Genomic DNA, 137,148 nt, shown 5'->3' on the forward strand with positions numbered 1-137,148 from the left:
AAGGAGAGAAACCAAAAACTGTTTACAATTGTTAATATATTACAAACATATCTAATTGTCTATCTCTCTCAAAAAAAACCCCACTAAAACATCCTATATTGCCTATATTACTTTCTACTTCCCCTTCAGATTGCTATAACTACTTTATCTATTCCACTTGAAAGAAAGCTAACAGAGGGAGAGATCCAAAATCCTTAATCTAAAAGAGTAGTTTAAACTCCTCTCTTTCCAATATAAATTTCAAGGGGAAAAAAGAAAATGAAAATTTTTTACCTATAATACTTTCCCAACCTTTATACCAATGAACAAAAAAAATTAGAATTACTATATATTGTATTATTTCATACAGTTCATACACACATGGGGGGTGCCATGGGGGCAGGGGGGCCGCAGGGGGCCTTGGGGGCGATTTTGCACCCCCCACATGAAGAGATTTATTGTACCCAGGGACAGAGATTACCGCCTTGTCCCTTGCGGAGTTAATCATTAATAACCGGTTCTCCGAGCTGAGAAAATTTTAGTAACCGGTTCTACAGAATAGGTGCGAATAGGCTGCATCCCACCTCTGCCATCAGGCCCCTGTCAAGCATATTGGTCCTTGTCAGATCTATCCACACAAAGTCTTTACCATATGGCTCTGCCTATGTCTTGAAGGCTAACCCACCAGCCAGCCAACCTGCTCTCCCTTACAGATATTTCTCCTCACTCTGCTCTCACTGCAGGGCAACCAAATCCACAATGTGGACATCACACCTACGCAAAAGGGAAACTGGCTGACAGGAGGTAATTCTGGATGAACTTTCCTACTCCTTCCAGATATTGTTTACTTTGGTGTATCTCTGAGACTTCCTGCTGTACCCGCTTATCTTATTTCATCCTGTAACTAGGTTTTACTATGCCGTGTTGGGAGTGTCTCATACTCATGCTGAGTAAACTCATCACTTGTGGGAACGAATCTTGTTTTCAACCAGCCTCTGTTTGGAACATTTGCCCCTTCCTTTTCTGTTGTGTGTATAAATCAGCCAAATGGGTTTACACTCCAGTACATCTGGTAGGGAGAGTTCTGGTTCACAAAAGTTTGGGCTGAAATAAATGTTGCCAGTTGACTCTATAGCATTTAGAACTGACAGAAGGTAAAGTTGAAATAAATGTTTGACAGAAGGCAAAGCTACTGCATTTGTTCCACCCAAGGGAATGTCAGGATTCCCGCTATAATGGGAGACTTTCTGCTGGCAGCCCACTTTGCCCACAACCACTCCAAGTTGTAGTAGAAGAACAAAAACACACACACACACACATTGGTGGCGCATGTGATGAGTCTTATTGGGAAAACCTAGAAATGACATCAGGTAGATCTGCGAATTGTTGTGCCTCACTCCCCAAGCTCCTACCACTTGCCAGGTGTGGCCTAACAACCTCAGATAAGACCCTTTGAGGTTGCTCTTTTGACATTATCTATCATGGCGACCCACCACCTATTTCAAGCACACGAGATGCTAGACCTCTTCCTCAAAAATTATTTCCCAGGCAACTTCAGCAACAGCAGTCACTGGAAGCAGGGTTTCTTCTTCTGTGGGTCACAGCTCTTGAAGTGGACCTGAATTCTCTTCTTCATGGTACTATCAGAGAATTGGGGGGGGGAATACACTGAGAAAAAAATCCTCCAGCATATTCTGCTGCTATTATTTATATTTCTTCTAGGGATATAGTATCGGCGGTCGGTGCTCACAGACAGTTAAACCTGTGCAAGGATGGAGGGGTAATGGTGCCCTCAGTTCCCTCAGGCTATCTGAGGAGCTTCAAAGACCAAATTCCTCCACTCCCTGCTGTGCTCAGCATCCCTGTCCTTCTAAAGAGACCACAGAGGGCATCAATGTTGTAACTGTTGTGAGGTCTTCTTCCATGGCTCTAAGAAAAGCTTTCCCACACAGAGGGAATTTCTGGCCAGTTTGATTAGAAGTACAGGTGTATTAGGGGATGTCCATGAAGCTTTGGTTCCTCTGCAAGAGACCACACTCGTGCCAAGTGGGTCAGAGGGTTTTAGCGGCTGTCTGAAGTGGCAGTTCCAGTGAAAAGCCTCTTTGACCTCTTCTCTCCTCCCCACACAAGTTTTTCACACATGGATCCCTATTTATAAAGAGCTACAGAAATGCTATAAATCTCTGCCATTTTCTTCAACAGAAACTAGCCCTGAGGCAGTTATCCCTGGAACTTGCGATGAATCTGTAGAGAGTGCAAAACTGAAAATTATTAATTTTGCTAGCCAACATTTCTAAAGCAAAGGAACCCAAACGCTTAGGTGGCTATTTCTCTCTGTGATTTATGAATGCAGTTTGCATTCTAGTGACAGGACAGCCGGCATGGTGCAGTGGTTAGAGTGTCGTACTAGGATCTGGGACCCAAGTTTGAATCCCCACTCTACCGTAGAAGGTCATTGGGTGACCTTGAGCTTGTCTCTCCCTTTCTCAGCCTAAGCTTGTTATTTTAAGGATAAAATGGAAGAAGAGAAATTATGGTGTAAGCCACTTGGCTCCGCACTGAGGAGAAAAATGGAGCACAAGTATTTAAATAAATAAAATCAACATTCTTGAGCCATGTGAGAACCGCAGGTATGAGATAATTTTCTTGTGTGTGGAAAAGGAATCCTCTTCTATTATTACAGAGATGAAAAATATATTGGGGCTGGTAGTAGCTTACTCATTTATTCCTTTTTCAGACTGGGAATTTAGATACTGAGATCAACAGGAATTAATTTTAGATTTATATTTCCGTGTTAAAATTTATACAACAGTGCCAATTTTAATTTGGTATTTGCTTTCAGAGTTATAAATAAAGGCCGCTAAAACTGTCTGCATGCTTTGCTAGTACATATTTCTGGCACTGAACGTTAATTTAACCCACATCAGAGCCACTAAGGACCATCATATGGTCACCCACACAACCCTGAAAGGGATGTAGAGAGGTTGATATGAATATGCTAAGCTTATAATGTTTTAAGCCATTGTATTTAATCATACAAGTTATATGAGAGTAATTCACTGGGCACCAAGCACTTCAGAAGCTTACTTTAGTTGGAAGAAACGAAACTCATGGGGCAGCCTGACACTGAGTTTTTCAGGTGGTTTGGGAAAACAGGGCCCCACCAAGGAGATAAGGAATTAGCAGAAGCTCACAAATACAGATAAAGGTAAAATAGAAACCAGTAGTTGTTATAGAAACCTTTTACGCAAGGTGTTTTTTGACTTAAGTTTCACCAAATATGGGAATGGGCAAGGTGTGGTAAAAGGTGGGATGAGATGACCAGGTCTGTACGTCTTCTTGACTCAAACCAATGGTCAGAAGACAAGGAGGGATGTTTGTAAGAGGGTATAAATTATGCTACGCAAGCAACAGCCCCTTAAACCTCCTCCCTGTTGCTAACAGAGGAGAGTTCCCTCTTCTGCGCAGAATTGAAAGAAAACAATAAATCTCTGAACACTGAAGAAGCTTTTGGATGGTTATTTTTGTAACCGGTCAGAGCTTTCGCTCTGTGGACAGGGCCTTGCCCTGTGCCTATCAAGATGGCAGATGGGGTGCAAGTGATTGGTAGCTGGGCATTTTGGAGGCATGAAGGCTCTCGGCCAACTATTCAACACTCTTCTCTGAAAGTGCCCACTGGCAAAGTTAGCTCTATTGTGGCAGGGGGCACCTAAATTGCTCATTTGCTATTATGCACACTGTTGAGATTTATAGCATCTAAGGCTAAGTGTAGCCATGTTTACTCAGACACAGTTTCTGTTGCTTTGGGGGGTATTTCCTGTTCTCAGTGCTGTTTCCTCCCAAGTAAGAGAGTGTAGAATTACAAGCCCGACTGAGTAAATATTTACAAGCCCGACTGAGTAAATATTTAGTCAGAAGCAGCAAGTCTTGCTCCTCCCTGAAGAATGCATCAGGTTACAGCCTTAACTATATTGTAAGCCTTCCACGAATGATGGCTAGAACAGTCCTAAACCCACCTGGAGTCAAGCCCTGTATGTATCTGCTGTACTCAGAAGACCCATGGAGCTCAAATAGGGCCTGATCTGACTCTTGAGTAACCACACATAGGTTTTGCAGCCTTTATAGGGTGTAAACTGCACAGAAACCGGCGGGTCTAATTCCTGAGCAGGTATGAAAAATTGCAGTTTCCAGGACGGGCAATTCCCGGATCTCTGGAGATGAAGAATCATTGGGATGTAATACTATATGGAGTCAACCACTCAAAACAGCCATTTTCTCCAGGGGAAACTTATCCCTGATGTCTGGAGAGCAGCTGTAATTCTGAGAGATCCCCAGGACTCATGTGGAGCCTGGCCATTCCAGTGCTATGTAAGAGCCACCTTTTTTTGCCTATATACATTCTTCATTAAGTACTCTGTTTAACCGGAGAGGCAAGGAAAAGGAGAAGAGTTTGGATGTATGCCCCTCCTTTCTCTCCTGCAAGGAGTCTCAAGGCGGCGTACAAACTCCTTCCCTTCTTCTCCCCACAACAGACACCTTGTGAGGTAGGAGGGGCTGAGAGAATTCTGAGAGAACTGTGACTACCCCAAGGTCACCCAGCAGGCTTCATGAGTAGGAGTGGGGAAACAAACCCAGTTCTCCAGATAAAAGTCCAGCGCTCATGTAGAGGAGTGGGGAATTAATCAGATTAGAGTCCACCTGTGCTTAACCACCACACCACGCTGACTCTCACGATGGAGAAATGAGCAACGCCTCCTTTTGAAGTTGGATGCAGACTAGATCTCTCTCTTGTTAACTGGTCAGGAGTGGGGGCAGCATCAAAGGGTAAACGTAAAAGAAACAACCGCAAGTGCTCTGTAGAGCAGGCCTTCAGGATCATAATCAATCTTGGCCCCTCTGTGTGATTCCTGTGCAATAATTCTTAATATATTTGATATTCTGCCTTAAACTTGTTTATTAAACCCTGCCACTTACAAAAACAAAAAAATTAAACCTCATACCTGATAGAAGAACTGAAATTACTCAGTTCTCGGCAGAGTAAAATGCAACAGAGTTATAAAAAGGAACGATCCTTTAATAAGATTCTGGATAGAAAAAGTTAGGCTACAATATATACTTCACAAAAGAGGAAGACAAAAAAATAGTCAGGTGCAAAAGGCACAAGCGAGCAAACAAGCTTACATAATACTCAACAGGAAAAACAGCATCAACAATACAGCATAAGGAAGAGGAGGAGAGTAAAAGGGAAAGCATACAAAGCTACACCATAATATGCAGACAACAGAGGCGTAGCAAGGGGGGAAAGCGCCCGGTGCACTGGGGCGTCCTCCACCCCTGCCCTGGAATGCCCCGGCCCCAGAATGTCCCCACCATGCCCCCAGAACGCCCTTGCCACACCCCCACAGGGGAGCGTGCACCCCTGCCCTGCCCTGCCCTGCCCTGCCCTGCCCTGCCCTGCCCTGCCCTCTTGGAGCTACGCCTCTGCAAGACAATGAAGGTGACCGCCAATCAACCCATTAACAGCTCACCTGCCCTGCATTAACAGAAACAAAACAAGTGGTGCAGCTATCTCACTCCTGCAATAACTTATAGGAAGAATCACAAAAGATGCCAAACATTCTAACAATATCAACTTAAATGTTTTTTTAAAAATTAAGATTTGTCTATCCCCCTCTTCTCAAGCTCAGCGTGACTTAAACACCACGTTTTTGTTTATTAAAATCCCAGTGGGGGCACTCATGTTGCAGAAAAAAAACCAACGAAAAAATAAGGCTCACGCCAACTTAGAATTTTAATTTAGTGCTCGCTTCAGCAGCACATATACTAAAAATTGAAACTATACAGAGAAGATTAGCATAGCCCCTGCGCAAGGATGACACACAGATTTGTGAAGCGTTCAATATATATATATTAATTCTTAATTTAAGAAATCTTAAGATATTCCTCTCTTCCAAAGCTCAGCATGACTTAAATACTACTTTTCTCCAGCAGAATCAGGAAAAAAATGGTAGTCTTAATGCCACAATGCCAAACGTTAGTCTGCAGCAAGCAACAAAGCACAACAGCACACTAAAGGCTCTTTTAAGGCGAGCAAAATCTTCAGCATCTAAAGGCCCTGCTGGATTCCTGCCCACGATACAGCTGATCTACGCCTGCTGCATAACCATCTCCAACCGCAAGGGGGCAGTAGATCGCCCGGACCACCAAGACGCATGCGTACACTCAGAGAGCGCCGAAGGGGGCGTGTTATTGAGCGGTGGGCGTGGCCTCCTGACGCTCGCTCGCGGTCTCCTCGGGCCGCCGCCTCCGTTTAGTGACTGGTGCGGCGCCCGCCCGGTATTAACCGTTAGGCGGAGGGAGCCGGTGCGGTGCTGTGTCCCGTCCGTTGTTTCCTTCCGCGGAGGCGCGCGCGCGTGCTCGCTTCGGGCTGGCCCTTGTTCCTCTCTTTTCGTCCTCACCTGTCTCGGGCCGGGGTCGCCATGGAAGCGCAGAAAGTGAGTCGGGCGGGGCGGCAGAGGGAGTGGTGGGGTCGGGGTGCCCCTGCCTTTGCGGGAGCTCTTTTCTCTCGGGCGGAGGAGTAAAGAGGGAAAGGTGAGAGTCCTAGAGAGGCCAGAGGGGTCCCCACGAGGAGGAGAAAGGGAAAGGCGTCGCCTGGTGCATGGCTGGGGACAGTGGCTGTGGGAAGCAGTGCCAGCTTTTGTGGTCCTCTCGGGGAGGAGATTGGGGGGAGGGTCTGTTATGAGTTCCAGAATTGTATGGTTTGGGGAGGCCTAAAAGGCAGGGGAGCCCAGCAAAGCTTGGGGGGGGGGTCGCCTTTAATGGCTCCATTATACTGCTGGAGTGATGCTTGCACAAGGAGGAGGCGGGGCTGCTGCACAACACTTACACCTGCTAGTAAGTCAGACCTGTGGTCAGTGTCCAGTAGACATGAAGCTACCTCCCACCCAGCCAGGCCATTGGTTCTCTTTGACTGGCAGGGACTGGCCAGCATCCCAAGGAGAGCTGCTTCTTATCACCTGCTACCTGACCTTTTTCTACCTGAGACACGCTGCATGCAAAGCAAATGTTTGCCCCAGTCCCTAAGGGCACATTAACTTGCCTTGCTCCATATCAGACTGCTGGTTTCTGGAGCTGGCTTTGTGTGCTCTGGCTTTCAGTTGCTTTCTGATAGAGGCCTTTCACATCACCTTGCTGCCTGGTCCCCTTTATGGAACAAGCCAGTAGTAGAACGGAGACTTTCTGTGGACAAGTAGATGCTATACTGCAGAGACGCAGCCTCTGGTCTCCTCTGACTGGCAACTCCTTTGCAAGGCCTCTGGTGGAGTTTTCCTCCTCTTTGAGTAACTGAACCAGGGGACCGTTCACCTGCAAAGCAGATGGTCTGCTGTTGAGTCATTGTCTCCATCATATCATATTATGTCCTAAGCAAATTGTGACTAGCATGCTGCCCCAAACCATGACTGATGCCAGAGTTTGAAGGGCTGTTTGCAAACCATGATTTTGAGGCAGTCCTCACTGTAGTTGACCTATTTGGATGTCACAGAAAATCAGGGACGGGAGAATGAGCACGTGATCGTAAACTGAGTCATGCCCTTGTCTCCTCTGACTGGCGATGGCTTTCTGTTGTCTCAGGAAGAGGTATTTCACATTGCTTGCTTTCTGATGTTTAACTGGAGATGTTGAGGATTGAACCTGGAACCTTCCGCAGGCAAAGTCGATGTTCTGCCAGTGAACCATGCTTCCCCCTTCCCCTTTTCCTTCCTTGGTTTTTTGGCTCTGTAGGTAGTGCCTCATTTCCTGTGGCTCACAACAGGAGTTGTGTTGTCACTTTCAGGCCAGGGACTAAGGATGACATCTCCAGATGGTGGCATTCCTGGAGATTTTGGGGGGGAGGGAGTTGGGGGAGGGGAGACAATTTAGCAGGGAAGTGATATTGTGCACTCTGCCCTTCGAAGTTGTCAGTTTTCCCAAAGAAACTGATCTCTTTGAGGAACAGTTGTAATTCTGATAGAACTTTAGCCCCACCTGGATGCTGGCAACTCTGCCTGGGACCTGTCTTGAACCCAGTGAAATGGGATGGGAAGCTCACTATATTAAACATTTCCTGTCTTTATATTTGCAGTAATCTTATGAGGTTGAGCCACTCACAGTCTTACTTTTCCTATTATCCTCAATAGTATGGGACACTGAATTTATAGCCACACCCAAGCAGCACTTTGCCCAGCTCCCATGGGAGTTGGAGTTTGTCCATCTCTTCTCCCCCCTCCCCCCAGCCTGTGCTATAATCGGTTGAACCTATTCTGAATTCATGTGTGTAGAACCGTACTCTTAGATTGCAAGCGTATGCACACTTTGAAAGCTTATCCCTCTGAAAAGAGTGGAACTTTGGAGTCAGCCTGCCAGTTTTCTCTTTCCCCCTGTTTCCTTCATTCTTCAAATGAAATGTAATAGAAAAAAAAACCTTAGATCAAGCAAATTAAAAAACCCCTAATACAATGTGACCAGGAATCCTTCAATGAATTCAGTTATGATAACTGAACAGTGTCATACATGTAAGCAAATGTAATATAAGAGAAGCCTGAAAATGTCCTTCTACTATGCAATACCTAAAGTATAATCCAGGCTCTCTCAACAGAGTAAACATCAGTGAGGGAAAAGTACCTTTTAAAAGCCCTTTAAGACAGTTCACTAGAATCATATGATCACTTACATAAACACAGCTACGTAGCTTTGGTTTTATTTCTCACAGCACCTTCTTTAAGAAGTGTAAACAAGAAGTTAATTCTACCTGGTGCACATCAGTAAATGTACTGCAGTACTACTAGACACACTGCTGAATATTCTCTTGCAGGAATTAATATTAAAAGCTATGGTACAAGTGCCATTTGACTGTGTATATGGTAATTTTTCCTTTCTGCTAATGGCATAGCACATTTCCCTACATAAAATGGATCTGAAAACTTGATTAACTCCTTCAATAAAATTTGCTTTGTATTAGTACGTTTTTTGAATGCAAGAGTGTAATTTCGTTCTAGAAAAAGCTTAGATTTGTGATTTTAAGTTGGTTCATGAAGATAATAGCTGATAATTCAATGGTAATCTAATAATCCATTTGTATTTGTCAAACTGTAATTGTAAAATGAATAAATTATCTTTGTAGTATCTTCTGTTTCATGTTGCACCCTTTTCTGCTATTTCACTTTCTAGTAAGGCTTATGACATTTCAGGAGCTATATAGAAAGATAACTAATGCTTATGGCCCTGTTATGTAGATGCTGAGAGTTTAATTGTGTAGTGAGGGATTTGAAGCATACCTAGTTCTGCAAAATACAGTTAGTTAGTGCATGCATATGAAGATATTATCCTGATAAAGTAGGGCAGCATGCTGGGCTGTTCAAGAGAGACTTATCAATAATTAAGTGCATGGTAAATTAAACAGGTTTAAGTGTCCTGTGTCTAGAAGGGGAAATATGTTACCTTCAGTTCAGTGGAAGAGAACATTGTTCAGGAATTACACAAAGAAAAATATCTCTCACATGTTTAGGCTGTATTATTTGGGCAGTGTCTCCTAAAATCAGTTTAGTGTGTTAATATTTATTTATTTTTATTTATTATTTGATTTAATATACCGCCCTATCCCCAAAGGGCTCAATATGTTGGGTTTCTGGTTAGTTTTTAAATTTTGTTTGTTGATTCTGGTTAGGTTTTTTGTTTGTTTTTGTTGTAAACTTCCAGCAATGTGGGAAAGTGGTATAGAACTTTAGTAAATAAATCAATTAAATTATTTTTGGATGCTGCTACCATAAGTTACATACTGCTAAGGGAGAATTGGCATCTTCCCCCTCCAAATCTTTGGTTAGAGAAACTGGATATTGGCACCTTTCCAATTTTCCATTAATTTGGAGGGGAAGGGTTGAGTGAAGGTGATTGCATGCCTCGTCTCTGCTTCTAATCTTCATTATACATCTGAAGTTCTGATGGCGTCTAGACATCTGAATTGTAGACAGAGTGTCTGATCACAGAGCTGCAGGTATAATGCATGTTCGGTCTCAGTGAAAAAGATGGATCATAAATGAAGTCAATGAAATAAATAAATATATATTAGCCCTGTTCAGAACACCAGATGAACACACAGAGGTTAGAAAGGGAGAGACAGGTGGAGTACCAATTCCCTCTATGAATCCGTTGGTACCTGAAAGGAGTTATAAGAGATGAAAATCTTACTTAATACTTGTAATAGGATCATGTTTTCCCTATGGCCTCTAGAACTTAAAGTCTTTCTGATGTCATGTGATCTATGGCTTTCAAATGTATGGTTTCTAGTAAGTAAAGAGATAGTATCTGAAAACAAAATACCCAACTTTTAACAAACAATATCAATTGCAGTTTTAAAAGCATACATAGTAACTGATCATCCCGAGATATTAAGGACCAGGGCACGTTCTGGTAATCATCACAACAGTTCCAAAAGCCCATTACTGGCATACCATTCTCCTATCCTTCACCCAAACAATGTATTTTATAGGTTATAGCTTCCACATCTTAAACTAGGTGCGAATACACTGTTTTAATGCTAATAAGGTTGAACATTTTTGGAGGAATTTTGTGTCTTGTTAGTAGGGTGCACATAACAGTTAAAACTGGCTCAAGAAAGATATATTCTATCTTCATAACTCTGAAATTTGTACAAGTATTTGAGAGGAGTTATGACATTAGACCTCACTGTGGCATAAAATATGCATAGGTACTCTGAAATCTACATTGACTATTGTCGAATGACTATTTGCCTTTGTTGAATTTTATCTGTAACTGAACTCTATTCTAATGCTTTTGTTTATGTTGAGGTAGTTGGTTTGGGTAGCATTTTTGGAGTGGCTGTGTATTTTATAATAGGAACCTTTGCTCACACATGAGTATTTGTTCTCTACAAAAGGATGTAGAATGGTTTTCGTGCAGTAAACATAAATGAAATCCAGTAAAGCCAGAAGGAAGAAGTGTGAGAATTCTGACTTAATCTGACAGTTACAGTTATAGGATCTGTGGCTTAGCTCCAACCTATCAGATGGACTGCTCTTCTGGAATTTGATGGTAAAAACAGCTTGTCAGCTCAGCTGCGGACTTTCTTAAAACGAAAAGCTATAATGCTGGTTGTACAGAATATAGAGCCTGAAGTGAAGTGATTCTAAACTCACAATGTTTTTAGTGGGAATGTTCTCCATTCAAACTCATGGAGAACATTCACGCTAAAAACATTGGCCCCTTCCGCACCCGCAAAATAATGCTTTTTCAAACCACTTTCACAACTGTTTGCAAGTGGATTTTGCCATTCCGCACAGCTTCAAAGAGCACTGAAAGCAGTTTGAAAGTGCATTATTTTGCATGTGTGGAATGAGCCATTGTGAGTTTAGAATCACTGCACTTCAGGCTCTCTATTCTGTATTGGAAAGAACTTCAAAGAGGTGATACCTTCTACTCAGACATAAATGGGTCTGTGCTATTAAATGTAACTGGATGCTGACATAATTAATCTTTTGGTCAGTTAAATTGTTAACTTGTTAGGAGTCTAGAAATCCAGAGTCCAGGAATCTGGTATTGCTAGGTCTACAAAGGACTGGCACGAGTTTACCTTGGGCGATCAGGGGTTAAGCATTGTGTTACCTGTGAATCTGAATATTTATTCAGGTTTGTGTGATTCTTTGATTTTGCAGGATGTACTTACATGTAGAATGCCACCAATGTCAGACCAGTAGGAATATATAAGTGGTTCAGAGACTGGGTAGAGCAGAAACATTTGATTCAAGTGCCTCAGTTCAGAATTCTGAAGGCCTTCCAGGGCATGACTGGAAGGTGTTTCATATCTCAGCAGAACGAAGCCTGTAATAGGTTCATTTCCCAAATCTAATATGTACTTGTTTTTGTCAAGTTTTATTTCCTGGTCCCCATATCCTTTTCAGGGTTGATACCTGTGAATGTTCGTTCCCTATTAAGTATGGACAAGTCAGACAGATTAGGAATGGAAGATACTACATGATACAGTATAAACTTGCAGGCCTCCTTGTCTTCAGTTTTTCTGCCTCCATGTACTTGGGATTTAATGTTTCACAACATTAAAAAATTATTTGACACATGAATGTAATTGGAAATCTAGGTTGATGCCTATCTGTTGGTTGTGACAGAGACAAAATCTCTTTAAAAGCACGCCGCAACAAATCCTGTTAAGTAGCATATTGTAGTAAAAACTAATGTTAATTGAACTGTAAACTGAAAAGGTTCACAGGGTAGTACTCCCCCGCCCCCTCCCACTATTCCTGAGGGTTAAGAGGCCCTCAGGAGCAGAGCAGGATGTAGAAACTGGCAGAAATAATTACTCCTCTCTTGTTTAATTTACCAGACGGAACTTGTGATGCTGTCTTCCACACTACCTCTGATGAGTCCCGTAACTCTCCAATAGCATTTGGATTGGTTCTAGGGAAGGGAGAAAAAGGAAATTGCATTTTTGAACTTGTTTAGGATAGAATCAATGAATAGAATAGTTTCAGAAATGTTGTCATTTGTATCCATAATAGAATTATTTATGGACCATGAGTAATTTATGTGATGGTAAAACACCTGTCCTGGGTTTTTTTTCTCTGCAGACTCTTTTATCAATTTATACTTTATGATATTGCTCAGAATCTAGAAAGGCTCTTGTGCTCATCCAGGGAGGGGTTCCTCTAATTTCTGCCTATTCTTCATACCAGATGTTGTCCCCTATGCAACACCCCATGCTGTCTGGATGGGTGTCCTGACCTGTAGACCCAGTTTTCATAGGGGCATAGAAGGCTGCTGAAAAAGTTGAGAGGTCCCACTTTTGAGTGCAAATCTTCCTAAAGCACTCTAGATCTCTTCTGTTGTCCAGAAAGCAGGTGTATCTTGATTTTGGCATAAATCCTCATCTGACCACAACTTGGTCATTAAGCCTCAAAATGGCAATTGGTGTATTATAGTCTTGTAGTTGATAGCAACACTTGTAGTTGAATACAAACACTTACTAGCTTGACCTTCATGCATTTATGTAGCTTGGGTAATTGATTAGTCACGTGGTTCATAATAAAGGAATTGGTTGTCTAAAAATGATTGGCTGAAGTTCATATGTAGTATGTAAGTAAACTAAAATCTTCATCAACTTCTCTAATTTATAGGAAGCTCTGCAGAGGATTATTTCCACCCTGGCACACAAAAACGATGAAATCCAAAACTTCATTGAAACTGTAAATCACACATTGAAAGGTGTTCAGGTATGTGGTAAAGCTTTTAAAAACTGCTGCGTACATTCCAAGGAGCTTGTCTAAACTTGTTCTACTTCTTTTAATTTTGAAGTAATAAAGGTCAAGGTTCAAATTTTATGAAACTGTGCCAGCTACAATTGTTCCAGTTTGCCCTGCTCATATATAGAAAAGGGTGTGGGGCTTCTTTAACTTTAAGAGGGATGGATGGGTGAGAAGCTGGCAGTTGATCCTCCCTAGTACTTTGGTTGTGTTTTTGTGTGAGAGATGGACAGGGGATGGCTTGGCTCCCCTTGCTAATGGATACCTTTGGTTCTTGTTACACACTCCATGCTCTGCTATATTTATCTATCTGCCCCTCATGTGTAGAATGTGCTTTAAATTGTTACAGAACATCATTATGGCTCTGAACCTTGCTATTGTCCTTTCAGAATAACTGTTTGGCCTCTGGTAAGACAGAATGCTAAGTTAGATGGACCCACTGCTGTGATCCAGCAAGGCTCTTCCTATGTTCTTAACAGTTATGCAGTGACAAAATTCAGTGCTGTGGGCAAGATTTCAGAGGAATTGCTTTAGTTTTCCATACCATATTGTTTAGTGGTTGTTGCACCTAAAGATGCTAATCCAGCTAAAAATTTCTCAGTTGCCCAAGGTTTTGGTGACACTGTCCTGAAAGTTTCTGTCATGAGATACAGTCAGTACAAGTGAGCCTCCTTCCATTGTGATAACTTTTTAAAGTTTCCAGTTTGGAGGGGTGGGCTACGAGCCACATTTTGGTATTTATGTGAATTTAAGGAATTTATGCTTTCCATTGAGAAGTGACTGTGTTGGGCATGAATTAGCAACTTGTCTTCAGATATCTATCCAATAGTGAAGATTAGTGCTACGGTATGTACCCATCCTACAAGATGACTGTGAAAATGAAGTGTGATACGCCCCATGAACAATGCCTGGAGGTCCCTGAAGGAATAGTAGGATGGAAATCCAAATGTGTGGCAAATTGGAATGCATTTTGCCTTTTAGGAGTTCTTTGTGTGCTAGCTTCATATGTCCAGAATATATGTTTATAACTAATATCTGTAATTATATGGAAGAGTGATATCAAAATTATCTTACCTTATTGACAATACATCTTTTATGAGTGATTGATTACATTTGTATTTGAGGTCTATCAAGAGAAGTCAAATATATTAAATAGATGTCTTGTAGTATTCCAATTATACTTAGGAAGTCCAGTGTGCTACAGAGTTGAAATTATGACCACGTGATGAATACTGTTAGGTTGGGCATGTTGCTGAACGAACTAATACTTAAAATTAATGTTCACAATTAAAATCTTGTTCACAGGCTAATGCTTCCAGTGTAATTGGTGAGCTGGATGAGGAATTTGATGGCTTATATTCAATACTGGATGAGATGAAGGAAAGCATGACTACTAGTATCAAACAAGCAGAAGCTCATAAAACTCAGGAACTACAGGTAATTAGGCATCTGGTGATTAACAATACACTAGAGTTTTTATAAAGAAATCTGGAACAGATTAAATAACTACCAATTTCGATGGAGTGTAAATTTGTCTACATTTGCTGAAATCCAGATATTTAACAAGTATGGCATGTTTTCACCTGTGTGTTATTTCTGTTTCTGGAACTTTTATTTATGAAACGATACTGATCTAGCTTCCACTGTATCAATGGCAAAAGCAAAACCTTTCTGAACTGTACAGCAATATATGTGTATCAGACCTTTGGAAGAAACCTATCTAAAATACTTACTCAGAGCAGTGATTCTACAAAATTGTGTATCACTCTTTTTTTTTAATGTAAAATGTACAGTATGAAACGTTCAGCATGATTATCTGCTTGTCTTGAATTTATCCAGCTTATATGAATATTTTAACAATGACAAATGTGCTGCCTCCAAAAAGAAGCATTTTATACACTTTGGTGGGATCCAAAATTTTTAATAACAGGTTCTGATGGAGGTGGGATTCAAACAGTGGCGCCGCCGCACACATGCACCTCCAGTCCCTCTTGGGCAGGGAGGTTGCTTTAGTAACCCCTTCTCGGCACTCAGAAAAAATTAGTAACCACTTCTAGAGAAGTGGTGAGAACTGGTTGGATCCCACCTCTGTTAGAAGTTCCTGAAGTATCTGATTACTTTTGAAAGGAACTTTTTACCTAGATGTCTGATGCATTCTTGAGAATGGTTTGAATATTGACACACTAGTATAAGGTTTTTTACAGCCCAATCCCGGGAGTGGGGGCTGAGGAGAATCACCCTCTGGAGGCTGCAAGGGCTTACGCCGGCCCGTTTACCCTCCCTGGTGCACTTATCCCAGTGCAGGGGCAAATCCACTGGCGCCTGGCCACTGTGGAGCCCTGGGATGCTTGGCCATGGTGTCCAGCTCTGCATCAGCGTACCTGCACTGCCCAGAACTGTGTTGGTGTGGCAGGGGTGTTCCTGGGGGTGAAGCTGGCCAACATTGGCCAGCTTCCGCTGCTCTTTCAGCCCCTTCGCACCAGTGGAGCTGACCTCAAAGATATGCCATGATTTTTATGGCGTATCTCCACTTTCCCCTATGGGGACTTTAAAAACTTTTTTTCTTTTAACTTTTTGGGCTTCCTGCCCCATAAGAAAGCCTTTTGGAAGGGGTAAGGCGGTGTCACTGATTGGGCTGCAAGTCTGTTTTTGAATTTCTGTAGCACTTCAGGTAAATGAAAAATCCTTTCCTGTTAAGTTCATGGGGCTGCTGCTTTTTACAGTACAAATATTAAGAGCTTAAGGAACAAACTAAAAACACTGACATTTCATTTTGGTTCGATATGCTTCATGGGCAAGGTTTATCATTAACTTGTAACACTTTAGACACTGGGCTACAACATGAAAGACTCTGATTTTTTTCTTGCTATATGTTTGACAATTGAGGCCACATGTTTATGCCCTGGGATTATGTGTTAAATGTATATAAAAATAATGTGTTAAAATATCAAATAATAACTGAACTATTTATCCCTTTATAGTAATTTAAAAACTCTTACTCCACATCCTTGTTATGTACTAAGCATCATCATGTTAGATGTCATGGAAATCAGTAAGTTTGTGAGGCTTAGAGCATTCTTATTTCATATATAGATTACAGTAACTCTCCCGTAACTTAACTCATTTTTCCGTGAGTAAACACCTGTACTCAAATCTGATATGTTATGTTTAAATACGTTGATTCAAGCCCTGTGCACACTTGCTTTGAACTCAAGCTACATATATGTAATTGTGCACACTTTGGCATTTATCCTACATTTCATGAATAAGAGGAGAAAGGGTGGGCATATATTGAGACTGAGCAGTGTTTGTGGTGACACTGGAGCTAGGAAGTTTCAGTATGCTCGGAAAGGCAGGTTAAGTTAGAAATTTTCCTGGTTCATTTCTGTATTAGTCAGAACCTATGTTCCGGAGCCTGTATTTTTCTCTAGAATGATGCCAATAGATTAAAGCTGATATTTAAGAGAGAATAGACTGCGTGCCTTGCTGTGGCTAACATTACCAAAACAGCCCCAGTTTGATTCTCCTCCTAGCACCAAATCAATAGGAGAGACAGTGATAGGGTGGCAGCCTACCAATGGGAAAGGCTCTAAATTCCACTTGAGAGGGCATTGCAGAGCAGCAAGGGGGAATGAGTGGATTTTCCTCAACCAAACTAGCTCCCTCCCTTACTTTTGAGTCAGGACTAGACCTCGCTTGCTCAAGACTGTTTGCCTGAGTGAAGGGTGTAGGTGACCTGTCAAATAGAAGTGCTGAAGCATTACATTCCATACCTCATCTTTAACAGATAATTTCATTTCTTGTGGTGAGTTCGCCTGATGTGGCGCATTTAACTAGCTTTGGCTTGAGTTCCATAGATTAAAAAAACACCTGGCATCTAGGAATCCTTTTTTCCTCCTCTATAGTGTTCTTTGACCTGGATGGGATCAGCATTCTCAGCCCTGGCTGCTACTTGGGTGGGCAACCTCCAAGGACTACCATGATCGGGTTGCATAGGCAGGCAATGGCAAACCAGCCCTGATGTTTCTTTCCTTGAAAACCCCACCAGGAGTACCCATACATTAGCTATGACTTGATGGTGGAAAAGTATTCCTAGTAGAGGTAATAAAACTACTCCAGCAATGTCTAGAAGAGACACTTAAGCTTACCTAAAACAATGAGGCTCTAATACAAGAGCTAGTTAGAAGCTCAAGGAGATGTCCTCCTCCACCTCTTAATGCTGCCATATTGTGACCATGTAAATTATATTCATATGTACTGAAAATTTGGTAACCAGTAGATGGAAATATGGAGCTGGCAGGCTAGGACTCAGTGTGTTTCCTTGGCTTACAGCTCTACTCTGAGCACGTGGAATTGGGAGCAAGACTTGGAATTTGACGTTTCCAACAATCTCTAGCCTTGCATTTGTCTTCAGGCTTGTCGGCTTTTAAAATCTTGTAATCTGGAGGATCACTGATCAAACTTACTGCTTTTGCAGCTTTAGTTGGTTGCTAGAAAGAGATGGTCAAGGCATGCTAAAGTATGTTATTCAGTAACTAATGAATTACTACATGCTGGTGTGCTGAATGGTATTCTTTTCTTCTAGAATCAACTTAGTCAATGTAGTAAATCCCTGGAGAACTCGGAAGAATTGCTTGAATTTGCTACACGGTCGCTGGACATAAAGGACCCAGAGGAATTTTCAAAGGTATAAAACTAATGTGAAGAAGTACTGCTCAGATTTTCATGATTAGCATGTTGCATCTATCTGAAAATGTGTAGTAAGGCACTGTGGTAGGAGAACTTATAGAATCGATTAGTCTCAGCAGTTGTAGACTACATTCTAAGGGTTTCAAATGTATGCATCCACATTGCCCCTAACAGAGTAGAACCTTGTAAATGACAAGTTTTGTAGTCAAGGTTTACATGCCAGTCCAGCAGCACCTTAGAAACAAGATTTTCTGGGTGTGAGCTTTCAAGAGTCAAATCTCCTTTTGTCAAATACTTGTGAAGTTAATATTGACCAGTGTTTATTCAGCTACTGCTGTATGGGAGCACAGAAGCATCCACACAACAGATTTGTTAATATCTTGTACTTGGAACAATGAAATAATCAGTATTGTCTGAGGGCCCACATGTAGGATGATAAGTCTGCTGCTGAATGGGGAAATCATAGACTACTGTCTTTGCTCATATTCAATGGCTTTTAAATTGGCAATGCAGTTTGTCACCGCTCTGTTACATAAATTTGCCATGACTAGCATTGCCAGCACTTTGTTTCCCCAGGTTATTTGTACCACCACAGTTACACTAAACCCTGTTACTTGTGCTTGTCTGCTAAAAACTTAACTTTGTTGGTAAGTAAGCTGTATATTTCAGTCAATGGTGGACATGGCTTTAAAACTAATATTTGGAGCTATGCTCCGAGACAGCCCTTAATATTTGCTTCTGCTTAAGGAATTTGTTTTGATCTGTGTTCTATGAGCACTCTGAAGTTAAACTTGGATTTGTTATTTTGGAGAAGTTTGAGGCTTCCACTGGGGACATTTTCCTTAGAATTAATCCAAAAGCAAACCTTTCGCAGACCCCTTTAACATGCATCCCTTCCTACTCTTGATTCCAGCAGACACCTCACTGCCCAGATTACTTTCTTGCTGTCCAGGCTCCCAGTCTGATTACATTATTATTTTTATTCCTCCCTGAGCCTAGCAAAGAATCTTGACACGCAAGTCCTATTTATTGCCCTATTCTAATATGTGTGCCGAAGGGTCACAGATCAAAATAGTTTGGCTCCGCAAAATGTAGTACTTCATGCATCAGTTTGAAAACTTGCTGTTTCATCAGTCTCTATTTTGATGGGCATTCTGCTGAGCACAGCCAAAATTACACTTGCTAGCTAATGAGGCTTATTTGGCTTCCGTAATGAGGACTCATTCTAGTGATGGCCATGTGCTTATTTTTTCAGAAAAAGATCTGAAAATTGCTCTGTTCAAACTGGGGAGGAGGAGGGCAGAATCTTGACGGCTGCTGCTTTTAAATTCAGAATAAGTGTCGACCATAAATGTGGATTATGTTTCCTTTTAACGGACTGCTGCCCTTCAGCCCAGCACTGTTTCTCTTAAAGTGGTTGGTTAGTAAATTTGCCATGAGAAGTGCTACAATTAATAGGAACTGCTGAGGGAACATAATTCACTTGTTACTACGGAAGGTCACTTTCCCTTTGAGTTGAAGTCATTATTTATTCACTGATCTCTCTCCTTTTAATATCCAATGGGCAGCATTAAATCTGGGGGGAGAAGGGAATCCAGAGTTGATTTGTCATCGCCTAGTAAACTTTTCTTTCTTTTGCTTTCTTTTAATTTTGTTGGGGGAGACAGGGAAACTTGTAATGTGAGCCTATCTTTGGGAGACCAGGGATCTAGTTGCTTTTCTTCTATGGAGTTTGTGGGTGACTTAAAGGCAAGTTATTGTTAACAACTGCAAAGGGTAGAGGATACAGCAAACAGAATTAGAACATCTTGCTTACATGGAAGTCTCTTCTATCCAACCTTTGTTGTCTATATCGTAGGGACAAACTAGTACTGCTGAGAGTTCTGTGTGTGGAACGCACAAAACTATTTGCCATGGAAAGGATCAGAGGGCAGGGCCGAGGGCAAGATCGGTTAAGTGTCCTCAGTATCATTTGCCTTGTTTAAATTAGCCCTGCACAACTACTGGTCGCCCTGTTGGAGTAAACATATTGGACCTGAATCAGGGCCTTTGTGTGTGCTCTATTATGGCCAAGAGCAGCCTGCAGGGCTTTTCAGGTCAGGATGGTGGTTACAAGGGAGGACTTAGAAAACTTCTTCCCCTCCAGTCTGCTTTCCTGGTCCCGTTTGATGTCTTGAGTCCAGGCTATTTACAAGAAAGACACTTGGTAGCTCACAACACAATTCACTATCTTTTCTGGCTTTAAATTAAACGCTGTTTGAATTGTTCCATGTTGGAATTCTCACGTGAATGGTAATACTGTTTGCATCCAAAAATCCAGTTAGTTACAAGTGGTCAGATATACTTAGTTTTTTTTCAGCAAACACCTACTGTGGTGCTAGCTGGCTATTGTGATACAGGCTTCCTCTACAGGGTTCTTCTTTTCACCTAGGTAAGGAATTTGTCTAGCAGGTTAAGTCCCAATTTCCAGACCTTGATAAGATTTTCCTTTTCCATCCTTGCTCCTCCTCCTGCATGGTATCCAAACCTTTATAATTGCTGTTGTCAGTAGGAGTAAACAGAATAAGTACCGTAGGTTGTGGTCCTATCAGTTAAAACTTTTCTTTAAACAAATGTGAAATACTTGTTTTTTTAAAAAACTCAGGAAATTCTCACCCCTCCTATCCCACTTTAGTTATAGGTCAAGTAATCCCTATCAGGTAAGATTGTATTGATAACTGTTAATCCAGAAAGGGGATTTTAAAATTTCCCTTTAATTTTCCTGGTTAGCATGGCCCAAGTTAGATGAGTGTAGATGTCCAGGCGACCACAAAATCACAATGACTAAATAACAGAACTTTGACTTCTACCCAACATCTAACATCCCTGCTTACAAAGCAGAATTTTGAAAAAGCTAAGGTGTATTTATAGCATTTTGAGTAAAGACAGGGAAAGGGAATAAATGCATTCATGTTACCCTTAAAGCTGATTGGCTCTTAATGTGGCAAAGGGGTAGACAAATATTCACCCCAGATTTAATTCTAGATTATTTCATAACTAGATGTTAAAGGTCTTATGGCCCTACATCTTTCATCTGCTCTCCTTTTTTATCTGACTTTTCCTCATCCCCTTAATACCAACAAAAACTTTTCTTTTTCTGTTCAGATCCCATTCCCAAATGGGGAGACCTTTTTGTCTACCTGCCATAAAAACCTCTGGTTTCTGCACATAAGTAACTTTTCTCAGCTAACCAGCTTTCTGTGGATTCTTTATCTTGGTTGGAGAGGCAAGTTTAAGCCAAATTTCATAGAGTGCGAATCATACACTTTCCCCCCAAATTGAATTTTGTACATGTTATTTATGGACTGAGGTAATTTTACCATTGCTGTTCTAGAAAAGCCTATGTGTGTAAGAACCACTGCAGTTTTGGTAGTGGGGGTTCTGTGAAATTTTCTGCTCAAATTAACAAAAACTATATTTTTGCTAATCAGTAGAGGGACGTCTTGGAAAAGGTTATTTGATTGAAGCTGTTCTAGCATGACACCCTCCCCCACAATGAAACACACCCTCAGCTGAACATATTGTACACTGTAGTTTCTTTGTTCGTCTTCTCTGTTGTCGGTCTCGTGTGACAACTGTTCTAAATATTCATTGTGTCCTGTGGTCTGGACGGATTCTGTCTTTTATGCTTCTGGCTTGCGAGTATGCTCAGTAGAGTATAAAGTCATTTTGGACATTCTGTTACTTTGTAACTTATAAGCATTCTGCTCCATCTAGAACTAAGTGAAAAATGTATTTTCGTATCCATAAGTTGTCCTTTAATTTAGGGACTTTTGAGGGGCAAATGGTCTAAAAATTAAGCTAGAGGGTTGTTAGGCAGATGGCAAACTCCAACACAGAGATGTTCACTAATTAAATTCTCATGTTCAGTTCTAGAGTTAACTGGGATATTCTTGAGTAAGACTAATCCAGCGGTTTGCAACCTGCGGCTCTCCAGATGTTCATGAACTACAAATCCCACCAGCTCCTGCCAACATGGCCAATTGGCTGATGGGAATTGTAGTCCATGAACATCTGGAGAGCCACAGGTTGCAGACCCCTGGACTAATCCCTTTTTATATTAGAAATGAGTACTGATTCTCAGTGCAAATTTGGGAAGTCATATTGAATTGATTGGGGTGGACTGGAAGAAATATAATAATGCTTCGTTTGCTAATGACTGCATTTCTATCACTTTGTATTAACACAGGCTTGTGGGCCAAATCTTCAGTGAACAAAACTTGGTTTGGTTTTGAAATCTGAGTTGGATGTATGTGGGATTCATACTCTTAACATTCTTGCATGTTACTGCCGATGAAACTTGCATGAAACCATTAACTACCTTCTTTTTCTTCTCCCTGAAATGCTTCCAGGCTGCCAGACAGATCAAAGATAGGTACAGTACAAACTTCTTGCTTCTAACTGTTCCTGTTTTTTTCTCAATGGTAGTTGAGGATCATCATTTTAAAGAGTCATTGTTCTCACAGTTTATGCAACTCATGAAAAACTGTGGTTTGCTTGGTGACCTGGCACCACACTCTTGTTTGGCTTTATTCGTCCTTCTCCCTAGTTCATTGGTTTTCGTTTTTATTCAGTTACAAAGAAGGCGGGCTTAGTTTGAACAGGAATGGGGTAAGAAGGATATATGACGATAGCACGAATAGTAATTCTTATAGTAGATGCAGATTCAAACAAAACTTGGAAGAAGCACAAGAGTCTCTGATACAGATGCTAAAAGTTTAGGGTAGTTCCACGTATAACTTTTAACTCCGTGCTCAGGGAAAATTAAATTTCTTGGAACGCTTCCATTTGATCTTGAGAGTTGATATTTAGTACACTTAAAACTCTGGTTAAAATGAAAATGGGACATTGTAAATCTCTCCCTGTGCTAGGGTGAATATTGAAAAACATCCCAGAATATTTGAGGACATCCGTGAAAGATATCTCAGAATATTTAAGACTATGTTCATTGTTTATACAGGCCAAGGCATCCCTATTGAAAAATGGATACTTTGGCATGTTATGCTCAGCACACCCCTTAGAGTTGGCTCAAAGCAAGCCTGGGAGCACATGAACAAAAGCCCACTATTCTGTATATTTATTTGGGTGGAGGGGAGGCTTAATTAATTGTCAGCAACATGAATCAATAGTTACAGTATGCAGTCTTTTCCAGATTGTATAAAAAGGTAGTGCTGTCCTGCCCAGCTTGCAAACTTCTGTGTCCACTTGTATATTCATATGGCTGGAGCATGAAGACAGAGCAGATACTGGTTAACAGGTGATGCAACGAAAACCTCCTTAGTAACAAGTGATCACCATCTGGTCTATAGTGTTTGAAATATTATATAAAATTTAGACGTCCTGTTCTGATTTTCATGCCTCCGTTTAGAATGAAGTCAAAGCTTTGCAATGTGACTGCTGAGCTGTGCACAGATGCCTTTACGTGGTACAAACCCAGCAAAGGTCGCTTGTTGCTAAAAAGCTAGTCAGTCTCTATAGGAATGCTTCCAGGAATGCTCTATAGGAATTCTCTATAGGAATGCTTCCTCAAGATGCTGACTGGAGAGAACTAGGGAAAAGAACTGCAGAGACCAGCCTCAGCACAGGAGCAGGATGGCTGAAAAGCTTTTGAGGAGATGTTTTCAGCAGGAATCCAGGAAGGGCTACCCTGTTTCCCCTAATATAAGACATCCCCGAAAAATAAGACATAGTAGAGGTTTTGCTGAAGTGCGAAATATAAGGCGTCCCCCGAAAGTAAGACATAGCAAAGTTTTTGTTTGGAAGCATGCCTGACGAACAGAACACAGAAAAATAAGACATCCCCTGAAAATAAGACATAGCGCATCTTTGGGAGCAAAAATTAATATAAGACACTGTCTTATATTCGGGGAAACACGGTAGCACTAGCATTGGTCTCCCCAACAGCAGTTGTCCTAAAGCCATGGTGGCGAACCTATGGCACTCCAGATGTTCATGGACTACAATTCCCATCAACCCCTTCCAGCATGGCCAATTGGTCATGTTTTGTATGAGAAGGTTTGTATGAGAAGGTGGACTCTGCAAGATCTTATCTACCTCACCCTATTTTGAATTTGCTTCCTTCCCTCTGTCCCAACTCCTCCACTACCTTGAGTTCCTATTTCAGCTTGAACCACAATTTTCTGGGTTTGGCTTGTGGTTCTGTATGTTCAAATCCCTTACAGATTTAGTTTGGTGCAGAATGTAAGTTGACTTGGAACCAGCCTCTCGCTTAAGTGAAGCTGTCAACCAATGCCCATCTAATGGAAAAACCGAACAAACATACAAATTCTGTGATACTGTACGGATTAGCATAGCAGCTACTTCTCCTGAATTCATCTTTCTTCACTTTATTAAAAAAAATAGGGTCTTAATTGATTTATGACCAACAAAAGGAAGTACAAATATTGCCAGACCCTGAATTATCTTGGTTTTCATTAGCTTGACTGTGAAACAAGTGAAAGATGGTAGTCCAGGTGTATAACTTGTAGTTCAGGTGCTGTGGTTAAATTATTTAGCCAGGTCTAAGATGGTGTAGCTTCTACTACAGGCCGGTGGAAAATTGTTCTTACTTGGAATAATACAGTAGCATTCTTTGAAAGTCTACATTATCCTGGATATCCAGAAAAATACATTCCTTGATGATGGTGTAAAAATGCTGACATGCTTGATTTCTCATCTGAAACCGACATGTTATAAATAGAAGCTTCTTCTGTGCGTTGTCTTTTGTTGGCTACCACAGGAGGAAGACAGATTCCTGTAGTCCTTCTCACCCCACTTTATGTCTGGGGTAGGGATGTGACCACTGAAGGTTGTGATAAGCTGCCACAATATTTCAGCCACTTTACTACATTCACTTTTGATAGAATTTGGCTATAAAATGACTAGTGGTTTATGACCATAAGAAATGTCCACCTTAGTATCAAAGTACTGGACACTGGGGTGATGGCTAAAGAAACTTCCAGAGGCAGTATCCTTGTTACAGATTGTTGGGTATTAGAGGATTATGGTTTACAGCAAGACCATTTCATTTTGGTGAACTATGTGTTCTCCCTTCTGCTCTTTAGAGTTACAATGGCTCCAGCATTCCGTCTCTCTTTGAGACCCAAAGTGAGTGACAACATGACACACTTGATGGTGGACTTCTCTCAGGAAAGGCAAATGCTCCAAGCTCTAAAGTTCTTGCCAGGTAAACATATCCTGTGGAGCAGCTCAACTGCATTATGTATAGAATAAGGAATTTAGCTGAAGCACCCAACACAATAATGCGGGTGGAGTGGGTCCAAATGTTTTTATTCAGGTCTCAAGTCTCCTCGTTAAATTGCCTGAACCCGCTTCAGTTTACTTCTCCATCACGCTTCTCTTTCGAAAACCTTCTGACTGCTCGCCTTCCATAACCAGTTGCCAAATACACTTTGGTGGCTGGGTTTGCTCCTGCTTGGATGAATCTAAAGCTTTGTATTGAGGAGTCAAATTCAAAGTGTCAGGGCATCACATTTGATTCCCATCTCGTGGATGACAAATGCTTGGAATATCTTGACAAGGAGTTATTTTGCTGAAATTTTAGATCAGTTCTGATAATGATTATCCAGTGCAAGCTCTTCCTGTAACATACAGTTTGCCCAGAAAAGACTCTGGCTAAATTAAACCCGTGTCGACAATTGCTTGTTGAGTGAAAGACTTCTTTTACTGCAGTATAATATTCAGACATATTAAGTATCCAAACAAGGTGCAGCAATTGACAGTGAACACTTGCATTGACTTTCATCCAGGCAGTCCTGATTACGTAAATTGATGAACCAATACAAAGAATTTAGTTTCTTCTGCTAAGTTCTAGAGGAATATACATTAGCTTCTCTGTTTCTTTAACAGTTCCTTAGTCTGAAACAGTCTAAAACCTTAATGTTTGACTCGGCTAACTGCCATCTCTCCCCTCCCAGGCAAATTGAAATTCTCTGCCCACCCCATAAAACTGTGCTGTTACTGTCATGCAGCTATGAATAAATTCACATTTTTGTAACAGGGGCCTGCCATACCTGTTTATGATTCTGACTTCCTGCATTGTGTGGTCCAAGCAGATATAGTCTTTATCTTGCTGTGGACCAGTGTGCCTGTCAAACCACTGGGTGATTTAAGTACTTGGTGAAGAGGTTCTAAATACCAGGGACTACCAACAACTTCTCTTGCTACCTGTTGTATGTGCATGCATTTTCAGCATCCAGCCTGAGGAAGAGTTCTGAAAAACTCAAAGGCTCGCAGTCTGTTTTGTGGATGGTGGTGGTGGTTGGTCCTAATAGTTTTTGTGTAGCTTTCATGTAGCCTTTGGTTATTGGTTATGCCTCTGATAACCCCTCTTATACATGCTGAGGATATTGCATCTTGAATGGATTCTTAACATAAAAATGTGTTTGCATGGAGAGAAGTCTAGAATAGAAATAGGTTTCTTAGTGCACAAGTTTCCTAGTGTGCATCGACTTTATCAGGCTGTGAATGAAGCCTGTTGGTAAACCAGGCTACCTGGTTTGGTTTGAAGTGGAAAACATGTTCTTTCATCTGGCAGTAACTAAAGCACTGAATAGTGCTAGTGTCATTAATGTCAATATATACAGTAGAATAGAATAGAATAGAATAGAATCTTTATTGGCCAAGTGTGATTGGACACACAAGGAATTTGTCTCCGGTGCATATGCTCTCAGTGTACATAAAAGAAAATACATTTGTCAAGAATCATAAGGTACAGCACTTAATGATTGTCATATAGGTCTAGTAAGCAATCAGGAAACAATCAATAGTAATAAAAACATAAAATGTAAATCATAAAATAAAATAATCTTTATTGGCCAAGTGTGATTGGACACACAAGGAATTTGTCTCCGGTGCATATGCTCTCAGTGTACATAAAAGAAAATACATTTGTCAAGAATCATAAGGTACAGCACTTAATGATTGTCATATAGGTCTAGTAAGCAATCAGGAAACAATCAATAGTAATAAAAACATAAAATGTAAAATCATAAAATAAAATGAAATTTTATTGGTTGGATTTGGACTGACAGGACCCAGGTCCAAATTCCCCCTCATCCAAGAAGCTTGTTGAGATCTGGTCTTTGGGAAACCTCTGTCTCTTATCCTATTTCTCACCCTATCATATCTAAACAGAGTGAGAAAAAGAAATTTTGAGTATATAAAACTCCTCAGAGGAAGAATGGCATGCAAAGAGGTTATACGTTGATTAATCCCTGATGTTGATTGCAACACAAATAAGAGTAACATTCAAATACCTATGTGGAAACTAAACCTAGCTTTCATGAGTGAATGGTGCTAACTATATTAAAGGTTTTACCTGTCTTGAATATCAATGCACTGTTATGTAAATGTCTATAGAAACAAACCTCCTCTTTGAACAAGGTCCTGTTCTTGATGTTAACACTGGAATTCCCATCTCCCAGTTAGGAGAGGGGAGAGTTTCCTGTATCGCTGTTGGCCTTTGACACCAAGCAGAGATTGGGGCAATGTATTTCAGGCTTGGAGCTGGTAGAAGTAGCTAATAACACATCAGACTTCCTTTCTTAAATTCTCTACAACATGCAGAGGACTTGGCAACACAGGCCACCACTGACCACTACTTATGCCAGGGTAGTAAAAATTTTTCCTGCAAAGTTCCCCACCCCTAAATCCGTCTTGTTTGCTAATAGCTAATTTAAGAAGGTCAGTCTGGGTATTTTCAGAACAGAAGGAAATTGTAAGCAGTCCACAGTTGAAAAGCTGATGGTAAAATTACATGAGTCAGAACTTGTATGTTTATCGACATTGAAATCTGCAGTCTTTAACTCACTAAAAAACTTGTTAAACCTAGTGCAATTTGATTCTGATCTCATTCGTTGAATAGTGTGTAAGAAATCAAATATATGGCTGGCTGTAGACCTTTATGTTTTTGTCAACTCCATGTATAGAAAAGTCTAGCTTTTATATTGAAGTTTGCTTTCAACTTTGGTACAATTTAAATGATCGAAACTAGTGTCTGTGTTGTGGTGTGCTTTATCAGTGCTCTTAAGGGTTTTTGTTGTTGTTCTTTCAACAGTTCCCAGAGCTCCTGAGATAGTTCTCGCAGACTGTCTTGTAGCTGACAACGCTGTAACAATATCATGGCAAATGCCAGAAGAAGACAACAAAATTGATCACTATGTACTAGAATACAGAAAAACCAATTTTGACGGACTTCCTCGAGTGAAAGATGAGAGGTGCTGGGAAACTGTAGACTACATTAAGGGCACTGAATACACATTATCAGGTATCTTTGAGGAGCTGGGTTCCTCTTTAGGAAGGCTTGACTATGAAATGCCTGTGACAAAATCCTTGCAAAATAATTTCGAATACATAAATTGTATTTGATAATATTTTATTGACGGTGTGTGTTCTAAAATGGTTTTAATGGGGCAGCTAAGACAACCAAGAATAAACATTTTCTTTTTGAAGTTAAAAACAAGAGGCTGTAAAATCACAGAGGCCGTAAAAAGGGCTATAGGCAAGCTTGGAATTTTAGAGCATTTGGGAAAGTATGTAGTGGTAAATATTTTTTTACAGAAATCTTCCAACCCACTGGTTTGGTCTGAGAACTGAGCATACTGGTGCCTAGGTTTGTTGAGAGCAGTTGAGTCTGCTTAAAAGGAAGGGAATGACAAAAATGGAAATTATGTGAGCAAGCCCCAAAAGGGCCTTCCTGTGGTGACCAGGAGGAGGAGATGGAAAATTCCTTCCCCCCCTCCCAGCCCCACATTCAAATGACTTACACTCACCCTCCCCCAGAATTCCTCATGGGGTTACCATTGTTCAGCATAATGCTAGATAACTTTTTTGTTCATCTGATTTATATCCTCCCAAAGAATTTTTTTGGTCTCATGTGCTGCTGGACTCAAATCTAGCTCCTTTGTGTGTGTCCATGTTATCTGTCTGATGGCTTCTCCCTCTTTCAGGTCTGAGGTTCGATTCAAAGTACATGAACTTCCGTGTTAGAGCTTGCAACAAGGCTGTGGCGGGAGACTGTTCTGACCCAGTGACTTTAGAAACCAAAGGTACAACTGCATTATGTGTAATCAATATGATATAATGGCTACAGTGCTGACTGCTAGAAAGCCACCTGTGAAGTGTTGCTCCTCCATTTTGCAGTACTAACACTGTTCTCAAGAAGGCCCATCTATTTAATCCAGCAAAAGTGGAATTCCTAAAAGGAGGGGTCCATTGGCTTGACCATCTTTCCATATAAAAAATCTCAGGGTTTTGCCACACTGTCTCAGATGCAAGAATACTAAAGAATAGCGCCTTAATCTGACAGTTCCTTACACTGATGAAGTCCAGAATCCTCTGGAAAGCCTTGGATTCTGTTTGAGGCAATCTAAAAATGAAGAGCTAAAAAGCTTTCTTAACTGGCAGCTTCTATTTTTAAAAGTTGGCTTACTAGCAGTTGATCTGGTGGGCATTCATTTGTAGCTACACGTTGTGATTCTCTTCCAAGATTAGAACTTCTGCAGCGCATCTTTAGTGGGCTTCTGTGCTCTATTTTGCATCTGCTATCTTTAGCTTTATGCTGGAAAATGTGTTGGTCTGATATTAGCTGGTCTGGCACTAGCTGGGTATTGTTAGAAGGCTACTGCATATCTTGGATATAAGCTGGAGACTTTTCATCTAATGGCGGTCTTTTATCATCTTAGTCTCATTTGAGTCAAAAGTCATGTAATTCTGAAATTATTTTCTGCATAGGGATACTTGCGTTTACTGTTTCTTGGTCAGTTTTACTCAAGCACCTTGTTGGCCTTTCCTAGAGGAATTCCAAAACATGAGCACTGAAATACTTAGGAAAACAACCACTCAGTATTTGAATAGCCTGTTTAATGTGACATCTATTGTTTAGCTTCCAAAGCTATTCTGCTTAGTTGGCAGTAGATGGCTTAAATTCAAACAAAAACACATTCCACTGAATGGTAGTGACTCAGTTCTGATTGGCTATTTAAAATGCTTCTGACCTTTGAAAGTGTGGGTGCTTCTATTGTTGGCCTTCAGCCGCTGTACAATGGAAGTTAGAAAATGTTGACCACATCTCCTGCATTAGATTTAATATTGAGGAAGATCATGATAGATGCAACAAAGCTCTTCCCACTTAATGTTTTCCTTTCTCAGTGAACTCTTGTATGCTAGTATGCGATAGCCTGCATCGTCTCCCTTTCTGATTACTGAACAGATTGCCATGCTTACTCGGCCCAGTTTTGAGAGCAAAGACATTTGCCATAGATCTTTAATTCGTAACTTGAGAGGCCCATGATTACCAGGATACCCTAGAGCTCTGGACAGATAGGCGAATCTGATAAAAAGAAACCACAAGCCCTGATCTTATAAACTGTTTTGAGTTAAAGTTTGGAAAATGTGTCATGGCGTGTTCTGTTGTGGAGTTAATGCCTGAAGTCGGCATTGCACTAAAGGAAAGGGCATGAATAACTGTTTGATCCACATCTTGTCTTTGATCAGCTCTTGTTTTCAATCTGGATGGTTCCTCTTCTCATATTAACTTGAAAGTTGAAGATTCCTACGTTGAATGGGATTCTACAGGTGGCAAAGGCCAAGAGAACAAAATAAAAGGAAAAGAGAACAAGGGCAGGTAAGGAAAACTGTTTGCTCGGTACTAGCTTGTACATCTGCTTTTTTATGCCTGAAAAGCAATTAATGGATTTTGAGGGAGATTAGCATAAGCTTTTTTTAAAAAAAAACTAAACTTGATAAATCTATCACCTCCTTGGTATTAAACATTGCTGCTACTAGCATTTTGAGGCAGCTTTTGAGGCAAATAAATTGGAAGTTTTAGGAAATGTTATGTGACATAACCAGGTCATATAATTCTGATTTACCTGGATGGCAATATGGTTAAAAATCAGCCCTGGTTCACTGAATGTTAGTATTGGTAACTGTTGTTAATAAGACTGCAAAAGCTAACCCCTTATGTGCTTCAGCTACATACCTCGTTCATAAGAGACAGTCATTGAAAGCAACATTTCCTATAAACTACAGGAGGAAGGAAGTGCCCAAAGGAAAATCTTTTTCCAAACTGAATGTTTCTTTGTAAGAGAGATTGTTGATTGTTGAGAATAATTCCATAATCGGTTTTTACATCTAAAATGTCAGACTGTGTTAGAAAAAGTGGAATAAGTAGCATGCTTTCAAACCAGAACCATTCTAAATTGTAGAGTCCGACTTTCAAAGGAAAAGCCCAAGGTACTTAAATGACAGAATCCAGGCCATGAGCCTCCATATGTCAGGTTACAAAATTAGGCCAAAAAGGTACAAAATTCACAGAGTATAGTTGTTCTACTCCACTGTGAAACTCACAGGATGACCCTGGGTTAGTCACTCTTCATCTCAGTCTAACAAAGTAGTGGCTGGGCAAAATGAGCAAGTTGAGAACTTCACTATGTTGAGTTCCTTGGAGGACAGATAGGATAAAAATAAGGTGTTGGGGACCCTTGACATCACTCACCCTGGGAATGGCATGGTCTGATATTGGTGAGGACAGGTGTATTTCCTTCTTCCATTATAAAGCATTCTCTTAGTTCAAAACCATGATGAAAATAAAACTCATCTGATTTGCAATCAGGAGAACCATTAATGGAGAGAAGAAGGATCATGGGTTGAAACAACTCAGATTGAAAACTTCTCAGATTCCACTTGCTGACACCACTTTAGAACAGCTGGAGAACATGTGGTGGTTTGACTACTAGCCTATGCCTTTCGATTCAAACAAGGCTCTCCAGATTTTACACTGCAATTACATTCTTCATAAGCTGCTTCAAAGTGCTCTGTGGAGCTCCAGCTGAATTCTTCCCAAAGTTGAGGTTGGTCCTATAAAAGATGCTGATCTCTAAGCAAATGGATCACTTAGCTTCTGGTGCTGGTCTTGCATCTTGGCACCATGTATTTTTGCTGAGAGATAATCTCCCTGGTTTTTATTGTGGAAATATCTTATTTGGGTTAACTTTTTTAAAGTGCAAAAATACTTTGCAGAAGAAGGCTCTAAGCCTGGCAGCATCATAGTGTCCTGATCTGTGGAGGGGTGTGTGTGTGTGAGAGAGGGAAAGAGAGAGGGAGGGAGAGAAGGGCTATAAGTCACAACTGACAAGGCAAGAGGTGGTTTGCCAATGCCTTCTTCTGCAACCCTGACATTCCCTGGTGGTGTCCCATCTAAATAACTAACCAGGGCTGACCCTGTTTAGCTTCCGAGGTCTGATGAGATCTGACTAGCTTGAGCCATCCATATCAGGGCCTTATGCAGTATAGGCTTCAGTGATGCACACGTGCCAAGTGTACAGAAGAATTTGGTCACACATTGAATGGAGAGCACCTCTTACATTCAAGATTTGTTTGATAAGTACTGCAAATGTTACCAGGTTGCTTACTGTGGGCAGTACTTTCCAGTTGGAGTTCCAATTTGTGGGCAGATGCTTTTGAGCCTGTAAATGACATGCAATGGCTCATATTATCAGCACACGGAAGTAATTTTAAAGTAGTTGGAAAATTGCTAAATTAGTGCTTTTTAGATAAGAGTAAATGTTTCTCAGAGTCATTTTAACTTCCTATTTTTGTCTGACAGTGGCCAGATTACCCTCCTGAAGAACAATACAAGGTGATAATATGCCTCTTCCTAGCCCTAGGGTTTAGCTTCCAACTCTACTACTTTTCAATAGTTTCCTTTCTTGCTCTTTAGACTTAGCACATGTCAGTTCCACTGCCTTTACCAGTCAACAGATGCTCTTCTCTGTGTAAATACTTCAGTTTGCCACCATGTGCATGAATGAACTGCCTTTCTGCAAATGTTTGCAAGATAGTATGCAACTTTAAATAGTTGCCAGATTAAAAGACAGAAGTACACAGATAGTTGTCAGTAAACTTAAGACAATGGCTGGTTTATGCAAAAAACCCCCACAAAATTCTAAACACTTCTACCACTTTAAAAGCATTTCTGTTGAAGTCTGTAGCTTTTGTATGATAAATTGTACTTCATCAGATGCACAGGACATTGTCTGCCATAACAGTGTGATGATGTGCCGAATTTTCTGGTTTCTAATTTGTTTAGAAAGTTTTTAAGTTTCCTTAACCAACTAAATTGTGATCTCTGCTTTGCCTTGGATCTGACATTTTCTGCATTAATGTTCTGTAGCTACTTTGGTGGCTCTGGCTTGGCAGAGAGGTGGGTTATAAATGATATACCATTTGTTTGCTGTAGTATTTATCCCACCCTTAGTAGCTGCTGAACTCTGTAGATCTCACTGGAGTTACAAATCCAGAATTCAGTATTGAAAACCTCTTTAGTCACCAAATTGATTTCTTAGCCATTCACATAAATCAGGCATATGTACTATGTAAAGCGCTAGTCTTCTATGTGATATTGTTTCAATATATAAACATCCCAGAAAGGACTGTAGTACTGCTAGAGTGGCTTAACAAATGAAATGGGAAGTGTATATGATAATTCTAACAATGTAATACAATACAGAGAATATGTAATTGATCAAATAGCTTTGAATGTTTACCTTATTGTCCACGCTGGTAAAGGCAGTTGAATATAAAAGCCTGATTTGGTGGAGGGATCTTGGCACACTGACCTGAAAATTAGCATGCTGCTGTTTGTATATCCGAATTTGGGAGGAAAAAGACGTAGTGCATACCTCTTTATGTGTACCAAATGCAGTGTGTTTTTAATAACCGTGCTACTTTTTGGTAAAGCAGCAGCAAATCTATGTTGCTTTTAGGATAGAAAGCAGAAGGAAGCAGCTTTGGAACAATGGTAGTCTCGGAGCAGGATTAAATGCCGCTGTTTATAAATTTGTTTTCCCCTGAATTAATACTTTGATTTCTTGGCTTTGCTGTCTTTTTTCATGCTTTCACTTATTTCTTTTTTTCTTTTGGTAAGTAACTATTTAGTTACACTTTACTTGAACAAACCACTTTTCAAAGCTGTGTAGTCAGATGTGTTTAAGACCTACAACAGGATATCACAAGAGAAGCTATCTCATTTCCCCTTTCATTCCCCTCCCCCATACACTTTTCTTCTCCCCTACTTCCTTCTCTTTCTTCCATCAAGCAACTTGTGTCTATCAGCTGCTATCCTCAGTTCCTCAGCTCTTCCTCCACCCCTCTCTTTGCAGCCTCTCCCTCCCTCTCTCCTTTCTTCCCTCCTGCACATCTATCTGTTTCTGTTCTGCTCCACTCATCAACTTTACCTTTTCTCTGTTGTTTCCTCCCTTTACCTTTTTCAATCTCTCCGTCCAACTTTGATTGACAGTAACCAAGATTTAGAAGATTCTATAATATTATTATGATTGCCTAGCAACTCCAAAAGTGACTGCTGCGATTGCTGAATATAGTCTCATGAGTTCTTGGTGGTCATTCATCTATTAAAGCTGCAGACGTTACTTGTAGTTGGGTTTTTTTTAACCGTCCTATATACTTTTCTGCAGACCTTCTTTGAGGTTTCTGGAAAAATCCCCCTTGTCTATCCTTGGCCACAGTGTGTGGATTTTTGAGCCGCACTTTAGGGCCTTGTTCAGAATTAGACATGGTTCTGAAAACAACAGTAGAATTATAACTTAAAAGTACTGTGTGTAAAAAAGCCGGATACATTTTAAGGTACTATTTGGCATTCAGGAAACTAGTTTACAATATTCAGATTTCCCATCATAAAATTCTTTTACGTTTGGTGTCCTTATTACAGTCAGTGCAATGATAAAAACCTGTGATATTGCACTAGAATGGCAGAAGTTGCTGATGCATTGTTGGGATTAGAGGAATGTCTGACTGATTGGATTTTATGGTTTTTCTTGGAATGCTTATTAGATGCAGTTAAAAGCACCTATTTTTTCAGAATTATTCTCCATTTCGGCCCTGCACATATTCTTCTCAGTATTTAGTAATATCTGGTTTGCTTAAATGCTTCTTCTGTTCTTGTCTTGCTATGGTTTATTGTCTTGGTAGCATCGTTTGTGTGTTTAGAGACTTTGAATATTTAAAGACTTTCTGCAGAGCAGGATGAGCAGAACCCTCTAACAGCATGTGAGCTGTGCATGATCGTAAGAGCTTCCGTGCACCTTAACGTTTTGTCAGTCCCCCCGACTAACTTGTTTCCCGTAGTTACATGCTGTAGTGGTTACCACTTGAGTATTGCAGAGCAATACAAATACTTTGATTTCTTGTCAATTTACAGAAGTGGAACACCCTCTCCAAAACGGTCGTCGGTCAGCTCACGCTCTCCGTTGATAAGAGGCAGCAGAGATCGGTTTACTGGAGAATCGTATACAGTGCTGGGTAAGGTTTTCTAGGTTTAGCTTTTTAATCCAGTGTCTGTAAGCAATGAGATTAGGGATTTTCACTGGTGCACACAATCTGTCATTTGCACTCAATTATGTATCTTTTTGCCCTGACTTGGGTGGCCCAGGCTCGCCCAATCTCATCAGATCTCAGAAGCTAAGCAGGGCTGTCTCTAGTTAGTACTTGGATTGGGACCACCAAAGACCACACATAAATGGGCAATGGCAAACCACTTCTGAATGCTTCTCGCCTTGAAAACCCTTTGGGGTTGTCATAAGTGAGCTGCAAACTTCACAACAGTTTCCACCACCGCCACATGTGTCTCTTGTTGTGTAGCTTTCACCTCAAAGCAATCAGCAGATTTTAAAGCAGAGCTATTCTGGTAAGATGTGAAGTTCTATAGTCTTCTTGCACTCACTGCAGCCTCCTAGCACTTTGGAAAGGAATACTCTCCACGCAAGATATTATTTCCATAGGAAAGCTTTTACTTCAGCAGTTGCAATGTTACACAAGTCTATTCTATACAAGACTATAATACTATACAGAACTCTTCAGCAATAACACTCTCAGTCACTATCTCTATCTCTCTAACTCAACTTAGCATAGCATAACCAGTGGTGGCGAACCTTTGGCACTCCAAATGTTATGGACTACAATTCCCATCAGCCCCTACCAGCATGGCCATGCTGGCAGAGGCTGATGGGAATTGTAGTCCATAAAATCTGGAGTGCCAAAGGTTCGCCATCACTGACGTATACAATGCATACATCCAACAGGATACTTTTCTCTGCCCCTGCAAGAGCCTCTCATTGGTCTAGACTCGTCACAGTTTAATTCACCAATCATGTTAAAGGTTAACTGCTACTTCGCCCCTAGACTGACTGTCTCCAGCCTCTCTGATGGCAAACTTCTGCTAACTTAGAAGATGATCTTTTTGTGAACCTTTCTCTTTTTTTCATATGACAAAAGCAATCAAAATGTATTTGGTGTTAAGAGAAACTTCTGTGTTTTGTTACAGGTGACACTGCTATTGAAAGTGGACAGCACTACTGGGAAGTAAAAGCCCAGAAAGACTGTAAATCCTATAGTGTGGGAGTGGCATATAAAAATTTGGGGAAATTTGATCAGCTGGGCAAAACTAATACAAGCTGGTGCATTCACATCAATAACTGGCTTCAGGTTACCTTTGCAGCCAAGCACAATAATAAAGCAAAGGTACTAGATGCTGTGGTTCCAGACAGGATAGGAGTCTACTGTGACTTTGACGGAGGTAACTTCTAGTCTACAAGAATATTATTAAGGGAATGGAATGGAATTAACGTAATGCTGTGAAGGGAATGAAAATAACATAATGCTGTGAAGAAATTTTGGAAATATTACAGTGGGTTGACTTCAAGATGTCTTTTCAGAGAAAGGGGAGAACATAGTAAAGAGGTAAAATGAACTTGGGGCACTTGGGTTAATTGTTTCTGGTAGCGCTATAGTTTCTTAAGTTTTAACCAGAGTAAACCTGAATGTCTGAGAGAGGTGTCTCCCCACCCCTGAAATGTTAATCTTTTCAGGAGCCGTTCTTGGCACTCTTCACATCAGCTGTACATCCCATAATTCCTCCAATAGGATTTGCTGAAAAACAGCTGCCAGAACGTATACAAAAAGAATAGTCCCAGCATGATAACAGAAACAAAGTAAAGCTCTTAGATGTACTAAGGTTTAACTTGGGATAGGTTAGACACAACTGTGAAGTTTTTAAAGCTTGATGCCCTAACAGTTTAATTCATTTCAAATATGGATCCTAGAGTTAAGGGAGATCAGACTTGACAGAATTATGTTGCCAGAACAAAGACTAGTGATGCAGGTGTACCTGATGCTAACTAGCTTTATACTACATTGTCCTTTTTTGAATTTGTCTTCGTTGTATCTGAACTTTGAGGACAGTATGGATAGTGAACAGAATTTTTTTTTTGTATTTGAAACTGGGACCATTTAGTGAAATTACAAGTTTTAGGGCATTGGTATATGTATGTGCAACACCTAATCAAGTTATAGAATTAATTACTGCAGGGTGGATAGGTTATCACTGATGATCGGCCGTGACAATGAAGAACTTAATCTCCATATTCAGAGGAAGAATAGTTCTGTTTGCCAAATGCTGAGGTCATGTTGGGATGTCTGTCTCAATTGTCTTGTTTGTAAGCCGTAGCCATATGGTCAGCTATTGTTGGAGGGTGCAGGGGAGTGTGTGTGGGGTGGGGGGTAGACTAGGATGACCTGTTGCCCGATCCAACAAAATAATTCTTAGAAGCTGATTTAGGAATTAGTCCAATATATTGCAGGAAGTGTTCTTGCCTTTCTTTGCTACATACTTTTCTTTTGGCCTCAATGTTTTATACTGTTTCTTGCTGTGTGCTTACAGTTTCAGTATTGGCTGTTATTAAATATGCATGCATAAATACATACATACATACATACATACATACATACATACATACATACATACATACATACATACATACATACATACATACATACACCTTTATTGGCATAATCAGAAGCAAATACATAGATAGGTAATAAAAGCAAAAGGCCCCACAAGGACCATAACAGATACGTGCTACTGGGAACTCTCAACTATCTCCATAATGAAATTGGCGACCTCTTCACAAAGACCAGGGTCCGAGTTATTCAGCAATAGAGATAACCTAATCAGATCAGGCAGCCCAGATTGGAAGAGAGAATATAAGTTGGTATATTTAGATCTGATTTTATCAAATCTGGTGCAGTGCAAGAGTTGGTGGGCCAGAGTTTCAACCATGTTGGATTTGCAGCTGCATAACCTTGCAGATTTTTCTGGGTTACCGAACCTACCCTTTAGTAGGGCAGAGGGCATAACGTTAAATTGCGCAATGGTAAGGGTTCTCCTTGCACGTGGGTTCGTTAGAGCATAGAGGTAATAGGCCATATGGCTCTGCTCAAATGGGATTAAGAATTGTGCTGGGGAGCAGGTTCGTTTGGCTGCTAGATGTAAATTTGCAAATTCCAGATTTAAAAGCCAATCTCTAAGCCTATTGTACGCTTCTGAACAGGACATTAAGTAGAGTGATTCAATAGGCAAGCCGATGGATATGATCTTTCTCTCGATTAGAGAGAACCAAGGGTTAGCCTGCGTGTCCTGTAGTATCAATGAGACAAGGGAGCGTTTGGATGGCAAATAGTAGAGGCGGAGCCAGAATCTGAAGGCTCTAAACCACGCTTTATGTTCCAGGCTGTTTTTCCCCAGTTCTAAACACAGGGCTGCGTAGGGGACGCAGTTTGGAACTCCCATTACTTGGTGGAAAAACTTAGATTGGGGGACATTCAGAGCATGGTTCACTGCTTGGATCCAGATGGGGACCCCATAAAGTAGTTGGGATTCAACCTTTGCATTGAAGATCTTTAATGCAGCCCGAACAAATGAGTGCCCTCTGCTATGAAAGAAGCGAAGAATTCCAGAAATACTAGGGGAGGACAGAGTGAGCGCTGCCTTTTGGTGCAAGGTCCAGGAAAGGTTGTGTGAAAAGGTGATACCGAGATATTTAAAACAAAAAGCCTGCTCAAGAAAAACATTGTTTAATTTCCAATAGTATTTTTGTGGGATCTGGCAAAAACCATGATTTTGGTTTTCTGATAGTTAATTGTTAATTTGTTGGTATCGCAGTACTCGGAAAAGTTATTAAATATTCTGTTGTAGAGCTTGAAGCTTTTTAGTCATAATGAATAAAACTAAAGAACACAGAATGTGTAGTTTTTAAAAGGCAAAGAACTGTAAACAAACTTTTTTGAAGTGTTAACCTTCCTTTTTCTCTCTAGGTCAGCTTTCATTCTATAATGTAAGTTCAAAGCAACTGTTGTATACCTTCAAAACAAAATTCACCCAACCACTATTACCAGGCTTCATGGTCAGTACCTACGTTTTACCTTTTCACACTCACAGGCTATTTCTGTATTATTAAATTATGCCAGTTACCGCTAGTAAAATCATAATCAGAATATAGAAAAGATTGTCAACCTGATGTCATGGTTATTTTGGGATACAGTTAATTCTAGTACTTTGTCCGTGGAGGAGTTCTGTGAGAGAATAGGCAAACCATTGAGTTTGGGAATGGGCACAGGAGCTTAGGTTTTTTAAAAGGCTAGCTTAAAAAAGCAAGCTGCTAAGTCTTGTTTGTGAAAGTATTTTCATCAGTTAGGTTGTAGAATGTGAATTGCTTGACGTGCATGATTTGAGATATGCATTCCCAACTTGGTTACTTTCAGTCATATGAATTTTGATTTGTGCAACTAACTCTGGTTTACCAGAGATGACAAACCCTGGTTTGGCTGTTTCTTGCACAGCAGGCAGGGCATCTCTGTGGTCAGGTGACTCAAAAAAGTGGTTCTCCTTGAATCGCCAACTAGAAACCTTTCATTTGAAACCCTAGTTGGATGCCAGTTGGATGCCAGTCAGCAAACTGAGATTTGATCAAGGCAATATATTGTGATACTTGGATGTAGTCAGTTATTCCTTAAAAACAAGTATTTAAAGAAGCGGATGTACTGCAGATTTCCTTGTTCTTAAACATTCAGAGGCCTAGATCTGTTCAGTACTGGTTATGTATATGATTCAGTTTTGAATAAGCTTAAAGCAAGTCCTGTGCGTCACTTCTGGGTACTTTTTTGTCTGTAAAGTCTAATTTGATAACTTACTCTTAATTGAGTTTATATTTAAGAGGGTCTGGAACTTGGTGTGCACCCTTTTGTATTAGCAATGCTTACAAGTTAACTTGAAGTTGAAGGGGCCAAAGGCTTGCACATTTTATCTTATAATTTTTTCCCAGTGAAAATGACAATGGAAAAATTGGTTTGATTCTTACCTTTCAAAGTGACAGAGGCATAGGTCGTTTCCGCACGGCCCAAATACGATGCCTTAGGGACGGCAAAAATGCCGTCCCCAAGGTGCCGTTCGCACAGGCGGCGCTGCTGATATGCAGCAGCGCCGACCTGGCTCCCCTCCACCTTCCCCAGAGCGGCATCAGGCCGCCCCCAAAAACCTCCTGGAGGGAGGTTTTTTGAAAACAGTGTGTTCCTGCCAGCGCGGTGCGAACGGTACCGCCGGGAACATGCTGTTCCCCCCCCCCCACCTCATCGTCCTGCATCGCTCTACCGGACTTTTGAGACCCTCCCTCGCTGTCCTCCAACCCCTGGAAGTCGGAGGGCAGTGTGGGCGAGTCTTAGTAGTCCAGCAGGGCGACGCAGGACGACGAGGTGAGTGTGGGGGGGACGGGGAAGAGCGAACGGCCCCCACCCCTCCACCGGCAGGATTCCTGCCGGTGCAGGGGCGCCCTTTCCGGCCATAGTTTCATTTGTTTCATATTCTGAATAAGTGCACATCGAGGATGCAGAATTTAGATGATGGCCCAGTGTGCCAACATTATCTGTCAAATTAGCATGCACAGGAAAGGATCAGTTTTTTTTTATAGGCAGAAAGTTAAAGCTAATTTGCTTGTCTGCACTCTAGCCAGATATTTCCCAACTGGAAGTTTCCTTCCAGTTCTGGCCACCTTCACTACAAATAAAAATCAGGTCTATCATTTTATTCCTTCCTCTTCAGAATCAGTGTTATGTGAAATGGTTGTGGAAGTTCATCTGTTCTCAGCATCTGTACAAAATTAGTTTTCAAGGGTTATAATGACTGAATCCAGGTTGCTTGCTGCATAGAGCAAATATACAGAATCATTAGAAGTAATGCACGCCGCCTTTGCTGGGCGGCAGTGATCTTCAATATGGCATGCCGGGTACCATGCTTCCCACAATTGAGTTTCCAAGTGCCCATTTGCTTCCTTCTCAAACCATAGAGTCAGTCTTGGCTTTCTTGCACCTCACCAAAAGAAGAGAGCCCAAAACTGACTGACTTTGCAGTAGAAGAATGTTTCACTAGCTGCTTCCCAACATTTTCTGCATGGCCGCAGTCTTCTGTGATATTTTGCGCTGGCACCCATTCTCTGTTTTCAAAATTCTAGAAGAGCCCACTTGCTCAACAGGATTGGGGGCTCTGACTTTGTAGTATATATGGATTTCCTCCATTGCTTCTGTTGCGTTACAAGAAGAGATGTGATGTGTTGTCACTTTGTGAAAGTGCATGTCCCTGTAGCATTTTAAGCAAAATGAAATGACATGGATGAATACTTACCTTTTGGATTTTGGCCTTAATTTTCTAGGTCTGGTGTGGGGGTCTCACAGTGACAACAGGACTGCAGGTGCCAACGGCAGTGAAAACACTACAGAAGAGTGAAAACGGACTGAGTGGTTCAGCTAGTAGTCTAACCAATGTTGCCCAATGATATTTCTGCTATAGGTTAACTAATGTTTTGCTGTAGGCAAAATTAAGAAGAGCTTGCAAGCAATGGATTTATATGTTCCTGCTGCTTATAAAGCCTGAACACTAATTTGTGCAGAACAGTTAGGGCTGAATAGAGTATTGGCAGGAATGTACTATGAATGTGCAAAGTAATAGGAAGTAGACTGATCTTTTCTTTTAAAGAGGGGTATTGAGGTTGTGGCTACAAGTCTGTGATTCTTTCTATTTGACTGAACTTGATTACTTGTCTTGTGGCTGCTACATCCTTCAATATGATATGATGACAAGTATGATCTTAGTCTAAAACCCTCATCACTTTCCTTCTCTTGTGAATTTCTAACTTTTGCCCCTTTGACCTTGAGAAATAGTAGATAAAACTAGAGATTCTACACGGAAGCTTTAAAAATGAGAATCTTTTCAAGCCGATTTGAATCTACAGAATCTGACACAATGGAAAAAGGTGCAAGATACTAAGTTCTGATTGCTGTCCTTCTATTTAAAGATTGTATGGCACCAGGCATCATGGCTTACTTTAACAAGGGTTATCTAGTCTGTGCAGGTAATGGATTCTAAACTTATTTTAAGTGCTGTGTCCACAAGCCATGCAGAATACTCTGTGGAATGGGATATCCCCTGATTATGAAAAGTTGTAGTATTGCTGACCAGTTTAGCATAGGAAAATCTGAAGTCTTGCTACTTTTCCTTTATAAGATCTCTAGGGTATTCTGTAATTAGTGGGTGAAGTAACTTCTGTATCCTGTCTCCCCAGTGGGGATAGAAGCCCCTCTAGTGTTCCTGAATAGACAGACATCGTGATGAATCTTAAGATTGTACCTTTGTTTGCATAAACTTTTACTCTGAATGCACTGGCATTTCTTTAAGGTATGTCCTGAAAATTGTGCCTAATTGAATTGGAGTCCATAATTCGAATTTTGGTGCATAAATCTTTACTTTAAAACTTAATGTGTTACATATTGACTTATAAGCCTGTGATCTTGGCTAGATAAAAAGTGGATTGTAAGTGGACTTAATGACTCCTCCCTTCCTTCCATAGGGTCAGAAAAGATTATTAAGGCCATGCACTGAAACTCATGTGCTTCCAACTTCCCTGCCATTTTAGCTTGGCTCCTAGTTACTTCTTCATCAGTATGTAGGAGTGACTTATGTAGGACTGACTTTTTAAAATGCATTTTTTCAGTGGATTTGTTGGATTACTTGACAATTTTACAAACATGTACCAAGGAAACTGCTTCTGTAACTCTGATCTGTTTTTACAAAATTAAGACAGTGGCCTTTCATAGAAAAGTTACATTGCAATTTGGAAGTCATCTAAAAAAGAGTTCAGCAGAATCTCCTGTATGGACTTAATTTTTTTTAAAGATTTTCCTCTTGCAAAAGATTTCTGTGGCAGCATATACGACTAAATTTTCTCATGTCAACATAATTCAAGCTGTTTTCTCCTTTCAAGGCCAAGTTTAAATATAGATTCTAAGAAGGAACCAAAAAACACGACTCTATACTGTTAGCGATGCCACTCTATTTGTGGCACAACCTCTTTGCACTCTTGGGAGAAAATGAGGATGTTTTGAGTGACTGATTCTCTTTATGCTCGTTGAATTAAATGCCCCTACTATTTGGAAGAGAAGCAGTAGTACTTCTAAAACGTCTTATTGATATGCTGAATATTGTAAATAAGCTCCTAATTAATCTGTATCCAGATATTCCTAAAACTGGAATGATGTTTATATATAAAGCACTAGCTTTGTTTTGCCCTTCAGTACTATAAACAGTTAACATGTGCACTACTGATAACAACACTGCTGCGTAAGGAGAGTCCGCAAGCTACTGAGTAGTTTTCCAAGCCGACTAGACATCATGCTCCTGGAATGATTACGTATGCTTCCAATTATTCAGACTTTTCTGTGGCTTTTTCCACAATTCACCTGATTTGCAACTGTTACCCCAAATGCACACTTAGTGTTGATATGGAAATATAAAATCAGAAGTAGAGAGATGGGTTTGTTATCATTATAGGAAGGATAATTACTGTGAACTAGTCTGGGGCCCAGGTGCTTAGTTCTCTTGCTGCTTAACAGGGTAGTCCCATATCAGAGGAAATGCCTTAAGCACTTTAGATTTTTTTTCCTTATACCTTTGAGCTAACAATCCTCCATCTGTTAGTTCTGTGTCAAGCATGCAGATATTTAGTGCAATTGAGCAACATGATAACTCAGTTGGAATGCTGTTTGTTGGCTCTTCAGATGGAGGCATGTTTATGTAGTCAAAAAATCTGTAGTGTTTTCCCAGTGTGTACATAATTTTGTTGGCTTGCCTACTGTAAAATTTAAAGTATTTTTGTATTTGAAGCTAATGCAGACTTCTGTTTGTATATTTGCAGGGGAGGGGGAACTAAACCTGTGTAAGGGAATCATGGAATTTTCACTCGATGTAACACAATTATGTAACTTAGAAAACTTGGTTCCCTTTTATGGAATACAGTAGCAAACTGAATATTCAGTTATGCTTAAATGCAAAATGTCACGTGACCTTTCTGGAAGTTGCAGAAGGAGCACATTTGAAAGAGCAGCTGAAAACCAAGGCATTCAAAGAATACAATGAAAGGGATCTCAAGGCTGGTCTATTTTAATATTGGCAGAGGCTAAAAATCCAGACTTCTCAAGCATTCTGTTATCTGTAGGTTGCAGAAATGTCCCTTAAACATTGACTTATCTTCTCTGTGTTCTGTCTACTAGTACATGTTTCTGTTTGGGAGGTATAAAATAGCCACTGCCTGTCTCTTGTCAAACCTATAATCTGGTTAACATTTGGCACTAATTATGATACCTGGTGTGGTGTTTCAGCAGAGCTGCTTGGTGTGATGGTCATGCTTATCTGATATAATTTCACTCTTTTTCTTTGGCGTCAAAATGAAGGGTACTGAAATCTTACTGACTTAAATATAAAAGATAAACTTCTGTTCCTAAGTACTGTACAATGGGCATTTTCTGCATCTCTCCATCATAAGCCAGCTCTTCAGTTTTCACCACTAGGAAAGCTCTGTTTATTTAGTTCTCAGCACCAGCAAGCATTTGTGCTTGCGCCTTTTAAAGCAGACAGCTCCATATCATTCCTCTACCCGTGGCATAGATGTTGAGAGGCTAGAATGCATCTTGAACAAGGAAACTGCACATTGACAGTACCTCAGGTATTCAATAACCAGTTGTTCTTCACTCTTGTTGATTTATCCTAAAACAACAGTCCTACCTGCCATAGACACATTGTACCACTGGGGTGCCTTAGAGCCCATGGAGTGTTTTTATTTGCTGTGTCTCTAACTCAACATGTCTCTCAGAGGTTTTGTACTAAATAAACATTTGAAAAACTACCTTTGTTTGCTGTTTGATTTCTTCAGGTTCGCATAGTCTTGCATGGTAGGTAAGCTAAAAAAAACCCTCTATGCCTATTAAAGGTTAATAAAGATAAAAAAGAGGTAAGCTAAAATGTTATTTACTTCATTTATTATATCCCACCTTTCTGCACATTGAGGATGCAAAGCACTTTGCAACATTCTCCTCTCCAATTAATCCTGACAGCAAGTTTGTGAGGTCAGAGTGAGAGAGGCGGAGAGATTAGGCCCATGATCCCCTAGCCCAGTGGTTCTCAACCTTCTTAATGCTGCGACCCTTTAATACAGTTCCTCACATTATGGTGACCCCCAACCCTAACATTTATCTATTTTACAGATGGAGAACACTGATGCAGAGAGTCTTAGGCAACCCCTGTGAAAGGGTTGTTCGAGCCCCAAAGGGGTCCCGACCCCCAGGTTGAGAACCACTGCCCTAGCAAGATTCCTTGGCAGAGTGGGGGGATTCAAACCTGTGTCTCCCAAATCCTAACCTTAGCATTATAGCCATTACAGTATGCCATTCAACTGACACGTCAAATTGGAGGAATGCTAAAATTGTGCCAGCTCCCAGCATTAAAACTGACTTATGCCATACTAAAGGTCCTCAGTATCCTTCCAACTTTTCTCGTGTGTGGAGTGGGATCTTTTTGGCAAGTCACAGTTAAAACAGACTGAGACAACAGCCTCTGCTTAAATGTATTTAAAGAAGCCCAAATCTGGCTCCTTGTTCCTTCATGTTGTCATCCGGCTGTAATGGAGAGGACAGCTGCTTCTATTTTCTGGGTGGGGTCCTGGCTCAGTGCTAGAGCACTTTGCATACAGAAAATCCTGAGTTTGATCACCTAAAACAGTGGTGGCGAACCTATGGCACGGGTGCCAGAGGTGGCACTCAGAGCCCTCTATGTGGGCACGCGTGCACAGAGTTCGTCATGTGATAATAGTGTAATTATTTCAGGGAGATTTTTAGCATTAAACCTAAGACCTAGTTTTGGGGAAGCAGTGTAGGTAACCTTGTTAAGCGCTGTTAAACCCTACTGATTTTCATGGGAAGAACTAAAGCGTGATCTTTTACCTGGGAGTAAGCTCGGTTGCTGGCAATGGGGCTTGCTTCTTAAACCCTCCTAGGGTCGAGATTCGCCCATTCGAAGAATTGCACGGTTGCTTCAAAGCAAAGTCACCGACTACCACCAAGCTTACTCCTGAGTAACGCGCACCTTGGAGTCAACCGTTTTTTCTAAATTAAGACCTCAGTATTCAGGTTAAATTGCCATGTTGGCACTTTGCGATAAATAAGTGGGTTTTCGGTTGCAGTTTGGGCACTCGGTCTCGAAAAGGTTCACCATCACTGACCTAAAAGATCATTGTAGCCAATGCTAATAAATACCTTTTCTCTGACTCTGGAAAGCTGCTGTGAGAGCAGACAGTGTTCAGCTAGATCAGTTGTCTAATCCAATATGTAGACCAACTGTTGAATGTGAGTATATATTTACTTCATTTATCCTTTGCCACCAAATGATTTTACATCTCTTGCCTCTTTTATCCTCACAGCAACACTGTGAGGTGGATTAGTCTAAGACTGGTATGACTGGCCTCAGCAAGAGTGGCATAGAAATATTTGCACTTGGGTCTCCAAGATCCTAGTCTGGAACTCTAACCACTACACCAGCAGCCCATCCCTCTTGTAGTTTGTAGTTCATGATCAGGAGTATATGCTTTTGCAAGGTGAAAAGGGAGAAAATGTTCTCAACAGTCGGCTACTAATACAAAAGTACAATGCCAGCACTAAATTACAGGAGGCCAGCTACTACCCAGCAGTCAAAACCCAGTAAGGGTCTTAGTCCTAAGTCTGAATGCACAAGAAATTGTTGAATACTCAAGTCCTACAACTGCAACAGATCAGAATGGTTAATCTTTAAAACTACCATGTTTCAAGCCACTATTATCTTATGAACTTAGGCAGATGGCAGGGCCAACTTTATTATTTTTTTATCGGTCTGTGCCATGGATTGGAACTTGTTTTAAAGTCTAGTAAAAGGCTGAGAGAAGTTTTGCAGCAGTGAAGGGAAAACACTTCTGATTAAAAGGTTCTTGTGGAAATCTCAACTATTTCTTTTTCAAATAGAATTTGGGACCAAGGTTTGTTAGCTGAATTGGGTCCTCGCTTATTTGTCCTCTATGTACCAGGTCAGCAATAGTATCTGCATTCACCCTTCGTTCGGGAATAGTGGAAAAACTGTATCTTAAAGGTAATTCCCATGTTTGGGGTGTGTGTGTTTCACTGTGGGCCAATGGTATGAACTGGGACTAAATTAGAGGAGGGTGTGTTCAGGACTGCTTAGTCCTGTGTTCCATCTCCCTATCGACCACTTAATCCCAGTCAAGAAACGGGCCCCATTCAAACCTCATAACAAGTAATGCACAACATCTAAGTCAACCTCTTTAACAGCCACTGAAATTCCCTGTATTCACCCTTTGCTTGGGAATATTGGAAAAACCTGTAACTTTAAAGTAACTCCCTGCTAGGTTTTTTGGAGGGAGGGGGGGTAATGCTTGACTGGCCTAACAAAGACGGCATTGTGGGCCTCAGTTGATGGACTTGAGTTTTGTTCCTTCCGCTTGTTTTTTTTTTAAAGCGAGATCTCCCAGGGCTCGAACAGGCGACCTTCTGCGTCCAACGGCTATGCGCCACACACTTCTCCCGTTCCTTTTTCCCACAGTTTGTTTTTAAGGAAGCTCCCGTTACGTTCTCCCTTGCTCAAGCGGTTGGACAGCTCACTCAGAGACCAATACTTCCGGCTTCCGGGGCGGCCATAGCCAATGCAGAGAGAGAATGCAAAAGCCACTCTCCGCTTCTGCGGGACGCCCCCCACCCTGAAAGGTGGCGTTGAATGGGAACCGGAAATGTGGATTATTTTCCTCTCTGTCCTTGACGTCCATGGTCTTGCGCCTCTCTCGGCCATTGCTGCAATGAAGGGTTCGCTTTACGGCTGGGCGGGGGCTCGTTTTACGGCTGGGCGGGAAAAAGAAGCTGGTTTCAGCGGGACCGGCAGGTAAAAGCTTCCAATATGTGATGGAAGGAGGGAGGCGAGTTGTGACCATGTTTTGCCCGGTGGCAGAGCAGGGCATCGCCCCACCTGCCCACCCACTCACTGGCAGCTCTTACGATTGCAGACACTCACCTGTACACTAACGTGGTACCAGAAAACATGTTTTACCCAAGCGACGTTTGGAAACTGTATTTCACCCTCTCCCCTTTGCTTGTATCTCGAGTGGATTGGTTGGAAGGCAGTATACAATTTTTAAAATTTAATTTTTATCCTGCTGTGATCCTCAGACGGGACCCAAAGCATGTCCAGATGTCATTCTTCTTTCCTTAATTCTACCAACAGTAACCTTGTGAGGTAGGGCAGGCTGAGAGGTTGTGGCAGGCTCAAGACCACCCAGCCAGCTTCCATGGCAGAGTGGGTCATTCTTTCAATAATTGGTAACATAAAGAAGACACAAGCACCCAAAGGCACTCACAGTCACCTTTTTTTCTTAACCAGGGGAAAGAAAGGAAGAGGTGATGTGAAATGCATTTGTTCACAATATTCTGCTTGAAGATTAGTTTTTTTTGGGGGGGGGGTGCAAGGACTTTGTAAAAAGTGAAGATTGTAGCATAGTTAGAAAAGTGTGTCCTGTTTGGTTTTGGGTAGTGATAGGTCGTGCGAAGGAATGTTTTGGATTGAGACTTGGTAGATGAGTTCCTTGCAGGAAGACATCAGCAAGTCTGTTCCTTCTTTCCAGCCTCTGCATTGTGGGGAAAGGTTCACATGTAGGATAAATGCACAGTTTGTTCTCGTTTTAATTATTATTACATTGTTAGGGTGCTGTTTTTTTGCAAAGTATTATGTCATCTGGCTTGCAATATTGCATCGAGAACTGAGAGGGATTGGTCAGTACATTGTTCTACTTATAAAAAGTTTTAAACCACTGCTGAGGCTTGTTCTAACTCAATTTCTTGCATTTCACAGATTTTTCCCCCAAAAGCAAAGACCTAGCAGGCACGTTGAAAAGATGAAAAGGACACAACTGCTTTTAAATGACCTTCAAGTGAGCCCTGAAGACTAATGCAGAGAATTAACAAGAACGTGGTTTTGGCCCTTCTTACTTTAACAAGTTCAGTCTTCCTTCTGTTTCAGTTGTACTACTATAAGTATTACTTGTCTCCAAAGGTAAATACTTTGTCTAACACTGCATTCCTGTTTGAAAACAGAATCTTCCAAACGTAGCATAACCGAAGCTTAGAATGATTAAAATGTGTTATTGCTTAAAATGCCTGATGTCATTCATTCATGCAACTCTGATCATATACGTGAGGGCAGTAAATCCCATTGAAATTGGTGGTTTTTGGTTTTTTTTAGTAGATATCGCTATGGTCATAAACTTTCCTTGTATCTTGCAGGGATGCAGCATTTAGTCAATTAATTGGTGTTATTAATTAATTCAGAAAGCTTTCAATTGCAGCTGTTAGATCCAACGATCATTTTCTGCAATATAAGCCATAGCATTCCACCCTGTGGCAACCAGTACTATCAGTTGAGTTTCCCCAAATGCTGTAATTTGGGCATCAGAAACAGCATGGGGATGGGGAGGTCTAAATGTAAAATTCCCAGAAATTTTAAAATCATGAGAGGGGAAGGAAATATTGGGGAAATTTTAAATATAGGTAGTACTTATTTTTCTATCAAGCCTACACATTATACAAATTTAACAAAATTCCTCATTTATAAGTAGAGTATATGTTAAGTGCTGTCAAGTCAGTACTGGCTCACGGCAACCCTACAAGTCAATGTCCTCCAGAATGTCCCATAGATAACAGCCTTGCTCAGGTCTTGCAAACTGAGGGTCATGGCCTCCTTTATAGCGTCAGTCCATCTCATGTTTTCCCTCTTTTCCTGCTACCTTCAGCTTTTCCTAGGGTTGTCATTTCCAGAGACCCTTTGCTTCTCACAATGCGTCCAAAGCATGATTGTCTCAGTTTAGACATTTTAGTTTCTAGGGATTTTTTTATGTGCAAAAGACCATTCAAAACTGGAATCCGTCGTCGGCAGTCTGACCCCTCGTTCCATCGCTGTGTCTAAACTAGACCTTGACTGAGACCAGATCGGTTTTAACAATATAACGTCACCGTCTGCTGGGCTCGTATTTATAACGTTCATTATTTTCGAGTCATTTCAGACTAACAGGGTGTGCAACATCTTGTAAATATCAGTAGCGAGAGTCTCATTTGCCCATTGACTTTGTAGGAGAATAGTGTCATAGAAAGTCTGCTACAAAAATCGATAGCATGTTATATACCAGAGTACTCCATCTTGGACAAATGTGTCACTCAAGATGTTACATTCCTGCCATAACTCTTGACTTGATAATTTACTGCTAGTTCTTAACTACAAAACCATTTTTTCTCTTTTGCTGCTATCAGAATGGTGCTGTTTTCCCCAAGGTTAAAGGGAGTAAGACAGGACAAGACAGTAGCCGATGGGTAAGGTATTTTTCTTTAATTTTCTTTTTTTATATGTCTTAGTTCCAAATGAATTCAATATCCTGCATGGCTCCAGGCTCAAGGAGAGGGTTCCATCAGCAGGTTTGGGTAGCAGGTTTGTTCATGCAATAGGATGTTTGGATCCAAGCCACAAAGTCTACTTGACAGACTATTTGGTGCCATGGGAGTTAAAGAAGAGCTTGGATTTATACCTGACCTTTCTTTCCTGTAAGAAGACTGAAGGCAGCTTACAAACTCCTTTCCCTTCCTCTCCCCACAACCGACACGTTGTGAGGTACAAGGGGCTGAGAGAGTTCAGAGAGAACTATGACTAGCCTAACAGGCTTCATGTGGAGGAGTTTGGAAACAAGCCTGGTTCACCAGATAAGAATTCGTTGTTCATGAGGAATGGGGAATCAAACCCGATTCTCCAGATTAGAGTCCACTGCTGTTAACCACTACTCTACGCTGGCTCTCAAGTTCAGGCAAGAATGTATTTATCAGATGCGTAAAATGGACTGACAGAGCGAAGGAGGTAGGTGAGATGTTCCTTTTAGTGTGCTGCTCTTTGCTACTCTTTATTTATTGGGCAGGAGTGTGTGTTTAGTCCAGGATCCCCCCCCAAAAGTCTATATTGTACAACTCTGTTCAGGTAACAGTGGGATTTCCTCTGGAGGAAAACTGGGACAGGAGAAATGGTCCACATTTTCCTTTGTAGAATCAAAAGATGCCTTCCTGGTTCTGTGCACCTGAGGAAGTTAGATCTTGGGTTTCTCATACATGTGACAAATTGGTTTTAAAACTGAAGCTGTTTCTCACTGGACTGGCTTTTGAAGTAGCTTTTTTGATCCAAACTATAATTAGCATGACCTCAGTCTTGGGTGTTTTTAAGGAGGTTTTGATGTGATTGCTTTTTATGTTGCCTAAACTTTTGGTTTTCTTTTCTCTTTCCATCTCCCTCTTTTTGTTTGATCAGAACGTGGTTCGGAAATTCCTTGGTCTGGTATCCCGCCACCATATATCTGTGCATCTTATCGACCCATTACTTCTAGGATTGATTGCTACTGACTTGGAGCAACTCAAGGCCTCCCCTGAGGGCAGCTACTCAGAATGCAGATACCTCTGTGTTCCCCGGGACTTCACTACTTTTGCACTACTAGACAAGACCTGGAAACTGGAGGTGAGGTGGTCTTGTCTTGACCCAACTGCACAGCATAAAGCTGACATTTTGAACCTTCAAAGTCTATTACAAAGTCTAAACGTTTTAAACCCTGTGGCTTGACACAAAATGCCCAACTCCCAAGGGTACACCAGTAGTACTTGCGTCAATCCTCTTGACACAGCGTTAGTCTCCTGGAAAACACGGAGTAGTTAGAATTCAGTCTCATTGATCTTCATAAAATTAGATTTGCAAGTGGTATCCTTGTGGTTGTAAAGCCAGGTGTGTCAACAAATGCATTAGGTCCGGAAACAAAATTACGGAATATCCCTGCACGGAATTTTATGCTGGAGAGATATTTTATCCCTTGAGGTTTTGCTTTGCTAGATTTGAATCCAGTGATACTTTAGAGATGAACAATTTTTGGGGGGGAGAAAGGGACACAAGATTTTGAGAGTTAAAGCTCATTCTATCAAATGCTTTTTAAAAAGTCTTTACTATACTCTCTGTTGTTTTATTTTGATCTCGATGTCTTAATTTCGTTATCGTCCATGAGTGCTTTTATTGTAAAGCAGCGTATCAGGATGTAAAACTTGCCAAGAAGAAGAAGAGTTGGACTCTCCTGTAAGGAGACTCAAAGGGGCTTACAAACTCCTTTCCCTCCCCGCCCCCCCCAACAAACAAGCTGTGAGGTGGGTGGGGCTGAGAGAGCTCAGAAGAACTGTGACTAGCCCAAGGTCACCCAGCTGGCCTGTGTTGAAGTGCACAGGCTAATCTAGTTCCAGACAAGCCTCCACAGCTCAAATGGCAGAGCGGGGAATCAAACCTGGTTCTCCAGATTAGAGTGCACCTGCTCGTAACCATTACACCAAGCTGAAAGGGTTGCTTTAGGGGAGAAAGTTGGGAAACCACTGGCTTACACTGAACAGGATCAATTCCTGCTGCCAGGGCTGTACAGCATAGGCTTGCATCTCTGTGTTCATTGCTACAAGAGAGATATTCTCATATCATCCTGTTTTCAGATGGGCTTGTTTCGAGCAGCCGAGAGAGTCGGATTCCAGTGGCTAAAGGTTCAGAGCAAAGACCCCCGTCTAGAAGGAATGGAGGATCTCTCAGGGACTGAGATTCCCTTGCACTATATCTTCAGGCTGGCCAACCATGCCATCCACATGGTGGTCTTTTATGAGAGGAACGGCAACTATCTGTGGCACGGACAGCTGCGGTTGAAACGGCTCGTGGACAGGAAATTTGTGCCTTTCCGAAAGCTATGGTTCGGCCGCTACCCTGGAGCCTACGAGAAGTAAGAAACGTGGCAGGGCAGTGTTTTTCATTTGGAATTAAATCAATTGTATCAGTTTCCTTTCAAAGCATGGCTGTCGGGTCTACCTCGTTCCTCTTCTGTGATAAAAGGGGAGATCAGATAATTGATGCAAGGTTGGGCTTTCAGCAGCCATTAACCATGATAGCTTAAAGAAACCGCTGAATCCCTTCAGGCTGGCCAACCAGGAGTACACTACACACAACCAGCTTACAATCTCCATCTTACCTTCCTTAAAACTGCTTGAACGATATGGCTGATCAGGTTGAATGTTTCTTTATGGCACAAATGGGTTGAGCGGATAGAGGATGTGTTAGCTGCTAATTATATGGCGGTGCAACGACACCGTCTTTGTGGTTTCTAGGGGAGGGGGAGAGAGTCATCTTAAAAAGATAAGGAAGCTGTTTTTGTCAAAGGCTTTCACTGCCAGAATCAACTGGCTGTTGTGGGTTTTACGGACTGCATTGCTGTGGTCTGGTATCTTTTGCTCCTTATGTTTCTCCCGCATCTTTGGCTGGCATTTTCAAAGTCCGGAAGCTTTTCATCAGCTGCTCACGCAACAATGCAGAATCGCAGCATGTGTGGAAAGCTAAGAATACTTGGGCGGACTAAAAGACACTATACTTTGACTGATATCACGGCGATTATATTCCTATTCGCATTTGATGTTTATGTCTTGCCTGTAGGAAAAGTAGGAAAGTATAGATAACAGGAAAGACTAGGCCTATATCCTTGAATGTGCATGAGCTCTTTTAACAATATTGATTTACATTGAGTAGTATAAAGATATTATTGTACATGCACCTGATGACGGGTAGATTGTATTGTGGTTTATATGTGTTCATGGTTATGAACAGAACAATATATTTGTAAGCCAATCATGCAGCTATAGTGTGCTACGTTTTGTTTTTTGTATCGTCATATATCCATTGGTCCGTTGGCGCACTGTTCTATATCTTCAGAAGCACGTCACAAATGAGATGTGTTTCCCTCTGTGCTATGGAGCAAAAGCTACTAGACTGCAGCCAGATAGCCCATAAACCTACAACAGCCAGAAGCTGTTTTTGTTTTCTTAGCTTGGTAATTCCACCCACCCACCCCTCTTTCTCAACAGGCTAAAACTACAAAGCATCTCTCTTGATGGATTAACAGTCCAGATTCCGAAAGAGCCGTCGCATTTCCTCGAAGAATGGTCTCACTCGAGGTTCATTGAATGTAGGTACAAAGAAGCTCGATCTTTCTTTCAGGTTAGTAGCGATTGAGAAGGATTTCTTCGCAAGTAGATTTTTAATTTTATTTGCAAACTGCCCTGGATTATTGGTAGGGCAGGGCAGAACTTTTTAAATAAATGTGTAAAATTATTTCTAGGGGTGGGGTGTCCCTCCCCTCCCTTTTCCCCAGTGGTAACGTTTTGCAACTTAAAGGTCTGCAGAAGGAAGAACGACTTTGTTGCCCAAATCCGGAGTTTATTCCAAACTAATCCAACGCAACCTGCACAGTCTACCCAGCCCAGCACAGTGACATGCTAAACTTTAATTTAAAAAATGCATCGTTGCTGCCTGCTTTTCTGTTCAACAACAGCAAGGTTGTCAGGCAGTGCAAACTGAACAAGACTAGGCAACTGGGCTGCTTTTATCTTTGGCTGATCACCTGATTGGACAATCCTGATCGAGTGCACTTTTGTTCTACTAAGTTCTACTTGATATCCAAGCCATGAAAGTTTCTGCCGCGCTCAGCGTAAGCCCATTGATGTGTCGACTTAAAAAGGGACAACTCTTCTTAGGGCAGCACTCTCTTAAAAGTGGACCTGATCTTAAGGTCCGTTGGAACATTTAAACTTTGGATTACTGTGACTTGCTCCACGTAGGGTTGCCCTTGGGCCTAATCTGGAGGCTCCAGCTGGTAGAGAATGTGGCTGCATTGACTCCCAGTGGAACAATGGATCTGGCTCAAGGTTCTAGTGTTAACATTTACAGCCAACTGTCTGAGTCCACAATTTCTGCAGGACTGCCTCTCTTAGGCTGTTTGCGCACGGGCGGAATACAGCGACCCATGGACGCTAAAAACAGCGTCCCTGGGGAGGGGTTCGCACAGCCGCTGCATTGCGGCGGCGGCAGCCTCGCTACCCCCGAGCGGCGTGAAGCTGCTGTTTCCGAATCTCTTTGGAAACAGCGGCTTTCAACCGCTGCCGTGCGAACAGCGGCGGCTGGAAGGCACCATTTACACACACCCTTTCCCGAACGCCTACCTTGTCTCCTGGCTTCCGACTTGTCGCAGAGGCCAGGGGACACGCTCCCCTGGCCTGCGACTCCAGAGCCGTCACTCCAGACTGCGGGAGCGTGTCCCGTGGCTTCTGCGATGAGCTGGAAGCCAGGAGACAAGGTAGGCGTTCGGCAACTGTGCGAAGGCTGTTCCGCCGCTTGCCGCCCTCCTGGGACCGTCCAGGCGAACATGTGAACAGTCCTGGGGGGTGCATCGGCATTGTTTATGCCGACGCACCCCCGCACTGTTGCGGTGCGGAAAGGCCCTTAGTATGTCCCCCAGAAAGCACTGTGCTCGTCTAATAACATCTTGCTGGTGATCCCTGGCTTGAAAAATGTCCAACTGTCCTTGACTAGAGCCAGGGTCTTTTTGGCCTTGGCCCTGCATGGTGAAACTGTGGGATTTACCCCAGTTCCACATGGCTTGCAACACAGAGCTGCTCCACCAGGCCTCCCCCTCCTTTCCTCTCCTTTTTCTCTAGTTGTTTTCTCTTTCCATCATGAGTATCTCCATGCTGCACTGAATTTTATTGTGGGGTGTTTTTTTATTATTGGTATTAAGTTGGTTTTGATATTGTATGTATGTGTTGGCAGCTGCCCCTAACCTGGGTTGCTGGGGAAAGCAGGGTACAAGTTTAATAAATGATAATAGAAAGGTTTGAATTTATAGCCAATCTTTCTCTCCTGTAAGGAGACTCAAGGTGACTTACAAGCTCCTTTCCCTTCCTCTCCCCACAACAGACACCTTGTGAGGCAGGTGGGGCTGAGAGAGTTTCAAAGAACCGTGACTAGCCCAAGGTCACCCAGCAGGAACGTAGGAGTGCGGAAACACGTCTGGTTCACCACATATGCTTCTGCCTTTCAGGTGGAGGAGTGGGGAATCAAACCCGGTTCTCCAGATTAGAGTGCACCTGCTCTTAACCATTACACCATGCTGGCTCTCTAAGCAGAAAGGGTTGCTTTAGGGGATTAGAATCCAACTGCTTTTAACTGCTACATCACACTGGCTCTATGCTAATAATAGCCTGTTCAGATAGCTCTGGGTGTAACAGGATACAGCATTTTAAAGCTCCTTTAGGAGGTCAGGATTCAAACAGGAACATGGAAGGGTTTGTGTCGCCCCCTCCGCATGGGCCAGTGAACATGGGTGTAGGACGCTAAATAACCCATTTGGGCGGGGGGAGGGGGACTTCACACAAATTCCGCACCCAAAACGAGTCTGTCCCCATGTTATTTTCCCCCACCCAGGTTTTTTGAAAATCATTAAACAAGCAATCTTTTTCAAAAATCCCGGGTTGGGGCCACTACCGAGTGAACAGCCAAGCAAGAGGCGCTTTATTTGCCTCCTGTTTCCTTTAAAAAAATTTTTGCAGCTTGCATCTGCATAGCTATGCAGGTGCAGCTGGTCGTATTGTGGGACATTGGCATGGCTCTGGGGGGCTGTTTGTGCATGCCTGCATTGCTACACCTGTGCGGGAAGTAATTAAAAAAGAAATAGACCTGTCTCCGTGCGAAGGCACGACAGCAACCCGGATTGTTTCCATGGGCTCCAATCGCTGCCTGCACGGATGCATCTGAACGCAAAAACAGGAAAACGGGTTCCTTTATCATGGCTTCAACCACTCATACATTTGCTAAGCTCCAGGCCCCCTTGCAGTGACTGAGACTGTTTTGGGAAACTGTTCTCCCCTTTGCCGTGGTAGCATACAAGATAGCTGTGCTATAAGAAATAAACCCCGAAGTCCTTTGGATGGTTGGAAGTATTTACATGTGTCTGTAATAATGCTACAGTTTAATTCCCATAGGAATAGCTTTGAACCTCATACATTAACTTTTCCCTTCTTTCTGCCCCCTTTCAAGCCATTAGTAAATATTCTAGAAAAACCTTCCTCTAAACCAGCACAGATTCTTAAACCGGGTTTGCTGCACATCTTAACACTAGGTGGTGCCAGAGGTTGAAAATGCAGAATGTAATAACTGCAATGTTTTTATTCATGTTTGAAGCAGCTGCTATCTTATGAACGTAATCAAGCAGATAGCAGGGCCAGCTTAATTTTTTTAAATTAGTCTGTACCATGGATTGGAATTGGTTTCAACGTCTAGCAAAAGACTGAGAGGAGTTTTGCAGTAGTGAAAGGAAAGTCCTTCCGATCAAATGGTTTCTTGTGGAAATCTTAATGATATCTTTTAAAAATGGAATTTGGGACCAAAGTTTATTTACTGAATTGTCTCCTCGCTTATTTGTCTAATATGTGCCGGGTCAGCAATCTATATTCACCCTTTGTTTGGGAATAGTGGAAAAACCTGTAACTTAAAAGTAACTTCCTGTATGGTTTTTTGGGGGGGAGGGTGTATATTTCACTGTGGGCCAGTGGTTTGAACTGGGGCTAAGGGAGAGGAGGCAGTTTGCTGTCCCTGTCTACCACTTAAAGACATGGGCCCCATTTGTTCAAACCTCTTCATAACAAGTAACATACAACTTCATTTAAGTCAACCTCTTTAGCAGCCACTAAAAATTCCTTCTAGTAGCTTGGATAGCCCAGACTAGCCTCATCTTGTCACAGTTTGCAAGCTAAGCAGGGTTGGCCATTGGAGGTGGTGATGGCCACTAACCTGGATAGCTTTAAAAAGGGCTTGGGCAGATTTATGGAGGAGAAGTCAATCTATGGCTACCAATCTTGATCCTCCTTGATCTCAGATTGCAAATGCCTTAGCAGACCAGGTGCTCAGGAGCAGCAGTAGCAGCAGAAGGCCATTGCTTTCACATCCTGCATGTGAGCTCCCAAAGGCCCCTGGTGGGCCACTGCGAGTAGCAGAGAGCTGGACTAGATGGACTCTGGTCTGATCCAGCTGGCTTGTTCTTATGTTCTTAATAGCTGGATGGGAGACCACAAAAGAACAACCTACTGTTGTTAACAGAGGAAGGCAATTAGAGACCAACCTTCTTATTTCTTGCTTTGAAAACCTCATGAAGTTCCCCATGAAGGTTGGCTGTGACTTGATAGTACATAACTTAGAGTTCTTTCTGCTGATGAACGTAGTTGGAAAGGAAACAAATAAGGTTAGAAATCGAAAACACATAATCTTTACTGGCATAGTACAAAGATTTAAAATAAAATACAAAAAAATTTTTTTAAGACAAAATAAAAAGATGGTTTGTTTAGCACTGAGCATAAAAACCTGGCCATTTGCTCTAGAGCATCTCTGGATTCGCTGTTTAACAGATAAACTGTCTTCTATTGGTTTGTCCAGCACTCTAAGCCCATCGATAAGGTTGAGAGGAACTTTGCACTGGCCAGGTTATGAAGAGTGCAGTAATACAGAACACGGTGTACAGTTTCTGCAGTTATCAGCGTGCAGATGCAAAAACACTTGCTATGGGGTGTTTTGGAGCCTCTTCCATCCCTCAAAGCGGAAGGAAGCACGTTGCATCTGGCCAAAGTGATGGCACATCAGTGCTCTGGATCAGAAAGAGTGAACAAATATCTGGCCACGCCTAGGCGGCCATATGGGATTCCAAGGGAGAGGGGAGAGCAGAATTTTTTTTTGCATAACCCTGATGTTCTAATGCAAAAAGTCTAGATTTTATAGTGGAGAACATCTCGTTGGGAGGGAGTATGGCTATAACATCGGGGGGCAGCCCAAGGCATGGAGCTTCACTTCTATGTGGGTCTACCATTCAGTAGCATGCAGAAAAGTTAAAGCCTGGGCAATAAGGCTTGTGTCCTCATGCCTGAAGCAAAGCTGAATCCAGTGCTTGAACGTTAAACACCAAGCTCTGGTCTCCAGAAGAGGTTGTCCAGTTTCTAGGCACAAGGTAGCATAGAAAACAGAGTGTGTCACTCCAAATATTTTATATAAAAAGGTAGATTGGATCCGCTCTATATTTCTATTCCAGGATTGGATCCATAAAGAAACACCATGTAAAAATTGTGGGCAGACTTTTGCTTTAAATGCTTTAAGGGCCGCAGGAAGAAAATTGGTGACCTTTTCTGTAAAAGAAACACAAGATAGCATTGGTTGTATTTTTGCTGGTGGCATCTATTCTGTTCCTGTGTGAGGACCATCCTGTTCTATAATGGAATTTTAAGTCCAGGTATTTAAAGATCTTAACCTGCTCAAGTGCTTCCCCACTCAGCGTCCTGTTAGAAGGGCACCACGAGCTTGCAAAAACCATGATTTTTGATTTGGAATAATTAATGTCATGGTTGTTGTTATGACAGTATTCAGCACACCTGGCTAATGGTTGCTTTAACCCCACTTAGGTCCGTGATAACAAAATGGCATCGTCTGCATAAAGCAGCATAGATAACCTTGATTTACCAAGATAAGAGCTGTGCGTGTCATACCCTCTCAAAAAGGGCGCTAAGTCATTTAAAAAGAGGTTGAACGGAGTCAGTGCGAGAACACAACCCTGCTTGACCCCCTTATTAGATGTGATTTTAGGGGTCAGAATGCCTTCCGGGTTGCACTTTATTTGGCATGTTGTATTAGAGTGAAGTGCAATGATTAAAGAGAGAAGTCTCTTCTCTACACCTAGGCTTCCTCCACAAAAGGTTTCTCGGCACAGAGTCAAAAGCAGCTCTGAGATCGAGAAAAGCTGCATATAGCTTGGACGTATTTACCCTGGTATACTTGGAAATCAGAGTGAAGGAAGCGCTTGTCTTTGAGAAATGTACCTCATAGGTTTTTTCTTTTTCAGCTGTATCCCGACGATATGTCTCTCGATGCAGTGGAGTTCAGGAAAAAAGCCAAAGTATTACTGCATCTTGCTGCTGCAACATTAAACAGTTTGGGAGTGAGATTCTGGCTGAGCAGCGGAACGTGCCTAGGTCAGAAGTTTACAGTTGTGTTTCAAATCGGAAATGACCTCTTTGGCTCTTATGTTAGCTGTTGAAGTTAACACCTGAGTAGGCCAGGTTAGCAAATGGGATCTTAACTGGAGTGTCTAGCACAGGGGTCTGCAACCTGTTGGCCATGCATGGCAGGGGCTGATGTGAATTGTAGTGCATGAACATCTGGAGAGCCACAGGTTGCAGACCCGTGGTCTAGCAGGTACAAAATACAGCATGGCCAATTGGCCATGCTGGCAGGGGCTCATATTCTAAGCATGGCCAATTGGCCATGCTGGCAGGGGCTGATGTGAATTGTAGTGCATTAACATTTGGAGAGCCACAGGTTGCAGACCCCTGGTCTAGCAGGTACAAAATACACAAGCAGAATCTTGATCCAGGGCATAGGATCCATGTGACTGAAAAATGCTATTTACTTCCGGTGAGATTCCAAGAACTTTGAAACGAGCTCTGTGAACTGGGGGGAGGGTGGAGGTTGCAAGGGCTTTACCCTTAGGCTGTCTCAAACAGGCGGCCCTTTACCACACCTGCCCTCATGCTAGAAGGCATATTTAAAAGGGCACAAGTTTCAAAAGCATCTTGTAATACGCAGCTGTGCAGCCCAAAAGATAGAGAGATTTCACCTGGCTCCTTCAGGTCCCTCAGGTGAACCATAGTTCCCTTTGGAAAGAAGGTCATAGTTTTTATTTATGTACAAATGTGACCAAAAATTGTGCAGTGATATGTTGCTCCCTACAAGGACATTATAGCAGATAGTGTTCATTCTGCTGGAAAAGTGACTGTGTAGTAAGCGTATTCATTTGTGGCATTCCTACCGTGTTTCCCTGAAAATAAGACAGTGTCTTATATTAATTTTTGCTCCCAAAGATGTGCTATGTCTTATTTTCAGGGGATGTCTTATATTTCTGTGTTCTGTTTGTCAGGCATGCTTCCAAACAAAAACTTTGCTACGTCTTATTTTGGGGGGATGCCTTATATTTCGCACTTCAGCAAAACCTCTACTACGTCTTATTTTCCAGGGATGTCTTATATTCGGGGAAACAGGGTAGTAGAAAGAACTGGGGAAGAACACTTTGAATAGAATGATGGCGTCGTAGATGCTTTGTTGATATATTTTAACAAAACGTAGGATATGATACTTCAGTCTAAGGAAATTATTATCCATATGGTGGCTATGGGTTAGAATACTCTTATTCATTTAAAAATGTGTACCCCTTATTTTGCTTGATCGTAGCCATTTTGGTTTGCCTTGACAATTGCAGACAACAATACCAAGGCAAACCAGCATGGCTTGCCAGATTTTGGCAATCATATTTTTCAGTATCAGGTTGTAGCAGGTGAGGTGAGTAGTGGTGGGGTGAATGCAGGTGCAGGCAGGATAAACAGGAGACACGAGCTAAGAGCTATATGGGAAGGGGGGCAGTGGAGCCAAAATGGGGAGGGGGGGCAGCTAGGTGAAGGCAATCTCCCTCATGAATTCTGATAGATTCTTCACTCCTGAAATCTGTATGAGTTAGGCTCCCATTATATCCATTTATAAAAATACAAGATAAACACTATTATCTCAGAACCCCTTTTTCAGAAGAAGAGGGGAAGCTACTGTTACTCACAAATAAGATGGTTTACACAAGAGTTTCAAATGACTTGGTTTTGTTTTACCTGAATGTTTTCCCCAAAGCTGAAAGGTCTATTTTCTTCGTTTTCTTTAGGTTGGTACAGACAGTGCAATATTATCCCTTATAGCAAAGATGTGGATTTGGGAATTTTTGTTAAAGACTATAAGACGGATATTGTTTCAGCCTTTGAACAGGCAGGATTACCACTGAAGCACAAGTTTGGCAAGGTTGGTAGATCAGATGCCAGTACTTGGGTAGGAAGTGCCTGTGATCTAGATGGGGGGGTGTGTGTGCGTGCGTGCGTGCGTGCGTGCGTGCGTGTGCAGTTGACAGATCTCAGATAAAATCAGAAGCCAGTTACCCAATATGCTGTAACAAAGAAGTAGTATCCAGAATGAAGTTATGCACATGGAAAACAGTCTTGTTTCTTGGTTCTTCTTTCTTTCATTGACTGGAGCCACAAGTAACAGATGGAGCCCTCATCTTCACAGCATGTCTTCTTTTCTGCACGAAAAGGAATGGTTCTTGTTTGCTTCTGTTGCGGAAATATAAAATGTTGCAGCTTGGAGAACCTATTGCGATAAGGGCCAAACTTGCTGTCGAGCCACAACCTTCACCCTCCTCATTCAAAGAGCTCCTACATGGATCTTTTCACATCTTCATACTCATGTTCAATGGGGTTACTTTTTTGTCTCCCTCCTAGGTAGAAGATAGCTTGGAGCTTTCCTTTCAAGGAGAAGATGATGTGAAGCTCGATATTTTTTTCTTCTATGAAGAGGAAGACCACATGTGGAACGGAGGAACTCAGGCCAAATCAGGCAAAAAATTCAAGTATGACTCGGACTCAGTGAATGTGGTGGGAGGAAAATGAACCTTGGGTATTATAAACATGAGATGATCTTAGCATGAGGATTGGTGCCCAGTTGACTGTTTTATCAAGCAGTTAAATCCTCTGAGTGATTATCAAACAGGGGTACCCCGAGGTTTCTTAGAAGTTTCTCAGGAATCCCTCAGTGGTCAGATATGATGAACAGTTCCTCAGTGGTCAGATGTGGTGAACAGATTTCTCTCAGACAGTTATTCATAATTTCCAGGTGGACGAATTGTCAGTCATGGTTTCAGTCCAAGTGGGGCAAAAGTGAGATCTAGCAAGCTCTGGACCCTAATTAGGAGTGACTCAGAATCTTTTCCAAGATGCTTGGGTTCTGTGGCAGACACGCAGGACTTCCTTGGCAGAGGAGTCGATGTAGGAGAGCGGGTAGACAGTTTGAAAACCACTGGTGGAAGTAGTACAATCGCTGCAGGAAGAACAGAAACTCTGCATGTTCTGTCCCATTTGTAATGCCTGAAGAAAAGGGAAGAAGCGTAGAACCAGATGGCCTTTTAAGTCAGTGGTATACCCTATTCTTGTAAAACCTACATATTATCTGTTCTTCTAAAACAAGCAGTAGACTGTGAATCTAATCTGTTAAACAAGTGCCAAGTATGTCTAGTGACACACTAGTTAAATAGAAAGGGCAGATTGTAAATTAGCAGAAGTTTCTTCCTCTGAGGTTCTTTCCTGAACTTAATAATTTGCTTGAGGCAGGAGAGAGTCTTAGGTGGGGGCGGTTTAGTTTCCTGTGGAAGGCATAAGCGGCTGCACCCTTCCTAGCAACACACTTGGATTAACTGCACCTTCGGTTTTAGCTGCATGGTTTGCTGTACTGTGGAGCCAGGGAGAAAATAGCCCTGTGATGACAACCTGCTGAACAGCTGCTCAGGGGAAGAGAAGGTGGGAGAGTCTGGCAGATAGTTCATTTCTAGAACTAGCAGGAATCTTGTGCAGTGCAGATGAGGGTTGTGTGTCTTCCTTTCTGTGATGACCGCTGTTTATGAACCAAAATGGTTATCGTGCCAATTTCAGAGCACTAGTTACTTACAATGCTGACATCGAAGACTTCCTGCAAGGGAATTCGAGGTGGTCTGTGCAGAAGCTGTGGGATTTGATCTTCAAAATAAGTTTGTGAGGTCAACTGGGCGGAAAGAGAACGTCTGTGCCAGAGAAATTTCATAACTAAGCAAAGGATCAAACCCCGTTCCCCTCCACTTCTGGTGCATCATTCTCCAGCCACACCACCCCAACTTAAAGGTTGTAATCCCCCCCCCCTTACACTAGAGAATTAATTAGACATTCGTTTATTCAAAAGATAAAACAGTGGAGAAATGTCAGAGAAAGAGTATAAATTGTCTTTGGGGTAATAATGTTGTGCTGAAACAGCCCGAGAAAGGGACACTGTTCTATGAGCCTCAGATTCTTGTGGCAGCATATTAACTTTTTATGTGGCCAAATTCTTATTTATTCACTTTATAGAGAAGTTTGCATAATTTGCAACAGTTGCAGAAATTAGGGAATTCTTGCTGCAGAATTCTTCTTTTTAAACATGTATGCAGCATTCCTTGTTCGCAAGTTCTTTCCCACTGAATGTTTTTATTCATTTATTTTTCAAGTTTATATCCCATCTCTCTGTCAACAAATGCCACTCAAGACAACTAGCAGCTATGTATTGGGTAGTTGTATTAATTTTTTTTAAAGGCAAACAAACAAAAAAGACAAACAAACAACAAGGGGGGAAGGGAGGGCTCCCAATTTGTGCCAAATATAAATACAGTTAAAAATGTACCACTTCCTCTCTAGTTGCAATTATGAAATTATAGTTCACTTTATTCTTATTGTTACTAATTAAATGGAATCCACGCTTTTCTCTATAATATCTGTTTTCTGATTCTCCTAGTCCTCAAATCCACGAATCATCGTTTCATTTTTTTTCCTATCAGGTGTTTTCAGTAATTGATAAATTTAGATGTGTTCTTTTCACTAATCAAAGTTAGTTTAACCATCTCACCAGTTTCAGTATCTTCACAAACCATGGTTTTAGTGAGGGTAGAGACGAAGTTTTCCATTTTTATGCGTGAAATATTCTTGCTGCTGATGTCACATATAAAAACAAAATTCCATATCTTTTTTCAAACTGTCTGCAAGCCTCTAGTTCCATTTGTATATTAGACTTTAAAATCTTCTGGATTATTCAATATATCTGTATCCAAACTTTGTTAGCTTTATTACAATCCTTCATAATGTTCACATTTCCAAAACACCTTCGGAAAATACGAGGAAACAAGGTTTTAACAGATAATGTGATGGTTCAATAAACACTTTATAACTATTATGTGAATTTATATAAAGAGGTTCCATTGATAAAAATAGATGAATATCTTAGAAAGTGAAATTACCTTAACTACAATTAACAGAAGAACAGAGACTTATTATGAATGGCACCGTAACAATTAGAGAAGTGGGAAATAGGTGGATACTATAGGAAGTTAAACCAGGAAAGGTCCTAGTCCAGATGGTCTGTTGGGACTGTATTATAAGTATTTTCAGTATCATTTTTTTCTCTTTACTCAGTTTATATGCTAACAGTTTACCTGCTCTGTTTGTAAAATTCTTTTGCTTTGCATACTTCAGTTTTATTTCCATTTTTGTCTTTGGAGTGACTTTTGCTCAGCTGAAATCGCCTGACAGTTGGCCTCGAGCTACTTCGTTCTTCTGCAGCTCGCAGAGGCGTCAACACGCCATAAGTCCCAAGACAACTGGCAACAATGTAGAATAACATGATTTAAATGAGTAAATTCCACATAACAGCAAATAGCAACGTAGAATATCAAAAATTGGGAGCCTAAAAAAATCTGAAAAGCTAGAGGGGGAAAATAGCCACAAGTGAACAGAGACCAGCTGATATAAACACAATCAAGTGAAAGCCTGTTGGAAAAGGTCAATTTTATATGCCCTGCAGAACCTAACCAGGTCCCGTAGAGCATGAGTTTCCTCCGACAAAGCATTCCATAAATACGGAGCAACTGCAGAAAAAGCCCTGGTCTTAGTGGCAGAGAGACGAGCTAATTGAGAGCCCGGTGCCACTGACAAACTTGAGATTTCAAACACAGGTAAAGTGGGAGGTCATAGAGAGGCAGTCCTTCAGATAAGATGGCCCCAGGCAGTTTAAACAACAATGTAGTGCATGGGAACGTTTTTTAAAAATGTAATGTTAAATTAGACCTCGATCTTCTGCCTGTTTTGAACCACAGGTACCTGTTTCCCAAGTTCACGCTGTGTTGGACTGAGTTTGTAGAACTCAAGGTGCGCGTGCCATGCGAAACCCTCCAGTACATTGAAGCCAACTACGGTAAAGAGTGGAAGACGCCTGTGAAGCAGTGGGACTGGAAGAACTCGCCCCCCAATGTGCAGCCCAATGGGATCTGGCCCATTGATGAGTGGGAAGAAGTCATTCAACTCTATTGAGCTGTGCGCAAGACCCCAGAATGCATTTGCAGTATCCATCACGCATGACGCGGAAGTCATGATCAGATGTGAGATCCTTTGTCCGTTGTTTTCCTGAGACACTTTTAAAGTATTTCTCAGCATTCCACAGATTGGTGCACTCCTTCGAGGAGCTGGGAAATCTTTCATGCCTCTAAGGATGGTGGGATATCAAGGAAAAACAATATCAAGAAGCCAGTGGAGGAAGAAAGGAATCCTGACCTTTTTTAACACTGTGCCTCAGAAAACTTCCTTTAGTAAAAAAAAAAAAACCCACAAAACCAGGCCAGAGGTGTAGCAAGTACCGGTGCGTCCTCCGCCCCTGTCCTGCCCCGGAATGCTCCCGCCACGCCCCTGGAATGCCCTCACCACGCCCCCACAGGCGCACCCCGCCCCCTGGGAGCTACGCCTCTGAACCAGGCCAGCCTCCTAGAATGAAAATAAGAGTTAAGCCAGGGAGAAAGTAAGAAGGATCCTCTCTTAAATAGAGCCAGTTCACCCTGGAAGGTTCGTGATGCAGAAGAGGGAACAAAATACTTGTAAGTAGCTAAGTCTACTCTGATGAAGAGACATCCTGTGTTGGCTGGGGAAAGTGTGTTTGTAGTTTCCATGGCTGTTGTGCACACTTCTAATTAAAGGGGAGTTCAGTTCTCCACAGGCCTTTGATGTAGGGGACTTAGAATGTGAACACTGAGTCATGGCCAAATGGCCAAGTTCATGCTTTGCACCTTGTCAGCTGCTGCAGAAGCCAAACCCTGGAACTGAAAAAAATCCACACAATGTAGTTGTTGGTTCTTTTCCTGTTGTGCAGTGCTGAGAACGGAGGGACTTTTTCTCAACTTAGTGGCAACACGTGAGAAGCTGCAAGAGGGAGTGTCGTGATTTTGCAGCTCCCCTGCCTGCATTAGGTTGCTGTCAATTAAATGGGCAAATTTCAATACAGGAAGGGCAGGCGGTTGTCTCTTCTTTTTCCAGCCGCTGTCGTGTGGTCAGAGCACTGAACTAGGATGACCCAGGCTCAGATCTTCACTCTGCCATGGAAGCTTGCTGGGTGACCTTAGTCCGGCCGCACGCTTTCATCACAGAGAACGGAATGAGGGCAGCATGGAGGTTGGAAGGACAATATGACGGAAGACCCGCATACACTGCTCCAAGATCTTCAAAAGAAGGGTGGAATGAAAATGTGACAGACTTCCAGTATCTACAGTGTTGGTAATCATGCTATATACCGTATATACTCATGTATAAGTCGAATTTTTCAGCACATTTTTAGTGCTGAAAAAGCTCCCCTCGACTTATATGCGAGTCATTAAAAAATTGTGTTTTTACTTTGCCGGCCAGCAGGGGGCGCAGTTTTTATGCTAGAGGCACCAAAATTTCAGGGTACCCTCAGAAGACTCTCTTGATTATACCAGCCAAGTTTGGTAAAGTTTGGTTCAGGGGGTCCATAACTTTGGACCCCCTGAACCAAACTTTACCAAACTTGGAGGTGCCCCCATTCCCCATTGTTTTCAATGGGAGCTATTAGTAGATGGGGCTACCCTTTTGAGGGTCCATAACTTTGGACCCTCTGAACCAAACTTCACCAAACCTGGCTGGTATCATCAGGAGAGTCTCTTTATGATACCAGCCAGGTTTGGTGAAGTTTGGGTCAAGGGATCCAAAGTTATTGACCCCCAAAGGGGATGCCCCATCCCCCATTGTTTACAATGGAAGCTAATAGTAGATTTTTCATTTCTGATAATATCCCTCTTAAAATCTAAGTTGGGTTACATTTGGACATACAGATGATGAAGAGGAATCCAGTTTTGAAGGATTTTAACTCTTGTGTTTAGCTTGGTTGCTGATTGAGCTAAGGTTTTTGTACTTTTAAAGTTATTGTTGATACCATATTGTTCTTGTTGATCCTCTTTTCCACTTACAGAGCCAGTTTACTGTTTTTCTTTGAAATAAATATTCAAAAACATTTAACCTACTGATGCCTCAATTGATGCTGCATTTCCCACCCTCGACTTATACGCGAGTCAATAAGTTTTCCCAGTTTTTTGTGGTAAAATTAGGTGCCTCGACTTATATGCGGGTCGACTTATACACGAGTATATACGGTACTACTTTCTTTCCCACATGCCTTTGGGAAAACCAAGTTCAGATGCACAAAACAAGGCTAAAATACAAGGAATGAGGTGGAGTAAGTCTATGTTTCCTGCTCTGGTCCTGGAAATCTTTCTTTTTTTAATGAAGGTTAAACTTCAGGTTAACTGTCTCAATATGAAGCTATGGGAATGTATAATAACTACTGTAGTTTTTGGCTCATTTTCTCCCTTAAATAACAAGCTTTCTATGTTTGCTAGGTATAAGAAGCTTCTGGTGGGGAGGGAGGTTGTTTCTTTGGTCCACCAGTGCTTTTTGTATGAGGTTCTTCTGTGGTTCTTCTAATTGCAGCCTTTAAAAATGTGAGTCTTTGGTATCTTGCCTACCTTTCATGCATGAATGAGGAGGAACAGGGAAACTGGTTTCCTGGTCAAACCTGTGCAAAGTTGTTCCTTTCTAAGTCAATTGAAGTCAGTGGGCTTACCAACGTGAATCTCTGCTTAGGATGCATTCCTGGTGCTCCAAGTCGAAAGCTGCAGTTTGACCAATAGCATACAATGTGCTTCCTGTTGCATCAAGATTTCTTGTATGGAACTGTTTCTTCAAGCCCCTCTTTCACTTTCCATTCTCTCCATGGCAAGCGAGATCACTTTTAGCATGACTTGCTTTGCTGTTAGAATGGGTAGATTTTCCAATGGCCACAGCTTTGCCCCAGAGATCTTTCCTCTGTCCATGGCCAGCCTTCCCTCTCACTCGTGCTGCTTTACATGCCTTCCCCCACCCCCACCCCATGTTGCTGGCTGCTTCAAATAACAGAAAACAAGTTCACTCATGCAACAGCGGCCTCAAATTCTCTTGATATTTTGAGATATCAATATAAAGAGAGCTTGGAAATAATCAATCTCTGTTGTCTGGCAGCACCAGCACCAAGAGGGGGAGAGAATATGTGCTCTAGGATGTCTTCTTTAACAGCCAGTGGTCCAGATAGTTGCTTTGCCTTTTTCACTTGGGGGTGGGGGAGAATTACTTTTGGAACAGCTATATCAACGTAAAGTGCAACTTAAAGGGTTAAGCCAGCACTCTTGACTACCAGGTGTAATGAAATTTGTGCCTTTAAAAATTACTTGATTGGCAGAGTTAAAAGAATCAATCCTGGAAAGCTCTCTGCAGAAAAACTCTGGGGAAAGGAGGGACTACCTCCTCGCATGTCAATAGAGAAATGTGAGGAGAGCCCTCTGAGAGCCCGCTGCGCTGAGAAGAGTCCCAAGGTAAGCATTCTGTGCGTAATGAACCTTTGCCTTACATTTTGACTTCCTGCTTGAAGAGGTGAGAATTTGCTCTTTGTTCCTAAAGTAAACATTCGTTTATAAAGATAAAGGAAGTCTCACGGGGTGATGTTACATCACAACATTTACCAGGCAGATTTTGTTTATGGGATAGTTTGCCATTGCCTTCCCCAGTCATCTACACTTCAACCCTAGCAAACCAGGTATTCATTTTACCTGCCTCGGAAGGGTGGAAGGCTGAACCAACCTTTAGCCAGCTACCATAAACATTTGTTTGCTAACCCTCCACCCTACCCCCCAAATGGCAAGGATTAACTTTTTCTGGCCAGTCTGTATTCGGAACCCAATATTTTAAAAAACTTCCATAAAACCATTTATATAACCAGGAAGGATATCTTGGATATCGTAGTTTTACTAGTAAGATAGATATGGAGCAGAGTAGCACTCTGATTCTTTAAGACATGGGTGAAAACCAATCAGCGTATTTATTCATGATTAACAAAGTTCTTTCCTGTTCTGTAATCCTAAATGCCAACTGTGATAATTGCACAGGATTTACTTACCTGCTTCCTCTAGTCGAGGTCTGAGTGACTTGTGAATAACTGTAACTGCTCACAGGCCACTAGCTACATACACCATCTCACCAAGGGCTTATAAACTTCCTGTCTTTGGAGCCTGATTTGGGCTTGCAAACACACTGAAGAGTTGGTTATGCATCTCAGAGTTGCAGGATATGACTGTGGGCTTTGTTCAACCTTGGTGGGTCACAAGTTTTATGGAGCTCCAGTCAGTCATAACTTCTTATCATGTGGCTACGCTCTTGGAGGTTCCTCGAAAGGGAAAATGGATTGGTTAGCGATTTCCTGCATTGGAACCATGATGGTGTTGGTTTTGAAGCTGAAGGAAATTCCCCACCGTTGATAGATAAAGGAAGACAACATTGGTTACATGAATGTAAATAATACTCCTACAACTCCCAGAATGTTCCCAGTGCAACTGTCGAAATGAAGCCGCTTCAATCACTTCCTCCTCTTGTTTGAATGGAGGTGTGGTCTAGATCATGGATGGTCAGCTGGTTTCAAAAGCTTAGACCCTGTAGGTTTCAACGGTGCACCTTCCAACGTCTTGTGCGTAATGACTTTTTTTAAAGCTCCAGGGAGACCTGGTTAGACTGCTCCAGAAGTATAATGATGGCTTCCCTTTTCCCATTAAGGCCACTATCTGGAAAATCAGTCTGATGTAGCGGATAGAATGTTGGACTTGGGCTGTAGAGAGTTTGAATCCCTAGGGGCTCAGGCCAAGAAGTGACCTTGGACTGGTAATGGTTTCGCAGCCTAGCCTCCTTCAAGTAGACAGGGAAGTGAGACAGTCCCATCCAGCCACACTTCCATAAACTCCTTTGAAGACAGGGCAGATGTAAGTGTAAGGAATTAATATATAACCAGAGAATAATATATTGCTTTCAGCTACTACACTAAAATGAGTCGGACATGATTATTTCTCCCTTCTCTTAATTTGCGTCTCTCGAGAATAGTTTTGAAACTGGGTGGAATAAGATGGGAAGCATTGTTCCTGAAACACATATTTGTGCCTGGTGCAGCAAAGGCATGATCATTGTGTATATATGTTTTCCTGTAGTGAATTATCACCTGCAGTCTGTTTAAATTGTTTGGAACTCTTATACAAAGCACAACGATGTAGACACTCTGTACATGGCTAGCAAATGTGAATGCTGTATTTTCCGGTGCATTAAAAAGTCTGTTTGGCTTTTCCTCTGTAGATTGAAAAGGCTAATTATGAGAAAATAGATGTGTCCCTAGATTAAAAAAAATCAGTGGCAATATATTACATTGAACAATACAGTTGACCATTTTAATTTTTTTGAAAAAGATGTGTGTGTCCCCCACATTAACAGTGGGGCATTTTTCACTAACAGCCAGCCCCAACCACTGCATTATGCGCATTCTCTTCCTGAGGATTCTTGTCCTAGGAGCAGCATTGGGGGGTGGGTGGGGTGGAGAGTAGGGGGTGGATTGAATTGCAAAGGGGGAGGGAGCAGTGAAATCCTGTTTCTTGAACACAGGCTCTACTTGTCATTTGATGGATATGATTTAGTACAGGGGTCTGCAACCTGTGGCTCTCCAAATTTTCATGGACTACAATTCCCATCAGCCCCTGCCAGCATGGCCAATTGGGACTGATGGGATTTGTAGTCCATGAACATCTGGAGAGCAGGTTGCAGACCCCTGATTTAGTAGGACCCAATCCCTCTAAGTTAGCTGTTTTTATGTCCTCATTGAAATAGGTACGATAAATTAGGTTCCACTGTCTATTCTAGATTGGGATCCTTTTTATACATTCTGTTCCTCTGTTACGTAGAGGGATTTTTTGCACTTGGAGTTCAGGGTGCTACTCCTTACAAAATAATCATAGCCTTGTTTGTTGGTGTGTGGTTGTTTTTTTGCCTTCTGCGGCAAGTAGTTGGCCTCTGTGCGTGATACAGGAAGCTGGACTAGATGGACCACTGGTCTGATACAGCCTGGCTGTTCTTGCATACCCTGAAGGTTGCTGAGATTTTCTTAAAAAAAAAATAACTGTATGCTTACCATGGCACTTTTTATTCATAATAAACTACTGAAAGTTCATTGGTTGATTTATTCACTGTATCAAAGGGATCAAAGCTAGTCAATATGGGCATCCGTAACCTGTGGTTCAAATAACTTGCAAACAGTAGATAAACTGAAAGACAAGCATATGATACTGAGACTGCACACATTTGGGGCATAACCTTCACACGCTTCTTATCTTGGTTGAGGTCCTGTGGTTGAATGAGAAAGAGCCTGTAAAATCTGTCTTCCACAGCGTCCCCTAGCAGACTCCTCCATGTATCCTGAAAACTCAGTGTTTAGGATCAGGGGAAATTCACAAAGCATCACTCATTGGACTATGTCTCGGCAATCGGAGTTGTATCTAACTTTGGGATCTTAAGTGTGCACGCACAAGAATGTATTTGGAGCAACCTTTCGGAACGCAAGAGAGAAACAGACTTATTAAATAACTGTTAGCTGCGCTGGTAGACAGAAGAGGCAAGAGAAAGGGGCAGATTTCAAAGCTCATTGCAGAGACATCAAAAGACACTGTAGACAACTCTACAAATGCAACATCGAGCAACTAATTCTGTTTGGAAGCAGTTCTGCTATCTAGATCTGTTCTTACCCAACTAGGCTGAATGGGTGTGTGCATAAGTAAAAATGGGGGAGAGGCTAGGGAAGAAAGGGGGTTGTGGAAGATGCCAAGAGAGGGGGAACAAGGAGGGATTTAAGAGAAGAGTTGAAGTAAAATGATCAAGGAGAAATTGGAGATGATGAGCGCAGCTAAGGAACTAGGCTGTCAGGAACGGGGGCGGATAAGCAGCACACAGACAAAAGACAAAAAGGTATTGCTGGCAGAGAGAGGAGGAAGGTAGATACCAAATAGATTTAAGGAACGTGGACTTGTTGCCAAAAATTGAGGAAGGTGAGAGAATTCGTCTTACTTTCAGAAGCAATAGAACAGTGGTTCTCAACCTTCCTAATGTCGCGAGCCTTTAATACAGTGGTGACCCCCAGCCCTAACATTTATCCATTTTACAGATGGAGAACAAGGATGCAGAGCGTCTTAGGCGACCCCTGTGAAAGGGTCGTTTGACCCCCAAAGGGGTCACGACCCACAGGTTGAGAACCACTGCAATAGAATATCATATACACTCTTGACTAAGAGAAATTATTTAGCTTTCTTCAGTCTCTCAATAACTAGAGTCTTCCAGGACTTCACATGAAAACCATAGCTTCCTAAGTCTTTTGAAGACACTTTGTCAGTTCAAGCTCCAAAGACATTGGATCTGGTTGACCTGGACAGCTCAGCTGAATCATCATTGAATCATATAAAAATTAATTCTAGTAAGGCGTTGCCAGTGGACTAAGTGTGGGGTAAACTAAGAATCTTGACTCAACTTATACTTTAAAGCAGAAATAAACAGTATAATTACACTCAAAGATGACCCATTGTCAAAGGACCAAGTGATTACACAGGCCAGAACAAAAATATATCAACTGCACCTTTTAGAGAACAAGACACTGTGCCCCTTGAAGATGACAATACTCTCCATGGTGGTGGACCACTTTTAAATCCTCAGGCTAACTTGGATACCAACACAATCCATACACAAGACACTGCCCAAAACCAGGTCGATTCCCCACTCACGATTAGATGTGTGCTCATCACTCCAAATATCCAGGTTTCCTGCAGAACTCCCCACTACACCAGCGCCGAACGTGCATTCATCCCATTTCTGGGGCACACACCCCCCCCCCCGGCATGTGTTATTTTAGAACCTGGAAGAAAGTAGACCTTTTTGAAAAACGTGTGAGCAATCTGGAGTAGTGGGGAATTTGTAGGGGGGTGAATCCAGATTCGAACTACCCGCCCTTGCGAATGACGTGGAGCTTCCCATCCAGTTAGGATGCAGTGGGTTGTGCATGATGCGCGATCCTAGCTTTCTAAATTACCTTTTGGGTTTTGATGCCATATTGTTGCAGGAGACCTGGTTCCCTAGCCAAATACCAATCAAGGCTTTTGCCTCCTCTGCACTTCCCATGGTAAGAGAAGATAACATGGGATGATACGAAGCTGGACTCTGCCATCTATTTAATAATCTTCCCTACTCTCCTCCTCCCTAACCCTCCAACCCGGGGGGGGGGGCATGACCAGATGCTGAGCCTTCTTCCCCTTCCCCCTCTGTATCCCTTCCCTCCCCCTCCCCCTCACTGGCAGTCTCCAAGCAGTGGTCAGATGAAAACTTGTCAGGAATGCTTCAGCTGATCCTGCACTGGGCAGGGGGTTGGACTAGATGGCCTCTGTGGTCCCTTCCATGATTTTGTCTCAGTTGGAATATTGCCCATCTATAGCTCAAGCCTTCTAAATGAGATCTGCTGGATTTTTAATAAATGTTTATATGCTTCCAACTAATAGTAATAATTTAAAAACTAACTAGCAGTCCCTATCTTAGTACATAGAAAGGTTAACAAATAGATATCCACAGGCAGATAAGCCCATAGCAGGCAATCTCAATGCAAGGATAGGGAGTGAAAATGGAACGTTATCCAATAAACTGAATTGGGATGAGGATGAAATACCCTATGCTTTCTTTACACCAAGACATTCTACGGACCCGTAATAAATAAGACAGGACTACATCAAGTAGAACTCTGCACAAATTGCAATTTGCAGATATTAAATGGATCAGTGGGCTAAGACAACATACCTACATCTCCCCTTGTGGGAACAGTAAACTTCCAGTGGTAGAGCTTGTTAACATGGGATCAGAGTCAGGTTATGCAAAATAAAGTGCTGCTAAATAAAAATCTACGGAGAGAAAGAAGGGCATTTTATATAACCTCCCTATGTCTTTACGAGTCCCAACATTATTGTTAAACCCTGATCATGCTAAGTAACTACATGGTGCCTGCCTTGTTATTTGCAGCTTTTAATTCATTGGATTTATGGATGTGTTCTACCTGCATCTGATGAAGTGTGCTCTGATTTGTGAAGGCCTCCCCAGGAATAACATTTGTTAATTTCTAGAGCCAGTAGAGACTCCTGTTTTATTTGGCTGCCAAAGACTAACAAGGCGACCCTTACAGAAGTATAATTACCCATTGTACTTACTGAAGGTCACTTCCCCCCCCCCCCACCCCATAACATTAGAAGAGCTAATGTGGTATGGTACTTAAGAGATGGAACTGTAGAGTTAGGAAGTCTTGGGTTCAAAATCCCACCTAAGCTACAATTTTCCTAGTGGCTTCTCGATATCTCTCGGACAATAAGTTTTCGCCCGCCTGGTCAGGAAGCCCACCGTCCCCAACTGTGTTTCCTTCAGCCTCCCCAAGGTGTAGCAGGGAAAATCTGGGGGGCAAAAGCACCACGGGACTCCCCCTCGCATTGCCCGAGGCCCGGTCGGTTTCAACAACGCAACATCCTCGCTTCTCGCAACATTCTTTCGTGACCACTGTGCAATTTAGTGCCGTAAAAACAGGATACCAACGGATATGCCATTTCAATTTGACAGATTGCAATTCCCAATTCGATTGCCATTTGCAATCACCATCAGCAAAGCTCAGGGCCAGTCTTTACCATTGTGCTGTTTAGATCTAGACACGCATTGCTTCTCACATGGTCAATTATATGTTGCGTGTTCCACAGTCGGCAAACCACACAATCTCTATATCTGCGCAGACAATGCAACAACAAAAAATATTGTATACTCACAAGCATTGTTAAATCAAACATCTTAGAAACATGCGCTTTCACTTTTCTTTCTTTCACATTTCACCAGACTGGGCCACAGCAACATGTGGCCAGGTACGGCTAGTATGCTATATAAGTTTGCCTTGACATACAAAAAGTTGCCTTTTATCTTTAAGCACTGGGTGGAATTATATAAGAAAATATAATAACTGTTCCTTTGTTTCCTCCGCTCATGGTATTTTAGTAGACTCATCCATTCTTCTTGGACACATTTGATCAGCTACTACTTTTGAAATATTTTCCATTAGAGGCTGTCCCCCTCCCCCTTTCCTGGAAGACTAAAGGTGGCATAGGTTACCAGCTGTGTCAGATCTGTTCAAGACAGCCTGGCATTCTACAGAGAATACAAGGTTTTTTTAAACATCTGGCCTGGTGAAGAGTTTTAGAATAAACAAAAGCTTGCATGATATTCTGTTTTTTATTGATCAAAATAAAAGCTGCTGTAGGACATTTGTTTATTTTGGCTTTCAAATAGTGGTAAAAACAGTCTAGAGTAGTGGTTTCCAACCCCGGGGTACACATACCCCCAAAGGTACATGCCAGAGTATCGAGGGTACTGGAAAAAATTTATGTAATGTGTTTGCTAATATGGTGGTACAATTTTGGGGAAATGGGTTGCCAGCGGGTACACGAGTGAAAAAAGGTTGGGAACAACCGGTCTAGTGTTGCCAACTCCAGATTTGTGAAATTCCTGGAGTTTTGAGGGCGGCATCTAGGAACGGCATTGTTTAGGGGTGGAGCTCAACATGAGTGTGATTCCATAGACCAGAGGTCTGCAACCTGTGGCTCTCCAGATGTTCATGGACTACAAATCCCATTTCTTATGGCCACTTGGCCATGCTGGCAGGGGCTGATGGGAATTGTAGTCCATGAACATCTGGAGAGCCCTAGGTTGCAGACCCCTGCCATAGACTCTGCCATTTTCTACAGGGGAATTGATCTGTGGAGATCAATTGTAATTCCGGGAGAATCCCAGGTTCCACTTAGCGGAACGCAACCCTGTGGAGTGATACCATTTAGGTAGTAGGGAGAGTTCCCTCACACATCCTGTTTTAGGCCACACAGCATAGCCTCATTAAAAACCTGTGATTATTGTGAGGGGTCAAAAAACAACCTCAAGAAAGTACACTAAAAACATGTCACTTTGTATCATGAATGTCCCCAGAGTGGGTCTCTGCTGTGAACCTTACGTTCCCCAAACTATCTATCACCACTCCCTTTCTCTCCGTACAGATACTGATATGGCCCCTCTAGTCATCTTCCACCTTGCTTAACTCTCCCTTCTGTTCTTCAAGCCTTTTAAAAACAAATAGTCTCTTTTTCCCTCTCATTTTAGCTAATTAATGCCACTTTTGGCCTTTCAGGCATCCTGGAAAGTCAAGACTCTTAAGTGCCGCTATAGTGCCCTCAAATTGCTGTTTGACTTTTGTAGCCTCTCATCTTGAACTGACATTATACCCCACTTATCGCCGCTCTCTGTCAGCGGCCGCGTTTCTGTTTTTCTAGCAGCAGCCGCTGCTTCTTTGGGATGAAAAGTCTCTGTGTTTACACTGGAGACGCCTTAATCGGCCAGCGCTTCCCTGCTTTGTCGTTTTTGGGTAGCCACGTCCCCCAGCTGCCTGATAGAGAGACTTTTAAGCAAACACAGGCCAGCCGCTTGAATGAATAGGTACCCTTGCAGACAAAGGCTGACCTAAATGATTGTTCCAAAGGGGAAAGAGTATGAGCAGGGCTAGGTTTGGCACCTTGACTGATCAGACATATGGCGCCCGGACTCCTGGGAAAATCTGCTTGCCTTTCAGCTTGTGCTCACATTTATTTTCTCCAGGTGAAGCAAACACGTCAAAAGTAGTAAAACCTTCACAGTTAACTGGATAGTAGTGTCATTTCTGGCTTTGTCTGTAGTTTAGAAATCAGACTGTGGTGTTGTAAGGTTCAGTTTCCTCTGTTAGGTGCAAGGCCAGAACATTTTTGTTATCTCTGGGGCTGTGTTGTGGTAATGAAAAACTCTGCTGTTTTTTAACTATTCTACATAAGAATATAAGAACTAGCCTGCTGGATCAGACCAGAGTCCATCTAGTCCAGCACTCTGCTACTCGCAGTGGCCCACCAGGTGCCTTTTGGAGCTCACGTGCAGGATGTGAAAGCAATGGCCTTCTGCTGCTGCTGCTCCCAAACACCTGGTCTGCTAAGGCATTTGCAATCTCAGATCAAGGAGGATCAAGATTGGTAGCCATAGATCGACTTCTCCTCCATAAATCTGTCCAAGCCCCTTTTAAAGCTATCCAGGTTAGTGGCCATCACCACCTCCTGTGGCAGCATATCCCAAACGCCAATCACACGTTGCGTGAAGAAGTGTTTCCTTTTATTAGTCCTAATTCTTCCCCCCAGCATTTTCAATGAATGCCCCCTGGTTCTAGTATTGTGAGAAAGAGAGAAAAATTCCTCTCTGTCAACATTTTCTACCCCATGCATAATTTTATAGACTTCAATCATATCCCCCCTCAGACGTCTCCTCTCCAAACTAAAGAGTCCCAAACGCTGCAGCCTCTCCTCATAAGGAAGGTGCTCCAAGGTGCTTTTTGGGTTCTGTCGGGCATGGAAGGAAAGGAGTTTAAGCCTCATTTCAAATGTTGGAACCTTAATTGGTCATCCCTCTACCTTCTGAAATGCCAGCTGGCCTCACGCTTTTCAGACACATGTTTGCCTGCTTGACCCTGAGGACTAGGAACCCTTTTTTGATTCTGAAAGGTGAAAAGCGAAGAGAAGGTGAATTCTTCAGTACTGAGTTCAGTACTTCCTCACTGTTCCCCTAGAGCCCATATACACGGTCCCAGTGAGGCATATGCAGTGTTGATCATGATATTGCTTCTTTGGCTGACCTTTGGGAGGACATTGCATCACACCTTCAGACCTATATAGAGTTCTAATTGTTGGAATAGGATCTATATTTGTGTTCCTTGCAGGGAATACTCTTATATTTAGGAATAACGAAGCAGTAGCTGACTTCTAGTGTATAAGCTATGTTGTTAAACACATGTTGTCTTATGCTAAGTCAGACAAACAGTGGGACTATTAAAGTCAGTACTGTTCACTCTGACTGATGGCAGCTCTCAAATAAACTACTTCTTGATCTTCTCAACTAGCGCTGCTGGGAATTGAACCTGGGACCTTCTGCAGAAGCTAAGCAGAGGCTCTACCACAGTCCTACTCCTAAAGGTTTGGCTCTACTCATCTTTCCATGCACATGGAGTCTCACACATTAAAGGCAGTCTGCTTTTGCATGCACAAAGTTGTCATATACTGAGTCAAATCATTGGTCTATCAAATTTGTATTTGCCTAAGCCAGGGGTAGGGAACCTGCGGCTCTCCAGATGTTCAGGAACTACAATTCCCATCAGCCTCTGTCAGCATGGCCAATTGGCCATGCTGGTAGGGGCTGATGGGAATTGTAGTTCCTGAACATCTGGAGAGCCGCAGGTTCCCTACCCCTGGCCTAAGCTTACACCTGATCATGACCGAGTGCTAAAGAAAGCCGTTGACGTCAGCTGAGCATTGGTTTTGGAGTCTTGTAATATTAAAATTGCGTATTAGTGCTACAAGATCTAAATGAGGACAGCTTTGCAGAAGCAGCAGAATTAGACCACCCATCAATCAGAAAAAAATATAGGGTGAGGAAGCAGCAGATCCACAGTGAAAGGTGCTAGAGACCGTTTCTGACAGAAGCTGAGAATTCAGAGGAGCTGAGTAGGCTTACCAACACTGGGTTGGAAATTTCCTGGAGATTTGGAGCTGAAGCCTGAGGAGATTTGGAGCTGAAGCATAGAATCCAGTCTCCAAAACAACCACAATACCGTGTTTCCCCGAAAATAAGACAGTGTCTTATATTAATTTTTGCTCCCAAAGATGCGCTATGTCTTATTTTCAGGGGATGTCTTATTTTTCTGCTCCACAACTGCATGCTCTGGTGTTCTGTTCTTCCAAACAAAACTGGTGTTCTGTTCTTCCAAAAAACCCCTTTGTTACATCTTACTTTTGGGGGATTTAGCACTTCAGCAAAACCTCTACTATGTCTTATTCTCAGGGGATGTCTTGCTTTCGGGGGAACGGTATCAGAGGTGGGATTCAGCCGGTTCGGCTGAACCGGTTGTTAAAAGCCCTCTTGTATGCTCCCCCTAGAAGGAGAGGGAGCAATGGGGCTTTTAGTGTCAGCCCAGGGTGGGAATGAGACCTCCGGCTTGGCTCTCCTCCCCACCCTAGGCTCCCAGGCAGGGAGGAGACTTCCCAAGTCAGGAAGCACTGGGGAGAAGGGGGGTGGAGGCGACCGAGAAGTGCAGGGGGCTCTGGCAGCCCCAGCTCTGCTGGACTCCACCAGCTGCTGTGGCCCCGCCTCCTCCCTTGAGATTGGGTGGGGGTGGCAGCCAGTTCCAATTGAGCGGGGGTGGCGGCAGCCCACCGCTGCCCCCCCACTCAACCAGAACCAGTTTTTAATTTTTTTACATCCCACCACTGCACAGTATCCAGGGGATTTGATCTCTAGTGTGGAAATCAGTTCTAATTCCAGATCTCCAGGCCCCACCTGGAGGCTGACAACCGAAGCTGATAAAGTAGCAATAAATCATTACAAAATTGTGCTACAGTGATCTAGCAACTGCTGATTTTTCCAAAGCACAAAAAAGTCTCCCAGTGGCTATGGGGCAGGGGAGGGGGAGCCACAAGGGACTGCCGCGAGAAAGGTGTGTAGTGGAGAGCCTGTGTAGTGGTGACATAATCTAGGATCTGGAAGACCCAGGTTCCAATCTACTCTGCCATGGAAACCTTGTGCCAGTCGATCTCTCTCAGTCTAGTCCACCACACAGTGTTGTTGTGAAATAAAAATGGAGGAGAGAAGAATGATGTAAGCTGCTTAGGTCTGCAGTGAGGAGAACCTGAAATAAATAAGCGCGAAGAAAACTGCAGTGTGAATACTCCACTGTCGCTGAGAGTTTCTCTCCATTTGCAGCGGAAAGTAAAGCTCTGTGGAGAATCATCCCTGTGGCAACAGCCAGAGAATCAACTAGCAGAAACACAGAATGGTTAGAGCAGGACTAGGATCTGAAAAGACAGTTTTGAAACTCTACTCTGCCATGGAAGCCTGCTGGTTGACCATCAGCCAGTCATAGTCTACCTCACTGTGAGGTTACAGTGGAGGAAAGGTGAATTTGGAAGCCAATTTGGGTCCCCAGGAGAGAAACTCAAGGTATAAATGAGGTTAATAAATTTAAGTAGGCTAAAACACAAGAACATTTCAAGAAGCATCGAAAACTGGTGAAAAGGACAATTTCCCTACAAAATCAATTTTCATGAGGAATAAAACGTGTATTATCTGCTGTATGCAGCCGCCATTTCCATTGCGCTTGCAGCTGAACGTGAAAAAGGCATCCTTTGGTAGTACAACAAAGCGAGCAACCACCTATTCGCTTCTGCACTTTGGAGGCAACCTTCTCTTGGGGGATTTGCCATACCTGAACAGGTTTGCTTTCAGGGTTGCTGGAAGCTACACCTGTTTAGGGGACGGGCTAAAGGAAACAGGTTTCCATTTTGAATTCAGCCAGCTAAGAAGAAAGCGGGTTCGGAGCTGTCGAGAGAGAAATAGCTGGAGGCACTGCAAAGGATATTCCTTTAGAGGCTACTGCTGCTTTTAAAGATTAATTCTGCCTTTTTGGAGTTTAAGGCCTTGTGAAGTAATGGCTTTTTCCATATGATATTCGAAGGGAAAGTTTTAACCTTTCCCCCCCCTCTGGGATCAAAACATTAGAAAGAACTTCAGGAAGAAAACTCCTGGAAGCTTCAAGGAAAGGTTCTTCAACCCAGGCTGACCTGGTCAGTGGGAGGAGAAAGGGAATGAATAAAACACCTGGGAGCAAGGAGGAAGCTCTGTTTTTGCTGGGTCTTCCAAAGGGTACAGAGCTCTAATCTGACTTCTGGAGGAGGCCGCCATCGTAGCCATGAGTTTTCCCCAGGAACTGCAGAAAACTTCCAGGTAATGGAGACTCTGCAGAGATCTATAGCATCCTACACTCAAGAACCTGATCTATATTCTAACATCTGATAGGGCATTCATAGTAAGAGGGATAGAGGAATGGCGTTTCTCTCGTTTCTTTTGGATCCCTTGCTCATTCTGGAGCTGTGCTTGTAAACATTTTCTTCTTAACAAATCCTTTTAAATTTTGGATGCTGGTAGTGATTATTTGCACCACATAGACTTCCACCATCTTGGACACGCTGTTTTTAAAAGAGGGTGCCATGAGGGGGAAGCCTGGTGGTTGGCAAGTGACTATTCCTCCAGGGGCTCGCCCAGGCAGTAAATTGCACCTGTGGTGTCCAGGAGAGGCGGGAGACCCTGAGGGAAGGCCTCAGAGGGCGTTTTCCCACTTACCTTAAGCTGCGCACTACTCTCCTCAAGTAGCGCGGGGTCCCCCAGCACTCCCCACTACAGGGGTGGTGACAACGCAGCCGCCCTGATGCTGCCGCTGTCGCACCCCCTCAGCGCACATCATTCCTGGCGCCTTTTGAAACGGCGCCTTTTGATGACCCCGCGCAGAACGCGGGGGCGTGAGGAAGCCCGGGTGCGCACCAGAAATGGTGCAGGCTGGGAGTTGTGCGCAGCAACCTTTGGACCAAGGTAAGTGGGGAAACGCCCAGAGTTTGGAAAGAAAAGCTGTAGGGTCCTGACCCTCCCAGTGGGCCATTCCTACAACAGTATGGTGGTAGCAGTGGTTGCGTACAAGAGAAATAAGCCTCTCTGGGAACTCCTGTGAGAAAGTAGGGGTGGAACAGGGCCTGCAGGTTGGAGCAGGTCCATTCCACCACAGGGACCTCTGCTGAATGGCCTCCAGTGCTGCTTCTTGATCTGTAAGGTGTGCAAACTGAGAATGTTCTCTGGCATCCACTGTTCGATGCTCTGGGCAATGTGAGGATAACAGCAAGGCCTTTGAGACCTCAAGAAAATATGCGACCCTACCGCCATTTTACAACCAGCTTTCCACTGACTCACAGCAACTCACTGTTTGAGTGCAGTATCAGTATCTGTTCCTACTATTTTCTCCTCAGAAGGAAACCTGGTCCCTCAGCAATGGTCTTCTGCAAACTCTTGAGGACGAACGTGAATTAATTTGGCTGCGACTGGTAAGAAATCAGTTAAACCTGAATGACCAGTTTTTAAAAATGTGACAAATGGCTGCAGCTCCAGATATTCAACGCATGCCCATTCCCTCCGACTCGGCTTGTTTTCTTCCTTTCTCCTTCCCTGCACGCACCAAGGCATGTACCACCCTGTGTAGCTCAGCTACCAGCAGATGATTTGTGTTTATAGCAGAATTGGGGACGGTGACCATGTGTGTGAATGGATAATGAGCTGCAGTGAGATAAGGCCTTTTGACTGTATATTTTACTCTACTGAGGTTCTTAACAAATAATCTTTCCGCAATGTGAGCCAGCCCTTATCAGGAAGAGGCAGGTTGTCTGAAATTCTTATCTCCCTAGGCCAGTTAGCTGGAGTGATCCCCTTTTCACAATGAATAGGGAATGAAGAGCCAATACAAAGCGCTCCTCCTCAGCCAGCCCCTCCTTTTCTTCCCCTGTTTCCCCTCCATCGCCCTAGCAATTGCCACCGTTTACTGGCAATTTACTGAGCAGGGATTTCTGATTTCTCTTCTCGCAACCCAAGGGTGGCCCCTAGTAGTGTTTCTGCTTAGTTGCTCATCCCTGTAGACGAGGTGCATAAGCCACAAAAGCAAGCCTATGAACAAACTTACTCTAGAGCACTACAGAACCAAAAAACAATCTGTCGGAAAGCAACTTTGCACTGTGCTAATTTCACAGCCGAGAGTTCCCCCAGAGCCCGTGTGGTTTAGTAGTTAAGTGTGTCAGACCAGCATCTGGGAGACCTGGGTTTAAATTCCCGTTTCTGCCAGGGAAGTTTGCTGGGTGGCTTTCGGCCAGTCACACTCTCAGTCACACTCTCAGCCTTCACAGGGTTGTTGTGAAGATAAAATGGAAGAGAGGAGAATGATGAAAAACGGCTCTGGGTCCTCATTGGGGAGAAAAGCTGAGTACAAAAATATTTTTTTCAAATTCCTCTTCAGGATGAAGATAGGCAATAGTTTTTGTTTTCAGTGTGGGTGTGGGTGTGTTGAGGTTTCCATTTCCAACTGTTTGCAGCCAGGTGCAAGACCTTTTGCTGACCAGACCAATTTACAATTAAAAATTTTAAAAAACCCAAAACAAAATCCTGTAAATGTTGTTAACCAGTGCTAAAGTGGAGAACCTCACAGCTTCCGTTTATAAACATTTTTTTAAAGAGCTCCAAGCTTCAGTTGGTTTAATTGCTAGATTGGTCAACAAAATCTTTGCTTGGGTCCAGTATTTAGTGTGAAACAGATTGAAGGATATGCTTGTTAATTTTTCCTCGGTCCACCTTAATTCTAATGTATAATAAAAGGGAAAATAAAATTAAAAATAATGGGGTTTGAGAAAACCAATGAGGGATAGTACAGATCAGTGGTCTAAACTCAGCATTTTGTTTCAACCAGTCACAAACAGGGCACAGAAGCCAAGACCTTTCCCCTATATTCAAAAGTTTGCTGCCTTCAAGTCACCATGGCTAGTAGCAATTGATGGACCTGTCCCCCATAGACCTGCCCTTTTAAAACCCTCCAAATGTCCTAGCCATTGGTATATCCATTGGAAATGAATTCCACCATTTAATTGCTCATACACTACTTTTGTCCAACCTGAATCTCTTTCCTACCAAGATCTGGTATTATGGGACAGGAAGAAAATGTTCACTCTTACTGGTTTCTCTACCACATGCACAATTTCATAAACCTTTATCATGACTTTCCTCCCTCCCCTTTACATTCACAAGAACACTGTTAAAGAACCCATTTGACTCTGCCAAAAGTCCTTCCAAAATTTCAAGAGCCATGAAAGTTGACTGTATTACTATGACAGGGTAAGGAGGCATGAGCAATGGACTGTGTGTGAGAAAGAAATTAATCCTCAGATAGGATTTGTGAATTTGAAATGTACAGTGGTACCAACTTAAATCATCACGAGTGTTGTGGCAATTGAAAAAATATATCTTTTTTATTCTAGCTTGAACTTTCATAAGCCCAAAGACGGAGCTACAATGGGGACATCTGGGGTGGCTCGCCCTGGGCGCCGCCATTGCAGTCACCTAGTGGGGCAGGGTGGGGCATGTCTGGGGTGTTTCAGGGCGGGAGGGGGTGGGAGGGGTGCGTGGGTAGTTCATGTCCCGGGTGCAGTTTCCCCTCCCTTCATCATTGCATAAGCCCCACTCACCAGCGCATTTTCACCCACAAAAGCTCATTGGAGCCAGTGTGGTATAGGGGTTACAGTGTCAGATTAGGGCAGCCATTCTCAACCAGGGTTCCGTGGTACCCTGGGGTGCCGTGAGCCTGTCCCAGTGGTACCGCGGCAACACTACCGCCCCCTCATTTTTGTGGTGTCTCCCACCGGCGCCAGCAAGGACATGGAGCTGGCCCAGCAGCCACCCCCCCCCCCCAGTGCTTCCCTTCACCCTGGGAGGGGAAGGTGGGGGGTGTGGCAAGCAGGGGCAATGAGAGGGGAAGGTGGAGGGTGGCGGCAGGGGTACCGTGAGATATGAAGAGTGAGGTCAAGGGTACCCTGACCTCGAAAAGGTTGGGAAACACTGGATTAGGGTTTGGAAGACCTCGGTTTGAATGTCTACTCTGCCATGGGAGTTTTCTGAGTGAACGTGGGATAGTCACACACTCTTAGCCTAACTTACCTCCCAGTGGCCCCTCCTGCACATGCAGAATAATGCACTTTCAATCCAATTCCAATGCACTTTGCAGCTGTGCGGAATAGCAAAATCCACTTGCCAACAATTGTGAAAGTGGATTGAAAGTGCATTATTCTGCGTGTGCGGAAGGGGCCGGTGTTCTGTAAAAATAAAATGGAGGAGGGGAGAATGTTGTAAGCCACTTTGAGTCCCTTTGGGTTGTGGGTCCCTTTGGGTTGTGGGGGAGAAGTGGGGGATTAATAAAGAGAATATGTATGGCTAGTAGGCTACTCCTTTGAACCTCTTACAACCTAGTTAATTCAAATGGCCTGGAGACAGACATTTTAATTGGGAAAGGTATTTGGTACATTGTTTCCCTAAGAGTTCCTAGTGGTATTTTAGCCTCACAACAACCAGTGGAATATGTTAGGCAGAGAAATTATAATTTTCCCAAGGCTACCCAGATTGTTCTTCAGGAAAGTGAGAATCTGAATCCGTGTTTCCTTCATTCAGGCAATGTTTCCTTCATTCAAACTTAAGCAGAGATGAACAGGCTAAGTTGGTTACCTTTTCAGAGGTGCTTCTGCATTGGGAAGAATGTTAACTATCTGCCTTTTTACATCAGCTCAGCTATGGAAACAGCCCATAACCCCCCCACCCCACCCCACTGTTAGTCTGCATTGACCAAGAACCTTTGAAATGGTCGTCATTTGTCCTGTGGTTGGCTGTGCTTCTTGGCACGGCAGTCTCTGTTCCTTGTGTTTTGTGTGTGGCATGAAGAATTAATGCCAGCTGTTTGCGGGCTTTCATAGGTTGAGAATTTATAGTGAGAAAACTACCTGCTGCCTCTTTTCTTTTATCTTCTGTGTTTTTGGTGCCTCTTGTACTGGTTTCAATAAAATCAGAGACGGGTGGGCTGGCAGCGGAAAACACGTGAGAGCTTTCCAGAAATGCATAATGCCCTCAAATGAAATGTGTTTAATAGAACCGGTATTTTTTCTTCCTGTCTGTTCCAGTTGTAGGCAAGTTGCAAAAAACAATCCTGGAGCATGTCATCCATCTGTATTTGCTTGTTGTGTAGGGTCAGACCTATAATTTAAGCATTCATATCTTTCTTCGTAACCCCAAACGGATCCTAAAACTGCTTGCAAAAGGGGAAAGTGTAGTGGAAAAACAAACATAACCCTACCAGTACCTGAGAGAACCAAGAAAAAAAATTAAACCAGCAATGTATTATTGTTATCAGCTAAAGGACATTCTGATTGTAATGTAGCATTCTAAATGCCCATGGGAAAAAAACAGGAGAAAAATCATAACACACAATAGAAAAACTCATGGATTTTTAAAGCCAGCAAGTGGTATTTTCAAATGTTTTCCTCTGGTGGAAGGGATGTTACACTGGAATTGATCCCACACACAAAGGAGCCAGTTAATACGGTGCATTATGCCCATTCATATATTGGGTCAGAATCTTTGCAAGGTAGTGAAGAAGCAAGTACATCCCCCTCCCATATATGTACTTTAGTATAGTTGCGTCTCTGTGGATCCATGAACTTGATTCATGCCATCTTCATCCCGCTCTTTGAGAAGGAAGAATCACATAGATGGAGCCTGTGAGATTCATAAGTCTCCCTTACGCTCTGGATTATTGCTGATGTGAATAATGATCAGTTTTAACCTGAACAATTAGTATTGACTAATCAGTGTTCATTTGGCGTAGGAAACCTTCTGAGATTTCCATCAGTAAGAGGAAGGTTCTTAACCTCTGAATTAGTAAGTGCACCTGCTGCATCCTCCAAAATTAGTTTTGCAAAGCCAAAGGCTATTTCCAGGTGCAAAAAGAAAACAAAAATAGGTACACCTGTGTGCAAAACACACATCAATCTGAGATAACGGTCATGCAAAATTATTTGACAAATTGCCTCATTCATTCAGATCCAAATGTCACATGTGGCCTTTAAATTACTATTTTTAGATAATTGTCCTGTGCCATCTTCTCTAGGTAAAGATTCATAGTGACCACTGCTCCAGAACCCACAATTCTGTTTTGTTGAGGGCTTGTAACTTATGTAACTTATGTAAACTGTTACCCTATGTCTTAAATTATACCATCGTATGGTTGGAAACGGGTGTACCACCCACGAGGACCTATGGGGGTCAAATGTCCCGGGCTGTGGCCATTTAGTCATTTGGGGGGCAGAAAATTGCCCCCCACACCTCTCCTCCTTCCCGCCAGGTCCATACACTGACTTCAAGACCTGGTGCAAAAAAAGTTGTTTGGTTGTGGTGGGGAAGGGTGGCCACCCATGGGGGGGGGGATCCAGATATTTTGCACCGGGCTACATTTTCCCTAGATACTCCTCTCATTGGAAAGCACATGATAGAACCATCTTGCTGAATCTAGTTAGAGCTGTGTCTGCTCAGTGCCTGGATAGTACACTTTCTGGGGATCAGTTTCGTAATAGCAGAAAAGGGGCTCTGTGTAAAGAAATGAGTCTGGAGACCAAGGAGACCAGTTTCTCTCACCATTTGCTTGGAATTAGGTTGGAACTGAGAGATCTCTCTCAGAATTACAACAGATCTCTGCAAAGATCAGTTGCCTTGAGGAAGGTTGCATTGGAGGGTCAACTCTATGGCTGAGGCCCCTCCCCAAACTGCACCCTCCCCAGGCTCCCACCCTCAAAGCTCCAGAAATTTTCCAATCCAGAGTTGGCAACCCTACTTGCTCCTGGTCTATTCCCCCCCCCACACACACACACTTTTGACTGTGGCAAGCAAGATTCAGACTTCTGTGCAGGCAGAGGGTGGATAGTATGGGTGGGGAGGACAAAGCAAGAGAAATTGACTTACCTCCTGGTCCAGGAGCTCATTTAATAGTTTAAGAACAAACTCTCAGTTGTAACATCTCAACCCTAATGTTGACAAACCTTTGTCTTCTCAGTCAACGTTTTGCTGTGATGACACCAGCAACTTCCTTACACCCATAATGGCACAGCAGACTACTGAAAAAATCCTTGTTGTCTACAAACTCTGTATTTCCTTCAATCCCGTTTTCTTAATCGGTAAAGTTTGCAGCAAAATTCAGGTGGTCCTGGTCCTTTTTTGGCGTGTTCACAATTTACAATGAATGCATTCTCGGTCCTTTGAGACTACACACTTGAGTTTTCTTTATATGTGTGTTGAGTCATTCTAATACATTCAACACACATACAGCCGAATGCTTCATTGAAACCATGCATTTTTGCAGGTAGTAGTCCCTAGTGTAATTTGTAAAGTGAACATGCGTTGGCTCTTTCTTACAAATGGATGTGTTGGTAACATACGTGTAGGATATATATGCTGAGTTGCTAGGCACTGTCTGGCAATTAGTGGGAGATAGAAGGGAAAGGACAGGAGAAGAAAACCCCAATACTAACCACAGTTAAAAAAAAGTGTCTTCAGTGATTCGATGAGAACACTGATATTACTTTCAGCTTTTCCCAGAAGTCATTTTAAAATTCAATTTAAAGATAATTATTAAAAATAGAATAAAATGGGTGGCTAGTCTAGACATAAGCATCTATAAATGTTACCCAAATATCTAGCCATATGTCGATACACATTTTGTATATCATATATCTAAATGTTAAATAAGGTGGTAAATTCCTCCATTCATTGGATTACAGGAGGTGACCATTTATGTCTCCAGTGTTGTAAAATAAGCCTTGTAGTAGTGGCGGAAAATAGGAGCAGGGTCAGGCCTGTTAATGGTATACATGCATACATACATACATACATACATACATACATACATACATACATACATACATACATACATACATACATATGTATATATATGTATATATATGTATATATATGTACATCTATATATAAACGTGAAATACCACTGACTGACTCACTGACTCATCAACAGAACTCCAAAACCACCGAAGCCACACACATGGAATTTGGCACACCTGTTCCTTATGTACTCCAGGTGCTCACTAAGAAATGATTTCCCAAAATATTCACTTCCACTCGATTTATTACCTATTTACTGTTTTAACTGCTCATCTCTGGCCATCTGCGTGAACATTCTAAGGGCATACCAACCCCTTAGGCCACAGACATGCTGCATGAACATTCTAAGGGTGACAGTTCAACACCACCAGTTTCATGTCCTTCACCAACTGCGCTCTACCACCGCCCTCCACAACGCATGTGAACCTATTTGAAAACAAACCCATCAGTCCACAGACAGGCTGTGAGGAAATATGCTGCATGTCACCCCAAAGTTCACAAACAGGCTGCAAAAAAGTATGCTGAATGAATGTCACCCCGAAGTTAACAGACAGGCTGTAAAAAGTACTCCTCCACCCACCCTCACGCTAACAACACCGCTACAGCCAAATACTATCAAAACAGATTACAAACCACACTATCACCTTGGACTACTAAACATTTGTCGGGTTTTGCATACGGACATCAGATTGCTTGCTGTGGAGACAAGTTTATTGCTCTCGGCCTTCGATCACCCTGTGCTTGGTGTCGTGCTCTGAAGTGGCGGGATGAGTCCCCAGGAATGTGCTGCAGTGGCAGTCCAGTCCAGTGGCAGTACAGTCCAGCTCCCTGCCCTTCAACCCTACCCTGAACCTCTTCACAGCTTTCTCACTCATCAGCATCCAATGGCAGAACACTTCCTTTCTTCATCCCAAAAATACAACAGCTGCTTCCACATGACATCTTTTGGAGCCCACCAGGTGAAAGAGAGCAATAACACATTGCATCAGAAGACAACTACAGGAAGCTGCTGCAACATATGCGAAAACAAACCCATCAGTCCACAGACAGGCTGTGTGGAAATATGCTGCATGTCATCCCAAAGTTCACAAACAGGCTGTAAAGAAGTATGCTGAATGTCACCCCAAAATTCATAGAGAGCCTGTGATGAAGTATGCGTAGCGAAGCATGGGTGCCCTGCTAGTGTATATATATATATACATACATACATACATACATACATACATACATATGTATATATATGTGTATATGTATATATATACACACACATATATATATATTCACATAGACACTGAAACGATAGCATTATTAAATTCAACAGTCACAAGGCAGCATTGCAAGCTTTTGAATTATACAGAATTCTTTCTCGTAGTGATTATTTCAAATAGAAAATAAAGAAATGTATTTATGGGAGTCTTTATGCCCCAAGAAAGTGCAGCTCAATTTCTCATTTTTAAACAGTGGAGAAGGGGGGGGGGGGATGAGCAAAGAATTTGCATAATCTGATTAACAGGGATTATCCAATGGCTGCTGAACAGCCTCCGTGTGCTTGAGCTACAGATCTTTACTATTCATAGCTCTCACCATGTTAGAGAGAGACTGCACCTGCAGTGTTACCAGGGGCCCTTCAAGAAGGGGAAGGGGGACTAGAGCCATTCGGGAAGGAAGATGGCTGTCAGAGATGCACCACTTTTTGTGTACACAGCCTTTAATTGATCTGTTTGGATTAGTTTGGAGGATACCACAATAAAAGCTTGAGGCGGTTTATGCCCCTGGGAAGAAGGCTGGGTGCTGTGATAATCTAAAGACACGGCCTCAGATCTGATGTATTCTTGAGCATCCAGTGGTTACAGCCTTCCAATCTGTCCTGAAACACATAAAGTGTAACACATGTGCTTCGTTTGATGGTCAAGGCACATGAAAGCATGATTCATGCTTTTCCCTCATTTCTGAGGAGGAAAGGATTAGGCCCGTGGTGGCGAACCTTTGGCACTCCAGATGTTATGGACTACAATTCCCATCAGCCCCTGCCAGCATGGCCAATTGGTTCGCCACCACGGGATTAGGCAAAGACTCTTGGTCTCCACTTGGGAGGACTCTGTAGTGTGAGTACATGAGAACACTGGTGGTTTAGACCTGTGGTCCATCTAGTTCAGCTTCCTGTTGGTCTGGAGGGCCAACGAAAAAGGCTGGTCAAGAGCCAGCATGGTGTAGTGGTTAAGAGCGGGTGGACACTAATCTGGGAACCAGCTTTGATTCCCCACTCCTCCACATGAGCAGTGGACTCTTATCTGATGAGCCAGATTTGTTTCCCCACTCCGACATTCCTGCTGGATGACCTTGGACTAGTCACAGTTCTCCAGAACTCTCAGCCCCATCTACCTCAGAAGGTGTCTGTTGTGGGGAGAGGAATTTGTAAACCGCCTTGAATCTCCTTATAGGAGAGGAAGATGGAGTATAAATCCAAACTCTTTTCCTTCTTCATTGATGTTGCCTCTTAGCACTGGTCAGGGTTACCGATCTCTATCTCCTGAGATTACAGCTGGTCCCCAGGCGATGTATATTAGTTCCCTGGGAGAAAACTGACTCTTTGGAAGGTGGACTCTATGGCATTCTACCCCATTGAAGTCTCCCTCTTCCCCAAACCCCACCCTCCTCAGACACCATCCCCCCAATTTCCAGGTATTTTCCAACCTGGAGCTGTCAACCCTAGCACCAGTTCACCACTTCTGGTTTTGGCAATTCCATTTAGTAATTCTGACTTGCAGCTTTGAATGAACCTATTGTCCATGAATCTGCCTACCGTAATCCCTATCTGTGCTAGCTATTGGCCAATATTTCACCCACTAATAGGGAATTCTACTTGCCAAGTGAACAAGTACATCACATTGGTCTTTCTATTGCCCATCGGCAGAATTGGGTGCTCCCAAGGCCAATTCCGCACAGCGAATACATAACGGGTTGCAGTTGTGATAAAGGGGCCCGTTTTCCTGATCGCGTGCGTTCTGTGCAGGCTGCGATTGGAGCCCACGGACTTCTTTGGCAATTCATGTGAGTCTCCTACTCGATTGCCTGACTGCTGCCTTGTACACTTGTTACAATTTTGGTGAACCGACTGTGTGCAAAAGGAGATTGCGCTATGTATGATCTTCTGTATGCCTGGTTGCCATGGTAATGACTGTATTTTTCCATCTTCAGTATATGTTGTTGCGAACCTAGATCTTTGAGGGTACGTGTTTGTGTGAGTCCTAAAGCCAGTGGGATCTGGTGGTTGGAGTGTCAGATGAAGTCTGGGGAGCTCCCCACTCTGACATGGAAGTGCCCTGAGTGACTTTCTCTCAGCCTAACCTCCTAAATTGGTTGCGAGGATAAAATTTGGAGCAGCAGTGGCATAGGAGGTTAAGAGCTCGTGTATCTAATCTGGAGGAGCTGGGTTTGATTCCCCGCTCTGCCGCCTGAGCTGTGGAGGCTTATCTGGGGAATTCAGATTAGCCTGTGCACTTCAACACACGCCAGCTGGGTGACCTTGGGCTAGTCACAGCTTCTCGGAGCTCTCTCAGCCCCACCTACCTCACAGGGTGTTTGTTGTGAGGGGGGGAAGGGCAAGGAGATTGTCAGCCCCTTTGAGTCTCCTGCAGGAGAGAAAGGGGGGATATAAATCCAAACTACTCCTCCTCCTCCTCCTCCTCCTCCTCCTCCTCTTCTTCTTCTTCTTCTTCTTCTTCTTCTTCTTCTTCTTCTTCTTCTTCTTCTAAAATAGTGGAGGAAAGAATGAGGGTGGTAAACTTCTGTGGGATCCCACTGGAGAGAAAAGTGTGGTATAATATTGAAATACATAAATATAAAACACATGCCCTGTCCTCTTCACAGAAGATGCGTATTGGGAAGACTATGGATAGATAGCACACTCTCCAGTGAGGAGAGTAAAGTTGCCAATGATCAGGTTACAATTGATCTCCAGGCAATAGAGTTCAGTTCCCCTGAAGAAAAGGTCTGTGTTGTAGGGTGGCCTCTATGAGATTATTCCCCACTTAGACCCCTCTCCCTGAACGCCTCTAGGCTCTAGCACCAAAATCTCCAGGTATTTCCTAGCACAGAGCTGGAAACCCTCAATATGAGGTCAAAGGGCCAAAATGATAGTCGAACAACGAACCTGTTGATCCCAGAATGGGTTCTACCTGCTCATTTTATGCCTTCTGCTAGCAATCTGCCAAAGTCTGGAGTAAATCATGACACTTTGGTGTCAAACATCCCCTCTCCCCCTTTAACTAGATGCTACTAGATGCTAGAGACTTCAATGCTTTTGCAATAGAATGCTTCAATGCTTTTGCAATAGAAAATTGCTGTTGCTGCCGTTTAATCTGCTAGTGCAGAAGAAACTATCTGACTCTTTCAACTCTTTCCAGGGCTACAGATTTCCTCCCAGCCTAGTCAAGGTATTTCAACTTGATGTGGATGGTTGTGGAATTAAGCTGAGAGATGTTTCCCTACTCCCTGCCCCCCACCCCCCACCCCAAGTAAAACACAAGCTTCCTCCTGCTGCCAGTGTTTTCATAACACTTCGAAGATGTTCAAAAGGTTAAAAAATAAAAAGAAATCCCCTGTTACAGATGTTTACTATCACACTGGGAAAGTGCTGATGCTACACAGAATCTGGCAGTTTTTACAGTCTCGTGTTGATTCACATTTCCTTAAGCAACTGAAATTCAAATTCAGTATCTTTTTTCTTCTCCTCACACTTTCAATTTGTGTCACATTTATGAGCTGAGTCGCAGGTTAACACTGTTTTCATTGACTTCTTTTTCATTTGTTTAAGCAAACTAAAATTACATTATGAGAGCGATCAAGATAGGCCAGCTGTGCTTTCTGCGGCCGAGTCTCAACATTGTTTGAGAGAACTCCACCTGGAAGTGTGGTGTAGTGGTCAGAGAAGCGAACTAAGAATGGTCGAATCCCCACTACCGTCTTAGCCAGGTTTCAGAACACAAACTAACCAGGTTTGAGGGACGACCTCCCCATTGCTTGCATGGCAGATTCCGTTTCTGGCGCTCCTTCTCATTAATCCGCATTCTGTCAGGACCTGGTTGCAAGTGGCATAGACCCTATTAACACAGTTCAGAGCTGATCCGAGGGGAGGGATGAGGGTTGAAACCCTAACTCGTTTCCCGCCCTGGAGTGTGACGCGGAAATCGGGCAACCAATCAGCGCTGAGATGTGCGCGCAGCCTTTCCTTGGTTTCGTTTCTGCTTTTGCAATTGGCCAGCAGAGGAGGACGCAAACGTTAAACAGTCAAACGTGTAACTTTGAATCGTTAATGGTTTACACAGGTAATGATTACACAGGTAACGATTAACAAAGGATTGCGAAGAGCTCCAAGCGGACCTTGATAAATTAGGTGAGTGGGCTCAGAAATGGCAAATGCAGTTCAATGTAGCAAAATGTAAAGTGATGCACATAGGGGCAAAAAATCCAAACTTCACATACACGCTACAGGGGTCAGTGCTATCAGTCACAGACCAGGAAAGGGATTTAGGCGTCTTAGTTGATAGTTCCATGGGAATGTCAACTCAATGCGTAACAGCTGTGAAAAAAAGGCAAACTCTATGCTGGGGATCATTAGGAAAGGAATTGATAATAAAACTGCAAAGATTGTCATGCCCTTATATAAAGCAGTGGTGCGACCGCACTGGAGTACTGTGTCCACTTCTGGTCGCCGCATCTCAAAAAGGATATTGAAGAGATAGAAAAAGTGCAGAGAAGGGCAACAAGGATGATTGAGGGACTGGAGCACCTTCCCTATGAGGAGAGGCTGCAGCGTTTGGGACTCTTTAGTTTGGAGAGGAGGCGGCTGAGGGGGGATATGATTGAAGTCTACAAAATTATGCATGGGGTAGAAAATGTTGACAGAGAGAAATTTTTCTCTCTTTCTCACAATACTAGAACCAGGGGGCATTCATTGAAAATGCTGGGGGGAAGAATTAGGACTAGTAAAAGGAAACACTTCTTCACGCAACGTGTGATTGGTGTTTGGAATATGCTGCCACAGGAGGTGGTGATGGCCACTAACCTGGATAGCTTTAAAAGGGGCTTGGACAGATTTATGGAGGAGAAGTCAATTTATGGCTACCAATCTTGATCCTCTTTGATCTGAGATTGCAAATGCCTTAACAGACCAGGTGATCGGGAGCAACAGCCGCAGAAGGCCATTGCGTTCACATCCTACATGTGAGCTCCCAAAGGCACCTGGTGGGCCACTGCGAGTAGCAGAGAGCTGGACTAGATGGACTTTGGTCTGATCCAGCTGGCTTGTTCTTATGTTCTTATGTTCTTAACTGTTTGCACAGTTAAACAGTTAAACGTTAAACTTTTACACACTGGTTTTTTTTTATCATGCCCCTACAATGTACATTTCCGCAGTGGGAAAAGGTCCCGCCCCATCAAGGCACGCCAACCAATCAGGGGAGACCAGCGAAGCAAGCTTGCCTGGTAGTGGGGATTGTTAAGAGTTCTGCAACCGGGTGCATCTGCTGTGTGCTCGCTGCGGTGGGGAGGGAGAAACTCCGATGAAGAGGACACGGTTTCACAACGAACAGGTTTGGATCTGTGTGCAAATTTCAAGTGGGGATTCGACCAATGAGAAGACTTTGAGTTCAGTTTCCTGCTCTAGCTCACTGAGTGAACTTGAGCCAGTCACACAAATGCAACCTAGCTCTCCTTGATGATTGTGAAGACAAAACAGGGAGGGGAGCTTGCCATACTGAGCTCTTTGAGGCAGGGGGGTATTGATATGATATAAATCAGCAATAAAGAAGGGTTAGACATTCCATGACCTTGATATCCTTACCCTCAGATGTCTGTTTATTTAAAACATTTATGCCCCCCCCCCCTTATCTCCTCAGACCAGTGCAGCAGCCAGACTGGGCAGATGCAAATAACTGGACAAATTAACAAAATTAAAATACAAATTACAACTTTAAAAGTGCTCAAGATTTTTTAAAAAACCACAGGAGCAGAACAAGCTGTGAAACAATTCACCCTCCATCAAATGCTCTCCGGAATAAGAGTGCCTTACATGACTTCTTAAATGTTATCTCCCTGTTAATGTGTTTATGTTTTGTTTTATACATGTGTGTTTTAAAGTTTGTTTTAATATTTTTATTATTCACTCCCTGAGCTGAAATGAAAAGATGCTTCATTTTTTAAAAAGGGGAAATGTCCTCCTCACCTCCTCTGGCAGGCTATTCCAAAGGATTGGGTGCCCGCCACGGAAAAGAGCCATGATTCCATTATGGGCCATGATCCCATTATGGAGGAGGCTGTCTGCAGAAAGTAACGGTCATAGCAGAGTATACAGGGAGATGTGGCTCAGTAAACATTAAGGCCCTTGGCCATGGAGGTCTTTAAATAACCAACGTTTTGTATTTGACCTGGAAGCACCCATCTGAACCCTTGATTTCAGTGGGATTAGATGGGAGCCCTTTTACATAGGACTACACCACAATTCTTGTGCAAGGCTGTGGAATGATTGTGGAATCTAAAAGTCCAAATTTACAAAAATTAGAGAGAAGAAGAAGTTTGGATTTATATCCTACTTTTTTGTCTCCTGTACTGAGTCTCAAAGCAGCTTACAAACTCCTTCCCCCCCACAATAGACACCTTGTGAGGTACGTAGGGCTGAGAGAGTTCTGAGAGAACTGTGCTTAGCCCAAGGTCTCCCAGCAGGCTTCATGTGCAGGATCGGGGAGAGAAATGCAGTTCACCCGATAAGAGTCTGCAGCTCGCGTGGAGGAGTGTGGCATCAAATCCAGCTCCTCAGATTAGAATCCATTGCTGTTAACCACTATACTATGCTGACTCGTGAAGTATGACAATAAGTGTCTCTGGTTCCTTGTCTTCACTGGTTTTTATTTTGGCTACAGGGCCAAACCTTTGCTGTGGAGGATTTGCTAGTTGCAAAATGTTGCCACTCACCTAAGCAATGTTCTTAGCCTTTGCTCCCATCTCTCCCTTTTCTGTCGAACCTACAAAGCCTCCTCACCCCCCCCCCCTCCTTCCCATATTTGATATTCTGGTTAGAATATCTCACTACTGCAGACTGTGGATAAATAATGATCTAGAAGAGGTTACGCAGAGGAGGTGCTTTTGGCAACTTTCCAATGTAAATGACATGGAAATGAGACTTCTGCAGGCCAAAGACCCCCTTGCAGTGGGTGGGGTGGGGGGGGGAGGCTGTAGTTAACATAACACTTGTGCTAAATGAAGCAGTTGACATGGCTTTCAGAGGGTGGCGTTTGCGGCTTTAATTTACCATGAGAAAAGGCCCAGCCTCCAATTTAGCCCCACAGGAGAGAAACTTGCGGTCCCAAGAATGCCTGGCGGGTCTCCCCCCCCCCCCCCACTGACATTTTAAGTGTCAACATTTGGAGCAGCATTTCACTCGTAACAAGACTGCAACGTCCTATTTAAATTCTATTTACGTGATCTCTGAATGGGATAGATTTCCAGTTTTCTTTCACTGTTTTTATTTAGGGAACAGGCTTGCTGAGATCCTAAGTCAAGTCACGACAACCAGATGAAAAAATCCACAGGTACCAAAAGGGATTGTTTTTTTGAACAGACTCTCTGCATTTTGGGGATTTTCCATCTCCTTTTGAAGGATTTCTTCCTTTTCTGATTTCTTGCAAGGAGAACTTTTCTTCTTCTTTTTCTGTCTCTCTGTTTTTTAAAAGAAGAACATCTACCCTTCTCTGAAGGAACTGGCAAAATTGGGTCTTGGTCTGCTCAAATTTAGTAGCTGAAGCTTAAACTAGCCTCTCATAAAAAAGTGTAAGAAGAAGAAAAAATGCCTGATAATGTTTCTGAATATCCAGATATTTGTTAATAAAGCAGTAGAAATAGAACTGCTGTTCTCAAAGAGGAATTTCTACCATCAGCTCTCCATCTTGTACCTAGCCTCCCATGTTCTCAGTTTGCGATGTGTAGTGATTAAGAGCAGGTGGACTCTAATCTGGAGAACCAAGTTTGATTCCCCACTCCTCCATCTGAGTGGCAGAGGCTTATCTGGTGAACCAGATCTGTTTCCCCAGTCCTACATTCCTGCTGGGTGACCTTGGGCTAGTCACAGTTCTTTGGAACTCTCTCAGCCCCACCTACTTCACAAGGTGTCTGTTGTGGGGAGAGAAAGGGAAAGGAGCTTGTAAGCCACCTTGAGTCTCCTTGCAGGAGAGAAAGGTGGGGTATAAATCCAAACTCCTCCTCCCCCTCCTCCTCTTCTTCCTTCTTCCTTCATGCAGCCAATAAGTTATTCAGAGTGATGTTAAAGTTAGAGTTTTGTACAGTGATCTGAGAGGCTGGAAAACTCCCAGAGACTTGGGGCTGGAGCCTGGGAAGAATAGGGGTCTCAGTGGCGTCTGGTATCCCTATTGCTGTGTGACATCACAGCCTCTCAGCCAAACCTACTTCACAAGACTGCTATTATGAGGTCAAAACAGAGGGGTGGAGAACAATATTGTAAGCCATTTTGGGTTCCTACTGCAGAGGAAGGGAAATCTAATCTAATCAATTTCTATAGGCTGTATTTATTATTTCTTTATTTTATATTTCACTTTTCATGGTCCAGCTTCACTAATTCCTTCAAATTTCCACATGATCCAGCTTCGCTAATTCCTTCAAAGAAGAGTCTCGGTGAATCAAGTGAGTCTGGTCCTGGCATTTATCCGGATGATAATCAAAGTGAGTTGTATTGTTTGATAGATTGTGGTGTTGGGCCCTGGATTGTCAGATTTGGAGGTATTGGAAGCATATGGCCATAAAAACATAAGAAGATTTTTTTGCTGGATCAGACCAGTGGTAGATCTAATCTAAGGTGACCAGATGGTCACCTTTGTGAACCGGGACGGGGGGTAGGCGGCCACGCGCAAGGGAGGCTGCCGCACTGCCTTGCGCCCCAGAAGGCAGTGCGGCAGCCTCCCAAAAATCGGGACAATTGAAATAACCCGCGGGACGCGGGACAAATTGTTTGAAGGAGGGACTGTCCCGCCAAAAGCGAGACGTCTGGTCAGCCTGATCTAATCCAGCATTCTGCCTCACACAAAGGTCGACCAGCTCCTCTGCAGGTCCAACAACAGGGCATGAAGCTTCAGGTACCTCCCCTTGGAAGAACCTAAAAACCTGGAAACAGTATTTTGTCTGAAGAACAAATAGACTACAGCAATGCCCTTTAGGCTGCCCTATAAATTGGTTCCAAAGTTTAAATTGGTACAAAATACTGCTGCCAGGCGTGGGGCTAGCTATGGAGAACACATCGCGCCTACCCAGGAAGAATTTATCTGGATGCCTGTTTGCTTCCTGGCTCAGTTCGTGGCGCTTGTCATGATCTCTTCAGCCTTCTAAAATGGTTTGGGACCAGGATACCTAAACGGTTGCATTACCTTGCCTAACGACTGAGATCTTTGGACAAATTCTTCTCTATGAGTCTCTACGCTGCAAGTCAGCTGGGCAGGGGGGCATAAAAGCAGGGCCTTTTCCATAGTGGTCCCTTGCTTGTACAAATTACTCCCTTAGAGCCTCCTTTGTATGAAACCTGGCCTCATGCTAGGAGTCCGGTAAAATGTTCCTTTGTACTCAAGCGCCGCCTCCCTCCAGTTACAGCTGCATAAGGATGCTCTGTGATTGCTTAGTAGAGAAGGGCTCTTTGCACATGTTCAGAGGTGCTGCATTCTTCGTTATTGCTGCAAGTAGCTGAGCCTTGGCAAACAATTCCAGGCTTGAAGCCCCAGATCCCAAAACTTAAAAATCTGGTTTTGAGGAAAGCTTGCTGAAGCTGGTTCCACTGTTCTCCTGAAAGGTCGAAACCCTTCTAAGTTTCCTTTAAAGAAATGAGGGCATCAACGCTAACATGTTTGTGTTTCAGAACCTTGCTTATATTTGTTGTTCCCCCCAGTTCTGAGCCTAGGTTAAAATGATACTAGACAAGAAGCAGCAGAATGAAAAGAATCTCCCAGGAGATACGAAATAAGCTCCCCGGATTGCTAGCACTAGTGGTGACACGCGCCAGACAAAGGAGCTGGCATTCTATAAATGAAGCAGCAGAGAGAGGTCGGCAATTGGCTGGATTGCGAGGAGAGAACCTGCGGAACGGAGGCAGCAAAGTGCTCGGAAGGAAGCATCCGACTCCACTGCATGTGAATTCTTCCGTAAGATTAGCTTGTACCGACTTAGACAACAGCAGGTAATCAGGTTTGCTTGTTTTCATTCTAAAACCATAGCAGTTTGGTCTTTGCGTGTGTGTCTGTGTGTGAGTCTGTGCAACTTTCCTGAGTGTGCATGTAACACTTCTCCAGGTTGTAAAGTACGCTGTGGCATTATTGTAGTTTGCTGGGACTCCCTTTTTTTGTCATCTCTGATTTTTTACGATGGAGCCAGACTCCTGCTTTTAGTAGATGCATGAATTATTGCTGCTTTACAGGTGATTAAGATCAGCCATGAAAGGCACTTGTGAATATACCGCTACTTCTCGCACAATTGTTGACACTGTCGAAACGTGGCAGGCAGTGAAGCAATTCAGTTGGGTTGCTCTGAACTGCATTTTGTAGAGGAGAACGTGCATTCTAAAGCAGCATGAAATTAAAGCGGCCTTTTCAGGAGCTTTGCAATTTGAACAACCTTTCGAGAATTTATCACGCATGGGATTAAAACCATACAGAAACATTTGCATCCACCCACTAAAAATACTGCCACGCTGGAATGGGAGAGTGTTGTTTATGCCTTCTTCACACTGTGTTATCCACAACGGGGCATCTTGATACTATGGAAAAGCCTCTTTCTTAAAATCATAGCCGTTTGAAAGTATTTGGATATTATATGTCTCCTCGCAGTTCAGAATGCAAGGTAGCAAAATGGATTATGGGTCTCTTGGGACATTTAAAAATAACAGTGAGTAAGTCAAAAAGTAGAACGACCATATTTGCTTGAAAGGAGGATGACTCTGAATGTAAGATTCCCCCTTTCAAAGTCATACACGAAACAAATGTTTATTACTGATCATAACTGTAACTTGTGTACGAATGCAAGATAACTCCCCCATTTTTTTTGTGGTGTACCTAGGAAAAAAAAAACCTAATCTTGCATTTGAAGAAATACGGTACACATCGGTAACTTTGTATTCTCTGCGATTACTATTATCAGACATTCTGATCTTAAATATATCACATGTAAATGAGACCTTTTGAAATAGGGATGTATGTGTTTTCACTGCAGGAATATCTTCACAGAATGTGTTTTGAAGCTGTAGTAGGAGCTCATTAGCTGTTTGAAAGCCAACTTGGTAGCAGCAGACATGCTCTTGTATGACATGTTCCTTGAATGCACATACGAAGGGCTTTTATTTTAACAAAATCAGTCTGTTGCAAGAACTCTTTGTCTGTCTATGATGCAATATTTAAAACCATAATTGTGCAAGGCTATAACTCTGGGATATAATTTTACTGGAAAAGAAAAAAAAATACTCATAGAAACAACAAGGAAAAAGCAATATGAAACATTCATTCATTTAGCAAATCACTCTTAAATGAATGGTCATTTTTAAACCGAATTAGTCCCTAATACTTACATATTTCAGTTTCATTAATATAAATGTATGCTATTGATATGGTTTTCAGAACCATTTGACATAATAGTAGAGGTTTAAGCTTATGCTTAACTCTTGAATTTAAATCAGTGAGACTTAAGAGCTCAGGTGGGGTTGGATCTTGACCGTACTCTGTGTTTCAAAATCCCAGCATTCTTTTTATTTCTTGTTATATTTTCCTCTGGATACTCCTCTGTTAGATTTTCATTTGAATACACTGCACAATTTTAAACATGATGTGCTTATTTATAAAAAATTTAAAAAATAACCTTTTAAAATGAACTGTAACCCATTGGGAATCCTCTTTCAGACAATAACTTTCCTTTTCAGTCCTATGTTTCTTGGTCAACATAATTAGAAATGAACACCGGCAATGCCGTCTGATAGGAAGTGACTCTAGTCTATGCCCATTGATTTCCACTGTCATACACTGGTGCCTCTGGCTATAATCCTGGATCTTTATCTGTTTCCCTCATTTTGGGGTAATTCTCATATAAAAGCAGACTTCCTTAGGAGATCCATTGTATTTTTTATAATGGAGTCTCTTTGATTACAATGGAAATTAATTGCAACATCATCATCCTGAACCCAAATTTCTACCAGAGCACTTGTGCAACGTGGACTCTACTGCTCTTATATATTGGGGCTCGGTGTGAGTATTGGAGCCTTGATTACATGCATTGAAATTTCTGGATCGGAGATGATTTTAGTATTGAGATATAAATCATACTACATATATATATATATAAAGAAATTTTTTACAATGAGAGTAAGCAATGCTGATTAGAATTTCAATCATTTAGAAGGGTATACCTTTGCTTAGGATTGTCGTGTTTGTGTTATGAAACCCGCACACCAATTTTTGCAGTTTTTAAAAGGCACGTGAAAATAAATAGTCATTGTGCTACATCAGAACACATCAATTCAGTGGAGTGAATGCTCTGACAGATGTGCCAGGTAAGTAGATGACCACAAAGAGAAATCTCCACTCCCTCTGGAAACAAGTTTCTTTATCCTATCCTATTTTTTAAAGAGCCATCTGAAACAGAACTAAAATTGCAGCACCAATGCTGATTGGGTTATCACGGGTCCTTTCCGCACGTGCAGAATAATGCACTTTCAACCCACTTTCAATGCACTTTGCAGTTGTGCAGAATAGCAAAACCCACTTGCAAACAATTGTGAAAGTGGATTGAAAGTGCTTTATTCTGCATGTGCGGAAGGGGCCATGGAAAGCATGCAGCCTGTTAAAGACCTTTTTTTAACACCATCAAGTGTCAGCCAACTTATGGTGGCCCTGTAGCCATTTCAAGGCAAGACACAAGCAGAGGTTGTGTTGCTTTCCTCTGCACAGCAACCCTGGACTTCCTTGGTGGTCTCCCATGCCAAGTAACTAGCTTGGGCTCAACCCGCTTAACTTCTGAGGTCTGACGAGATTGGGCTATCCAGGCCCGGGATTCAATGAACTGTCCCTTCAAACAGGAATAAACACAAGCTAGGATCCAGTGCAGCACTCGAATTACAGATCAGAAAACAGTAACTAAAAATATGCCTCTGATCACAAATAGTGAGCCCTTCTTTTATCGCTGAATCAGACTTTTAGCTAGCTGATGTTCCATTAACAGTCAGAAGAGAGTGATTTCATTCAATTCTTGTCGTTGGTTCAGCCTCCTGACCATCAGACCTTGCAATCAATGAGTCTCATGACCTCTACGGTCAGGGGTTTTTTTTGTGGGTTGCAGAGAGCTGTAGGTAGCAAAGGTAAGGGCAGGAAGATTCTACTTTCATTGGCAGAAAGGTTGCAGCATCCAACATAGGACATTCCTACACGAGGGATAACAAGGGCAGAGATTACAAATCAGAGGACATGACCATTTGTTCTTCTCTGTCTCGGTACAAAAGATCACGTCAAACTTCAGATGATGCCAGATCACTTTGTATGTACTGTACTGAACTGGCAGAGCTGACTGTTATTCTATACAGAGGGTTTAACGTTGCTGGATGTAAGACAGATTTTTAAATTGCTGTTTTTATGATTTCTTGGTCATTGATCATTTAAACTGGTTTATGGATTTGTAAACCCTTGCAAATTGGAAGCAAAGCATGTTGCAAATTTGTATGAATTAATAACATAGCAAATAGCTATCTTTATTTGGCCCTCCCTGAGATCCAACACTGTGACTGATGGCTCCACATTGAGAACAGGCTGATCACCCTAGACCTTTCGTGGGATGCTTTGCTCATGCTAAAGCCCCTAACGAAATACTGCAAACTATTAAACCCCGTCTCTTTAATCAAGAACTGCAACTCTTGGTTCATAGAGCCAGGGTTTCACACTCACCCATATACTTCAGTATTATCCCTACCAAAGTGCAAATGGCTTATTATTTAAAGGCTCTATTCAATCCCAACAAAGGTGGGTCCTCACTAGAGCTAGGTGTAACTCTTTCCCCTCTACCTATGTACAAGGGCGCTTTTTGAGGACTCCTGTACAAGCCCAGGTTTGCTCTTATTTCACCAGCACTCCCGAAACGATGCTGCACATTTTATTTGACTATCCTAAATATGCCGATTTTCGACCTGATTTTCATTGTATTATCCCTTCTTTGCTAAGGTACTCCACCCCTAATATTCGGGCTTGTTTTCTGTTAAATAATAGCTCATCCATGATACTGGAGACGGTTGCAGATTTCTTGGGAGAGGTCCTGATATGTTGATATGCTGTATTTCAGATCCCTGCACTGATTCTTTGCTTACAATTTTGTCTGTTTTTATTAATGCCTATTAAAGGTCTATTATTATTAATAACATAGGACTATTCTACCCACTCTGTAGCCTTCTGTATATAACATATAACCATATATGTTACACTTCTAAGTATTTACTTTTGTCCCTAGTTTTTATTAGTGTAGGTTTGGTATGAGTACAGAGAACAACAAGAAAAATCTTGCCCTATTTGCCTCACACAGAATGGTGTACTTGTAACACTGGAAACATAAACCACCTAGCTATATCTGAAATTATTGTGCATAGTTCTAGATTTAAGACTCTACTTTCTGGTACAAAAACAATGAAAAAACCACAACATGTATACCTTCACTGAGAAACGTGTGAGCCATGTAATAGAACACCCATGCCTTGCTTCCAGTGCATCTAATGGACTGGATCCTACAAACTCCCATCTGCTAAGCGAGGCACCTTCCTCTCACTCCACCAGAACTGGGCTCCTTGCTTAGCAGAAGGGAGTCATGGGATTGTTCATAAGATAGTGTAGAAATCTGAGAAATTCATGACAAGACCAAGGGATTGGTTTTACAAAAAGTGCTCAGAGAGGCAGATCTTTCCTATCTTCCCCAGTACCTATCTTCCCCGGTACCTTCCCCAGTACCTTCCTGTAACCCTCAAATAAAGAGAATTTGCTATGCCAAGCCTCTTATGGTAGGAAAAAGGGAAGAGGATGCTTGCCCTGATTGCCACTGCTTTCCACAGCCCCCTCCTTCCCCTGACTAGCTTTTCAGAGGATGGAAAAAAGGGAGGTCCTGTGGGAAGAGGAAGGTAGGAAAGATCCATTTTCCTGTATGCCTTGTGTATCGTATACTGTCACTTAGGTTCATTCTGACCTTAGAATGTAGAGAGCATAAACTGAGATCTGTGCTCTGGAGGCTGAGGGCTAGTTCTGTGAGAGCTGAGCTACTCTTAACTGTTTCTGGTGGGTTTTCTGGGCTGTGTGACCATGGTCTGGTGGATCTTGTTCCTAACGTTTCGCCTGCATCTGTGGCTGGCATCTTCAGAGGTGTATCACAGAGGGAAGTCTGTAGTGTGTAACAGACTTCCCTCTGTGATACACCTCTGAAGATGCCAGCCACAGACGCAGGCGAAACGTTAGGAACAAGATCCACCAGACCACGGCCACACAGCCTGGAAAACCCACCAGAACCAGTTGAATCCGGCCATGAAAACCTTCAACAATACATTACTCTTGAGTAAGGCCAGCAGATTTGTGTGAAGGAATCTGTGCCAGGGTACTGCAGTTATCCATTACACAAAAACCCTAATTAATTAGACCGGTGACTTGGTTTAGTTTCTCTGAAGAGAACCCACCTAGATATGGGGCAGTGAAGCTCCTGAGGGTGGTGAAATTGTAAATAGAGAAGAGACTGAGTTTTCTAGAGGAAAGCCACAACTCCTTCTCTGGTGAGCACTGAGTGATATAGACGTCTTAAAAAGAGGAGATAGTCTAGGAGTTAGTGGTTTAGAAACTGCGTTGGTTACACTTAGAAATTAAGTCTTGTCAGCACTTTAGAGAGGTTCAGACAGATAACTGAACACCTCCTGAGGTTTTGGATATTTTCTTAGTGACTGTGACAAATTTGAAGGCACTAAAGTTAGTGACCTATGAGAACCTTGTAAAAACAGTATAAACATACTGAAACATCTTGTAAACAAGTAACTTCTCTGAAACAGCTTCCTGTAAATGCTTATATTGTCCTTTGTTTAAACACTTCCTGATTTCTATTATTTTCCTTTAAATTAAAAAAACCCATTAAAATCTTTGTTGGAACTTTACTTGCCTCAGGTGCCAGTTTATTATTTCTCTGACAGATAGGAATGGATTACTGATTGTCTAGACAGATCTGCACGTCTTCCTGACTATAAAGTGCCCTAGTGGAATACTTAAATACCATTCTTTCTGTATATTTAATTTATGAAAGTGGGAAATCTCCAACAGTAAGTGCAAATTTCAAATAACCACACACCACTGCATTCCATAAGGACTGTTCAGTCATCACAACAGTGACCATTAGAATTTGGGAGGGACAATTCTCTTCAAAGCACTAGTGGGCAGAAGGAAGGCTCAGTATGTGGAGTAATCTATCATGCCTGGTTCTTGTCGTTCGTGGGATCCAGTTCCATTTATTCCAAAGGGGGAAATAAACATGCAGATAGAATAGAAGTCTTGATTCTAATTTGGGAATGGCTACAGCCTTCAATGGACCAATTAAAGACTGAAAGATTCTACGGCCTCTTGAGGCTAAAAAATGCTGTGAAGAAGGTCCCAGTGGGAGGTCAGGCTAGTGAGCTGCTTCAGATTTCTTATTCATGGGGAAAATTAATTTCCTTTGAAATGTGGGTATCTGAAATAGGCTGCCGGACAGGCCTTCCACTGAGATTTTATTCCGTTTTTTAAAAACCCCTAGGGCATTTGGATTTTTTCAGTGTTTTAACTGCCCAATCAAATTCTACAGCCTGGAGAGAACTGGAGGCTCGGGTCCAGTCTGCAGTTTTCTTTAGACTCTGGGATACAGAATCTCCTTTTGTCTTTCTCAGGTGTCTATATTGCTGTATTAATACGTGAGTGGAAATAAGTCCTGTGAAAATTCGTCAGGTGAAAGGAAGAGTATTGGGCTAGTGAGAAGTTCATCCTTTGACTGGGCTGCTAAGAAAGGGAACTAGCAGGGTGACCAAGTCGTCAGCGAATACAGGGAATCCCCCTTCCCTGAGCTCTCATTCTACATGCTACTACTCCAAAGCAGCAGTGGGCCAATTAAAAATAAGTAGCATCACTGGCAAGATATCACCTCTGAAAAAAAACTCAGAAGTAATGGCAGGGAGCTCCAGGAATCATGATAAACTCTGTGGTTTTACCATGGTTTATGACAATTCCTAGAGAGGTGGGATACCACTTTTGGGTTTTTCCTGGAAAATCTAATGGTGCCTCAACTCCTTTAACCCTAGACTCCTACTGGCAAGTCATGTCATTTGTTTTCACACAGTGTTTGGGTTAAGAGGTGCCAACTCTGGATTGGGAAAATTCTAGACATTTGGAGGTGGTGCCTAAGGTGAACGGAATCTGGAAAGGGATCTTAGTGGGAATGTGATGCCATAGAGTCCACCTAGAGATCCCACTTTCCTACTTTTACAGGGAGAGCTCCCAGTGATCCTTCCTGCTCCCCACTGGTGTTCAAATGAGCACTGGGGAGAATGAAGAGGGAAAATGGCATCACGCCACAGCTTGACATCATTTCCAGCTGAAGGAACTGGAAGTTGCTTATGATGCTCTATTGATCCAAAGCAGAGATCTACAGGGTTGCTTGAGTGTCACTGTAACATGGTGACATCACTTCCAGTTTTTCAGTGAGATATATCTTACCTTGTCTCCCTACCCCCTTGTCTCCATATTTGGACTTCCTTCTTCACTAATAAATGATAAAGACATGGTCATCTGTTGGAGTGATTTATATGCATGGTTGTTTAATGTAATCTTTTTTTCCCCCTTGGTTCTTTTTTTTTTACTTTTTTAAATTCCCTTGGTTTTTTGGGAGAACTCCTTTTGTGGGGGAAGGTCATGCAGAATACGTTCATATATAGCTGCATCAGGGCCCTTGTGGTTTATTAATTTATTGTAGCTCAACTGTAAGAATGTTACAGATTTCTCTTGATCACTTGAGCCAATTTCACACACATGCATGTTCCTCACCTCTATACGGGAGTAGGACTGCTTTCATATTAGTGTGATTGCTTCCATGTTGCTGTAATCACTTCTGCAAATGCAAATGAATTGATGATGGAACTTCCATACGTGGAAGTTTTCTCTGCAATTTTGGCAATTTTGTGTGGGATTTTGGGGACCTGGTCCTCATGACTGTTGTGGTAATTTGCTGCTGCATTTGTTTTTCTTTCTTCATGCATGTGGATGAAGCTTTACTAAAATAAATAAAATAGGTGACAAGAGATTGTTATAGCACTATAGGAACTAGGGATGTGTGTTGGATATTTTTAGCCTGAATACATATCTGAAAAAAATCTTTATAAATATTTTCTGGATATATTCAGGTGTCCAGATGCTATTTGGGATTTTATGGGATGCCAGGAAATGGGTCTTGAAAAATCCTGGAAATATTCAGGAGTAACCAGGAATATCAGGTGCCGGCACTTTAAGGCTTCCAGGACAGTTTTTTCTTTGATTTTACTGTGTATCTGTATCTTGCTAGGGCTTGGTATTGGCTTGCCAGGTTGAGTTGGCTAGGATTCTGCCCTTTGAAATTGGTTTTGTGGCTTTGCGATGTTGTATTCTTTCTTTGCACCTGGTTTGTGGTTTGTTTTGGATTCTCTTGTTTGACATTGGCTCTCCATTGTGTTGCACTCTCTAATTTGACATTTGCTGGGCTTGCAACAGCCTTCTTTGTTACATGGCCTTACTTGGAAGGTTCTCTGGTTTGACATTGGCTGTGACTCTCTGTTTTGTCATTTGTTGTGTTAGGCTTGCACATTGTCACTTCTACAGGGATTTCCTGGTTATTCGTCGGTTCTTTAGACTTGTTGGTCCTGTATGTTTTGAGAGGCTTTTGGCTAGTAGTTGCTTTGCTCACTCTTGAGTATTTGGTTACTGTTTGCTTTGGAGAAAGCTTGGAATTCCCCTCCCCATAGGAAAAAGTGGAAGATGGCTAGGTACACTTTGTCCACAGAACTGGACTTCTTCGTGTGATTCACTTGAAGCTTACAGGTTATATAGTAAACAGGCACTAGAACCTCCACTGCAATTTTGGCACCATTTAGCTTTAAAAACAGCCCTTCTAGGGGCCCCCCTACCCCATAAAATGTTTCCCGTGGAAAATAATGGAATCACATAATATCAGAATCTCAAACAAAATCCAGATCTAAATACAAAACCAGTATTAGAAACTTGGACATCTGAGAATACTGGCATTTTTTGGCTTACCGATATCCAGGTCTGAAAAATACCATTTTTTTCTGAGGTGCTCATCCTAACAGTAGCTACTATTTTTAAAAAGGGCTCTGGGGATACAGCTAAGAAAAAAATATGCTGGGATGTTGGCCTCTGTGATGATTGTGGGTAAACAGTGTGTTACGTACACTTTCCTTTTAGATAATGAGCTAATGTGTCAGATGTATACTAAATTATATATGTACCTTCATGACGTAAAGCTCTTAAAACTCTTTACATAGTCCTTGTTTATAGCTCATGGTTCCCATCTCAATACAGAGAAGTTCTTTGCTTGCCGTTGAGCGTTACTGCTGCTTGAGCACCCATTTACTATGGGAAACCCGGCAGGACCATGGCTTTGTGTGAGGCCTGTTTGTGAGCACTGTCTCTTAAACAGCCTGAATAGATTTCACACAGAAATGCTGCCAGAGAGCCCCCAAATACTAAAAAAGAGAGATCTTCATCAGTCCTCCCAACCTAGCATGAATCTTTTGTATGGCACACTGTCTGTCTTGTCTGTTTTGGCATATTTGTGGAGACAGGCCATGATACCTCTACACTGCTAAACTTGATTCTCTTGGGTTTAGAGACAGACCTGACAATTGTTTCTGGAGAGTTGAAGGCATTAGAGTAAACCTGCTGTTTCCTGTTACAGGCTCGCTGTTCAAACCTAAGCAGAGTGGCACCCTTCTAAGTATAACTTTGGCAGAAGCCATGGCATAGTAGTGAAACATCTGTTTTGCATGAATGTGGTCCCTCACTCAATCCTCAGCATCTCTGGCTAAATGTATACCATGTTGTAGGTGATGAGAAAGAGACCCATTACTGCTGCCAGTCAGAAGAGACAATATTTATCTTGACGCTGTAAGTCAGTATAAGACAGATTCACATGTCCATTTACTTCAGTGGACTTATAAGTGTGTAAGTCTGTTTAGCATCACACTGTCACTCCTTTGTCATAATCTTAGTACTGACGATTTTGGCCAAGCAGGTTTTATAGGTTTTGAAGTGCTATAAAACCTGCAGGTTCTAGAGATTATAGAGTATGAACTCCATGCTGCTTGCAACACTTGGTGGGGAAGGGGATTATTCTCTTACTCCATATCAGCTTTTAGCTCTTTTGTTCTCCCTACAGTAGCTCACAGGCTAAGAACATATACTATACAGTATGGGAGATGAATGGGTACCCTTTACCAGAGCTTGGATGTTTCAGTTTATGTTGTAAGTTCTCAATCTATGACTAATTATGTCATTTCAGAAATAAAACATATTTTTTTCATATGAAATTATATTTGTAGGAAGAGGCTGTTTATATTTGACTTATAAATTTGTCTGGAGCAATAAAGCAGTCTGGAGCAAATCATTTTGATTCAGGGATATGAACCAGGAATTACCATGTTGGTGAGATTTATTTTGCTAGAAATTTCTGCTTGCATTGCTAATTCAGCAAGAGGATCTACTATGAAATGTATACCATGAGCAAGTAGGAAAAAGAAATTTTGAGATGAACGAAATATACACCCGTGAGTAGGAAAAAGAAATTCTGAGGTGGAATTAAAATAATTTGCCAAAGTACTGCAATCTGTACACAGTTGATTGGAGTAAGACTCACTGAATACAATAGGTTGCACTTTTGAGTAAACAGGAATAAGATCCGGAGGTTTCCATAGATTCCTCCCCACTCAGTAAAATATCAAACATTAGCACACATGCACACCAAAAAGGAGGGAGGGGGATGCTCCTATTTGCTGATCTTGTACAAATGTCAAAGATACAAGGATGCATTTTTTAACATGCCACCTAATGGGGAGCTCACAAAGACAGCTATTTGCTCACACGGCTTGTACTGACAAAAGAGGAGAGGGAAAGAAAGGAAGAGGGATGGTCGTCGTGGCTGCCCTTACACAAATATTGCTGTTCTTGTTGAAGTGATTGCTAATGGAAAACCAATGACCTTTTGTGGAGGCAGCATTTCAAGATGGCTGGAGTTGTATAGTTCCCTGGATTTCAGTTATTCTTTTATTTTATTTTACTGCTTACATTTTAATACCTGTGTTGTTGTTTTTTTGCACACATGGGGTCTCCAGAGCTATCCTGGGTAAAATTAGTATATCTGTGTTAGTTCCAGGTGTTTCCCTTCAGCTAGGAGGCTACAGAGTTTGTTACTGTTGGAGGCAATTACTATAACTTAGAGCTCTCAGGGATGATGCCAGCTTACAAAGGATTCAGGGTGGTGGGATTCAAATAATTTAACAACCGGTTCCGGTGGTGGGATCCAAATAATTTAACAACTGGCTGTTTACAAGCACCATTTTAACAACCGGTTCTACTGAAGTGGTGCGAACCTGCTGAATCCCACCACTGGGGGCACCCCCAATTATTGCACCCCCCAACATATTCATTGAAGCCAATTCCACTGTGTCAGCTGCCAGTAACCAGGAATATTGAATTTAGTTCAGAAGTGCTATTCTAACCACATGAGGACACTTAAGTTTGCAGTGGGGGGGATTTTTTTTTTGCCTCTCACTTGGATTGCCAACCCTCCAGGTAGGGCCAGGACCTCTCCCAGAATTATATCTGATCTCCAGACCAGGAAGAGAATGTTGGTAGAGGCATCTACAAGGCAGGGAGGGAGAAAACTCCCACACTGTGGGTTTTACTACATGTGGATTTGGATACACACCCCACGGGGAGCAAGCAATGCTCGTGAACGAACCACATTTCATTTTCTGAAAGGCAGTTTGGCATCAGTACTCCAAATAGTACAACAGGGTGAGACATGCGTAACAACTGAAGAACGGGCAAACAGAGCAGGCCTATGGCCTTTGTGCCCAAACACACAGAAATTCACTTGCATGAATTCCTCTTGGGGAAAAAGTTAGTTGCGTTTTCAAGTGTGGCTTTGATGGTGTAGCTGGGGCTCTGAATCTGCTAAGATTTGGCCCTGCATGTATACATACATTCCTTTAAAAGATTTTTTAATAGTTTTATAACAGTTTTCCTCTGAGAGCTCATCCTAGGGAGGTAGGGGAGTCGTTTTACACTGTGGGATCAAGGGCCCTTCCACACATGCAGAATAGTGCACCTTCAATCCACTTTCACAATTGTTTGTGAGTGGATTTTGCTATTCCACACAGTAAAATCCAGTTGCAAAGTGGATTGAAAGTGGATTGAAAGTGCATTATTGTGCATGTGCAGGAGGGGCCTATGATCTGGGAGACTCAGGTTTAAATCCACAATCTGCTGTAGAAGCTGCCTGGGCGACTTTTGGCTGTTCACACATTCTCAGCCTGATCTACTTTACATAGGTGACGGTTGTGATGATGAATGGGGGGTGGGGAAGGCAAAGTTGTAAGCTGCTTGAGGCCCAATTGAGAAAAAAGCAGGGCATACATATCTATATTAAAATAAATGAATGGAATCAAATTTCTTTGACTCTTATCTGCATGTGTACAAATATTGTTTCAGAGAAGGATTTTTTGTTTGCTCTGAGGGTAACAGAATAATGGGTATAAATAATGGGGAGAAAAAAAACAATATTAGGAAAAAACAATTTACACGAAGAGTTGTCCAGCAGTGGAATCAGCTACTTAGGGATGTGGCAAGCTCTTCCATACTGGCGGTCCTTAAGCAGCAGCTGGATGACTTGTCTGGGATGCTCTAGGCCAGGGGTAGCCAACCTATGGCACTCCAGGTGTTCATGGGCTACAATTCCCATCAGCCCCTGCCAGCATGGCCAATTGTAGTCCATGAACATCTGGAGGGCCATAGGTTGGCCACCCATACTCTAGGCCAGTGATGGTGAACCTATGGCACGTGTGCCAGAGTTGGCACTTAGAGCCCTCTTTGTGGGCACGTGCGCTGTCGTCCCAGTTTGGGCACTCGGCAGTGGCATAGCACCAAGGGGACAAGGATTGTGCAACGCACTGGCCACACACCCCTGCAGGGGCATGGTGAGAGCATTCTGGGGGCATGGCGGGGGTGTTTCTGGGTATTCCAGGGGCATTCCATGTCAGGGCGGGGGCGGACGGGGGCATGGCAGGAGCACAGAGTGCACGTGTGCCCCAGACACAGTTGCCCCTTGCTCCGCTCCTGGCACTCGGTCTCTAAAAGGTTCGCCATCACTGCTCTAGGCTGATCTACATTGAGCAGGGAGTTTGACTAAATGGCCTGTATGGCCACTTCCAGTTCTATGATTCTACAGTCGTATAAATCAGGGGCAAAGGAAAGGACTTTATTTCCTTCTGAAGGTGCTGCTCAATCATTACTTTAGTAATCTCCATCATTATTATTTCTTCTTGCTCTAGTTCTGCTGGTGGTTTGACAATGACCAGAAAGATCTTCACCAACAGCAGGGAGCGATGGAGACAACAGAACGTCAACAGTGCTTTTGCTAAGCTGCGGAAGCTCATCCCCACGCATCCTCCAGATAAGAAACTCAGCAAGAACGAGACCCTTCGCTTAGCCATGAGGTATATCAACTTCCTTGTCAAGGTGCTGGGAGACCAAGGCCTTCAGCAGACAGTGAGTCCTCAAGGACGGATTCTAGGCCTGTTCCAGCCAAGTCCAAGTTTGGAAAGCATGGAAGAGTTGACGCTCATTGAAGACTCTGAGGTCCCTTCTCCTAGCACAACCAGTAACGTCCCCGAGTGCTGGTCAGAAGAATCTTCTCCATGAAGAACCTTCCGTTGGGGTGGTGGGGTTGTAGGCCTCCTGGTAACCCGAGAGTTCCCCTTTACATAAATTGTGGGTTGTTTTGCCTATGTACAGTATTTATATGCTTTCCTCTCTTTTATCAAGTGTATTTTTGTGTAAGGTTTTCTGGGGACGATGATTCATTGTCAGTAATTAAAACAGGAATCTTCCGTCTCTAGAAAAAAGCAGGATTTCATCCACACAACTTGGCAGAAAGTGCTTTGAGTGCCAAGGCCAAGAATACACTTTATGCAGACCACAGAAAGCTGTGAGTGGATTGTTTTTTCCTTTCCTTGATGATACATTGAAGAAAACTATTGGGGATAATAGTTTGTGTGAGCAAAAGCTTAATTGTTAGGTTAAAGTGATGCAATCACTGAGCTGCAGAGATGCTTTCTTTGACTGGCTGGCCATGTCATTCTGTCCTCCACCATATATCTTCTGTAGTATGAGAACCAAAGGATCATTTCCTTCTCCTCTTCTGTAGAGGAAAGAACCATACTTGGCTGTACAACTGAATCCACCACCCGCCCCCCTGCTCCCCCAACACAACAAGGTCACCAGCAGGGTTCATGTGGAGTAGTGGGGAACAGAACCTGGTTCTCCAGAATCTGTCGCTCATGTGGAGCAACGGGGAATCAAACCTGGTTCTCCAAATTAGAGTGTACTGCTCGTAACCACTACACCACGCTGGCAATGGCAAACCACCTCTGCTTTTCACTTGCATTGAAAGGCCCTAATTGGGATCTCCAAATGTTGGTTGTGACTTGATGGCACTTATGTAGGTATATGACGTATTCAGTGAGTAATATCAATATTCTGTTTGGGTTATTTGTTAAAAGAAGCAAATATTCAAATGCATGCAGTATATTTGGCAAAAAGACTCTTAGGTTGGGCTGTGTACAGGCATGTTTGCAAACCAGAGTGGCTGCCATGGGGTGAACCCTCAAAGGAGCTGGGGCACATTGGCAGAGAAAGTTCCGAGTTTAACCCCCATAATCACCAGTAAAAAGAATCAGGTGAAATTAAATGTCTCCTCTTGAAACACTGGAGGACTGGTGCCAGGCTAGATGGATAATCCAGACCTTGGCACAACAACTGTCCGAATCAATAGAAGGCGACTTCAGGTGTTCAAACATTCAGCCTCCAGATCGAACGATGGTTGCCTTTTCTGCTTTAACCTTCTCTAATGGTTTGTTTTTGTTCAAGGATTTTTCATGTTTATCTGATCAAATGTTTGTGAGATATATATATATATAAGTTGAATATATATATATATATATAAGTTGAATTTGTACCACTATTCCCTTCTCAGAGCAGTTTTTCAAGGGTTTAAGAACTGTATATGAAAATTTATATATATATATATATATATAAATTTTCATATACAGTTCTTAAACCCTTGAAAAACTGCTCTGAGAAGGGAAGAGTGGTACAAATTCAACTTATACTGGAGTGGTAGGATACATACAATTCTAATTGCTTTTTTTTGGTGTGCTCCTTCTATAGATTTGGCTTTTTCCTGTTGACTACACCAAAGGCCTATTGGGGGGAAACGGTGCCTGGAGACAAATTGTCTCCGGGTGCCCCCCGTCCCCCGGCCTGGGAGCGGAGCAGGGCTCTGCCCCCCCACTGCCGCCCCTCCTTGCTCCTGGCTCCCAGCTGGCAGCTGGCAGTCCCTTCTGCCCTCCCCTCCAAGGCTGGGGGGGTGGGGCCACTCCCCTACCTCGCCCCTGGAGGTATGACCACAGCTCCCCAAACCCCGCTTCCAGCCTCAGTGCTTATAAAAGCAGCTATCAAAGGCTGGGGGAGGCCTTGGGAGCCAGGAGCATGGTGTGCCAGGAGCAAAGGGGTGGCAGCGGTGGGGGGTGGCAGCTGGGTGCCCTCGACCCTGCCCATGTTGATGATGAGGGTCGAGGGCGCCTGAAGACGACATGGCAGCAGGAAGTCCTTGCCGTCTTCCTGCCACATGACCAGATTTGTGGTGCCTGGGGACAGAAGGTACCCCTCTTCCCTGGGTAAATTCGCCACTGGACTACACAATAGGTCATCTGAATGAACCCTCAGTACTTACAAAAGTTAGGAAAAACTGGAAGATCCAGTTTGCTGAAAATAGGATGGTCTCAGTCCATTGATCTTGGACCTTTTAGGCGACTGGGAGAGCCAACTGTCCTGTAACTAGATCAGTAACTGTATTATAATAGAAAGCAGGTGTTTGCATTGATGTTGAATATATAAAAACAACACATTTTCAAGCTTAGAGCACAGCGGCTGGAAACATTATGCATTTAAACAACAACTGATATTGGAGTTCCTCATATTTTCAACTAAGAAGTGAAACACTGAGAAATTGTGAAGTGGGTCTGAATGCTAAAGTTGCCTCCTGATAAATTTATTGCTGGTATGGTCTGACATGATAAAATAAGCAAAATCAGGTACCAGTAATATCTATGTGGTGGGACAGTGACAGTTATTCTAAATACATCTAACAAATAAAGGCTTATTTTTTCCCCATGACTAGAAGATTTGAGGCAAAAAAAAACCTTTGAGGCAAAAAATAAAATAAAATAAAGGTTTTTAATGTTAGGGTCATGAAAAACTATCCCTGTAGTAATATTTTTGAATTGTCCTGCTTAGTTTTATAGACGAGACGTCGTTCTTTGAAACAAATAGTATCTAGCTACTATTACTGTACAACTTGCGTTTGTGATGGACATCTATCAAAGATTTATTTTATCAGCACTTTTTATGTTTTGTGATTTCCCCTCTGTATAGATATGGACAAAAATGGTGTGAGCAATCCCTTTTCCTGTATACTATGATATTTAATGGCTAATATATTAAAAGAAATAAATTATTTACAAAATCTGTCACTTCATTTTTTTGTAATTGAAATGAAATGTTTGGAATTTGAAAATGTTTACACAAGGAACTAATTGGTCAGCTCTCTTTGTATGTGTTTATGAAGTTCTTGGGGGTGGTTTTCATGTGAAGAATGAATACTTGAGACTTGGGATCTTGAGAGATATACAGGTTGAGTAGATGGGAAGCAAGCATACAGGTAGCCATTTCAAATGACAAGGGAGAATCAGTCCAAATACTTAGAAGCTACTTCTGCCAGCCAGAAACTTCATATCAACCTGCCGCAGTCAGCTCCATTAGTTTTCTACCTACTACCACCTGGCGAATTCAGGAGAGCTCCATTAGGCCTGTGTAGTTCAAACGAAAATTCCAGTGAAGTTGCAATAACCAGTGAAGTTGCAATAACCCCTCCCATCTTTGTTTGTTACATCTTTTATTGATGGAGTCAGCAGTCTTCCCATTTAGGGAGGGTTTTAAAAAATGGGTTTGCGGGGCGCCCGATTCGATTTTAAACTTGTATTAACCGCTGTTTTAAATGGGGAGCTAGTAATTTATTTATATTGGATCTTAATTGTTTAGTTTTGATTGTACTTAGCCGAACTTTGTAGATTTAACTTTGTTGCACACTTGCCTAAGAGCCCTTCGGGGATAGGGCGGGTTATGAAACTAAACAATAAATAAATAAATAAATAAATAAATAAATAAATAAATAAATAAATAAATAAATAAATAAATAAAAACCATCACAACCCATTAATAAGCGTCCTATTCTCTGCTGTCTATGCAAGCTACACAAAAATATAGACTAACTCATTTTGTATAATCAAAAGCAAATATCATTTGGATATTCAGCACTTAAGTTCTGGTCTCCCACCCTCTATTTCCCTAATAATTCAATTTGATTCATGGTCCATAACTAAAAGAACCCTGTATTTCAGCAAATATTTCTGTGACAAGGAAAAGTTCTATAATGGGAAACCTAATGCGGTTTATAACATCATTCTCTTTTCTTTCCATATCTGTCCTCACAGTAGCCCTGTGAGGTAAGTTGAGCTGAGAAAGTGTGACAGGCCCAGGGCCATTCAGTGAGCTCCCATAGCAGACTAACACCCAAACCACCACATGTGTACAGAAATTTGTAGGAAGATGCACACATTTCTAATCTGATATGAGCTTTATATACGTGTCTCACAAAGCGCCTGAACGTGTAGTGTGTAGAAACAATGCAGTTGAAATTGCACAGGTGATATGTATGGGAACAGGTATAAGGCGGCACCTTGTATGCAGAAGTTCCTAGGATCAGCTCCTGGGGTATTTAGCTGATAAGTTCCCATGTAGCAGGACTGGAACAGACAGTACTTGGCGAGATGGACCAATAGTGCCACTTGGTACGTAGCCTCTTCATCTGTTCTATCAAAAAGTCACCAAATGATAAATGTACATGTATGAATGTCAGAGGCATACCAGGGGAAAATGGGGCCCGAGGCAACACATGCCCCAGGCACACACACCCCCACCCCCCACTTACCTTAGGAGCATTCGGGCCGGGCTCAGGGGAGCCTGCTGCGGGCTGCCCCCTCGGACCAGCCCCGCCAGGCTGCTCCTTCAGTGGGGCCAGGTCGAAGGGCGTTCTGTGGTAGGCTCCCAGCCTGCCGGGCTCCCTCCACATGATCCAATGGGGGGCGCCCAGGGTCAATTGACCCCCTACGTCCCTCTGGCAGATACGCCACTGATGAATATTGAACTGCAACCACGTAAATAACTAATGTGGTTCAAAGTTTATCCCCAGAAGGGGAAGTTCTCCAGTTGAATAGGGAGGAATTTTGCATCGGAAATTATTGCCCAAACCTTCTGTGGGATCGTCTGCGATGGAAATCCAGCCTCAGCTCTTTCCGAGAGTGGTGCTAGCCAGTCATGAATCCAGGCCATGCCATTCAGTCCTCACAGTGCTGGATAAAGCTATACTATTTTTCTTGCTCGTTTTTTTTAAACCATAAGGAATTGTCTGAGATGACCAAGTGAAGACAGGAGCAAACAATTCAGATCTGACATGGTCTTTCATGCTTTGGCCATAAAAGGAAAAGTGAGATAATGGATAGCTTAACTGCTGACCTATCAGGTCAGAGGTCATTGAAAAGTCACATAGTTCAAACCAAAGGCAGGAGATAAAGTGACTCTAAATTCATCCTTTCTGTGACCATGATTGTACTTTTAAAGGAGCAGGTGTTACAAGACCAACTAAGCGGAGGGAGAGATGATTAAAAACTTTAAAAGATATATTATTTGATGTCTGTAAGACACTGGAAATGTAGATGTATTTCTGATTAAATGGCTGCATGTATAGGGCGGGATAAATGAATATATGTGGGATATAAATAAATAAATAAAATGTAGGGAATGTCATGAATGGTTATAATTAAAATGTAATCAAGGAAAGTACAGTTAGTAGCAATTTTTCTTCAACTAAGCTAGTTAACACCTTTAAGAGCTGAGGAGTTCCTAGGTTTTATAAATGAGAGTATCAACTCTATCTGAGAACTATAACACTGGAAGACTGTTCTTCACCGTGTGAACTGGCATTGTTCTGTCCCCCACGTGAAACAATCTTGGGTGGAACAGAGTGGGAGACACACAAGCAAGGTGGAACAGTTCAAAAAACAAGGTTTATTGCTTAGAAGAACTGAGACCCTAACTCCTCCCAGCACTAGCGTAACGTCCATTGGGCAGGATGTATGCTGCCCTAGGGTATGAGAGACCGTTTAGTCACGTGGGGTAATGTGAGGGATGTAGTCACGTGTAGAGGTGTGGGATGCAGCTGGCTCCCGGAGAGGTAGGGAGCTACTTCATTTTTTTAGTGCTGAGAAGGCTGCTATGGAAGGCCTGGCCCCTCCTCCTTCCTCAAAGTGGCTGCTCGTATCCTGCCCTGCCAGGTAAACAATAGACTTGCAGCCAGCAGCACCTTCTAGAGTTCAGGCTGTGAAGGGAAGTTGAAGGTAAACAAAAGGAGGAGGTGGGTGGTTAGCCAGCAACACCTCAGCAGCCGACGCCAGCCCTTCTGCCTCCCTCTGCAATGGCACACAGAGACTCTCTGAGCTAGGAGTAAGGAGGCCAGGCTGCAGGCAACAATGTGGGTCAAAAAACGCAGTAGAGGAGAGACCTGTCTGGAGTCTGAGAGAAGTGATTAAAAAAAAAGGGAAGAGACAATTTAGCTTCAAGACTCAGTGGGTCAGAGGCAGCCAGGGACCCTTCCCTCCCTCAGCTAAAGTTTGCTCCCTCTTCCTGGGATGCAAAGCAACCTCTCTCTTCCTCTCTCTGTCTGTAAAACGGGCTTTGTATTTCCATATGGGGATGAAAAAGGAGGAGCAGCAGGTCTGAACTCGTAGTGGTTGGTAAACACAGGCAGGCATTCCTCCCAGGACCTGCACACTAGCTCCTGCAAGTTTCCCTTGAAAATACTCAGTTCTGTAAGCTCTCTCTTGGAAAAGATCCTCCCTTCCAAGTTTTGTTTATCAGATAGACTCTGTTCTTTGAGTCAGAAAGCATTTGCACTGACATCAACCCTCTGATTTTTTGTGATCCATCATCCTTGGGATTCTGGGTTCCATTCAATTCCCACTGGCTCTACAACCCCAAGCACAATCATCATTGAATTGCTTACTTTGTAACTCAAAACAAATTTTTAAAAAATATCCATTTTATTTATACCGTAAGACCCTCCTTGAGTTCCTGCAAAATGAAAAGGAGGTTAAGAAACATTTAAAATAAATAAGTAAAATTAATAAAGAGCCTCCTTGATATTCTAAACCTTTATGTTAAGTATTCTCCATTTTCCATTGGTCTAATTCACAGAAGGAGAGGCCTACACCCTCTGATTGGTGGGGACTTGCTGCTGCATTCCTTGCCAAATGGCGAGGGGGTGGGTGGGGATGCTGGCAGCTTTGTTTTGTTCATTCTTGCAGCCCTTAGGCGGGTGCAGAGCTGCCAGGTATGAGTTCTGCAGGTTGGAGTCCAGCATCTTTGGACTGGATGGTGTTTCTTTGGGGAGTCTGGAGGATGGGTGGGAGGGGGCTGGGCGATTCCTCCTGCTCCCGAGACTTAGAGCTCCTTTCAGTGGTTCTTACAGGAGGAAAAATAACAGTTCATTTGGGGACTTTGTAAATCTGGATTTCTATAATGTAATGGGTCATTCTCCACTCTTAATTGTTGTCCTTTGCAGTGGTATCTACAAGCAGGATGGCTCCCACCTAAAACATTCCCCACTTCTCTGGTTGTGGTGGGTTTTCCAGGACTGTGTGGCCTTGGTCTGGTAGGATCCTTTTTTGTTCCCAATCGCTCCCACCAGCATCTGTGTATTGGCATCTTCAGAGGTGTAATCCCAGAGAAACTGGGTTTTCGTTGTGGGCCTTTCAGCTGTGTGGCCGCGGGTCTAGTAGATCTTGTTCCTAATGTTTCACCCGCATCTTTGGCCGGCATCTCTGTGAGGTGTATCACAGAGAAACCTGGTTGCGTGGCCTTCCAGGCTGTGTGCATTTGGTCTGGTAGATCTAGTGAATGAGCCTATAATTGTTGGTAGTGAATGAGCTCCAATGGACTTTGCTGGCCATTATCCCTTTTGATGTATCTGTGCCTGAGCCTGTGTGGCATTCTGTTTGTCACTGGGTTTCCACATCGCACACCATTGTTTGTTTGTTGGTACTATTGGAACAATTGTAAACAGCTTTGGTTTCTCTCCCACTTAAGAACATAAGAACTAGCCTGCTGGACTGTGACCAGGAGTCCATCTAGCCGTCCAGCACCTGCTACTCACAGTGGCCCACCAGGTGCCTTTGGGAGCCTCACGCAGGAGGTGAAAGCAATGGCCTCTCTCATGGGTTGCTGCCCTGAGCACCTGGTCTGTTAAGGCATTTGCAATCTCAGATCAAGGAGGATCAAGATTGGTGCCATAAATCCCAACTCTCCTCCATAAATCTGTCCAAGCCCCTTTTAAAGCTATCCATGTTAGTGGCCATCACCACCTCCTGTGGCAGCATATTCCAAAACACCAACTACACGTTGCATGAAGAAGTGTTTCTATTAGTTCCCACTCTTCCCCCAGCATTTTCTAATGTATGCCCTGGTTCTAGTATTGTGGAGAAAGAGAGAAAAATGTCTCCTCTGTCAACATTTTCTACCCCATGCATACTCTTTTGTAGACTTCATCATATCCCCCCTCAGACTTCCAAACTAAAGAGTCCCAAACGCAGCCTTTCCTCATAAGGAAGGTGCTGCAGTCCCTAACTATCCCTGCTGTCTCTCTGTGCACTTCTTTTTCTGTCTCCTTCAATATCCTTTTGAGATGTGGCACTAGAACTGAACACAGTACTCCAAGTGCGGTCGCATCTAATGTTTTATATAAGGGGTAATGCATAACCCTTGTAGTTTCCATTTATCAACTCCTTCTCCTAATGATCCCCAGTATAGAGTTTGGCTCTTTCAAGCTTTCATGCATTGAGTTGACATCCCCATGGAACTATCAACTAAGACGCCTAAATCCCTTCCTGGTCTGTGACTGATAGCACTGACCCCTGTAGCGTGTATGTGAAGTTTGGATTTTTTGCCCTATATGCATCACTCTGTACTTTGCTAAATTGAACTCCAGATTTGCCATTTCACCCACTCACCTAATTTATCGCTAGTCCCATTGGGAGCTCTCAATCCTTTGTGGTTCCTACCACCCTAAGCATAATTTGGTATCATCTGCAAACTTGGCCACCACACTAGGGCCCCCTACTTCCAGGTCATTTTATGAATAGCAAAATAATGGATGCTTTCAAACCTATGGAACACTTTCACAACTGAGTTTGCAAGACTGTGTTTTTAAAATAACCTCCAAGCATCTTGGACAGTTTTGACTCTCTTGATTTTCCTTTACAGCTTCCCATGACTATCCCTTCTACTCCTTGAGAAATTTCCTCTGAAGTCAAATGTAACCATTTAGTAGTTGCTACTTGTTCACATGCAGAGATAATTGAATCTGGACAGCATTGTACTTGTTCCCTATCGCTCACACTGACTTCCCCATTCAGGTCCTGGGTACCATCAATTAGATCTAGGATCACTCCTCTCCCTGGTTGGTTCCACAAACCATCTGCTCTAAGTCACAGCTCATTTAGCATATCAAGGAATGTTCTCTCCTTACTATGACCTTGAGGGATGCATTTTTCCCCCAAGCTTATATGGGATAGTTAAAATTTTACTACTCACTACATTTTTTTGCTTTTATTGGTCTCTGATTTCTTTTCCATCTCAGAATCCCTCTTGTGCACTCCCTTTCATTGGGACTTATATTATATTCCTAATGTTAAACTATGCTTCACCCTGATATTGATATCCACAGTGCTCTGTAGAGGAGAACTAGCTCCCCTGTAATTGTCTATTTCTCTTTTATGTGACACTATGCTCTTTGATGTAGAGGGCTGACCCCACCCCAATACTCTGTCCCATCCTCCTGTAGAGCCTGTAACCTGGGATAACAGCATCCCAATTGGTTCTCCTATCTCCACCATGTCTCTGTGATGCTCCACTATATCAATGTCCTCCTTCAAAACTCTGTAATCTAGCTCCCATTTTAGGTCAAGGCTTCTACTTCATAGCATAGAGAGATTGTATATTCTGTCTCTGTCCCTAACCTGGGATTTATGTGTTTTTCCCCTCTAGCCTTTTGTAGACACTATCACTTATCACATTGCTATGCACCTTGCTTTGTATGTGGTTGATTTAGAAAACCTCTCTCTCTGTCTGTATCCCCATATGTATTCTGAACCAAGCCACCTCTGTTCTGTTTGTTTCCCTAGGGATCAGTTTAAAAGCTGTTCTGCCACCTTTTAATGTTGAGCCAGCATTGGTTCCCTCTTTGTTAAGATGAAGCCCGTCCCGCTTGTGCTGGTGGCCTGCCTTGTCCCAAAAGGTTCCCCAGTTCCTGACAAATCTTGAAACCCTCTGTCTTTATACCCAATCTTTCTCATCCACACATTGAGACCCTGTATCTCCATTGCCTAGCTCATTTCCCAAGTGCTATGGAATAGGTAGCATTTCTGAGAATGCTAAATTGGGGGTCCTGATTTTAACCTGTTTCCTAGCAGCCTAAATTTAGTTTCCTAGAACCTCCCCTGCTGCATTCTCCTAAATGTCATTGATGCCAATGTGGGACCACAACTGCTGGACTCCCAGCACTGTTCCAACAGGCCTATCTAGACTGCTGCTGGACATCCAGAACCTTCAGACTAGGCAGGTGTTACCAGCGGTCATCATGCCTCCTACAAACCCAACTCTCTATATTCCTAATGATCAAATCACCCACTACAAGGGAGCTTCCCCCCCACCTCCTCGGGAGGGGTATCCCTAAAAAAGAGGACATCTGAAAAGCAGTTTGAAAGTGGTCCCATCTATTCTGCCACCACCCTCAGACTGGCACCTCTGTCTCACAGAACTCTATTTCCAAAGACCAAGTTATTGTTGTTGCATTTTCTAAAGTTATTTTCTGGAAGCACTTTTCACAGTAAAAAAATTTTTTTTAAGCATTTTGTTATTTCTGCTGTGTGGTATGGCCCATTGCTGTGCTCTAGATTTGTGGGAGTTGGGGCATATTCTATAAATGTGATGATTTAGAAATGTCCTGGTGCAAAAAAAAAAAAAAAAATTTGGTCTTGGCGGAATGAGCTGCTAGGCATAACCTTGTATTCTGCTTCCAGGGCTACAGTTTCATTGAGACCTAACTTGCCTCCCAGGGTCTGACTAAGATAAGGTACTTGCTTGACTGGAACAGTTTGAAGCTTGAGACTTTTGTTCTTTCTTTGACTGCTTCTAAGAAAGTCCACTTTGTCTGTGCTTCTTCTGGGTTCCTTGAGTATCCTTTATCTGGACTCTACTTTCTGTACACCTTAACTTTATGCTATCTCTATACACCATAAACGTAACAGGTATTGCAGCCTTCCAACTATCTTGGCACCATAGACTGACTGACTGAGCTCAACAGCGGGATTACTGGTAATAACAAGAAGACTGCCTCTGGGGAAATTTTTTAAAGACTAAAATTCCCTCCCTTAGAAGACTATACAGGGAACTAAACCCATTTTAGCTATAGAGAGAACTGACACTTAATAAGAAAATAACAATAGCTTATCTGGGGGCATGGCAGGCATTATCACAAACCGGATTTTCACTGTCAAGTCAGATCCAACTCAGTCTATTTCTTACCTCTTTCCTTATTAGTGTTGCCAACAACCTGGGTAAAGACATCCTGCCTGTTTAATACAGACTAAATGTGTTGAAATTAGCAGCAGAAACTTTTAATAGCATGGTGATAAGAAATATTACCCAGTAAATAAAAGTCCATTAAGCATTTGTTAAAAAGACAGGATACTGTACTGACAGATTGTGTAATTACCGTGTTTCCCCGAAAATAAGACAGTGTCTTATATTAATTTTTGCTCCCAAAGATGCGCTATGTCTTATTTTCAGGGGATGTCTTATTTTTCTGTGTTCTGTTCATCGGGCATGCTTCCAAACAAAAACTTTGCTACGTCTTACTTTTGGGGGATGCCTTATATTTCGCACTTCAGCAAAACCTCTACTATGCCTTATTTTCCAGGGATGTCTTATATTCGGGGAAACAGGGTAGGAGCCCTTGGTCTTATAACTGAGGTCGAAGCATGCACATATCCATTGAGGACAATTGGTCACACAAACTAGCCAAAGACTAGAGTCTCTTGTGCCATTGCTTCAACCGAAAAAAGGGGTTGGCAGAATTTAAAAACTCAAGAGAACATTTTACATGACCAGAGTTTTTCCAGTGAAAGCATCTCATCAGCCTGATGTGCATCTTTCGGTGGCATCCATGGGACACAACCCCCCTGACCTGGCTGGTCAGTTTCAGGAAAGGTGGTCAAGGAATTTCTAGGAAGCCCTTTGCTTTTATTCATCTTCCATTCTATAGGATCATTGGAGAGGCAGAGATTAATTCACAAACATCTCTGGAGGTCATGCTAATCAGCTTTGCAGCAGGTCTAAAGCTGGTACACCTCAATGACATACGAAAGTTTGGCTGGATGTTTTGAATATAATAATTTCATTTCACAGGGTTTTTTCCCCCTTTCCTTCTGTTTTAAGAATCTCAGTCAGTCCCTTCAGACAAACAGCTATTGGCGCTTTCCCTCAGAGGCCGCTCAAGGCGTTTATGTTCCTGAGGTAGAAAATCCACGCAGTATCTGACAGAGACCATTTTATTTTACCGAGAGAAAAGTAATCACAAACCACACAAGTGACACTTTGTTCCCCACTCACAATACCCGGCCCCCAAACCTGCCGCCTGAGGCTGCCCCCTTTTCCCCGTCCCCTCCATTTTTGTATTTGAAACGTACAAAAGAAAGGAAGAGAGGAAAAGCTGACATATTTGGAAAGAATAATTTGGGGGAAAAAGGCCAATGGGATCCTCCCATTCCTTATCACTCTGCTGCAGAGACTCTAAAAACTCTTATCTCAACACAGCAGATTACTTGGCTGATCGCCTCTCCATGCTGAGTAGAAATCAAACGGCCCGTTTTACCACTGTCAGCAATGTGCACATTTCCTATCCCGATAAATCAATTAATCGGAGGCAGACTGATTCATTCAGTTCCCCCCTTTTCATTCAGTCTGCTGTCCTTTATTTTAGCTCCCCTCCTCCTCCCCTCCCCGGGTTTAATACCATCTAAGAGTCCTTCGGTAGAAGAGGGCTTGTCCGCTGTGCAGGTGCAAAACCTTCAACAGCAATAAACCCTTTCTGCCCTCCTCAGGGCTTCCCTTTGTTGGAATACTTTTTCTTTTTGTCGCTTTCCCCCACCCTCCCCTTGCCCTTTTCAAACGTACAGCACCATGCAGCTAATCTGATTATGCTAATTTGTACTTCATGATCCCCCAAACACTGTAATGGGATCCGCGGAGGGTGCCCCAGCGCTGGAGCTGGCAGAATGAGGGGGATAACTATGGAGGACAATGCCTTTGCGAATCAGTGGACAATGAAACATCTCTTGTCTTGGAAGACAAGGCTCACTCCGAGAAGCCCACGACGACGCTCTTGAGAATGGAGAGTGTTCCAAAACAGGACAGTTTTAAATGGGCATGAAAGGAGGAATCGTGGATTCACAGCACAGGGCCCAGTCTGAGCCCTACTTCCCATTGCAAGTTGTTTTTCTGCCTTTAAGTAATAACAAGCTTTGCAGCATTGTGGATCCATTACTGACGGGGCATACAGGATGTTCAGCTCTCTTACGTGTGTATTCAGTCTCTTCCAGCCCACTGGTGAAGCAATTTGAGAGGTACAACCAAACTGGATTAAATCCAGCGATGCTCAAAAGGAGATGCAGATGGACCTAGTGAGGTTCTGGGGGCTCCCGATCTTCCGCATCACCTAGTGTTTTCCTTCTTATAGTGCTCCAAAATTGTTTGCGTGTCTTGCCCACACTAAAAACCAGTTTGGGATATGCTGTGTTTATCATAGTGCAGGAGACCAGCACATTTTCTCCCTGTCACATATACTTTTTGTGTGCGCGCAATGATCCTACTGTGTGTGGAAAACCTCCAGTGGATTCAAACTATTGTCTCATTAAAATATGATTACAAGTCTGCAGACAATTGTTTGGCTAATTATTTCATATTTACAGAGGAACTCCACCCTCCCTTTCCTCGGCAGTTCCTGGCCACGTGCTCTCTGCTCTTTCTGTTTTTCTTCCTTCTCTATTTCTCCCTGTGGTTTTCTCCTTTTCCAGGAATTGCTCTGAATTTAAAGATCCCTTTCCATCTACTTTTCTGCCCTTCACCTCTACCACACACTTCAGAGAAACCTCCATTTTCCTCAAGCTCCTCCGGCTCCCAAACTATGAGCAGACAGCAGCCAAAGACTTCAGGACTGTGCAGTTTTTGTCAATGGTAGCCCATGACTCTTGCTCTCGTAACTTGTTAATGGTAATCAGAATTCCTTTGTTTTGTCCACACCTCTGGGACATCTTAGCAGCTGATCCACTCCCTGTCCGAGCCTTCACCTGCACCACAACATTCCTTAGGCCAGTGGTGGTGAACCTTATCGAGACCGAGTGCCCAAATTGCAACCCAAAACCCACTGATTTATCGTAAAGTGCCAACACGGTAATTTAACCTGGATATTGAGGTTTTTGTTTAGAAAAAACGGTTGGCTCCGAGGCGTGCATTACTCAGGAGTAAGCTTTGCTTTGAAGCAACCGTGCAACTCTTCCAATGGGTGAGTCACGACCCTAGGAGGATTTACTCAGAAGCAAGCCCCATTGCCAGCAACTGAGCTTACTCCCAGGTAAAGGATCGTGCTTTAGCTCTTTGCATGAAAATCAGTGGGGTTTAACAGCGCTTGACAGGGTTACCTACACTACTTCCCCAAAATTAGGACTTAGGTTTAATGCTAATAATCGAGCCCAGCAGCCCAGGCCAGCCTAGATGGGGGGGGGGGCACTCTGTTTGCGCGTGCCCACAGGGAGGGCTCTGAGTGCCACCTCTGGCACCCGTGCCATAGGTTCGCCACCACTGCCTTAGGCAATACCTCACAGTACAGATTGTTCACATGCAACGAATGACACGATCTCTGTGAAGTGGTCTGCCATGTTTTCAGCAGCTCATCCAGCAAGCATTGGACACCCTGGATTTTCAAGGGCTGATGAATGCGTGCTGGGGTGGGGCCTCTTCAGTGGCTTGTTTTGTGATCAGCTATTCTGAGGATTCCCATAGCCTTCAATTTGTTTGCAGATGCATATAGACAATCAGAGATGGGATAGTGTTGTTGCCAGGGAACATACAATTCCTGGCAAGTGTGTGAGGTGAGTGAGTCGGTGAGGATGGAATCCTTGGCTTCCTGCTCTTTCATTCTGGGCTGGAGATTGATTTTGAAGAACATCTCCAGGCTATTACTCTGGTTGTGTTAGGGATAAGAATTTGAGTTCTATAGAGAAACCTAGTGGCCTTTGAATGACCCAAGAATGTGTAGAAAGAGCTGTGACTAAAATGTCCTGATGTCCTTGTTTGTATACATAGCTGCTGTTGTTTCCAAACAATAACTTCTAGGGTTTTTTTGACAATGTGAATTCTATGCTGTCAGCTTTAGAGCTGGAAGAAACCACAAGGGCCATCCAGTCCAACCCCCTGCCATTCAGGGACACACAATCAAATAACTCTCAAAATACAGCCATCCAGCCTTCTAAACCCACTGACTTCTATGGTTGTTGGTGTAATGGTGTTCAGGATTGCACTGCAAGCTTTCTAAATGTAGTCCTATCTAGCAGTGTGGTTACAGAGTATGTATGGTCTGCATAACACCACATATAAACATTCATAATGATGTATTCCATGTTCAGTACAAAATCCAGGAATCATAAGAAGATGCAGAACATTTCTTATAACTGGGAAAATATCATTCTGAACTCCTGGACAAGTTTTTAACCAGAACTTGTTCACACTGAGAGACAGGAAGAATGGGTTTGGTGTTCAGATTTGGCAGTTCAGTGACTGTTGTTCTCTATCCTAACTACAACACCACTCCCCTCCCTATTATTGCTAATTTGTGTCCATCTGAGCTGGATTTATGTTCCAAGAAATGAAGCTGATGCCACTCAGTGGGTGAAACATAGTACTACAAGGAACAGAGCCACTGCCTGCTTGCTCCCACAATCAATGTTCGACATCAAAATATTCCTCATCCCATCAAACAGTGTTGGCTGTCTTTTGATATTTTCAGGATAGGCATGCACCAGAGTGTATGTAACGGAAGGGAGAAAGAAACAACATTATCATAAAACTGTTTCATAAGGGGCAAAGCTACTTGTTCGTTGACCCTCTGATTCTTAAAACTTTACTAGTGCACAGGCCATATTCAAAGTATTATATTTTTATTTCAGTCATGTATGGAATTTATCTATTAATTTATCTATTTAATTGTTTTGTGTAATTGTGTGTGAACCGCCCTGAGCCCTTTGGGGGAGGGCGGTATATAAGCCTTAATAATAATAATAATAATAATAATAATAATAATAATAATAATAATAATAATAATAATAATAATAATAATAATAATTATTATTATTATTATTATTATTATTATTGTCAATTATTCCCCCCAAAGGGCACTACCTTGGTGTGGTGGTGGGGCTTGTGTGCTCCAAGGAGTCAGAGGGCTGTGCTGGAGGGCCACCCAAACCAGAGAGGCCTCTGATGAGGAGCCAGACTAAATGTGCCCAAAACCCAAAACCATGGTGAAGACAAGAAAAAGAAACTTTATACCCGGATGCGGCTTAGGTAAAAGCCGCCAGGTCAACAAGGGACCAAGGCGTCTAGTGCTGGAGTACCCTGGAGCACTTGGCCGAAAAAATGGGCTACAGGACTCAGTGGGATCTTCTAAGCTGAGCAACCTAGGGCACAGAAGACTGCAGGGACTCACTGGAAGTACCAACAAACGCCTGAAAAGCATTCGTGGTGCAGAGAATAGAGGAAATTATGGTTTGCTACTACAAATCAAACCTATCCAAAAAAAGAGGATACCTCAAACGAATGTACCAAGTCTGGAAAGAACTTCACCCCAGACACAGAAATTACTGAGCAAAGACTCTGCTGATCAAAGAAGATATATATTGAAAGGGAACAAAGTTTTTAGTGCACTAGAGCTAGCAGAAATCCAGCAGAAAAAACACAAGACAATGGTATTGAAAACATACCAAGGAACACTCAAAGGAAATTCAACAAAATTGGCAACAATTCTAAGGACTGCAAGTGAGACAGAGGGAGGAAGAGGAGGGAAGAAACAACAATCATCACACCTCCAAAGGAGCCAAACCCAAACAACCCAAAGTTCCTAATTGATGACAAAAAAGCAAGAAGAACTGGATGCAGGAAGATCCTAGAACACATGAGATAACAATACAAACGAACGCATAAGATTGCCACCACTGAAGATTGTTCCAAGGGAAGGATCTTGCTCAATTCCCACTGAAAAGGATGCAAACAAGGTCATTGCTGGAATCCAAAACAACAATGTCACTGCATGGAAACAACAAACCAGCTTTATAAAATACAGCACTTGCAGTAGTGGGATTACTAAAAGAGCTTAGGGGTAAAGATTCATCACCCAGAAAGAAGGCCGAAAATAGTGGGTAATCTAAAGTGGAAAAAATCAAGGACTGGGAAGAAAAAATCAGCAAATCCACTGATGTCAGGATGCCAGCAAACTGAAAAAAAAAAGCATGGAAGGAGAAGAAGCTGGAAAAATGACAAAATCAAAGCAGACCTAGTTAAGAGGTACCACCTGGACAAGAGGGAAACCCAATGAGGCAATAAGAGGTGGTCAAACAACAGATGGTGGCAATTTCAAAGAAGATTGCAAGATCTCGAAGTAAGGGTTGCTTCCAATTCCAAGCAGAATCAACTTTTCTACTCCAACCAGAAATCGATTCTACCCAGGGAATGTAAGTGGAGATGTGAAACGAAACACAGGAGAGCCAGACATGGTGAAGAAATCAAAAACGATTGAGTTCTGGGAGAAACATTTGGGACAGCCCAAAGAACTACATAACAACCTAAAATGCAAGTTGGGCCAAAGCTGTGGAGGCTGTGGGAACTGAGCAGCAAACAACATGGACAACCTTGGTAATAACAACTAAAAAATGGTTGGAGAAAGCTTGAGCAAAAGGTAAAGGCAGGAAGAACTGGACTGGCCCCTAGGCAGTGGGATGAGACTACATGGATTCTGGCTGAAGAAACTGACCAACTTGGTAATGGAAAGAATTGCCCAACAGTTGAATCCTCAGGGTGCTGCAAACAGGCCAAATTGAAGAAATGGATGACAACAGGGAAAAACGCTTCTGATAATGAAAGACCTCAAGAAAAGGGAGCAACTCCCTAGCAATTACAAGCCAATCACTTTGCCTACACCCAACAACCCTTTAAGCTTTTTTACTGGCATATTAGCTGATGCACATACAAGACCACCTTGAAGGAAAAGAACTTGGCTGCCCCCCAGAACAAAAAAAGGAAACAAATCGTAAGGAAACAGGTAGGGGGAAACAAAAAAAGATCCAACTGCTCATAGATAAAATGATCCTTGAGAATTGCAAAAGAAGGAAAACCAACTCTGCATGTAGCTTGGATTGGATTACAGGAAAAGCATTTGATTCCTGCTGCCACACAGTTGGATACTTCATTTGCCTGGAGATAATTATGAGCTCAGTGAAAACTATCAAAGAAATTGGTCAGTCAAGAAATGCAATGCACACTTGGAAAACAGAATTAATAATCAATGGAGCAGGGAATAGGGGAAATCAACATCCAAAGGGGAATATTCCAAGGAGACTCCCCCTGTCCCTAACTCACTCTCTCATCATTGCTATATGATTCCGCTCTCTATAATTCCTGAAGAAAAACAGGTCAAGGGGATATCAGACAGCAAGAAACTCACCAAAAATTTCACACACCTTCTCATACATGGATGACTCTAAAGCTCTAAGTGGAAAATCCAAAAGCAGAGATTGAGTCACCACTGAACACAGTGAGAGTCTTCTTAGCACTGACATTGTAAATGGATTTTGGACTCTGACAAGTGCAAACTTTGGAACTCAGTAAAGGTAAACTTGCAACATGCTTGAAGGTGTGGGAATATGCCAAATGACATAGGAAATAAAAGAGAGCTTACCAGTGAATGAAAGCTACAAATACTTAGGGGATGCACCTGCAAGTAGCAGAAGGGAACAATCAAGCTATGCAGAAGTCAAAGGCGCAATTAGGAAGGAATATCTTAGAAGGGTAAGAAAAATTTTGAAATCAAAGTTAAAATGGAGGAAATACAATAAAGGCAATTAATACTTCACGTGGTGCCTGTAGTGCACGCTACACTGCTGGCATAATTAACTGGACACAAGCCGAATTGGACATCCTGGACAGAAAAAACAAGGGAAAATCTATGACCATCAATCGAAAGCACTGCATCCAAGAAGTGATGTAGAGCAGATCCTCTCTACCTAGCAAAGGTCAGAAGGAGGGAAGAGGGACTGCTCACACATCAAGCAAATCAGTAGAGAGGAGAAGAGAGAAAAGAGGCCTTGGGAAAAGAATACATCCAAGAAAGTCAAGAGCCAGCATTGAAAAGAAGTCCACAAGGCTGAGATGCTGGAGAAAGCCAAAAGAATCAAAAGCAGCATAGGAGTCCAAACAGTTTAAAACATCAGAGAAAGGAGCAGTGGCTAAACAAGCCACTACATGGGCAGTACTTTAAGAACATTGAAGGGAAGGTTGACAGCAAGAAAACATGGGAGTGGCTCAGAAGGGGAACTCTAAAAGAAGGAAACTGAAGGCCTGATTTCTTTTGCTGCTCCAGGGAGCAAGCATTACGGATACAAATGCAATAAAAGACACTAATCGAAAAAAGTCTTACAATGGACTCAAAAGTGTCGTCTCTGCAAGGAGGGTGAGGAAACTCGGAGCACATCATCTGCTGTTGTAAGAAAATAGCCCAAACTGACTATCTTGAACGTCACAATAGGGCTAGGCAGCAATGGTGCACTGGAACCTTTGCAAAAAGTAACGAGCCTGCCCTGTAGCAAGACCTGGTAACGAGCAATGCTTCAGAGAAGCACCACAGAAAATGAGAAGAAGCAAAAATACTCTGGGACTTTAAAATACAAACAGACAGATCAATCTTCCTGGTACACACAACACCCCAGACATAACAGTGATAGAGAAAAAAAAACATAGTTTGGATCATAGATGTTGCTGTGCCAGAAGTTGACAGCTAGGAGTAAGAGGACAAAGAGCTGGAAAAGATCACAAAATACAAGGACCTACAAATTGAAGTTGAACGATTGTGGCAAAAAAGAACAACAGTAATCCCACTTAGTAGCTCGGGTGCTCTAGGGAGGAATCCCAAAGAAATCTTGAAAAAAAAAAAACATCTGGAAAGCCTAAACTTGGACAGAACATCAGTCCACATGCTGCAGAAAGCAGCACTTCTAGGAACTGCACACATTCTACGCAAATACCTCTAATATCCTAGGTCCTTGGGAAGGACTCGATATTCAGAGATGAATTCCAGACACTTGTGCTGTGTTGTTATGTGTATAATAATAATAATAATTTAAGAAGTATTTTTATTTAGTAGTAGAAGTAGATAGATACTATCCACACTCTCAGGCATTATGTTACATTTTTTTGCTGATAGTACATAGTTGTATTCTATTGTTTGCATTCTATTATTTATCTATGTCAATATTTATACCCCCCTTGTCTCCCCAGGTACCTGAAATGGATTACAATGTTGTTCTCCATTCCTTCAGCTGTATTCAAACAATTTTCACAGAAACAGCTGTGATAGCCCAGTGATTTTAGTACTGCTATCTGTTGTCCACAACCTTTTGCTAAACAGATTTCTGAAACAGAAAATTAACTGCAACCTGCAATTTGTAGGGATACAGCAAAATCCACCAAAATTCCAGGCATCATCTGGTCATTTCCATGCTGTATTTTGCCGTAATGACAGCTATCTATAAAAGACTGTTGTTAAAAAGTGAGCGACTTCAAGACTTATGGGTGTGCAATCCAGTCAGTGGTTTTATAACATAATATCAGTGAAGTGATAAAAAATAGGGTTACCATTCCATTAATAATGTTTATTGATTGTTCATATTGTGGGAGTTTGGTTCATACATTTATTATGTCCAGATTTTCTGATGCCAGAATTGTGTCTCTGGTCAATCTTCAAAAATCTGTCTGGGCCCTGAGGGACCTTGGAGAGTTCCGCAGGGCCTGTAAGACTGAATTGTTCCGCTGGGCCTTTGGAGAGGCCAGCCGCTGATGCTGACGGTGCTCCTGTCCCCCCCCCCTCTGATTACAGGGGTCCTAACATCAGCAAGACCCATTATTCCTTCTGGGGAGGGTTGTATATGGGTTACGTGGGATGTGGTTTTAGGATGTAACTGTTTTTAAATTGTATGTATGTTTTCTTTTTATATATATTATATTGTTCACCGCCCTGAGCCCTCCGGGGATAGGGCGGTATATTAAATTTAATAAATAAATAAATAAATAAATAAATAAATAAATAAATAAATAAATAAATAAATAAATAAATAAATAAATAAATAAATAAATAAATAAATAAATAAATAAATAAATAAATAAATAAATAAAGAAGATGAGCTTTAGGAAAAATGGGCTTCTGGAGGCATCAAGAAATAGTGGCAAGTGGCAGAACCAGGCATAGGTATCACTGACATAAGGCGGACTATAGCCATACAGTAAGAATCTTAAGAATTCTGATCCTAAGAATGTTTCTTTTAAGTTGTATTGATCTTATGGTGCTTACATTCAAGTAAGTGTGCATGGAACTGCAGTTATTCTTAAGAATGAATGCTATATAATATCTCCTTGTTTAACAGATCACATTGAATAATATTTACATTGACTAACATTAGTAAATATTAGAAAATAAATGACTCAGTAGTCCTGAACATGTATTAAACTGAACCTGCACACACTGTGCATATTGTGAAAACACCTGTTTATAAGTCACAGTATGCAGTCACTTTAAAAATAAAACCAAGGGCCAAACCCAGGGAAAGGTGGAGTTTATACTCATAAGCAGAATGTAATATAAATATTATTCAATGTGTTTACAAAAAAATAGTAGTGTTCTTCATGCAATACAGTGAATCTGCATACATCCTGTGTGTACATCTATTAGAAAAATGAGCTAGTGAGCGTTCACTTTAAAAACAAAATAGGATTACATCCCTTTTTAGATGTTACAACCACTAGAAAACCACTAATGGGAATGATCCACAACCTACAAAGTCCCCAATACCTACGTTTGATATGCTGATATTATCAGTGCATTCTGGTAACAGTTCACATATTCCTTAGTTGTACATGCCCCCAAAGTCCCTGCATTATTTTCTTCACATGAACTGGTGATTAGATGTACGAAAAGAATCATGGGCAAAAGCATTCCTGGTATGTGATTCTAAGGACTGGAAAGGGTTTAACACCCAGACAAATGCAAAGTTTAAATTTCATGGCTGGCAGCACATATATGACAGCGGTTGCAGACTGGCACCCACCGGAGTGACCCAGTTCAGATCTCAAATTTTCCATGAAAGTTCGCTAGTTGATTTTGGCCAGTCACTCACAGCTTAATGTACTCACAGGGCTACTGGTGTGAGGATAAAAGTAGTCAGTAAATGGATTGAATATAATAGAGTATATACTAAGAACAGTCAAGTGCATGTCGCACCCGGATAGTCCATGTACTTGCTAACGTGTCTACAGGGAGTATGAAGCAATGATTTGCGTGTTCAAGTGTTCACACAGTCCAGACGTGCATTCCTCCATGATATTGACATTCCAGCTTCTGAAAACTGGCAATACTGGCTTTTGCGCTTGATTCCATGCAAAATTAAGACCCGATTCAATGGCGCTACAAATACTGCGCACAGGACTGCAACCGAGGCTCGTTCCGCACAGCATATTTATAACGATTGCAAATCGTTAATAAGTATGCTGTGCAGAAAGAGCCCGAGTTACTCCTTTCCTACTACTACTTTTTTTTTTTAAGATGCTGCAGTAATTCAGCCCTCCCCGCACAAATACTGTCTTCTACCCCGCCCAACGGAGCAAGAGCGCAACCA

The 137,148-nt window shown here is 42.5% G+C and overlaps 3 protein-coding genes and 1 non-coding gene across 10 annotated transcripts; all 4 read left to right on the forward strand.

Annotated features, from left to right (window-relative positions):
- Positions 1–5,778: 5,778 nt before the first annotated feature.
- On the forward strand, positions 5,779–5,886 carry LOC125437330. The gene has a single exon (XR_007245176.1). It is a non-coding gene; the product is annotated as a U6 spliceosomal RNA (small nuclear RNA).
- Positions 5,887–6,232: 346 nt separating this feature from the next.
- Positions 6,233–45,115, forward strand: FSD1L (fibronectin type III and SPRY domain containing 1 like). Of its 4 annotated transcripts, none has more exons than XM_048503468.1 (14): positions 6,233–6,473; positions 13,161–13,256; positions 14,592–14,723; positions 17,872–17,973; positions 22,367–22,389; positions 25,079–25,200; positions 28,093–28,302; positions 28,985–29,083; positions 30,531–30,660; positions 32,644–32,676; positions 35,257–35,354; positions 36,376–36,627; positions 39,204–39,292; positions 41,591–45,115. In XM_048503468.1, the coding sequence occupies exons 1-14, from the start codon at positions 6,459–6,461 to the stop codon at positions 41,711–41,713; spliced, it is 1,524 nt and encodes a 507-aa protein (XP_048359425.1). In that variant the 5' UTR covers positions 6,233–6,458; the 3' UTR covers positions 41,714–45,115. The 4 variants fall into 4 exon arrangements, with proteins under 4 accessions (XP_048359425.1, XP_048359423.1, XP_048359426.1 ...); XM_048503466.1 differs by having other exon boundaries at positions 6,234–6,473; positions 35,254–35,354; XM_048503469.1 differs by lacking the exon at positions 32,644–32,676 and having other exon boundaries at positions 6,234–6,473; positions 35,254–35,354.
- Positions 45,116–48,107: 2,992 nt separating this feature from the next.
- On the forward strand, positions 48,108–67,569 carry FKTN (fukutin). 3 transcript variants are annotated; one of them, XM_048504049.1, is made up of 10 exons: positions 48,108–48,186; positions 49,150–49,350; positions 50,601–50,660; positions 51,637–51,840; positions 52,842–53,119; positions 54,252–54,384; positions 60,101–60,230; positions 61,961–62,094; positions 62,571–62,698; positions 65,996–67,569. In XM_048504049.1, the coding sequence occupies exons 2-10, from the start codon at positions 49,246–49,248 to the stop codon at positions 66,207–66,209; spliced, it is 1,386 nt and encodes a 461-aa protein (XP_048360006.1). In that variant the 5' UTR covers positions 48,108–48,186; positions 49,150–49,245; the 3' UTR covers positions 66,210–67,569. The 3 variants fall into 3 exon arrangements, with proteins under 3 accessions (XP_048360006.1, XP_048360007.1, XP_048360005.1); XM_048504050.1 differs by lacking the exon at positions 48,108–48,186 and adding an exon at positions 48,242–48,330; XM_048504048.1 differs by lacking the exon at positions 48,108–48,186 and adding an exon at positions 48,343–48,537.
- A 32,897-nt stretch (positions 67,570–100,466) lies between these two features.
- On the forward strand, positions 100,467–115,834 carry TAL2 (TAL bHLH transcription factor 2). Of its 2 annotated transcripts, none has more exons than XM_048502743.1 (2): positions 100,467–100,767; positions 114,199–115,834. In XM_048502743.1, the coding sequence occupies exons 1-2, from the start codon at positions 100,523–100,525 to the stop codon at positions 114,566–114,568; spliced, it is 615 nt and encodes a 204-aa protein (XP_048358700.1). In that variant the 5' UTR covers positions 100,467–100,522; the 3' UTR covers positions 114,569–115,834. The 2 variants fall into 2 exon arrangements, with proteins under 2 accessions (XP_048358700.1, XP_048358701.1); XM_048502744.1 differs by having other exon boundaries at positions 100,673–100,775.
- The last annotated feature ends 21,314 nt before the right edge of the window (positions 115,835–137,148 follow it).

Source organism: Sphaerodactylus townsendi, linkage group LG07 (assembly GCF_021028975.2).
Source record: "Sphaerodactylus townsendi isolate TG3544 linkage group LG07, MPM_Stown_v2.3, whole genome shotgun sequence".
In the NCBI taxonomy this organism is placed as follows: Eukaryota; Metazoa; Chordata; class Lepidosauria; order Squamata; family Sphaerodactylidae; genus Sphaerodactylus; species Sphaerodactylus townsendi.

Bases quoted from the DNA above. Each gene is read 5' to 3' on its own strand.
- FSD1L (XM_048503466.1), top strand. The intron at 17,974-22,366 runs GTATAAAACTAA...AAATGCTTCCAG, and splicing joins ACCCAGAGGAATTTTCAAAG to GCTGCCAGACAGATCAAAGA. The intron at 22,390-25,078 runs GTACAGTACAAA...TCTGCTCTTTAG, and splicing joins GCCAGACAGATCAAAGATAG to AGTTACAATGGCTCCAGCAT.
- FKTN (XM_048504049.1), top strand. From the start codon at position 49,246: ATGCAGAGAATTAACAAGAACGTGGTTTTGGCCCTTCTTACTTTAACA. The intron at 49,351-50,600 runs GTAAATACTTTG...TGCTGCTATCAG, and splicing joins AGTATTACTTGTCTCCAAAG to AATGGTGCTGTTTTCCCCAA. The intron at 62,095-62,570 runs GTTGGTAGATCA...TCTCCCTCCTAG, and splicing joins TGAAGCACAAGTTTGGCAAG to GTAGAAGATAGCTTGGAGCT.
- TAL2 (XM_048502743.1), top strand. From the start codon at position 100,523: ATGAAAAGAATCTCCCAGGAGATACGAAATAAGCTCCCCGGATTGCTA. The intron at 100,768-114,198 runs GTAATCAGGTTT...TTCTTGCTCTAG, and splicing joins ACCGACTTAGACAACAGCAG to TTCTGCTGGTGGTTTGACAA.